General features: G+C 47.9%; 1 protein-coding gene across 1 annotated transcript; it reads right to left on the bottom strand.

Moving 5' to 3' along the window:
• Positions 1–39,185: 39,185 nt before the first annotated feature.
• APCDD1 (APC down-regulated 1) lies at positions 39,186–76,281 on the bottom strand. The gene is made up of 5 exons (XM_008261027.5): positions 75,828–76,281; positions 61,375–61,558; positions 58,680–59,211; positions 43,356–43,677; positions 39,186–41,179 (listed from the first exon to the last, which is right to left on the bottom strand). Exons 1-5 carry the CDS (start codon positions 75,883–75,885, stop codon positions 40,731–40,733), a joined length of 1,545 nt encoding a protein of 514 aa, XP_008259249.5. The 5' UTR covers positions 75,886–76,281; the 3' UTR covers positions 39,186–40,730.
• Positions 76,282–122,522: the final 46,241 nt, after the last annotated feature.

The raw sequence follows: 122,522 nt of genomic DNA, 5'->3' as shown, positions 1-122,522 counted from the left end.
GGTCATATTCTTGCCCTTGCTTTTCACTGTGTCAATTTCAACCAGCCCACTTTCCACCCTCCTGTCATTCCAGCCCCCACGTCCTGCTGCCTATGAGACTTCACCTTCAACACATCCCATCCCATTTTCCCATCCTTCTGCTCGTATGCTTCCCTCTCTACCCAGCACAAAGTCCATGTTTTATCATATTAGCCATTCTCTCCTGCATACACTGCTATGATGTGAATGTTTATCCTCTCAAACAGTCTAGTCCCCAAAGTCTTATGCTAATGGTACAAGTAGAATAGATGCTTCATTTCTATTTGGTGTTTAGAGATGGGGCCTGATGGGAAATGATGAGATGGGGTATGTTCATTAGGGTGGAGGCCTCATGATTGAATCCCAGTAGCTTTGTAAGGAAGCAATGGGGACATGGACACCCAAGCATGCCCCCTCTATCTTCCCATGCGCTGATCTGTGCCACCTTGGGACCCTGCCAACAAGAGACTGACCCATGGAGCCTGACTGATCTTGGCCTGTGAATCTCCAGAACTGTGAGTTAGAATAGATCTCTTTCCTTCATCAAGTTAGCCTACCTCAGGTGTTTCATTATAGTGTGAAAAGCTGGCTGGTACCTATGTTCCATTTCCACCGCTTCCCCATCTTCTTCCTGGAAAGAAGCCTGGAAAAGCCCCAACCCCCCTCCCACATCGGAGCTGCTCTTGAGCAAGTGTGTGAGGCTGGAGAAGAGCAAACGAGCGTGCAGACATTACTCACTGTAAAGATGCACTCCTCCAGCAGACTGCTGAGCTGCACTTTCCCGGTCATAACCGCCTCCCACTCACGTGGCTGGCTCTTCACACCTTCCTTGTCCAAACACCAACACAATCTCGCTGCCTGCCCGCCAACTCCCACTGCTCATTTAGTAAAAGAGTAACAATTAGTAGCACTCTTCCATTTGTCCTCACTACTCCTCCTACCCATCTAGCTGCCTCGGTTGGCAAATCGTCTGCCTTGTCTCTGGCGGCCATGGGTGAAGTGGCTTTGGACCTCTTCTCTGTTTCTCACAGCTCCTTTATGGAGTCTCATGGGCATGAGATCCCACATACACACACACACACACACACACACACACACACGCGACCCCACATCGTGTGATTGTTCGTCCTCAGCTTCCTTAACTGAGGGCTATAGCATTTCTAGCAGGTCAAAGTATGAACAACAGGCTTCCGGAGACCTGGGTTCTAGGACCCGCTGAACATCTGCCCCACTCATTCACTGTGCCATTATTACTTATGGAGCACCTGCTCTGCATGAGACACTGGGCCTGCCTACTCAGGGCACCACTGTTGAGTAAGGGACATGGTGCCTGCCCCCAAGGGACCCCTGAGGGCCACAACATTTACCCTCATTTTATTTCATCATTGACAAAGAAAGAAGGGAATAGCAAAAGGAAGCCATAGTAGCCCTTGGTATCTCAGTAGCCTCGTGGTATCTGCCTGTTCTGTGTTTCTCCTGCCTAAGGAAGTTGTGTCAAGCACTTGCTACCTTGCATGCAGCTAAAGGGGGGCAGATGGGACCGTGAAGGGGTGATACAAACACTCCACTCGCTTTCTTTCCCTCCTCTTCCTACAACAAGGTGGAAGTGGGAACGGGAGCCCGGGCTGCACCATGGTAGGCTGTGATGTGCAATTCTCCCAGCTGGACCTGACAGCGTAACTCAAGCACAGGTGCCCCAGGAAGGGAATTCTCGGTGCCCCAGCAGCTACTGCCAGAGGCTGAGTGGAAGCTGACTCTGTGCCTTCACCCCCTCCCTCACCTCCTCTCCTGGGCCTCTCCAGACCCTCAGGCAGCTGCCACCCAAGGGAACCCAAGTGAGAGATTCTTTCCTCTAATTCCAAACATTCCTCTTTATTTTGTCTCAATAAAAATGCACATCCTGGGGCCGGCGCTGTGGCGTAGTGGGTAAAGCCTCTGCCTGCAGCACCACCATCCCATATGGATGCCAGTTCGAGTCCTGGCACTCCATGTCTGATCCAGCTCTCTGCTATGGCCTGGGAAAGCACTAGAGGATGGCCCAAGACCTTGGGCCCTTGCATCCACTTGGGAAACCCAGAAGAAGCTCCTGGCTCCTGGCTTCGAATCAGCCTAATTCTGGCCATTGTGGCCATTTGGGGAGTGAACCAGTGATATAATTTAAAAAAAAATGTACATCCCAAGTGCTGTCCTTGTTTTAGATGTGACTAAAAGGATTCACAATCAAAGTGTGAGGGAGGCTAAGCAGTGACTTTGCTAATGGTGAGCTTGTCTGGGAGCGTCTTTGAACTGGGTCCCCAGGCTCCTTGGGTACACAAACCTGCTTCCCTCCTGTAGCCTAGTCTGCTGCTGGGAAGCAGATTCCCCGGTCCCCCTCCATCAGCTGAATGCACAGTGCAGTAGAGGCTCCTTGTCTTTGCCCGGGGAGGAGGATTGGGGTGGCCCAATGAGCTCTGACTGTTGCAACCCACGAAAACACAAGAGCTCCTATATCAATAAGTTTTTGCCTTTTTTAAAGATTTATTTGATTGTTCTAGAGCCCACTGAATAACAATTATTATTATTATTTTAATAATTTAAGATTATTTATTTATTTGAAAGTCACAGTCACAGAGAGAAAGGGAGAGACAGAGAGAGACCTTCCATCTACTGGTTTACTCCCCAAATGGCTGCAATGGCTGGGGTTGGGCCAGGCTGAAGCCAGGAGCCAGAAGCTCCTTCCTGGTCTCAGGCAGGGACCCAAGCACTTGGGCCATCCTCCACTGCTTTCCCAGGCACATCAGCAGGAACCTGGATGGGAATTGGAACAGCTGGGACTTGAACCAGCATCCATATGGAATGCCAGCATCACAGGTGGTGGCTTTACCTGCTGTGCCACAGCTCCAGGCTCATGTTTTTGCTTATTTTTTTTAATTGCTGGTATGCCAACAGTGTCATTTTATCCTCCACCCCCACCAATATACTGCTGCCTTACACGTTAGATACATGGCTGAGACCTGGCCAAAGAGTATGGCCAGGAATCATAAAATCATTGTTTAGGGAAAATATTTTCTGAGTTAAAAGTCACAAATTTACCAATCAATTCTGGAATAAGTATTGTTAGCATTTGATGAGCTCCTCTCACTGCAGTTAGAGTTTAGAAAATTGTTCTTGGCTTTTGTTTGAAGAAAACAAATGGAAGCCATTATCATCCATATCTTTTTTTTGTTAAGAATTAATTTGTTGGTTAAAAAAATTGCTTTGGTATCTCTGAGGTTAATATGGAGACGTCTTTCTCCGGATTCATCTAGGTAATAACCTGCTCACCTGCTCCACCTAGAAATCTCAAATCTCAGAGATAACCTGTTTGGGGCGTGGGGGGGGGGGCATTTGTCCTTGTGGTTAAGATGCCATTGGGACATTCACACCCCATCCCAAAGCACCTGCTCTGGCTCTCAGCGTTGGCCCCAGCCCCAGGCTGTTTTGGGCATTTGGGGAGTGCACCTGTGCATGGGCGCTTTCTCGCTCTCTGTCTCTCAAACAAATAAATAATAAACAAAAAAATCCCTCCTGTTGGAATGTGATTCCCAATGTCATGGTGTTGAGAGGCGGTAAGAACCCTTAAGAATTGATTAGGTAGTTAAGTGGAACGAATGTCTTTCTGGTGGGAGTGAGTGTTCTCAACGGATGGGAGCTGTTACGGAGAAAGGGCTGTTCATAGCAAGACTGTCCATCCGGTGTCCCCGTGCGGCACCTACGCACTTGCCCTTCCGCTGTCGGCCACGAGGTGGCGAGCACGAGGCCCTCACCCGAGACTGAGCCTCTGTGGGCACCAAACTTAAGGCTTCATAAATCGCCCAGTCTCACGTCTTGGGTTTGGCAGCAACAGAATGTGGAGGAGAACAGTGGGCCTGCAATGACTGTGCTAAGGTGGAAGACGAGAGGGAAGTCAGGCCTCGCCAAATCACGCCAATTTTCTTCACTTTCCTTGGTCTCTCCCGCGCTAACCTTTCACGGAACCTTCATTTTTAGTTTCTTCTTGTTCTGTTTTTTGAAAAGATTTATTTATTTGAAAGCCAGAGTGAAAGTGAGAGAGAGAGAGAGAGAGAGAGAGAGATTGAGGGGGAGAGAGAGAGAGAGAGAGAGAGAGACTTCCATCCTCTGGTTCACTCCCCAAATTGCTACAACAGCCAGGGCTGGGCCAGGCTGAAGCCAGGAACCAGGAACTCCCTCCAGGGCTCTCACGTGGGCGTCAGGGGCCCAAGCACTTGGGCCAGCTTCTGTTGCGTCTCAGGTGCATTAGCAGGGAGCTGGATCAGAAGTGGAGCAGGTGGCACTGGACCCAGTGCTCCAGTGTAGATGCTGCTATACAGGTGGTGGCTTAACCCACTGTGCCACAACGCTAGCCCTAGTTTCTTCTTCTTTTCGAATGCATTTCAAAAACAGAGCGAGAGTGAGTAGGAAAAGAGAGAAAGTCCAGTGGGGTCACCCCCACCGTGCTGTCCTCTCACCTAGGGACAGCAGAGCCCCACCTAAGTGCCACACCATTGCTGTCTCCTCTCTTAGGAGGAGGAGGTGGGTGCAGGAGGTTCAGGAGTGAACTAACACCCTAAAGCTTTCCTAACTCTGCAGGCAGCTGATGGAGGCCAGCCCCCACTGCGCCCCAGGGCCCCAGGAACCATTTCCCAGAAGTCCACAGAGCACTTTGGAAGCACTATTATTACCCCATTCCACTTATAAGGAGATTTAAAACTTTTTAAAAATGTATTTGAAAGGCCCAGAGACAAAGACACACACAGATCTAGCCAGCCAGCCAGCGGTTTTCCATGCACTGATTCACAACCCAGATAACCACAACAACCCAGGCTGGGTCAGGATCTCCCACGTGGGTGGCAGGGACTCAAGTACTTGAGCCATCACCTGCTGCCTCCCAGGGTGTGCATTAGCAGGGAGCTGGAAATAGGAGTGGAGCCAAGACTTGAACCCAGGGCACTCTGATCTGGGATGTGGGCATCCCAAGCAGTATCTTAATCACTGCACCAAATGTCCACCCCAGTTATAAGAGACTGAGGCTCAGGTTAAGTACCCAGCCTGGGGCCACACAGGCAGTAAATGGGGAGGCGGAGAGTTGAACCCAGAACCACCTGACTCTACATCCGAATGTTGCCCACGGTAGCGGATTCTTAAAAATGATCCCTGTGTTTTTATAGTTGCAAAACAATTCACACCCACACTCTGGCTTCCTTGCATAGATAGATCAATGATTGTGAAATGCTTCTAAAAGACGATGGTGGAGTGATTTACTGAAGATCTAGTTCGAAACTGTAATAAGAGCTGAAAGTTTAGAGCCGAGAGTGTATTGGCGAAGTTGTGAAGTGGCTGGGAAAGAAGCTGGGATCAGGTAAACAGACTGCGCTGCGAAGACGCTCAGAACGCCTCTCTGTCGGTCCTCCCTGCCCGCAGTCTTGCGGTTCTCTTATGCGAACACACGGGGGCGCCACCTGCACATGCGTCTTGACAAGCCGCAGGCATGCAAACAGAAGCGGTCTTCGAGACTTCAGGTGACACAGCTAGAATCTGGCGACGTTTCACGCTCATAACTGAACTGAATGGGATCTCTCTCGCTGTTCTGCACACACGGTTAACCGGTGCCGCCCGGGGACAGTGGAGATGGAAAGAGCTGAGATATTAGAAATGTTTGAGATATTAGAAAGGTCTCATTGACATCTTCCATTTTAAAGTGATGGATATTATTTTTGTTTTATTGTGTATTTGAGATCCAGAGAGACATACAGGTCCCATCTGCTGGTTCACTCCCCCAAACGGTCGCAATGACTGGGGCTGAGGCAAGGTGAAGCCAGGAACGAGAAATTCCATCCTGGTTTCCCACGTGGGTGGCAGAGGTCCAAGTACCCGGGCCATCATCTTCTGCCTCCCCAGGATCATGAGTTGGGAACTGGATCAGAAGCAGGATAGCTAGGACTTGAACTGCCGCTCCACTATGGATGCTGGTATCACAAGGGGCCATTTAACCCACTGGTCCACAATACCGGCCACAGGACCCATTAACTTGAGCCATCACCGCTACCTCCAATGGTCTGCATTGGCAGGAAACTGGAGCCTGGAGCAAAAATGGGACTTGAACCCAGGTACTCGAATATGGGGCATGGCCATCTTAACTGCTAAGCCACCGTGAATATTATTTTTAAAAAGAAATTTTAAACAATAGAAAGTACTTTTCTATTTATCTTGGACCAGAAGGTAAAACCGATGTGCTGAATTGGCTTAGTGGAATCCTAATGTAAATTTTATCGAAAAAATTGCAGATAACCTAGTTAGCATGGCTGCAGCCACTGGCTTTGAGCTCCTCCCACCCTGTCTTTCCCAATTGCTCCACTAGGTGGCGCCCTTGGCCGACAGCTAGAGAGCAGGGAGGCATGGATGAGGAAAGACGTAGCACTGCCCACAAATGAGACAAGACTTTCCAGATCTGGAGAAAGGAGGGGGGACCCCTCTTCTCTCCAGCCCTCAACAAAATCAGAGATGAAAGAAGACGGTTTTAGCCTGGCAAATAAGAAAATAAACAAGTGCTTGAAATGGAGAAGTTTTGCCTTTTAAATTTGTTTTTGCAAAGGGTTTTTCTTCCCTGAAAAACAAAATACTAAAATAGCAAGTTGTGTTTTCATTTATAAATCCTTCTCAAGAGGAAATCTAATAATAACAAGGGGTCCCCATTGGAGTACAGCTCATTTCATAATGTAAACAGATCTCTGTCCTCCGGGGAGAGAGCCAGGTAGTTTGCATTTAAATGTGTGATTTTATTCCCTTGTAGCTTTTCCTCTTCTTTTACCTTGAACAACCTCTCAGACTGAACAGGGGTTTCAGATTCTACAGCTCTCATTGGCTGGGGCTCTTCAGTTGGTGACGTAAAAAGATAGAAGAAGCCAACGTGATTTGCTGTGCTGTGCACTAAATCCTATCAGAAAATAGGTTTGCCCTGAGCAAGTCTTAATAGTGCAAGTGTCCACACTGGCAGAGAGCACGGCTGAACACTGGGAAGAGAAAGGCCTGGAGCCGCCAGACCTTCAAACCCCAGCTGTGTTTCTTGTGACTGATACACGGCTGGCCTCCTACCAGCTTCAGCTTCCTCGTCTTTAATAATGTGGTAGATTAAAGATGGCAGTAAGTCCCCCGACATGCCTCCTATGGAGAGGTGGGGTCTTGAGTCCGGGTAGGTTTCATGCCGGCTCTGAGCGACAGGACATGGAGGAACTGGTGCTGGGCCAATCTCGAACTTGCGCCTCAGTGCACGGGCAGCTGCCAACTTCCCGTATCGAGACAGAAATACCTGTTCTCGGAACCCTGAACAGCCCAGCTGTCCTGGGGTGGCCATGACAGGAGGAAGCCGAAGCTGCCCAGGTAGAGAGTGTGGAGAGAAAGCTGCGTGGGCACCCGGCTTGTCCAGCCCCTGCCATGAGAGCCATCCCAGCCGAGTGGAGCGCCCCCTACCGACTCCTCCCCAGATGGCATCTACACTACCCTGAGATACAGTACCTCCTTCTAAGCCGCTGAGCTCTAGGCCAGTTTGTTAAGCAGAAAGAGAAACACACCGAACGCCTGTCCTGGAGAGCTGTTGTCAGTCTTTACGAACAACAACCCCCTGAGCGGAGGACTGGCACGCAGGGTGCCCTCAGGTAGCAGTAGCCATCATCTGATTACTCCCTTCTTAGCAGACAGCTTCTGAGAACGGAGAATCCTCTCCAAGCTCACAGGACACTGAAATCCCCCGCAGCTGTCTTGCATGGGAGTCCAGGAGCCTAGGGAACCACAAATCCTCCCAAGCCTAGGAGAGTCAGGTGCAGGAGCGCCAGTAAGCCCGGTCAATGCTAGCACGGCCGTCGACCCTGTGGGCTCCCGTGAGCGAGACGTGCCTCCCCGGTGTTCCAGGGGCACCGCAGTGCTTAGCAGCCGGCACCACACGCTCCTGTAAATACCCCTGTCTACCCAACCCCAGGAGGCAACCAGTCACAGCTGGGCCCAAAGAAGGCCTGGTGGCCCTGGGGATCTGTGACTATGACCATAGCTGTTGACACCAGGCTGCACGGAAGAGGTGGGAACTCACCAGCCAGGCTGGGAGGCTCCCAAAGCATGCCCAGCCCCCAAGTCCCCAAGTGACCTTATCTTGGGATACAGAAATTTAGGGGACACCCCTGGGCCCCTCGAGGCACTGGTACTCTTAAGGAGAACTTGTGGGGTTTAAGCACACACCGATTCCTTCACCTCTCCTGAGTGGGTCCCCCCCATAGCAGCAAGGCTATGGGCAGCTTCTCTGGCCTGCTGGTCGACCCACTCTTAACTCATTCGCCATCACCTGCCAACTCTGGCCTCTGACCAACCCAGGTCTATTCTGCAACACCCTTCTTACAGCACAAATGTCCCTATGTGGTCCCGTTCCTCCCTGGTGGAGTCCATAGGGTTTGGGTACAGCCCGTGTGTGCTGCCCCCTTGCGGCTCTAATTGATAGCGCCCTAGCCTGGCTATCCCAATATCGAAGTCACCAGGACCAGGACAAATGGCATTGGAGGAAGTGTTTCTCCTGTTGGTCTTAGGAACTGTGAAACCGCGAGAAGACAGCAGAAGGAAGCCAACTGACGGAGGGGAGGCTCCCTGCAAGGTGAGGCCACACCTGGGGTCCTGGGCTCTCTGTCCCCCAAGGAGGACAGGTTGGCCTTGGGACTCCCGAGGTACCCCTGGGGACCTCCTCAGCCCCCACGCACACTCCAAGCTTCTCCTCGGCCCTGCGCCTGTCATTTTCCGAATCCCCTGGTGTGGATTTCTCCCGCCTCCCTCACTCAGCTCTTCAGGTTTCGAGCCCATAGGAACAGTCCCAGCCCCGGTGCCACGGGCCAGCTCACCTGGGCTCTCCCCGCGGGCCTCGTTACCTGCAGAGTTCACTCTGCCTGGCTTCGCTTGCCCTCCTTGGCTTCCTGCCGCCCGCCGGGTATTGTTCTCAGGACCAAAAGACTGGAGAGTTCCAGGTAGGCGCTGGGCGAACGTGACAATGAGGGCCACACAGGCGCAGGGTGTCCCTGTGAGGCGTCGCTGCCTCGGCTGGGACTAGTTTCCCGCATCTCTGGGACTCAGCGCTGGTCCCACCGCCTGGTTGTGTGGAGAGGCACCAGCAGCGCCCCCTGCAGGCAGAGCTCTGCAAGCTCCCAGTGCAGAGACGGGCTCAGCTGGGGCGTTTGAGGGGCACTTCACTCTGATGGTCTTGAGTTTTAAAGCCCAGGACTGGACCTGTGATTCAGAGGAGCAATAACCAGAAGGCAACTTCAAGTTTAGATTAAAGGGCATGTCTCTGACATTCAAATTAGGCTTTCCAATGAACCCTTTGGCTGCGTTGTGATCTCTTATTTTTAAGATTTATTTATTTGAAAGATAGAGTTAGAGAGGCAGAGGCAGAGAGAGCGAGGGAGAGAGAGGTCTTCCCTCCACTGGTTCACTCCCCAAATGGCTGCAGCAGCTGGAGCTGGGCTGATCCGAAGTCAGGAGCTTCTTCTGGGTCTCCCGCATGGGTTCAGGGGCCCAAGGACTTGGGCCATCTTCTACTGCTTTCCCAGGCCACAGCAGGGAGATGGATCAGAAGTGGAGCAGCCGGGACTCGAATTAGTGCCCATATGGGATACTGGCACTGCAGGAAGTGGCTTTACCGGATACGCCACAGAGCCAGCTCCCGCATTGTAATCTTCTATAGCTCATTTACTAAAGATACAATATGTATGAAAATGACAAAGCTCTGCAACATTCATACCTCCATGATCAACAGATCAAGATGCATGGGTTGTCAGCAGGAGCCTGTGCTGTAGGGGTGGCCTCCCACCTTGCGCTGGCTGCATATTGGGCCAGCCATGTTGGCTGTCTCGGCTTCCAGGGACCAGTTCTAGGCATGGCTAGGCTGGGCAAAGATCCAGGAAGGTGTCTTTCTTGCTGTCTGTGGCTCACGGTACCAGGGGTTTTGCCGCCTTTGTTCTTCAGGCGGTGAAGAGAAAACACGGAGATCTTCACACCTGTTGCTCGGTCTGTCACTGGCCCAGACAGCATTCTTTTATCTGCCTCCTTGGCAAAGGGCTCCCTTCCTGATTCAGGGGCGAGTGCTCTCTGTTTGTACAAAGCAGCCTTTACAGAGGTGGTAGCTTTAGGCAGAGAATTAGAAGAAAGTCTATGAAGGTTGCTCTGAAAGCTCATAGAAAATGGAATGAAGAGATTGAGACTTTTTTGGTACAAAAAATGTTTTGAAAGCCATGCATAAAATGGGTCTTCCACATGTTCATGAAAAATGCATCTTATTAAAAAAACAAAATGGATGTGGCTTACAGAAACCTGAACATTTTGAGACAAATTACAGGGTCATTTTTCTTTCCTTTTTTTTTTTTTAAAAAAATAGATTTATTTATTTGAAAGACAGAGGGACACACACAGAGGAGAGAAAGAGAGAGAGAAAGAGAGAGAGATTTTTAGCTGAGGCTACTCTAGGCCAAAACCATGACTCTGTAACCCTACCCAGGTCTCCCATGTGGGTGTTAGGGGCCCAGGTACTTGCACTGTCAGCTGCTGCTTTCCCAGGCACATTAGCAGGAAGCTGGATTGGAAGTGGAGCAGGGGAGCAGGGAGGACTTGAACTGGGACTCTGATATATGATGCCGGTGTTGCAAGGTCAACCCGTTGCACTACAACACCAGTCCTACAAGGTTGTTTTTGAACCAAAGGTACTGCTAATTTGCTGTCCAAATTGTATAATATTCTGTAACTTTAAATTCTCTCTGGAACATCTTTTTTTTTTTTTTGGAGATAGAGACACAGTGACAGAGAGAGAGAGAGAGAGAGAGAGAGAATCACCCATCTTGTGGTTTACTCCCCAAATGCCTGCAGTGGCCAGAGCTGAGCCAGGTCAAAGCCAAGAGCCAAGAACTCAATCCAAGTCTCCCACATGGGCGCGAGGAACCCAATCACTTTAACTGCCACCTGCCGTCTCCCAGGGTGTGCATTAGCAGGAAGCAGCAGTCAGTAGCTGCATCCGGAAATTGAACTCAGGTGCGCTGGTATGGGGAGCGCAAGGCTAAATCCTGCCCCGGAGCAGCTTGTAATGCAGATGGGCTTTCAGGCTGGGAGGGGACCCAGATTCACATGCACCATCCAGATTGTGTTTGGCCAAAGGTGTTTTGTATGCAAGGGACTGAGCTCCGCAGAGCCCTCCCCCCCCCACCCCACCCCCGCAGGCAGGGATAAGTGGGCCTTGGTCCTGGAGGAGCTCACTTTTTAGCACAGAGACAGATCATGAATGACATTTCCAAAATGAGGAGAGTGGAAAGCATTGGCAAGGAGGTGGAGCCCGCGAGGGGGCGAGGTACGGTGCACTGGGAGAGTACATTCTCAATCAGCACAGCCAGTGTGGGGAAGAAAAGATCCTAACAGAAGACTCAGCCCAGATACGGGGCCCCTGGTGCCCAGACGGACACCTGCACGTGCTGGTGGATGGGAATCTGCGAGCGCCTAGCACAGGGCTGCCCACAGCTGCAGAACAGTGAGGCTTCGGCGCCACGGCACAGGTGGCGTTGCCAGTCCTGGACAGCTGAGGGCTGATCATATGAGTGAGGAGGAAATCTGGGCTCAGCAAACTCTGGGATTTTCCAGAGTTGAAGGCTGTTCTTTGCTGTTTTAGCATTCATTTTCTTTTTTGAGACTTTAGGTGATTTTTTTCCCTACTTGATTGATTTTTCTTTTTCAAATACTCAACTTATGCAAAACAATGTACATATGTGTGCACACTCTGGTGTTGTCATGTGCACATTGCAATCCTATGTAGATGAATTAAGGAAATACTGGGGGAAGGGAGTCAGAGAGGGAGAACATTAGAAATAAAAAGGGGTCTATTTCAGCTTGACTCTGCATTGTAAGCCATTCGGGGAAGGCTCAACTGCTTCTTAAGACACTGTTGAAAAAGACAAAAGAAGCCACCCTGGTCTGGATGTGACCTCATGGCTCCTGCTCACAACTCCCCTTCCGCTCCTGCTGGTGCAGGTGCCGAGGAGGGTGCTCTTGGGAACTCAGGGCTGCAGCTCCTCTGTCCTCTCCCCTCCAGGAGCAGCTGTGACCTGCAGGCAAGCAGCCACTGCCAACCGCCACCCAGGAAGGGAAGCTAGTGTGTAAGACAAGGAAATACACCCACATGCACACACACACACAGACTCACACATCTAGTAGTGGACACACACAAACCCCATATTTGCAGAAATGCACACATACACACAAACTCCACAAACTCATACACACAGACTCACACAAACGCAGCAACACACATACAGCAATGTATACAAACTCACATACATGAAGAAATGCACTCAAACACACAGATGTGCACACACAGACTCACCTGCACACATGCATAGACACACATGTGCAGAGACTCATACGCACACAGGGAGACCTACACACAGCAAACAAATGCATAGTCTCACACGCACAGCCAAATGCAGAGACACTAAGATACATACACACACACACAGAGCCCTGTGAGGAGAGCAGCCATGTATGTGGCTGAGAAGTTGGCCTGGAATGAGGACTTTCAAGACCCCTCTGCGAGGAGATGAGGGGGAAGTGGAGAAAGGAGACGGCGGGGCTGCAGGGCCCCTTGTGGAGGGGTCACCTCCTGGCGGGCAAGGCTGCTGCCCTGGGTGCTTCTGACTCAGGACTCACGGCGCTGAGATCTGCTGCCCCCTCGCACGGCCACGCCAGCCTGCTCCACTGGGCAGGAGGGACGCTGAAAATAAAACGCCTCTCCCCTCCCCACCATCTTGTAAGGGAGCTGGCATGCAGGTAGGAGATCTCACATGGACCTCGGAGGAGAGTGAGATCCTGGAGGCCGGCGGCAGCAGGACGTTCAGGGGAGAGAGGTAGAAGGACAGACGCCCCAGGGGCCGCTCCTTGCCCTCCCCTGTGACAGCCCACAGGAGAACACCCTGGGGCTAGCAGTCTTCCCCCACTCACAGGTCTGCAGCCTCTGCCTCTGTGCACAAAACAATCCGTGGATCAAAAACTTTCAGAGAAAGAAACGGCCTCTGGACTCAACAGACATGGACACCCTCGTTCCCTAAACAACACAACGGGACATTCACCCTCACACATTTGCATCGTACTAGGTATCGTGAGTAACCTAGAGATGGTTGATTGAATGTGGACCACAGGATGTGCATAGGTTCTTTGTCAACGCTACACCATTTTACATAGGGGGTTGAGCTGTGGATTTTGGTGCAGGGACAGCCACACTTGAAGTAAACAGGGATCTGGATTGGACATCTGATTCAGAAACCACATACCAGCTCCACTTCCAGTTCCAGCTTCCTGCCAATGTGCACCCCGGGATGTAGCAGTGACAGCTCAAGGACTCCAGTCCCTGCAGGCCTAGCAGATGTGGGCAGTGGGGGAAGCGAACCAGTAGGTGGAAGGAAGACCTTTGTGTGTCTACTATAAGTCTGGCTCTCTGACTTTCAAATAAAATGAAAGAAAAAAGTTTTTAATCAAAGCAAGGGTCCTTCTGTATGGAGATTAGGTGATCAACATTTCTATAAAATGCAATCAATTGCATTTGTTTAAAGAATTAGAGCAATTTCCAGTTTTAAACTCAGATAGGATTAAAAAAAGAAAACTGCATCCCATCAAATCCTCAGCGGAACACATCTCAGCAGGAAGAGGGGTCCTGGGGGCATTTGTTGACACCTAATAACAGCATACCATAGTCACCGGTGGCTCAGCCAAGTAGGAAGACCTTTGATGGGAGTGAGGCGTCAGGAGACTTGCTCCATCAGTCTGCCTTGCATTAGCACATAATAACATCTCACTTTTATAGGAAGTTCCTTCGGCTGGGTTTCATAATTAGATTAGACCCAAGGATGAAAGTCACAAAGCCCTGAGGAGGAAGACACTTCAGTTTAATTCAGTAATTCAACATAAAAGCCACACACATCAAAGGTACATACAAACGAGAGAATTGCATTTTCTAAAGATCTCTAGGCCCGTGGAGACTCATTTGAGATAAACCCAGGGATGTCAAGGTAACTGAAAACTTCCATGCTTGGATGGAATGTGGGGTAGACCTGGGAAATAAAACCAGGTATCCCTCCTCTATTGCCTAAAATACACACCAAGGCTTCCAGCTCAGTAAGTAGCCTACAGAGATGACTTAGCATCTGGACTTCTGGCGGGAAGTGACATGCCGTGCTTTATTGAAGAAGTGCCCCGCCCCCTCCCCGGCAAGAATTCTTGTCTGCCATCAGAAATAGTTGTTCTTTTGCCTGAGCAACTCATTCATTCAAGTCCCATGAAATGTTGAGTCCTGTTAGCACTTCAGCTTCTGCAGAGCCTGACATTCACTACGTCTCACCTCTAGCTGGAGTCTCGCGTCTGACAGCACAGCCTAAGTATTCCAAGGCCACATCTGGATCGTTCGTACTTTTGCGGGCCAGGATTCTGCTTGTCCAGATGCTCTCGGCTATTTTTATATGTTATTTGCTTTTGCTGAGTAGTAGGTATTTCCGTAAGCTGCCTCGAATCATTTATGAAATAAAGTGGGACACAAATAAGTAAATAAGGAAATGCTGATTGCAAATTTAAAAACTCAAACCATTTAGCCATACAATCTAAAGGAGTGCAGTAAGTTCAAAGCCAAGAATGCAGATCAACCACTCAAAAGCACAAACAATAAAGCACTTAGGAAAAGCAAAATAGAAGTTTATAACCCACGCTTCTGCTCTAAATACAACTATTCATTATCAGACCAAGCTGGTGTTTCCTGCTGGGTCTTCCTTTGAAAAGATGGCCAAGTCTTAAAGCTCCTTGGTCCTTCTGGAAGCAAAACTCAATTGTCCTGGCTGCAATGACTCTCTCTCTCCTTCTTTATTTTAAAGTCTTGTTTTATTTGTTTGAAAGGCAGAGTTACATACAGAGAGAGGGAGAGACAGAGAGACAGCTCTTCCATCTGCCGGTTCACTCCCCAAATGGCCATAATGGCTAGGGTTGGGCCAGACCAAAGCCAAGAGCCAGGAGCTTCCTCCAGGTCTTCCCCTGTATAGCAGGGGCCCAAGTGGTTGGGCCAATTTCCACTGCTTTCCTAGGTGCACTAGCAGGGAGTTGGATCAGAAATGGAGTAGCTGGGACACAAACAAGTGCCCATATGGGATGCTGGCATAGTGGGTGGCAGCTTTACCCATCAAGCTACAATGCTAGCCCCCAGTGACTCTCTTAATAATGACCTGACTTTTAGCCTGCAGACTGATCTCTTCCATTGCAATGAAGCATCTTCCATGAGCTTTGGAAAATACTCAAGTTTGGCAACAGTAAAACATTTTATCAAGAATCTTGACACAGTATCTGCTATTTTGTGGATTACATATGGTGCATACCATGGATGCCAGACACAAGGGAGACAAAGCTGGCATTGTGTTGGGGTAGCTTCTAGAAAAACACAACAGTGTTTACATGGAAAAATTATTTATTGAAGAAAACATTGAATCATCTCTGGTTCTTATACTAATGGTTTGTTAAATCTTTGCATGTCTACATGTGTCACATCAAACTCCAGCTTCTGAATCTTTAAGGACACCAATACCAAAAACAAATGGAAGTCTTAGTTTAAAACTCTAACTTGCTGATTCCAACAGAGTCAGTTCAGAGTAGAGGAAGGAGTAGCCCACATAATCTATGACAATTTAGTCAACTTTTCTGGAAAAATGTTAATTGGTGCATATGGGGCTTTACCAAAGAAGCAAGAACACAGCAGACTCAATGACTTGCATCATTGGAGTCCAAGTGGACCCAGGAAAGGGCGAAGGAATGCTGGGGGCTTAGCTTTCAAAAGAACAGAACCAGGAAGGCCAGTTACTGGGCAGCTTTCCAAGGGAAGGAACAGTCTAACTCACTCAGATGCAACTGGGGCCACGGGTGAAAACAGACTGCTTTCAGCTCCCTATGAGAAAGGACTGCTTAAGAAGTGCAAGTGCTCCTGAAGAGATCCCTGGCAGAGCTGGGCAATGGCCCTAAGTCAAGGTGACACTGGACATCCTCTGTCAGCTCCAGTGTTGAGGCTCACTGCAATGGGAGTGGGCAGGACTAGACAGATTCAAGGTTTCTTTAATATAAGATCCTCTATTGAAATAGCCTGAGCGTGGGCCTGTTGACTCTCTCTGCTTCCTGTTTTGACATATGACCGTTTCTGTGCATGTACGCCACCATATGCCACGGTCCTCTCACCAGAGCCAAAGCCTAGTGTCCGGACTTTTTGAACTTCCAAAAATGTGAACTAAACAAACTTTTCTCTTCGCAAGTTAAAGGCCTTGGATATTTCATCTCAGTAACAATAAACTGACCAATACACATGCCAGTGTGTCTTAGCACAACATCGAGTAAAAAGCAGTTAGGCCAACTAATTGCATGAAGATGTGGGGACCTCACAGACCTTGCAAGAACAAGTTGATGACCTGTTTGCACACTTGTATGGTAGGAGGTGTTTGTATGTGCAGCAGAATTCTTCATGACAAATACTTTTACTTTACCTGGTGCCTGCAATAAGCTTGTAGGGGCAAGTTATGAAGTCCCAGTAGCCCAAAGTCCCAGTAGCCCAAAGGTGCCAAAGATAACCTGGCAGTTACAGCAAGCTGAGGTTCAACTCCCAGCAGTGGTTCTTGAGTCTTTTCTGAGAGATAGAACATGGTAAACAGTGCTAGCCTTGAGGTTTTTGTTCAGAAATATCATTCTTCTAAGAAATAGATCTCAAAATTTATTTATTTATTTTTAGGTTTATTTTATGTATTTCAGAGGCAGAGTTACAGAGAGAGGAAGACAAAGAGAGAAAAGTCTCCTATCCGCTGGTTCACTCCCCAAATGGCCACAATAGCATGAGCTGGGCTTATCCAAAGCCAGGAGTCAGGAGCTTCTTCCGGGTCTACCACATGGGTGCAGGGGCCTAAGTCTACTGCCTTCCCAGGCCATAGCAGAGAGCTGGATGAGAAGTGGAGCAGCCGGGACACAAACCAGCATCCATATGGGATGCTGGCACTGCAGGCAAAGGCTTAACTTATTACGCCACAGCACCAGGCCCCCAAAATTTATTAGAAGAAAGGACAGCTTGAGTTTTTAGGGCATAGTCAAGAGATGAATAGGATTTACTTTGAGTTAATCAAGGATTTAAAAAATACAGAAAAGAGATCCTACTTCAGTTCCCATCAGGAAAATATCGAAAGTAAATTTGATTTGGAGGTTTACGTCGCTCCCCCTCTTCGTGGAGGAATGACACAGGACCCTACGCTGTTCTTTTGTCTGCTCGGCCCTTCCCGGGTTTGCTGCTGGTTCTTCCCGGGTTGGCTGCCGTCCTTCTACCTCCGTGGAAGGGCGGTTCCCCCTGCCACTTTCCCCACTTCCGCAGGGGAGCGGCACACCGCTGGCCGGCTCTCTCAGGGGCTGCTCAGATGTTCCTCAGGTGTTCCTTCAGATGTTCCCGGTTTCATGTTGTCTCTCTCCTCCTTTATAGTCCTCTTCCACCAATCCCAACTCTGCTACCCACACGCTGAGTACGCTGCTCTCCTCCAATCAGGAGCAGGATCAGCTCCTGCAGGTTACTGGTCGAACTGGAGGCAGCTGCGTAGAAGCTGTTTCCTCCTCTCCCAGCGCCATATTGTAGGAGAGCAGATGCATAGAATAAGTCTTAATTCCAGTAACTTAGTCTAGTCCGAGTTGCTCCCCACATTTACCAAGGCTCGGGCTTTCAGGAGAGGATAGATTCAGAATCAGCTATTGTGTCTGGGAACAGCATACATCGTGTTCAAAAGCATGACACAGAAATAACCGTTTTAGACAAGTTTAGGATAATCCATTATTATGTGACTGAAAGTAGAATAGGGAACTGAGAACTACCTCCCTCCACTAAAGCAATGATTAAGCAGTCAAAACCTGTCATAATTAGCATTTTCAGATATCTGGAGTTGAATTTTTTTAAAAAGAAGATTTATGACAGCAACGACAGTGGTTGAAGAGGCAGGTGGAATTCGCTAAGAGCTACTGGCGGCATTCTGACACCCCTGCTCGTGGTTCTGCACTTCTCAGTAGAGCAGTGTCCATGAACACAGGGTTTCCAGTCACAGCGCTGTATGCCAAGGGAGCAGGCTGGGCCCTTTTCTGGAAGAATTGTACCTTGGGAGGTGACCTGTCTATACGTAGCTTCCTGAGGTGTTGGCCCATGGGCCTTAGTTTGGTCCACTTGCAGACCTTCTCAGGACGGAGTATCTTCCTATGCAGCTTTTTACAAATGTATTTATAGGCAGGCTGGCGCCGCGGCTCACTAGGCTAATCCTCCGCCTTGCGGTGCCGGCACACCGGGTTCTAGTCCCGGTCAGGGCGCCCGATTCTGTCCCAGTTGCCCCTCTTCCAGGCCAGCTCTCTGCTGTGGCCAGGGAGTGCAGTGGAGGATGGCCCAAGTGCTTGGGCCCTGTACCCCATGGGAGACCAGGAGAAGCACCTGGCTCTTGCCATCAGATCAGCACGGTGCGCCAGCCACAGTGCTCCAGTCGCGGCGGCCATTGGAGGGTGAACCAATGGCAAAGGAAGACATTTCTCTCTGTCTCTCTCTCTCACTATCCACTCTGCCTGTCAAAAAAAAAAAAAAAAAAAGGAAAAAAAAGGAAGACCTTTTTCTGTCTCTCTCTCTCACTATCCACTCTGCCTATCAAAAAAAAAATGTATTTCAAATGTATTTATAGGCAAACACACTAGCATCAGCCACCAAAGGACCAGCAATCACTCCGAAAGGTCTGAGAAAGAGGAGATCAGAGAAACAGATACACAGGACTATAAATGCTTTGAAAAACTCCCTTACATACCAAGGAATCTGAAAGGTGCTTCCCATGCTCACAGATGGGAATACACTCAGAAAATACCTGAGAAGATGCTACACTTTTGGTAGCTTTGGGATTCGCAAGGAGGGAAGACCTATACTTCCAGGAATGGAGAGTCCCTGCCTGTACTTCCAGGGACGAAAAGTCCTAGTCAAGGTCCCCACGGATGCCTAAAGGTCAACCAATGAGGATCAGACCTGCCTCGACCTTTAACCCCCACGCCCTGTATCTATAAAAGGAGCCCTCCCAATCTCTGATGCGCGACTCCCCCCCACCCCCCCACCCCCCATTGGGACCAGGGAACCTTGCCTGGGAGCGAAATCCCATTAAAAGCTTGTGAATTAATTGATTCGTCTGCCTGGGAAGATTTGTTACGCGCCGGACACCTTGCAACTTTCACCTATAGCTGTTCTTTGGGCTCTGTTCTTGCAATAAGAAAAGGCTAAGGCAGAGGTGCGATCAGCCTGGTTAAATGTGGAACGAGTGCCCCAGCGAGCAAAAGACAGTCTGCCAACCAAGAAGAGCATTTTTTAGAATTTAGCAGTAGGCATTACAGAAAACCTTTGTCACATCACTAGGTAAAAACTAAACTAATGGAGCAAATACTTCAGTGACCACATGCAAAAATAACAAGAAAATTTAGCCTACAAAAGTAGTGTGGGAAAGTCACTAAACAATCGATTCCAACCCACAATATGTAACAATATAAAAAATACTAGAAGGGGTGGAGAGCAAATCTGATCCAGAGTTGTTATAATATTCAAAATATCCAATACATGATAGAAAGTATGAGGTGTGTGAATGAACAAGAAAGTTTCCTGCTAACATGGACTCTGGGATGTCTCAAGTACTTGTATTGCTTTTGGAGAAATGTTTATTCAAACAGTCTCTGCCAATTAAAAAAAAAAGGTTGTTTTGTCTTTTAGTTGTTGAGTTCTAAGTGTTCTTTATATATCCTGGGTTCTAGATCCTTATCAGATACACAATTTGCAAATATTTTCTCTTATTTTGTGAGAGTCTATTCACCTTGATGATTGTGTCTTTTAGTGAAGAAAAGTTTTTAAACTGGATGAAGTCCAATTGATCCATTTTTTCTTTTGTTACTTGTACTTTTGTTATTTTATGTAAAAAGCCATTGCCAAATCCAGGGTCATGAAGATTTACCCCTCTCTTTTCCTCCAGTTTGGTAGTTTTAACTCCTGCGTGTTGGTCTCTGGACAGGCAGAGTGGACAGTGAGAGAGAGAGAGACAGAGAGAAAGGTTTTCCTTTTTTCCATTGGTTCACCCCGCAATGGCCTCTCTGGCAGCGTGCTGCAGCCAGCGTGCCATGCTGATCCGAAGCCAGGAGCTAGGTGCTTCTCCTGGTCTCCCATGTGGGTACAGGGCCCAAGGACCTGGGCCATCCTCCACTGCCCTCCTGGGCCACAGCAGAGAGCTGGACTGGAAGAGGAGCAACGGGACAGAATCCGGCGCCCCGACCAGGACTAGAACCCGGGGTGCTGGCGCCGCAGGCGGAGGATTAGCCTAGTGAGCCGCGGTGCCGGCCACTGAACCCTTTTAAGTTAATTTTTGTATATGGTGTGAGATTAAGTTCTAATGGTCTTATTTTCTGTGTGGCTCTCCAGATATTTCAATTGAAAACAATTCTATTTTCCCATTGAATGATTTTGACACCACTTGTTGAAGCCAAGTGACAATAGATGTATGGGTTTATTTCTAAAGTCTTAATTTTATTCTATCACACACACACATCTTTATCTAAGGTATATCCTTATGCCATTAACACATTGTTCCAATTATTGTAGCTTTGTAGCATGCTCTCCAACTTTACTCTTCTTAAACATTATTTTGGCTACAATTACACATTATCTTCATGATTAGTTTTATCATTTTTGAAAAAAAGAAAAAAGGTTACTGCTATTTGGTAGGGATTACATTGAATCTCTAGGTGACTTTGCAATGGCCAATAAGCACATAAAAATCACTCAATGTCACTAATCATTAGAGAAAAACAAATCACAATCACATGAGACACTACTTTATATCTGCTAGAATGGCTATAATAGAAAAAAAAATCTGAAAATAACAAGTGTTGATGAGAATGTAGAGAAATTGAAACCTGTGGAAAACAGCTTGGAACAGAACTACCCCAGGACTTAGTAACTCTGTTCCCAGGTATACATAAAGGAATGGAAAACAAGTGTTCAGAGAAAAACTTGTATACAAATGTTCACAGCGGCATCAGTTGTGATAGTCAAAAGATGGAAAGAGCCCACTTGTCCATTAATTGACAAATGCATAAACAAAATGTGGTCATCCACACGGTGGAATACTATCCAGCCCTAAAAAGGAATAAAAGGTACTGATATATGTACAGCATGGATGAACCTAGAAAACATTAAGCAAACAGAAAGAGCAACATAATGCATGGTTTTATTCAGATGAAATATCTTAGAATAAGCAAATCCAGAGCGTCAGAGAGTAGACAAGGACTGGGCCAGGCCAAAGCCATGAATAAGCAGCTTCCTCCAGGTCTCCCACATAGGTGGCAGGGGCCCGAGCACTTGGGCCATCTCCCACTGCTTTTCCTAGGTCATTAGCAGGGGTCTTAATAGGAAGTAGAGCAGCCAGGACATGAGCCAGCACCCATATGAGATGCCAGCGTTGTAAGGCATCGGTTTTACCTGCTATGCCACAACGCTGGACCCAACAAATCTCTTTTTAAAAATGTTTAATACTTACTTATTAAATTACTCTTTTTCATGTAAAAAATTTCAGTTTAAATGTTGATATAATTACAACCAAGAGAACAGCAAGCCAAAGAAGCTGGGGAAGGAAATCAACTTACTAAGAACAGGCGTGGTACTTGGTTAGTGACAGCAGAAATGTATGAGTGGGGGGCTGGCACTGTGGCGTAGTGGGTGAGGCCACCGTCTGCAGTGCCAGCAGCCCACCTGGGCACCTGTTTGAGTCCCAGCCGCTCCACTTCCGATCCAGCTCTCTGCTATGGCCTGGGAAAGCAGTAGAAGATGGCCCAGGTCCTTGGGCCCCTGCACCCATGTGGGAGACCCAGACAAGGCTCCTGGCTCCTGACTTTGGATCAGCTCAGCTCTGGCTATTGCGGCCAATTGAGAGTGAACCAGTGGATGGAAGACCTCTCTCTCTCTTTCTCTTTCTCTCTGTCTCTCTCTCTCTGTGCCTCTTTTTCTCTCTGTGTAACTCTGACTTTCAAATAAATAAATAAATCTTAAAAAAAAAGAAATGCATGAGTGCCCTAGGAGTGAAGTCATGTCTCTCCCACTCTATTGAGCACACAGATCCCCTAGAGATCTTAGTGGGATGCGGGTTTTGATGCAGCAGATCTGGAGCTGTGCATTTCTTTCTTTTCTTTTCTTTTTTTTTTTTTTTTTTTTTTTTTTTTTGACAGGCAGAGTGGACAGTGAGAGAGAGAGACAGAGAGAAAGATTTTCCTTTGCCGTTGGTTCACCCTCCAATGGCCGCTGTGGCCAGCGCACTGCACTGATCCGATGGCAGGAGCCAGGTACTTATCCTGGTCTCCCATGGGGTGCAGGGCCCAAGCACTTGGGCCATCCTCCACTGCACTCCCGGGCCACAGCAGAGGGCTGGCCTGGAAGAGGGGCAACCGGGACAGAATCTGGCGCCCCGACCGGGACTAGAACCTGGTGTGCCGGCGCCGCAAGGTGGAGGATTAGCCTAGTGAGCCGTGGTGCCGGCCTGGAGCTGTGCATTTCAACCCAGCTCCCAGCTGCTGCAATGCTGCTGGGCTGGGGTCTGCATGGTGAGGAGCAGGTCATGTGCATGAGCCCCTGCATTCTGGATGCAGTGGGAGAGTCAATTCACCCAGGAAGCTGTCAGTGTGTGTGGACTGGGAATGCTGCCATTTTTTGTCCTTCCTTGTGATTCTCATCCTCTGAGTGAGGAAGCTGAGCACAGAGAAGCTGGAGGACTTACACAGAGGGGCAAATAAACCAAAGCCCATGCTCGTTCCAGGCCACATCTAGAAAAGTCAAGTGCAGGTAGCCTTCGAGATCCAACCCATGCATGGAAGGACCAGAGGCAATGGACAGCAGCCCTGCCCAGTCTGCTCAGAGCAAACAGCAAAGGAGGGGGCAAGATCTAGCCTTCTCATCAGTCCTTAGAGGGACCTCTTAAAAGTAAGAGACTTCACATTCCCCCCCTCCTTTTTTTACAGGCAGAGTTAGACAGTGAGAGAGAGAGACAGAGAGAAAGGTTTTCCTTCTGTTGGTTCACCCCCAAAATGGCCGCCACAGCCGGCGCGCTGCGCTGATCCGAAGCCAGGAGCCAGGTGCTTCCTCCTGGTCTCCCATGGGGTGCAGGGCCAAGCACCTGGGCCATCCTCCACTGCACTCCCGGACCACAGCAGAGAGCTGGACTGGAAGAGGAGCAACTGGGACAGAATCCAGTGTTCCAACTGGGACTAGAACACCAGGTACCAGCGCCGCAGGTGTATTGTCACAAGAACCGTGTTCTTCTGGGGTCCCTATTCGTTTCTAATTATTTTTATCACCACCCTTTTCTCTAACATCCTGGTGTTTTTCAAGTGAATTGAAACTGAAAAAGTTAACTTGCTGACTCTCTGCCATGTGGAAAAATGATCAGGAACAAAGCACAAGTGAAAAATTGGACACAGGGCAGTGATATTGGTATCCATCACATTCCCTAGGAGAAATACTGCTCCAGAAGTAGAGAGCATTGTTATTATTATTTTCTAACTAGGCTGATCATTTGAATTCATATTCACTGTTTTATTATGCTGAAAAAGCACATGCGTTCTTTGAGTCTTGGCTCAATAACCACTTTGATGTTTTATTTATTGATGCAAAAATGTACTTGCCTTTCAAGTTTGTTATCTCTCATTTCAATGGAATTTTTCAAAGTATTAAGAAACCAGCTCCACTGTACTGTCTACACAGTTTTAAATTGGCAGGAGATTCTGAAGTGTGATTCGGTGGCCCTGGGTGTTTCCTGCTATTTAGTTTCAAGCTAATAAGGAAATGCAGGGGTTACCTAGAATTCACTGTGACTACTGTAGACAGACATCTTTGCTGGAACACACTCAAAGAAGGTTCTTTAGAGAATGCATTTTACCGTACCAGGAACCTTGTTTTCCTGGCCTTTGAAACGATCTGTATTTGGAAACCAGAGCGACTTCTCATCTTTGACCAAATCTTTCATAAGTCTGAACTTCCATGTTTATGAAATCCATCTGTGACATCACCAAGTGATTCAATGGTAAAAAAGTATTAGTCAAGAAAGAGATAGTATAAACAGTGATATATTTGGGGGAGAAATATCTATTCAAGTCTTTAGCCATTTAAAAAAAATGGAGTTATTTGGCTTTTGCTACTGAGTTATATAAGTACCTTACATACTTTGGTTATTAACCCCTTTTCAGCTGGATGGTTTGCAGATATTTCCAGCATTCCATGGTTTGTCTTTTCACTCTGCTTTCCTTGCTATGCAGAAACTTGGTAGTGTGCTATAACTACATTTATTTCTTTTTGCTTTTGTTGACTGTGTTCTTGGTGTCATATCCATGAAATAAGTACCAAACTGATAACACAAAAGTTTCTCTCATATTTTCCTCTGTGAGTTTTACAGTTTCAGGTCTTTAATGCTCTTTACTGCATTTTGAGTTCATTTTTGTGTGTAATGTAAGATAAGTGTTCTATTTCATTCTTTTGTATGTGAATATCCAGTTTTTCCGAAACTATTTATTAATGAGGCCATCCTTTCCCTATTGTGTATTCTTGGGACCCTTACAGAAGATTAAATGACTGCATATACATGAGTTTACTTCCTGGTTCTCCACTCTGTTTCCTTAGTCTATATGTCTCACTATGCGAGAACCACTGTTTTGGTTATTGTAACTTTGTGGTATGTTTTAACTTCTGGAAGAATGATGCCTCCAGCTTTGTTCTATTTTTTCAAGATTGTTTTGGATATTCAGGGTCTTTTGTGGTTTCATGTGAATTATAGGTTTGCTTTTTTTACTTTGGGGAAAAATGTCATTGAGATTTCATTGAAATAGAGTTCATTGAAATATAGTTGTATGTTATTTAATTACTTTCATAAATGTTTTGTAGTTTTCAGTTGATGAGTTTTTCCATTAGTTAATTTTATTCATAGAGTGAAACGACAATCTACAGAGTGGAAGAAACCATTTATACACCATACATCGATAAAGGATTAATATCCAAAATATACCATAAATTCCTACAACTCAACAGCAAAACAAAAATAATAATAAACAAGAACAAAAACCCAATTCAAATTTGATAAAGCACTGAAATAGACATTTCTCTAAAGAAGACATGCAAATGCTCAACAAAAATATAAAAAGATACTGAAGTGTGCTAGTCACTAAAGAAATGCAAGTCAAAGCCAAAATTGAAATATTGCTTCATAATTGTTAGGATGATCATTATGAGAAAAGTAAAAGATAACAAGTTCTATAGAGGATGCAGAAAAATTGGAACCCCTGTGCATTGCCAATAGAAATTTAAAATGGCACAGCCACTGTGGAAAATAGCACGGAGGTCCTTCAAAAAATTTAAAATAGAAACATCTGATTATCCAACATCCTACTACTTGTTTTTGTTTGTTTGTTTGTTCCCCACCCAAAATAAACCTTCTATTTAGGAAGTATAAATTTCGTAAGTACAACTTCAGAAACATAATGATTCTTCCCACCATACCCACCTTCCCACCCCCACTCCCATCCTACATTCTCCTCCTCTCCCATTCCCAGTCCCATTCTCCATTAAGATTCATTTTTAATTAACTTTATATGCAGAAGACCAGGTCTACACTAAGTAAAGATTTCAACAATGTACACACACACATGCACACATACACATACACAAAGACTGTTTGAGAACCAGTTTTACAGTAAATTCTCATAATACAACTCACTGAGGATAGAAGTCCTGCATGGGAAGTAAGTGCACAGTGACTCCTGTTGTTCATTAAACAATTAACACTCTTATGTATGATGTCAGTGATCACCCGAGACTTAACATGAGCTGCCAAGGCTATGGAAGCCTTTTGAATCCAGTTTCCTTCAGTATTTAGACAAGGCCATAAGCAAAGTGGAAGTTCTCTCCTTCCTTCAGAGAAAAGCACATCCTTCTTTGATGGCCACTTCTTTCCACTGGGGTCTCACTCACAGAGATCCTTCATGTAGGACATTTTTTGCCACTCCATGCCTGAAATGTTCTCATGAGCTTTTCAGCCAGACCCAGATGCTTTAAGGGCTGATTCTGAGGTTAGAGTGCTATTTAGAAATTGTCATCCTATGAGTCTGCTGTGTGGATTGCTTCCCATGTTGGAATAGTCTCTCCTTTTTAATTCTATTATTATTACCAGACACTTGATCTTATTTATGTGATCCCTTTAACACTTAATCCTATCTATATGATCACTTTAACACTTAAGATGGCATTTTTTACCACCAAGCTGAATGGAATTTGGGGTCCCAGGCAAGTTTTTAAACTGTATCCTTAGAAGTAAGTCCCTAGGAATGTACACAGAACTATACAGCTTTACAATTACAAAATTCTTCCTCTATCTTTTATGCCCACTCTTATTTTTTACTGGGACCCATTTTCAATTGACTTTGTACATATATGATTAACTCTGTTAAGTAAAGAGTTCAGCAAGTAGTATGAATAAGGAAAAAAAAAACCTGCTACTCAATAATCAAGACAAGGGCTATTCAAGTCATTGCTTCCCAAAGTGTTAATGTCACTTCTACAAGTTTCCTTTTAGGTGCTCTATTAGTTATCACAGATCAGAGAGAACATATGGTATTTATCCCTTTGGGAATGGCTTATTTCACTAGGTATGACGTTTTCTAGAATCATCTATTTTGTTGCAAATGACCAGCTTTCACCTTTTTTTAACCACTATCTAGTATTCCATAGAATATATATCCCATAATTTCTTTATTCGTCTTCCATTGATGGCATTTAGGTTGATTCCATGTCTTAGCTATTGTGAATTGATCTGCAATAAACATAGGGGTACAGATAACTCTTTTATTTGCTGATTTAATTTCTCTTGGGTAAACTCCCAGGAGTGGGATGGCTGGGTCATGTGGTAGGTCTACATTCAGATTTCTGAGGTATCTCCATACTATCTTGCATAGTGGCTTTACCAGTTTACATTACCACATACAGTAGATTGGGGTACCTCTTTCCAACATCTTCACTAGCATTTGTTGTTCATTGGTTTCTGTATGAATGCCATTCTAACTGGAGCGTGGTGAAACCTTATTGTGGTTTTGATTTGCATTTCCCTGATGGCTAGTGATCCTGAACATTTTTTCATGTGTCTGTTGGCCATTTGGATTTCCTCTTTTGAAATATGTCTGTTTAAGTCCTTGGCCCATCTCTTAAGTGGGTTCTTTGTTTTGTTGTTGTGGAGTTTCTTGATCTCTTTATATATATTGGTTATTAATCCTTTATCAGTTTGCAAATAATTTCTCCCATCCTGTCAGTTTCCTCTTCATTTTACTGAGTGTTTCTTTTGCAGTACAGAAGCTTCTCAATTTGACGTAATCTCAATTGTTAATTTTGGCTTTGATTGCCTGTTCCTCTGGGGTTTTTTCTAAGAACTCTTTGCCTGTGCCAATGTCTTGCAGGGTTTACCCAATGTTCTCTAATAATTTGATGGTATCAGGTCATAGATTTATGTCTTTAATCCATCTTGAATGGACTTTTGTGTAAGGTGTAAGGTAGGGATCCTGCTTCATACTTCTGCATGTAGAAATCCAGTTTTCTCAACACCATTTGTTGAAGAAACTGTCCTTGCTCTAGGGATTGGTTTTAGCTCCTTAGTCAAATATAAGTTGGTTGTAGATGCTTGGATTTATTTCTGGTGTTTCCATTGTATTCCATTGGTCTATCCATCTGTTTTTGTACCAGTACCAAGCTGTTTTGATTATAACTCCCTTGAAGTATGTCTTGAAATCTGATATTGTGATGCCTCCAGCTTTGTTTTTGTTGTATAAGATTGCTTTAGCTATTCAAGGTCTCCTGTGTTTCCCTATGAATTTCAACATCATTTTTTTCTAGATCTAAGAAGAATGTATTTTGATTGGTATTGTATTGAATCTGTAAATTGGTTTTGGAAGAATGGACATTTTGATGATATTGATTTTTCCAATCCATGAACATAGAAGATTTTTTCCATTTTTTTTTGTATCTTCTATTTCTTTCTTTAATGTCTTCTAATTCTCAATGTATAGATCTTTGACATCTTTGGTTAAATTTAATCCAAGGTATTTGATTTTTTTTTGTAGCTATTGTGAATGGGACTGATCTTAGAAGTTCTTTCTCAGCCGTGGCATTGTCTGTGTATAGAAAGGCTGTTGATTTTTCTGTATTGATTTTATATCCTGTTACATTACCAAACTCTTCTATGAGTTCCAATAGTCTCTTGATGGAGTCATTTGGATCCCCTATATATAATCATGTCATCTGCAAATAGGGATTTGACTTCCTCTTTTTTGACTTCCTCTTTCCCAATTTGTATCCCTTTAATTTCTTTTTCTTGCCTAATGGCTCTAGCTAAAACTTCCAGGACTATATTGAATAGCAAGGGTGAGAGTGGGCATCCTTGTCTGGTTCCAGATCTCAGTAGGAATGCTTCCAACTTTTTCCCATTCAATAGGATGCTGGCTGTAGATTTGTCATAAATTGCCTTGATTGTGTTGAGGAATGTTCTTTCTATTCCCAATTTGCTTAGAGTTTTCATCATGAAAGGGTGTTGTATTTTATCAAATGCTTTCTCTGCATTTATTGAGATAATCATATGGTTTTTGTTCTATAGTTTGTTAATATGATATATCACATTGATTGATTTGTGAATGTTGAACCATCCCTGCATACCAGGGATAAATCCCACTTAGTCTGGGTGAATGATTTTTCTTTGTGTTGTTGGATTCAATTGGCTAGAATTTTGTTGATGATTTTTGCATATACATTCATGAGGGAAATTGGTCTGTAGCTCTCTTTCTCTGTTGCGTCTTTTTTGGGTTTAAGAATTAAGGTTTAGGAATTCTATGAAGCTGCTGGCTTCATAGAAAGAATTTGGGAGGATTCTCTCCCTTTTGGTTGTTTTGAATAACTTGAGAAGAATTGGGGTTAATTCCTTTTTAAATGTCTGATAGAATTCAGCAGTGAAGCCATCTGGTTCTTGGCTTTTCTTTTTTGGAAGGGCCTTTAATACTGATTCAATTTCCATCTTGGTAAAGGGTTTTTTTAGGTTTTCCATGTCTTTTTAGGTTGTCATGGCTCAATTTAAGTAGGTTGTATGTGTCCAGGAATCTATCCATTTCTTCTAGGTTTCCCAGTTTGTTGGGATATAGCTCTTTATAGTAATTTCTGATTATTCTTTTTATTTCTGTGGTGTCTGTTTATACATTTCCTTTTTCATCTCTGATTTTGTTGATTTTGGTCTTCTCTCTCCTTTTGGTTAGTTTGGCCAATGGTGTGTCAATTTTGTTTGTTTTTCCAAAAAACCAGCTCTTTGTTTTGCTGATCTTTTTTTTGTTTCAATTTTGTTGATTTCTTCAGTAATTTTAATTATTTCTCTTCTCCTACTAGTACTTGTTATATATCTCAAAGAATAGAAGTCAGGATTCAGGGGCCGGTGCTATGGTGTAGCAAGTTAAGATGCTGTCTGCAGTGCCAGTATCCCATATGGGCGCTGGTTCGAGACCTGGCTGCTCCACTTCCAATCCATCTCTCTGCTATAGCCTGGGAAAGCAGTAGAGGATGGCCTGGGTCCTTGGGCCCCTGCACCCATGTGGGAGACCCAGAGGAAGCTCCTGGTTCTGGATCAGCACAGCTCCGGCTGTTGCGGCCATCTGGGGAGTGAACCAGTGGATGGATGACTTCTCTCTCTCTCTCTGCCTCTCCTTCTCTCTCTGTGTAACTCTGACTTTCAAATAAAATATTTTTTTAAAAAATGAAGTCAGGATTCAGAGAGATGTCTGTATTCTCATGTCCACTACAGCACTATTCATAATAGCCAAGATATGGAATCAACACTATAGTCATTAGCAGATGAGTGGATAAACAAGAGGTGATATATGCACTCAGTGGAATAATATTCAGCATTTAAAAAGAAGAAAATCCTGTAATATGTGGCAACATGGATGAAACTGGAGGACAAATGAAATAAGCTAGTCACGGAAAAACATACTATATTATTCCTCTTATATGAGGTGTCTAAAATACTCAAACTCATAAAGACAGAGAGTAGATTGGTGGATTCCAGGGATTCTTTGAGTGGGTAAAGAGGAGTTTCTGCCCAACAGGATAAAGTTTCACTTGTGCAAGATGTGTAAGTTCTAGAGATCTCCTGTATAATATGCTTCTATGGTTAATAGTATCACACTGTATGCTTAAATACCTACTACAAGGGTAGATCTCAAGGTAAAAATTCTTACTGCAATAAAAAGATGTTTTTAACAGGTATAAAATGATACAGTAATAAAGACATTTAATATAGATTTTAACACACTGCATGTCTGAGCTTGGAATTTTCATATTGAAAATAAGAGTACACAATACAATTGGAATTGTGGTATAGCAGGTTAAGCAGCCACTTTTGACACTAGCATCCCATATTAGAGATGGGAGACCCTGAAGGAGTTCCAGTTCCCTGGCTTCAGCCTGGCTCTGGGGATTGAACTAATGAATGGAAGACCTCTCTCTCTGACTCTTCCTCTCACTTATTGTCATTCTGCCTTACATAAATAAATAAATAAATATTTTTATTTAGAATAGTTAGATTAATTCAAAATCATAATGACTCATAGAATCATGTAGAGGAAGATTAGCCAGAAATAGAAAATAGCTTGGGGTAAAAATATTAAATCTGATCTGAACAAGTGACCAGTTATACCCCCATCAGAAGGGAGAGTGAAGTTTGTGTCCCATGGAAAGTATTCTTCATCTCCCATGTCCTCATAGGACTGAGTGAGCATTCCTGCCTCCCTCATAGTCTCGCCTCTTCTGTCTTGTCTGTCCCTCTTGTCCTGCGGCTAGCTGTCTACCTGTTAATGGAGTCCATCATGTGTGAGAGCTGACCTGGGGAGGGGCATGCAGCAGGAGATCACAACAGGTAAGGAATGATTTGGCTGCTTACATGAGAAAGGCTGGTTCCAGATTGGATGTCCTGGACACACTAAGGCATCATCTGAAAATGATTCAAGCTCATATCATCATTTTCCCTCTAATAAAACCAGATATGCTACAAAGAGTGACATTCAAACTCAAAAGCACAACATCAAAAAGAGGAATTCAAGGTTATTTACAAGAGAAGGTACCAAAAATTCTGGAAACTCAGCTAAGGCTAGGGCACTACTCCAGGGCCAGGCACAGTGCAGAGTCATATTCCCCTGGGCCTGAGGAAGTGGTTACTGTAGCCCAGACAGGGCGGCTATTTGGACAGCACTGTCTGAGACAAGCCAACCCACAGTGACCCAGCAGGTGGAGAGCCAGGGGAATAAGTCCCACACTCCGCTGCTCCTGCCTGTACCCCGGTGACCCACCTAGAACTCCAGTAGCTGTATCCATCTTGGAAGCAGTGGCAGGGAGCCCCTGGCTGCAGTTGCATGGGGGAGGGTGGAAGGTAGAGAGAGGACCTGGGGGATGGATGGAAACATTCCTTCCTGCACAGGGACTGCGGAGGGCTCCTCCTGCGCTTGCCTCTGAGCCTCTCTTGCTGAGCTTGGCAGCCCTTTTGAGCACTTCCTCCGCACAGTGAGGACCAACCTCTATGTGAGATCTCCAAAAAGTTTATGGAAAATGCATGTTCTGGAAAAACTGTGTATGGATTTTCAAAAAAACTTATTCTGCACTGACATACACTTATCTTTTATTGCCATTCCTCCATGAACTTTCTGAAGTCCCACCATTCAGCTGAAATGGCCCAACCTTGGCCTGGCTGATACCACACCCTCGTGGACAGGAGCAGGTGCATACAGGGAGGGATATTGTACAGCGGCCAAGTGAGTGACTGTCTGGGCAATGGTATGAATCACAGGCAGATGCGGCTTTGCTTGCAGGGTGTGATAAGCCAGCACCAGTGTGAAAGCAATGCACTAGAACAATTCACCAAACTGTACTGGTGGCTAAGAGAAAGAGTACAAATGCCAAACTTCACACACATTCCCCTCCTCCCCCCAGAAGACCCCTCACCTTCCACCATAAGAGTTTCACTGAGTGCATCCAATATGTCCCTGGCTTGACTTGAGATGTTCAAATATTTGTCACTTGAAATGGAAATATCAAGTGTGTCCTCATGCATGGGAACCCATCCTGCAGGACTCTTGTACTCACCAGCCTGGGGACCTCAGGCCTGGAAAGATCTGGAAGCAATCATCCTCGGGCTGGCTGGGGAGCTAAGGGCCACCTGTGATCAAGGGTGTTTGGAAATTGAAGTTAACCACATATTGCCAAGGAGGCTCCCATTTTCTGTGGATGGTTTCCGGAAGGAGGCAGGTCCGCTTCACTTGTCGGATCAGGGGAGTAAGGACTGGTGGGTCCTGCTTCAAAACTGAAAGCAGAGACTGAGCCCTACTCATCTCTTTTAAGAGTTATTTATTCACTTGAAAGGCAGAGTTACAGAGAACCCGGGTGGAGTTGGATGAGGAGAGAGAGAAAGAGATTGACCTTCTATCCACTGGTTCTTTCTCCCCAAATGGCTGCAACGGCTACAGCTAGGTCAGGCAGAAGCCAGGAGCCTGGAACGCCACCCAAGTCTCCGTAGTAGAGGGCCAAGCACTAGGACCATCCTCTGCTACTTTTTAAGGCACATTAGCAGGGAGCTGGGTCAGTAGTGGAGCAGCTGGGACTTGAACCAGTTCCCATACGGGCTGCTCATATCGCAGGCCACACCTTAACCCACTGTGCCCTGGTGCCCTACTAATTTCTACTTTAGTTCTCCGCAAATCAGGAACAAGACCATATACTTGGCAAACTCTGCTGTGTCTCCACTTGTTCTGGAGGGGGTGAGTGACAAAGGCCTTAAAGAAAAGATGTTAGCTTATAGGGAGTTAGGGTGGGCATGTTGCAAAAACACAACCAGTGACTTGATCAGCCCTTGTCCTGACTGTTGCTGAACAACTTAATACTTTATCCCTTTTAGTACTTTTTTTTGTTCTACTTAATACTATTGGTTGAACTCTTTAATTAACACACAAATATTCTTAGGTGTTTAAATTTAACTGAAAAGTGATCCCTGTTAAATATAAGAGTGGGGATAAGAAAGGGAGATGTACAACTGGGGACATGCTCAATCTGACTTGCCCCAAATGGTAGAGTTAGAAACATGCCAGGGGATTCCAATTCAATCCCATCAAGGTGGCATGTGCCAATGCCATCTCACTAGTCTCAGTGATCAGTTTCAGTTCACAATTGATCATAATGATAGGTCTAAGAATCAAAGGGATCACACAAACAAGACTAGTGTCTGCTAATACTAACTGATAGAATAAAAAAGGAGAGAACGATCCAACATGGGAAGCGGGATACACAGCAGACTCATAGAATGGCAGATGTCCTAAACAGCACTCTGGCCTCAGAATCAGCCCTTAAGGCATTCGGATATGGCTGAAGAGCCCATGAGAGTATTTTAGGCATGGAAAGCCAAGACACTCTGGCAAAACAAACAAACAAACAACAAACACACACCTAAATGAAAGATCTCTGTGAGTGAGATCCCAGTGGGAAGAACGAGCCATCAAAGAAGGAGGTACCTTTCTCTGAAGGGAGGAGAGAACTTCCACTTTGACTATGACCTTGTCTAAATAAGATCAGAATTGGTGAACTCAAAATGTTTCCATAGCCTTGGCAACTCATGACAAGAGCCTAGGGAGATTACTGACGCCGTAAACAAGAGTGTCAATTGTTAAGTCAACAACAGGAGTCACTGTACACTTACTCCCCATGTAGGATCTCTGTCCTTAATGTGTTGTACAATGTGAATTAATGCTATAACTAGTACTCAAACAGTACTTTACACTTTGTGTTTCTGTGTGGGTGCAAACTGTTGAAATCTACTTAATATATACTAAGTTGATCTTCTGTATATAAAGATAATTGAAAATGAATCTTGATGTGAATGGAATGGGAGAGGGAGTGGGAGATGGGAGGGTTGCAGGTGGGAGGGAAGTTATGGGGGGGAAAAGCCACTGTAATCCAAAAGCTGTACTTTGGAAATTTATATTTATTAAATAAAAGTCAAAAAAACCACACAACCATATTTTCCCGTAAGAATGAAAACCTGTAAGGCGACATGCTAAGCTGTTGTGAAAGTTCCACAAGATCGTTTACGTTCAGAACCCAGTACTACTTGACACCACCTACTCAGTGTGCACTCAAGAAACAGCTACTGTTGTCGTAGAGAAAGCTGGACTGACCTTCTGAGTCACGGAAGAGGAAGCACTAGATAAAAGCTCCCCTGCTTCTTAGGCTTTAACCCCAGGGAGCTTCATTTTTATCATCTCTAATGCGAGATTGATAACACCTTCTCGGCTGACCCTAGGGAGCTCGAAGTTGCCAAGGAATTCTGAGCTGTACTTGGGAACCTTGATTGAATAAACATTTTAGCAACAGATCCGATTTCTTGGGCAATGTAATCTGGAACACGTGGTGGAGAAGAACGCTGTTTTGTTTGTTGGTGAGCTATCTGCTGAGAAACAGAAAGCTTCACACTGAAAACCAATAAAGGTCTAAACTGGAGGTTAAATGCTGCTTGCTCCTCTCCCTAAATAACCGGCTGAGAACTCTATACAAATAGTATTTCTTCTTAGGAGGCCCTACTACTTATATTGCTGTGCTCCTGCTTGATATTAAGAAAACAAAGCATCCCAAAAGCTGTGCAAAAGCTGCTCAAAGACATTTAAGACAAACAAGTGCTGTGTTTTCCTACAGTGTCTTTTACTTCCAGGTCTGGCAAGGCAGTCATATTTAACAACTATTTGCTTGTAGCAACTCTGTGTGAAACACACCTCACCCGATTTTATCCTAAGAACCTGCGGGCTGCTCATACAAGGAATCCTCAGAAAGTTCGTGGAAGATACATATCACGAAAAATCATGTGTGGATTTTGAAATTCTCTTGCACCAAAATAAATTTATCTTTTCATTCTATGTTTCAGTGAACTTTTGAAGTGCTCTCATACACTGCAATATATTCTTTTCTGTCCTAGAATCCACAGGAGACTGCAGGCTGTTTTCAGGAACTTTTAATTGTGCTCTACTGGTGCAGGTGTTTTGAGGCAGCAACTGGGACATTGCTTGGGATGCCCTCATCCCACATTGGAGAGCCTAGGTCCAAGTCCCCACTCTGCTTTCTGCTGGTGCACACCTTGGGAGGTGACAGTGGTGGCTCAAGTCTATGTCACCCACCTGGTGGGAGACTCAGCTGGAGTTCCAGATTCCTGGCTTCAGCTTAGCCCAGGCCCAGCTGTAGTGCGCATTTGGAGAGTACACCAACAGATGGAAGATGAATTTGTCTCTTTTCACTCTGCCTTTCAAACTAAAAGCACTTAGAACCTATGAGTCAAGGTTATTATGAGACTAATTTGCTGTTTTCCTTCCTATAAATAATGCTGGAAGCTAGATATAATACTGCTTCATTTCCCAAATCAGTTGGTGGATAGAACTTCAACACACAGCACACATCAATTTTCCAGCTGTATAAATGGGTCCCAGGGCAGACACAGTGCTCTGGCCCTAGCCTGTGGGGACCTGAACTGTTGTCATCAGAAAACAGAGAAACAACTCGTATGTGAGCTCTCTTTCTAGATGGTGGCCCTCACTTGATTACTATAACCGTGATGTGCTGAAGATCACAGCCTCCCAGTTGCCTGGGCCTCAGAAGCCCAAAGTCCTATAAAATACCAATCCTAACCTTCCAGAGATTCCTCTTCGATCTTACATTTCACTTGAGAGCAAGCAACTCACCGAGAAATAAAAAGCCTGGAGCAACTCTATCACTGGCAGAAGTGCTGATGTCCCCTGCAGCTCAGGAAGACAGCAGCTGAGCAGGTGTGGCATCAGTGTGGCTTGGCAGGCCCAGAAGGCCAGGTGTGGCTCTTCACTCAAACCCTCCCCGGCCTCTGAGTTCCAGTGTAACAGAGACTGGAGATTCAACCCCGGGAGTGGTTGCTCAGGTAGGTTTCAGAGGGCGCAGGGTTGTGGAGTTGGTGGTCGTAAAATAGATGTCAGAAAGAAGAGGCCAAAGACAAATCCATGGAAACCACGGCCTTTGTCTTGGAACAGCAGACTGCTCGTCAGATGGTGGCAGCTGCTGGGGTAAAGGGGGCACACGTGTGCCCTGGCTCACCCCTGTGGTGACAACCCTGGGTCTCGGATGGCCTTGTTGCTTGGGTGGTGCTGTATGAAGTGTGATGTGTCAGTGAGATCTCATGCAGCCAGAGAAGATGGAAGCCTTCACTCCCGAGTCTGTTGTCAAGTCGGTGTTGCTTCTGCCTGTTGAAGCACCAGGGAGAGGGGAGTGCGATCCGACAGGGGCCAGATTTCATACTCAAAGAGATTGTTTGGCAAGCCAGGCACATTCTTGCACCCTGGTAGGAATCTGCAGAATTCATTTTTTAGAACATGTGATTCTCTTATGCAGTTTCTCATAGAAATCAGTGGGTAACATTTATCCAAACTCTCTGTATTTGTTCTTGATGCAGAGTCAGACTCCAGGCGGCTGAGCAGTCTCAAGGCCAGAGAAGCCTAAGCAGGGGAGGGAGGGAAGGTCCCCACGACGCAGTGGACCCTTTCCCTCTCCACCCCTCTGCCCCTTCCCAAACTCTTCAGTAGTTTCCTTTGAGGGCAGTGTCCTGCAATGCCTACTAGCTGCCATGTTGGTCTCTGTGTCCCATTGCCATGTAGCCAGCATATCTTACAAGCAGGGGGTGGACCAGGGTGAAATAAAACATTGCAGTGAACATCATCTTTGTTTCTGGGACAGTTGGTAGAATACCAAGTGGCTCTTTGGTTATCACCAAAGCTCTCTTCCAACTAAGGACTACAAGTCTGACATTCAAGTTATTCTCCCAGGTGTATGCGAGGCCAAACCGAGAAGGCACTGGACTGCCAGCCTCTGCAGCAGGTGCTCTTCGTGTCACCCCCATTGCTGCTGCCCAGATGGTTATGACGATGTCACCTGGAAGTCACAGGCCCTGGGGCATGATGGGTCACAATCCCCTTTCCCTGGTGTTTTAATACACCCAACAGGTGAGTGGACTTGTCATGTCTGATCAAAATGGCCATGCTGGGTAGAGTTGGGACCCCAGGAAATTGCCTTGCAAAGCTCAGGCTCAATATGGATAGCATACTTTGAAGTCCAGATTACACCCAGATTTCACTGTGGCCCAAAGGACTTTCTGTTGCTGACCATTGGCAGCCCACTGTGCAGTAAGAGATGGAACCTCTGCTGGAGACTGAATTCCACAGTGGCCGCATTGGGAAGTGAGGCCTAGTGGGAAGAGTTTAGGCATGGGGTAAGTCAAGTCTTCCCCACAGGGATGACTTCTTGCTCTCCTGGCACTGTTCTACACTAGAACATGTCATAAAGAAAGGCCACCCCTCACGGTTCTCCCCTTCCTGCCCTTCCACTTCCTGCCCGAGTGGAAGGAGCACATGGCCCTCACCGGATGCAGCCGCCTGATCTTCTAGAGCCATGATCCCAAATCAATCTCTGTTCTTTATAAATGACCCAGCCCCAGATATTTGGGGAGAGGAAAAGAAAACAGACTCAGACATCCACTCAGAGCAGGCCAGGGACCTCTGGGGGAGCCCTCCTTTCTCCAAACCAGTAAGCACAAGTGGAACCACCTGCTAGTTCTCACAGGCCAGCACCACAGTGCATCCTGGGAGTATGTTAAGCTTGCTGTAGTGTCTAGGGTTACCCATACTGTCCTAAGATGGCAGATTGGTTTTGAGTTAGTTTCTGACCCTCACCCTCAAACCTGAATGAGTCTCTGGGACTGCTCAATGCTGCTGCTGCTTTTTTTTTTTTTTTTTTTTTTTTTTTTTTGACAGGCAGAGTGGACAGTGAGAGAGACAGAGAGAAAGGTTTTCCTTTTGACGTTGGTTCACCCTCCAATGGCCGCCGCAGCCGGCGTGCTGCGGCTGGCGCACTGCACCGATCCGATGGCAGGAGCCAGGTACTTATCCTGGTCTCCCATGCGGGTGCAGGGCCCAAACACTTGGGCCATCCTCCACTGCACTCCCTGGTCACAGCAGAGAGCTGGCCTGGAAGAGGGGCAACTGGGACAGAATCCAGCGCCCCGACCGGGACTAGAACCCGGTGTGCCGGCGCCGCAAGGCAGAGGATTAGCCTACTGAGCCGCGGCGCCGGCCTGCTCAATTCTTCTTAAAGGTGACAGAAGTCATATTACAGGAGGCTCATCCGGGGACCGGATGCAATCTACTCTCAGAAATCATTTGTGAAAACATGACATAATCAAGATCAAACATACTATATATGGGTGATGACAGACATGAATCTAAGCATATCAGTGACTTGCAAATAAACTATGTTGGTCCTTCTGCAATTATATGCCTCGTGTCAGCAAATGGTATGATCACAGGAATTTCATGCCATCACGAAGACACATTTCCACACACACGTGTAGTATACACACTGATACCTACGTGTTTCCAGATTTTATGTGTGTAGCATACTAGTACAGGGGAAGGCATCTGAGCTAGTGGTTAAGTGTGCACCACGTCAGAGTACCTGGGTTTGATACCCAGCTCTAGTACATGACATCAGCTCTCTGTGAGTGTTCCCAGGAGGCAGCAGTCATGGCACAAGTAGCTGGGTTCCTGTCATCCATGTGGGAGACCTGGATTGAGTTCCGAGCTCCTGTCCAGTTCCAGCCACAGTGGGCGTTTGAAGAGTGTGTCAGAGGATGGGAGGGGTAGATGAGTATGTGTGTGTGTGTGTGTGTGTGTGTGTGTATGCATGCGTATGTGTGTGTGTGTACCCCTCAAATATTTAAAGACTATTTCTTTGAAGTCCAAATAGCTAAATCTAGGTAAGCACAGTGAACTGAGTGGTTACAAATCTATCTGTTTTCTGCTAACTCACTGAGGAATAGAGTTTTTCATGTGATTTTGCTATGCCTCTCAAAGATACCGTCAGTGTTAATCAGATCCACAGATAAGACGTATTTTGTGGACATATTTTCAAAATCTTTGTTTATTAAACTTGGCAGACATTAAGTTAGTATTTTCATTTTGAATAAACCCCTCGGTTTGCACCATCACTTAAAATATAATCTAGAGATAAAGCACTTTGGTAATCCATGCCATCGTTACAACTTTAACATCACACTGAAGGCTACAGCATTTCGTAAAGTGAATTCTTAAATACAGGGACGCCCGGAGCCTGGGTGCCAGTTTCCACGTTTGCTTTTAGTTACCTCGAGGCTTTCACGTACTCTCCACTTGCTCCTGTTGCTATCAGAAATGACCTTGGGTGTGTAGACAGCACCATTCAAAATCATCCAAAGGAAGGAACATTCAGAACTCCTGCCTCCTCTGAGGCCTCCTGAGATGCCGACGTTGTACACGGCGGTCCTGAAGCCTGCTGCAGGGGCAGAGCCAAGTCAGTGACACGGAGGACAGCGAGGGAGGCTGGCCTGTCCAACGATGCGATGACTCTGCACACGGAGCTGGTATCCGCTGAAGTGAGCACGATGCACCTGCCGCACCCTCTGAGAACAGCCAGCCACTGAAGCACCCAGGCTCTGTCGCCTTGTGTGTCGTTGGAGGAGGCAGAGGTGCTGGAGTGTGAGCCAGGACTCGGGTCCCCCATGAAGAGGAGACTGCAGTGACTGGGGGCTTCCTCTCTCCCTCACGTGGCATCAGACACACGGCAGAGCCCAGGCAGAGCCGCTCCGGTCTGTCTGGCAGTGGCTTCTGCTGCTTCCCCCCTGCTCTCGTCTGTGCTGAGAGGTAAGGGAGCAGCTTGCATTCTGCAACTACCAGAAGCAACATGCGTACAACCAGTGCCTCGTCTCCCAGCGAGCGAAAGCAACTGACATAAACACAGTATAAATTCTTTGAACCGTTAATTAGGGATGCTTCCTCACTCAAATCAAAGTTCTGACTGCCTCCTGTTTTGCATGAGGGCTGTGAGGCTGGTGGAGCTACCCCCTGGTCTTTGTCTATGTACATACCTACATCTACGCCTCTTTATGAACACAAGGGGTCGTGATCACAGCCCCAAACCGACGCTGCTGCATCGCATTCCAGCACATAAAACTCGGAGAGTGAGACAGTTTCCAGGCAGGACAGGAAGCGACCAGGGTACAACGGCAGAAAGGGTCAGAGCTGGAGATTTATTTCTTCTAAGTTCAACTCAGAAATATAATAATAATTAAGAGAAACCAGAAACAAAAGCAGAGGCCCCAGCGCTCGCCCTTCTGCTCCCCTCTACCAAACACACAAGCCCGAAACTCTGCAGTCTTAAAGTGCAATTACTGTGGTGAAGCCGCTCAGGCCAGGGATCAGGCTGGATGGAGTTCAAAGCCGAAACTTCAAACACGCTGCTCATGACTCGGGGGCTGGGAGGGAGGGCCGGGGCGGGGGAGGGGACTGACAGTTCTCCAGCATTCAAGTGCATCAAAACAATCAACGTCCTGTGTCTCGGGAAGAAAGTCTGCAAGTTGTAAGGAATCCGCGTTTGGAAGAAGAGACCTTTCTCCAGACTTCTATCTGAGGATGCTGGGAAGCAGCAGAGCCCAGAGGCAGGCGAGGGCAGCCTGCAGCAGGGGCCGGGCGTTCCTCCCAGGCGCCCCGCCGTACCGGTGGCCTCGGCTGTCCTCTGCTAAATCTTCGGCTCTGGGCAAGGACGAGGCACACTGGACCAAGGGCATCTGGTAAGATGTGGCCCTCTTCTCGGGCCTGTCTGGGCTGGAACCGTCGCTGGGCCTCTGGCCGTTGAAGAGCAGGTAACGGCCCCGGGCGTCCTGCTCCATTTTGAAGATCTCGTATTCCGTGTGAGGTAGTTTGATGCCCAGGGCCACGCAGCCGTTGGTGTGCGTCACGTCCTGCTGGATGCCCACCTGCCAGGAGCCCTCAGCCCCACACTCGTTTCCGTTGAAGACGTTGAGGAGCGAGGCTGTGGCCGCGTCCATGGGGGTGACCTTCATGTGATTCACTGCAGACGAGAGAGGAGAATCCCATGACCCTCTGGATGAAGCCCAGGGCACAGACATCCTGCACCAAATGCTGGAGACGCCCTGCCTGGACCAGGCTCTCTGGTGGAAACACAATCGGACCAATCCCGCACCCCTACCCCAACTGCAGGAATCGTACACGCGTTTGCAGGTGGGAAGAGTTTACTGTGTTGATTTTTATGGCAGTCACACAACATACAGCTGGACCCATATCCATGAGGTCTACATGGGAGGATTCAACAATCACACATGGAAAAAGAAAAAAAATAGGTCTATAAAAATTGCATCTGTACCAAACACAGACTTTTTTCTTGTGATTCACTAAGTAACGCAGTAAACATCGATTTACATAGCATTTCCATGGTAGTGGGTATTATGAATCATCTAGCCATTATTTAGAGTAGCAAGGCAGGGCAGGCATCTAGCCTAGCAGTTTTGGGATGCCTACATCCCACATCTGAGTGTCTAACGGATCTGAGTCCCAGCTCTACACTCTGTTCCAGCTTCCTCCTAACACACATCCTGGGATGCTACATTGATGGCTCAAGTAGTTGGGTCCCTGTCATCCAAGTAGGGGACTCAGACTGAGTTCCTAGCTCCCAGAATCAGCCTGGCCCAGCCCAAGCTTTGTGGTCATTTGGGGAGTCAATTAAGCAGACAGGAGGTCTCTCTGTTTCTCTGCCTCTACCTCTCTTTTTGTTTTCTGAATGAATAAAAAACTTTTTAAAAAATCTACTGGAGGATGCATGTCGGTTCTATGCAAACACTACTCCACTTTATATAAGGGACTTGAGGATTTCTGGAACTGTGTCTACAGTTCTTCCCACTTCTGCCAGTAAAATCACCTAAAAATCACTATGTTAAAACTCTCCACAGAGAGGCCTCTTTGCTCGAGAAGAGTACGATGGAAACATTAGCAAATAGTGAACGTCTGCTTCTTGCTTGTTTGAAACCCTGAAGATGTGTCCAGAAAACACAGGCCACGTGTGGTGAGCAAACGCTGAGTCAGGCTGCAGCTGGCCGTGCCTGTGGCTGGGAAGAGAACTCAGCAGAGGGCTCCCCGGGAGCTGTCTTGGTAACGCTCACTCTGGGGCAAGAAGCAAGATCCAGCCAGAATCAGACTTTTGTTTTTGTTTCTCAAAGTTTCGGTGCTGAATGCCTATAGCAGTGAGCATTCTCACAAGCGAATGCAGGCCCATAAACCAGGCATCCTATGTACGTTTAGGTTGCAAACTAGAAAAACATGAGCAATCAATTTAAGTAGAAGTCCTAGCCCCTGTAGAGAAGGGCTTCGGAAGGTCCTCCCAGGGACCACATTCCGTGTATGCACTGGGCTGGAATCAGATAACGAGTGCTCTCTCTCAGTCAAGTTCATCCAAGGCGGGGTGTTCCTGAGCAAGCTGTCCTCCCTAGAAGGACCGCTGAGATGCTCTAGGGCTCATCTGCATCAACAGAAATGCTTCTCCTCATTGAGCTGAACCACACAAGGCTCCCCAGAGAGCTGCACCCCGGATCGAGGCCTTCTCGCTTTATCTGGGCAAGACAGGACTGACAGCACTTTACAATGGTCAGCAAATCAAAAACAAAGAAAGACATTTCTAGAGACAGTGACCATGAGACCTGCCTGCCTGAGCCCAGGGCAGCTCTTTCCTAGCTTCCTGGCTGAGTGGTCAGCACACAGCATGGGTCTTCCCCAAGGAGATCCCACCTGCAGGCCTGGGACAGCTTCTCACGTGCAGGACAAGCTCAGGGCTGGAAAGGACAGCTCCCAGCTCCCGGGGTGTCAACCCTCCTCCTCGCTGCCTGCTCAGAAAACACTGGGGCCATGGGCAAGCGTGATGGGCATCAGAGGGCAGCTCAGGATCCATCACACAAGGAAATACACAGACTGGAGATTTCATTCCCAGGAACATCCTCCTTGGACCATAGCCCACATGTATGTGACTGGGCCTGCAGGCCAAGGCCAAGGCCAAGGTCAAGCACAGGGCCCTGTTCTGAGCAGGCAGGCAGTACTGTGAAGACTGCCAGGAGGCATCGATTATTCCCTCATTTTCTCCCCAGCAGCTCAAGCACATAAGAAGCCCCATCCGTCCCTTAGGCTCTGCCTCAACACGAATGTCCCAGAACTGCTCGTGGGACCCAAGGCAGGAATCCTACCTTTGAACACAAACTCGGTGCCTCCCATGACCCTGGAGGAGAGCACTCCGCGGCTGTAGCGGCCCCGGGCGTAGATGGTGAAGGTGGGGTGCTTGCAGACGGGGTCCGAGTAGTGGTAGTAGTGGCCCTCCCAGGTGTTGTTGTTGTCATGGAAGATGAAGTGGCGGGTGAGGAAGAGGACCTCGGGGCGCACCTCGCAGCGCTGGCTCACCCACTCCCCGTGCAGGCCGATGGTCAGGTCGGCCTTCGGGGGCAGGATGGGAGGGCGGTGCTCGTCGGAGCGGAAGATGATGCGACAGGCTATGCAGGCGTGGTCGTGGTTCTGCAAACACACACAAGCAAACACTGAGACACCTTCAACTCCCTGGAATATGCACCCTCACACATTTCCTTACATATGGGGTCCACCGGGGCAGGGCCTCGACACCCAAGCCACCTTAGCCTGTAAGCTGGATGGCCAGGAGGCAGCAGGGCTCTGCCCTGGTGCACAGGCAAGAGGGAAAGGGGGTGTGCACCGTGTCTACACACATGTGCACACGCATGTGCCGACAGTACAGATTGGCCTAAGCATTCCAGCTCTGGCACGAGCCCTCTTTAGACTCTTAGTAAGTCTGCAGACACAGTGGCAACACCGGACAGCCCCTGGGAGGGGCACTTCAAAACAGTAACAGCAGCAGCAAAGAAGTGATGGTGAGGAGGTGGAGAAATTAGAACCCTGGACCCTGCTGGTGGGAAGGTAAAACGGGGCAGCTGCTATACAAAACATTACTGTAGTTCCCCCAAATACCAAACACAGCACGACCATCTCGTCCAACAATTCCCGTTCTGGGTATATTCCCAAAAGACCTGAACACAGGGACTCAGACAGGCATTTGCATACCCATGTTTATAACAGCGTTATTCACGGCAGACAAAAGGCGGAAGCAACCCGAGTGTCCATTGACAGATGAAAGGGTAAACAAGACATGGGCTGTATATACAATGGAGTATGATTCAGCCTTAAAAAGGAAGGAAACTCTGACACACGCTCCAACATGGATGAACCGCAAGGACTTTGTGCTGGGTGAAACAGACTGGCCATAAAAGGCCACATATCGGGTGACTTCACTCACACGAGGGACCTGGAGGAGTCACAGGAACAGAAGGTGGAAGAGAGCGAGGCCAGCCGGGGCTGGAGGGGAGGCGAGCGAGGACCGAGGAGCTTCCTGGGTGGCATTTTCCTTTGGGAAGATGACAGAAGTCCTCTGGGGACGGTCGCATAGCAATGTGGCTGTGCTTAATGCTGGTGAGCTGCGCACCCGCTGAGTGTTTTATGGTGCTCAGTTTTACGCTGTTTCAATATGATCAACTGTCACCAATTAAAGGGCAGCATCCCGAAGGCTGTGCATGAAGGGAGCTGTCTAGAGCGGGCAGGGTCCCCTGGGAGGCGTCCACATGGGCAGTTTGTTTGCATCTGCCAGCCTTGGGGTGGGGAAGCTTCCGGACTCCGTCTCCATCCTGCTTGCCTAGCTTTTGGCAAGTTCCTTCATGCGAGAGAGCGCCGTGTGCATCTCTGAGGTCCTCCAGCCTTTTCTAACACTGACGTGGTCTGTGGACAGGGCTGATCAGGTTGGGCGTGCAAAGGCCTCCTATGAGGAGTGTGGGTGCCATGGGCGCCAGCTATTCCTGGCGGCAGGGGTGGGGTGGGGGGTCTGCAGGGCCATCACAGAAAGCCCGAGGGGAGCGCTGGATGCCTGCACACAGCACCATTACCCTGCGGTCTGACGCCAGGGGCTGCCTCGCCTGGAACGTGGGCTTGTCCCTCCACCATTCTCCTCCCACTGGGGTGGGGTTCAAAGGCCAAGGGGCTGGCAGAACCCTGACTCATAGAAGACAGGCTGCTCTGCCCCAGGCTGTGACTCCATGCTCATGTGGACACTCAGCCCTGGGCGCGGCCGCAAGCCTCTGGACAAGGCTGGCATGGGGTCAGGCTGTACCAGCATGCATCTGTTTGCAGGAGCCAGAGAGCTCCAAGCCAAGGCCTTTTGGTTCCCAGCCCTTGGTCACGTGGCCTGGCTGGGGCTGCCCTTGGGTCTTGGGCTTCCCCAGAAGGTGGCAGGGCGGGTGGAGGGCAGGCTTCCCGGCGGCCCTGAGCCAGGATCTCCTCCACGGAAAACGGCGTGCTCTGTAACACGCGCTGCTCTGCTTGCTACATGAGCTCAGCGCTGCCATTTCCGACAGCGGATGTTTCCTCTGCTGACGCGGTTCGTGGCCTGGAGACGATGGGACCAAACATGCCACAGCAGGAGACGAAGGCCAGGTCTTCACCATCCAGGGACGCGGGGGCCTGCAGTTTCTGACTCCTGGGGACACAGGAGAAACAGAACTGCCCCCGTGGTCACTCTGGTGAGAAACAGAGAGGGGGCGGAGCATCTGTGCTCGGCCCAGGAGGGCTCTGCTGAATCACAGCATGGAGACGGTTCCAGCCAGGTCATGTGGGCCAGGGCCAAACCCCACCGCTTCCCACCTGGTGACCTTGGGCACCTTATTCATTTCTGTCACCAACTTCCTCAACTTGTACAATGGCCATCATTATACTGCCTTGCATAACTGCTGCAAGAAATGCCCAGTAGATGGTTTCCATTTCAGCCCCTTCGGGTCTTAAGACTCAACAAACAGCCTCTCTCCCCTCCCCCCACAAAGGGGCCTCTGCCTTTCAAATGCTGCTGGCGTGAATGAAACACCAACTGGGGTACAAGAAAGCACCCCTGGGTTCAGGAACTTTGCCACTAAATCTTTCCTTAGCAAACCACTAGGGTAAAAGTTCCAAGCTTTTCACTCCAGAACAGGGTAGCAGTCCACAAGGTGCAGGATGCAAAGTGAAGAGGTGTGTGACGCCCGGGCCAGCTCCCGCACACAACAGGCGACCCTGCAAGGGCTAGGACCATCATCATCAAAATTCCACCTTCCATCCTGGCTCCCGGTCTTCCCTGCACACAGAGTCCACACCAGCCTAGAGCTTGGGTTCAAATCATTGATTCCATACACAGGACAGTGGGGATTTTGTGCAGGCTGACAAAGACATCTAGGCTGTTTAGGGGCCAGCCCCGGCCAAGCACCAGGGTCAGCACCACCGGCAGGTGGGCTCCAAATTGCGAAGAGAGAGCAGCCCCTGGGTGTACACGTCTGGTCAAGGTAGAGGCATGGAGCCAGAAGGTCTCCAAGATACCTAGGAGGTGCTCCAAGTGTGTGCCATTCCCAGAGTGATGCACACCTGCCACCATGCCTGCTCCCAGGCAGGCCCGGAAAGGGCTACGTGGGCTGCCCTGTTCACTTCTACCAGCCTCGATCTCCACCTCCCCCCTGCACCAGGCCCCACAGCCTGGTCTGCCCCCAGTCATCTGGGAATCTGAAATTATCACCTGTGACTAATTCAAGCCCTTCTGAGATGTGAGCCTTGGGGCACAGCACAGTCTGAGTCCCAGCTGCTCCATTTCCATTCTAGCTCCCTGCTAACACACCTAGGAAAGCAGTGGAGGATGGCCCAAGTGTTTGGGCCCCTGCCACCCACACAGGAGACCCGGATGAGGCTCCTGGCTCCTGTCTGGCCCAGCTCGGGCCATTGCCACCATTTGGTGAATGAACCAGCAGATGGGAGATCTGTCTCTCCCTCTGTCACTCTGCCTTTCAGATACATAAATTTACAATTATTTATAAAATTAAAAGAAGCTATGGGTATCAATCCATGAAAAGAGGTGGCTGCTTTCTCAAATGGCAGTTATCAATTCAGGAAGGGCTTGGAATGCTTCTTAGAAGGGGCTGGGGGCAGGGGGAGAAGGCAATTTGGTTACTGCAGGAGGTGCTGCTGATTGTATCAAGGATCAACTGCTTTTCAGTTCAACAAGAAGAGGCTTGGGGTGAGGGGAGGAGGGCACGGCTTCATCCCAGCGGTCCCTGAATGGCACCACACCCAGAGTGGGAGTGTTTGGTGTTTACGGGGTGCTCTTTTGTATGAACAACAGGGCAGGGGTCCTGAGTCCCAAGATGAGGACCTGGCTGGCCTGTGGTCACTTCAGACAAATGCTGGTCCTGGCTGACGGGTCTGTCGGCAGCAGCAGAGCCAGGCAGGCTGGGCAATCCAGAGGAAGCCTTGTGTGTACCAGGTGCATTTGCATGAGTTTAAGGCAAGATGCGTGGAGTGCGCAGGCCTGGCTGTTGGGTACTGGTCTTGCCAAATTCTTACACTAGTTACTGTCACGTGATTGAGGTCAAAAACACATGAAGAACTGACCAGGTGTACAGGTGTATGGTTCCGTTGCTTCAAGTCATCCGCCAGTGCTGTGCAGCCATTGCCACCATCCATTGCCAGCATGTTTTCATTTTCCCAAACTGAAACTCCAGGTCCTTTAAATACCAACTTCCTCTTCCCTCGACCCACGGCTCCAGGCTTTCTGTCTATGAATCGGACTGCTCTCTATGCCGCTCATCAGAGGACAACTAATTTGTCCTGCTCTGGCCTCTTTCATGAGACAGAATGCCTTCAAAGTTAATCTTTAGCACAGCGTGTGTTGGAATGTCCTTCCTTTGTAAGAGTGAATCCTCTTCCACTGGACGTCTACACCGCATTGTTATCCAGTCAACAGCAGACACGTGGGGTGCTTATGTCTGTCAGCTCTTCTGAATAATGCTATGAATCATGGGTATGCACAGCTGTTCGATTTCCTGGGCACATGCTCAGAAATGAAATAGTTAAGACACATGGTCACCTTTCGGTGAATATTTTGAGGAATCCCCATATTCTTTTCTGCAGGGCTATACAATTTAAATTCCCACCAGCAACACACCAGGGACCCCCGTTTTCCACATCTTCACCAGCACTTGATATTTTCTATATTTTTTTTATCACAGGCATCCAAATGAGTGACTCAGTATTCCACTGTGATTTTCATTACATTTACCTAAGATTGATAGGGATGAATAGTTTCACAAGCATATTGGCCATCTGTGCACCATCTAAAGAAATGTCTGTTCAAGCCCCTTTGCTCTTTCAATTTTTTTTTTAATTGGCTGTTGACAAGTTAACCTGTTTTTAAACTTTTTTCGAAATTTGTTTGCAGGGCAGAGAAAACAGTGCTCCAATTTGCCAGTCTACTCCTTAAGTGCCTGAAATGTTTGGGACTCTGCCGAGCTGGGAACTCAATCCAGGTTTCTCACATGGGTGTCAAGAACCCAGCTAATTGAGCTAAGCTTAGGGTTAGGTTAAGGACTAGGGTTAGAGTTAGGTTTAGAGTTTGGGCTAAGGTTAGCACTAAGGTTAGAGCTACGGTTTGGGTTAGTTACGGCTAGTGCTACAGCCAGGTTTAGGGCTAGGGTTTAGCTTAGGAACAGGGTTATAGCCTAGATTAGGGTTACAGTTAGGGTTAGAGCTAGGGTTAGAGTTAAGGTTAGGTCTAGGGTTATAGCTAGCTTTAGGGTTAAGGTTAGTGCTAGTTTTCAAGCTAGGTTTAGGGTACTTCAGGTCAGAGCTAGTGCCAGGTGTGGGGAGCAACTCGGACTAGACTAAGTTACTGGAATTAAGACTTATTCTATGCATCTGCTCTCCCACAATATGGCGCTGGGAGAGGAGAAAACAGCTTCTACACAGCTGCCTCCAGTTCAACCAATAAACCACAGGACCTGCTCCTGATTGGAGGAGAGCAGCGTACTCGGCGTATGGGCAGCCGAGTTGGGATTGGCGGAAGAGGACTATAAAGGAGGAGAGAGACGGCATGCACCAGGAACATCTAAGAGGAACATCTAAGGGGAACACCTGCGCAGCCCCCGAGAGAGCCGGCCGGCGGTGTGCCGCTCCCCCGCGGAAGTGGGGAATGTGGCAGGGGGAACCGCCCTTCCACGGAGGTGGAAGGGACGGTAGCCAACCCGGGAAGAACCAGCAGCAAACCCGGGGAGGGCCGAGCAGACGAAAGAACAGCGCAGGGTTCTGTGTCGTTCCTCCACGAAGAGGGGGAGCGACAGCCAGGGATATCACTGTTGCCTCCCAGGGTCTGCATTAGTAGGAAGCTGGACTCAGGAGTTGGACCCAGGGACTGAACCCTGGCCCCCTGATTTGGAATGTGGGCATCCTAATGGGCATCTTAACTATGGGCCAAGCCCTCTTCCCAGACCAGCCGAATCAACTCTTTGGCTGCTAGTTAAGAAACCAAAGATGTCCCACAAAAGGTGGCCTTCCTGGCCTCTTTGTGGATCCTGTTGACAAGGGACAGTTTTAGCCAGGGTTATACAGAGACCTTTAATGCTTTGTAGATGGATTTGAAAACCATTTGTGCTCTGATTTCACAATCTTGGCTTGAATGAAAATTAAAGAGATCTGCAGAATAAGTCTAGGGCGGCAGAAACCAAAGCCATGTGCATAGCCCATCAGCACACAGAAAATGAAGCTTATGATCAAACTATGAAGGAACTACAAAATCTTCGACCCAGAATAAGTTTATCTTGGACTCCCATTTTGTCCACAAACTTCCTGAAGGACCCTTCTATATTATATTGGCTCTATGAAGTTTTTTGCTGACATGTTTTTCTAGAAGAATAGCCTTTCAAGTGCAGCAGACGCAAAGAAGGCCGTAGGTGGAGTTTTCAAACATGAGGAGTGAGATACCGTTTGCTCCCTGAAATTAGTTTTTTCTGTTTTTGATGCACGTTCTGATGCGTGATTGATTCTCCCTTGAGAAGTGCCCTTTCCCAAGCTCACCGACTTGGCATCTGCACCTCTCCACTTCCCTGAACCTTAGAAATAGGGCTATTTAAAGTCGGATCTCTGAACACAAGACGATTTGAAGGTCAAAGCCGAGAGATCAGCATGTGCTTCCTTGTTGCTATTCTTTACACCAACTATTAAAAGCTATAAAGCCAAAAGAGGGAGGAGAGAGAAAAAGAGCCTTATACAATTAATCTCAGGGGAAAAAAATAGAAGTCAAGTTTATTCTAAGAGGGAACACTCAACCTCAGGCTTTCTCAGTGAGCAGCGTCGTTGAGTGGGGTGGGCAGGTGGGGCTGCCGCCTCTGCCCTCTGCCTCCTGCCCAGCTCCCTGATCGCAAGTTTAGCAACTGTGGCTTGCGTCTGCAGGATGCTGGCTTCTTCAGAGCCCATCCTCTCCCTAAGTGTTACACCTTCCAAGGAGACCATGGGTAATGTTCCAGAAGGGGCGACCAAGACGCACAGAGAGGAAAGAACTTGGCTCTGACGACTTTACAAACCAGAAGTAGAATCAGACCCTACTTTGATACGGGGACTTGCTGAGTGCTCCCTCCTGGCCCTGAGGGCCTCGCAGGCTGAAGTTTTCCATCAAGGACTCCGGCCCCTGGGGGAGGTCTTCTCTGGCCGAGGACTATGGGATTCTCTTATCTCTGCATAGCTGGTTTGTCACCATTTGGTGACAGTGCCCACTTATTTCTGCCATCTCCCCTGAAAGAAATGACTCGACAGGATCTTGCCGTGCACAGTTCCACTACAGAAGCGGCCCGGCTAAAACACCATTCCTCAAAAGCAGCATTTCTTGGGCTGAAAAGTTTTGTTTGAGGAGGAAGAGAAATGGAACTAAATGACGGATAAAAAACACATTCATGCTTCTCAGAAAGAAACCTTCCATGGTTAATGTTCAATTTGCAGTGTGGCTGGTTAAATTTCTGCTAAAAATAATCCTGCATGTACCAGGGGTCTTCAAAAAGTCTGGCAATGTGCATTATTTAAAAAAAAAAAAAAAAAAAAAAACCTATGCCTGGCTTTCAAACTTCTTTGCACCAAAAGAGACTTATCTTTAACAAAATATGATCTATCTATCCATCTATCCATCCATCCATCTGTTTAAAAGGCAGATAGAGATCTACTGGTTCACTCCCCAAATGCCTACAACAGCATGAAATTGGGAAGCCAGAACTCTAGGTCACCCAAGTAGGTAGCAGGGACCCAACTACTCGAGTCATCATCTGCTGCTTCCCAGAGTGTACATCAGCAGGGTGTGGAGCAGAGCACAGCAGCCAGGACTAGAACCAGGCACTTGATGGGGGATGTGGGAGTCTTAAGTAGTGGTCTAACCGCTTCACAAAATGCTCTCCCCATGGACTTTTTTTTACACATTCCATCTTTCCACATACTGTTTGATGTCCCCCAGTACACCCTTCTCAGAAAGTCCCCATTGCACTGTTTAACGTTCTTCAGGTCAAGGCCAAAGCATTCTTTGTCTCATAATCCCCTGACATCCAGGACACTGCCCTGCATGAAGAGGGCAGCGTGGGGCTCTTGACTGACACACTGAGGGGCAGGCAGCTGTCAGCAGACATTTGAAGAAGTGAACAGATTAGGTAGCATTCACTGTAGATGCTGCAGCCAACATTCTTGTGGGAAGGGCCACTTGGAGTGCTCCTTGGATCTGGGGTCCTAGGTGTTTAAGAACTAAGGCTCATTTTGGTCACCCAAAGGGATCGTAATGAAGGTGTCCTTTCACTGTAGCTTTGGGTGTAGACTGTGTGGCTGGCTGTCTGCCTGCTGCAATGACCTGAATGCTGTGTTTCCTGAATGCACAGGTTGAAATATTAACCCTCAAGGTGAGGGTGTCTGGGGGAGGCCTGGTAAGGGGGGTGATGAGGCTGCAACCCCTGGGAACAGGATTAGTGTCCTTATGAAAGAGACTGCAAAGGGCTCTGTCATCCCCCCAGTTGAGGATCGGTGGAGAAATCAGTATCTGCAACCTGAAAGAGGGCCCTCACCAGAACCCAACCATGCTGGCACCCCTGTGTCAGGCTTCCAGCCTCCAAAAAGGTGATACTAAAGGTCTAGGGTGCTTTGTGCCAGCAGCCCTCTTGACTGACACCTGCAGTCCCACTGCTCCTGGCAGGTGGGACAAGGTCACATGTACACAGCAGGGCACTGGCCAGCAAGCCCAGCCAGCCCTGCAGGAGGTGCACACACACTCCAGGGTGCAGGTTGCTGACAGCGTCTCCCAGGGACACTGCACAGCACCCCAGTCTCTTACAGAACCATGTGTGAAGGATGGGCCAGGAGGAAGGGGTGGGGGGAGAAGGAGTGAAAGGCGGATTGCTCATCCTTTTGGTCTTTGGTTGGCTCCACACTGCAGGGACCAACTGAACACTCTTCTGCATCCCGCAGCTAAGGGACATGTGGCACATCCTCAGGAGCACCATGGTCTACTGCAGTGGGATTTCTAACAAGTCAGAATCTAAGACATGAGCTCATATGGGCTTTCTTGTTTTAGGAAATGTCCATAATCACAAAGAGTGATTTTGCCTCTGCCTTACCTGCACGGTGCACACTGCACATGGACTCAATGGCTGGCTACCAACTACCACCGGAAGCTGGCTCTTTGGTCAAAATGACTCCAGAAATGGTTACAGAAGAAAACTGCTATTTAGTTTTACTTGTTTGGCTGTCTCTTCCACGCCTGTGCATTTTAGTTCATTTAAATAATTAAAGCACACAAACTGTAGTAATTAAAGTAAGTCTATGGTAAATCCCAAGGACCCTATAGCTTGGCCCATCCTCCTCCTGCTCTGTCCCCATGGTGCTTAGCTAACTGCCCCACGTAGTAGGGACTGAAGGCATACTTCTTAAATGGCTAATTTCCTGCTGCCTAGGCTTTCGATCTATCCTTGGAGCTCTTTTGCCTTTTAAGGGATGAAATGTTTACCACTTGCATTGTCCCAGACAACAAATCTTTCCTGGTCTGCTGACTGCTTAAATAAAGCACCCTGATGTGCCTGTTTATCTGCAGAGACCCTCTGGAGTGGACAAACAGAATGAGCTGTGTCTGCGGTACGAGTGGATGCCAACAGCCCTGCAGGACAGCAGCCATGTGACTCCTCCAAGCTTGGCCCAAGCAAGATGCCCACAAAAGCAACCCTTTCAGGAGTCCAGACCCCCTCGGCTGACCCTAGTCACCAGCCCCCTGCTTCCATATCATGCGCAGCACTGGCTGCCTTAGTGCAAACGCCTGGGGTCATGGTTTCCTCGAGGAGTCAGCCTTCACCTGACGGGCTTCTGAAACTGTCAGTTCCTGCCGCCTTCAACCTCCGTTCCTCCCCACTCCTCCACCCACCATCACCTCTGTGATCCCTCTCCCATACACTGGTGCAAACAGAAGGGGCACGGGATTCTTCCACAAGCGCCTGGCCCTTTCCATGTTCCAGTGATCCCAGCCTCCTCCCACTGAAGAGCTGAGCCAGGCACATGCACAGGGAGAGCCCTTCCTGCCACACAGCCCAACACCTGCTGCAGGAGAGAAGAGCCCACGGCCTGCAACCACGTGGTCCAAAGTCCCTCTGCTGTCACACACACCAGGATGTCCTGCAGTCCACCTGTACTTTACACAGTCGGCCCTTTCTATCTGTAGGTTCTGTATCCACGGGTTCTGCACGTGAGGATTCAACCGGCAGTGGTTCAAAAATATTCAAAAACCAATTATGTCTGTACTGAACATGTGCAAACTTTTTTCCTCACCCTTATTCCCTAGAATACAGGGTGTAAGAGCTACTGACACAGCATTTACACTGCGATGGGGATAAGTCATCCGGAGTTGATTTAGAGTCTGCCGGAGGATGTGTGTAGGTTCCATGCAGATTCGGCACCATTCCCTGTATGGGATTTGAGCACCTGCTGATCAGGGTGTCCTCAGTATCTAGGAACCAAATTCCCCAGGGGACCGCAGGGGGTGACTGGCCCTGAGACCCAAGCCCCCTCAAATATACGTATTGGGCCCCAGTGTGGCGGCTGCTACAGAACTCCAGGGTGAAAGCACGTGAGCCTCTTCTCTCTCCCAGGCTCAGGTCCTCGAAAATCCCACTGCTTCCCTTCCCGTGCTGGGCAGCGCGGCGGCCGTCAGCGTGCTGGGGAACGCTGTCTGGTCTGCACGCAGTCCCTCTGATTTACGACCCCGTGCCTGCAGCAGTGCAGAGTCTTGGAGAAAGACCAATTCTATGTGCTTAAGCGTCTGATCCTGAGGCTCAGGCATCTCTATGGCCCCTGGCAATGGTCAGCTTTTAATTATCAATCGATGCCATCCCTGAAAGAAGGAACCTGGCCACTGCTGGCTGCTGCGTTCTGAAGAACCCGGGCAGAGGGCCACGGCTGCCCAGTGCTAGACGCGACCTGGGCAAGGCAGCGGATTGCCCGGTTATTTTGGACTGTCTTGACTTTTGTTCCGGAGGAGTAGCCCATTTCATCCCGAAAGGGCCCTCTCCGCGCACCTGGCCCTGCAAACATGATTTATTTGCTGGAGGACTCAAACCTCACAGCAAAGCTGCATAAAGCTTAGAAAAACACATCGACTTAAAGTTTCTATTTTTACACGGTGTCCTGTTTCCAGAGGGGCTGAGACTCGTGGTTTCAAACTCAATTTAGTATTTAAGCTAATTTTCAGCCAGGTCTCTACGGAGCCGCAATTAGGGAAGGAGGAGAGTTCAAAGGCGGAGCTCCAGCCCCTGCCCCCGGGCAGGCCTGTGTGGGCTTTGAGGACGCTCTCCACGCTCCTTCCGGCCGCAGCTGGAGCAGACAACCTGTTGCCGCGGCCCCCTGTCGGGTCACAGCCATGGCGGCCAGGGCTCTGACACGCCCAGCTTCTGGAAAGACGCGGCCAGCCAAGGCCATTCATCCCTTCGCCTAGCTGTCCTGAGGAAGGATCTGAAAACTTCCCGAGGACTCTGCTGCGCACTGCAGGCCAAGAGGTACAACGGGAAGGACAACACGAGAAGAATGGGCCCTTTCAGTTCCCAGAGCCACGCGGCCCTCAACCAACCCCCAGCCGGCCCGGCGGGGCAGCCGCAGCCAGCCCAGGGCACACAGCAGCCAGGCTCCAGACGCCTGCACTCTCCTCCCGGCTGGCCCTGCGGCTTCTTGTGTGTCCACAGCTTGCCTCTGGGCCTCAGGGTCCTGCTGTAGGTGATGAAGTTCAGGCGCTGGAAGATCATGGCACAAACTGCAAAAGGGAGGCAGTGTCTCTCCCCGAGTCCCAGGCTGTGTCTCTCCCCAAGTCCCAGGCAGGGGTCTCGCTGCCTTAGACACCCTCCCAGGAGTGTTGGGTTCCTTGGCACACTGGCCTCTTCTTTCTTCTTCAGTCTGTTTATTGTAAACGGCATTGCCTTCTGCACGCTCTTCAGTCCTCTCTTGTCTTGTTCCAACTCAGGAGTACGTTGTGGACAACATCTTAGGTCCTGTGGTTCTAGAATCCAGGAATTGGGTCTACTAGAGTCCACTTGGTAAGAAGCCGGATGAATGTTCCCACCACCGCCGCTGCAGCGGCATGGGGAGGAGAAACGGGAGGAAGTGTTTTATAGCCAGGCTCATAAAACACTCTGATGTCCCCTGGTCAGCCACCCTCCTCGTGCCATGAGCCCAGCAGACAGCATTCTGGACATTAACCCCCTCGGCGCACGCGTGTTTGCCTTTTTTGCAGGAATGAAAGACTCAGGCTCTGAGACTTGGGAAAGTACCAGTGCCCAGGCCGATGAGGGCGGCAGAAGTGGATTCCAGCACGGGCTACCATTTCCCAAGGCCATTTTCCTGCCAATGGATCCAGACGGTGTTAGAAAAACAGACAAATAAAAATAAACTCTTCAACTGTTCTGATTCAAAAAATTCCCCAAAGATCAGCTGTACAACAGCCACCCTCAATTCCCATGGTGGGGTTCAATCATTTCTCCTTGCAAGACACACGTGGGTGGTCTCCCAACAGACAGGCTCTGGCTGCTCAGGGGCACTGATCACAGGAAGGGATGAATCCACCGGAGCCACAGGCCTGAGGAATGCTGGCTCACCCCTGCTGACCTCCATGTGAGGCCACACGTTGGAGGGACAACAGTGAGTTTAGGGGGGAAAGACAGAGGTAAGAAACGAAAGCTGATGGGGGCCAGCACTGTGGCATAGCGGGTAAAGCCACCGCCTGCAGTGCTGGCATCCCATTTGGGCACCAGTTCAAGTCTCGGCTGCTCCACTTCCAATCCTGCTCTCTGTTATGGTCTGGGAAAGCAGTAGAAGATGGCCCAAGTCCCTGTGCCCCTTCACCCGCATGAGAGACCCGGAAGAAGCTCCTGGCTTCAGATCGGCACAGATCCGGTTGTGGCCAACTGGAGAGTGAACCAGCAGATGGAAGACCCTCTCTCTCTCTCTGTCTCTCCTTCTCTATAACTCTGACTTTCAAATAAATAAATAAATCTTAAAAGAAAAAAAAAAAAAAAAAAACAAGAAATGAAAGCTGATGATGGTCCTTCTTTTCTTTTTTTTTCCCCCAGTGCTAACATGAGCTTACGAGCTCTAAGAGCCCATGTGGGCATGCGCAGTTGAGGAAATCAACCGTGGACCTGAATTAATGCAAACGACCAGCCCCGGGTTAAGTCTGGAGCAGAAATGCGGGTGCTGCCTGCAGCCCTGGTGGGTGCTGTGGCTGCACCTGCCTCCTCCAGGAGCAAGCCAGCCTCCCTGCTTCCTGGCTGTTCTTATTAGCATCTCTGACGACAGAAGGGGAGCCAGGGATGTGAAGGCCTCTGCCTGCCCAACAGATCTTCATGTAGGTTCAGGGAGAGATGGGGCCATGCACTTGGCTCACGTGAGATCTCTGGGCTATCTGCCGCTTTTATTCATGACGCTCACGCCTCCCATGATCAGAGATCATTTGAAAGTTGGCCTGATCGGACTCAGAGGAAGACAAGTGTAGGAATGCAAATCCCCAGTCTCTGCTATCTGTAAGAATCAGAGACCCTGGGAAAGTGCTCCCTAGTCACAGTGCTCAGTGCTGACCCTGAGTGATGCTACCGTTGCCCAGCCAAGCGAGGTCCCAGAATGTAAGTAAAGAAAGCCCACAGTTCCTGTCTATGTCCCCAGGAGCGCCACCAAGGCCAGGTACCACACTGGGGAGCAGGTTCTCCTAGATGTCATCGTTAGTGAAGCCACCTGCTGGAGGGTGGCATGCTGGGCTCCTTTCCTTGGTCACCCACAGGAAGGGGACAGGCAGCTGTCCCACCCTCACCTGCCCTCTTCAGCACCTTTGAAACACCCAAGGCAGAAGAGCAGACCTGGCTCCTAGTCTGTGTCGTAGGAAAACCCAGTGGCATCATGGGCCCTGTTGGCAAGCTGTCCAGGTGCAGGTGAGTGGCAGGCAGCACCGGGTCTCGGGGCACCTGTCCCTCATCGTGCTGCACCTTGCACCTGGGGACACGCCCCCAGCGAGGTGCAGCAGCAGGAGACACTTGCTCAGCAGGGTTTTCACAGTCGTAACAAAGGCCACTTTCGTGACAAGAGCTCAGGATGATGGAGATCAAAAAAGTGGCACTGAGCCATCTCTGGCAATGCAGCTCTCTCTGATGTCTCCATTGGTTATGAGGATTACTAAGAAAAATGAGTTACAAATAAAAATGAATAAGCCACCAAAGCCAAACAGGGCTCTGCAACGGGAAAGCCCATGTTCCCCGGGAGCCAATCACAGTGACAGAGGTGACAGTGCAGGGATGAGCCGGTGGCCCCTGCAGCAGGCCTGGGGCTGCCCGCGCCTCACTGCTGCTGACCAGCAGCCAGTGCCCCTCTCGGCCTGGGAGTCACCAGGCCCTGCCGTGGGAGCGATCGGGTTAATGCTAACATGAACTCTCAGCTGGTGGGAAGGAAACGCTTTGTGGACTGCAAATATCATTACTGAAGTATCACTGCAGAAGAGAATACGCGACGGTTCTAATTGCTTCCTGTCCTCCTTGGTCCTCCCTTCTGGTCCCAGGGACTTGACCCTTCATTGGGTACAATGGAAAAGACATGGGATCTGGGGGAGAGAAGTCTGGGTTCAAGGTCTCCACTGAAACGCACTCATCAGGTGGCCCTGGAGACACACCCCCACATGGTCAGCACAAGGCAGATCGTGCAAGGATGTTACAGACACAGAGGCAACTCACGTTTCCTGCGGCCCTCCTCACCCACCCTGCCGCTTGCCCAGGGCTGGGGTCAGTGCTTGATCTGGCGTCTTTTGCCACTGTGGTTTATAGCACCTCTGTTTTCCCTTCGTGTTTTCCTCTTAGAACCACAGAAGAGGCTCCTGGGATATTAGAGGGGAAAGGAGCCACCGCCCCACTCTCCCACCTGCTCCAAATAGGAAAATCCCATCCTCAGATCACAGAGCACGCCGGCGGCAGACCTGGGTCTCGGACTGTGTCCGTGTCCTCCCCTACACCCAGCCTTCCACATCTCCCCTCCCAGGTCTCCCTGGACCCCAGAGAACATGCCTTTACACAAAGGGCCACCCGCTTTATGGAATAGACAGGGCACGGCGGGGCTCCGCGGGCAGCCGCCGGAACAGGTACCTTCGCATTCTGCAGCGGAGGCTGGTAACTGGATGGCCGGTAGAACATCCGCTGGGCGGCATCAGTGTGGATGTCGCCGAGGAAGAGCTCCTCCACCAGGTGGTCCAGGTTGTGGTGCAGGTACTGCTTCTCCACCCGGACCAGCTGCAGCTCGTGCATGGCGAAGTTCACGGCTTTGGTGCACTCGCAGCCATTCTCCTCCCGCCACAGGTCGTAGGCCACATCCTGCACCCAGGGGGTCCCCGAGGCCAGGAAGCCCGGGCATGTGCGGTTCACGCGCTGGCTGAGCTGCTCGGCGACCGCCTCCGAGTGGCAGATGACCTGCACGCTGTGCAGCTGGTAGTCGGCTTCCGTGCCGCCGCGGATGATCCAGGAGGCCTGGCGGAGGCGGATCTTGCCTCGGATGATGAGGGTATAGGTGGGGTTTGTGCACCGGTTGCTGCCATAATAAAACTGGTAGGCCTGGAAGGTGTTGTTGTGGTAGAATCTGTAAGACCGGGTGATGAACTCTGGCCCCGACCTGACTTCGCAGCTGGAGGAGACAAGGAAGGCAAGACCTTGTGAGCCCAACTGCACGTGGAAGAGGCTCAGTATCGCGCTGACAGATTTCGGTGATGACGAAACGTGAGCCACAGCCCTCACTCCCTCCTGAGCCCTTTGTGCGCCCCACCACCTCACTGAGCCTTTACAACAACCAGGCAGTTAGTACAGTTGTCACTGGCATCTCACAAATGGGGAACCCAAGGCACCAAGTTAGGGCACATGCCCAAGGTCATGTGACCAGCAACTATCAGGGCCTGAAACCAAATCCAGGCAGTGTAGCTCCAGCAGTTGCTCCCAATTATTCTAGCCCATAGAGCCTTCTACTCACAATATGAATACGAACAGGCCACAGGGCCACACTCTGCTGGGCCACACTTACACAGGAATGGCTTTGTTTCTGGAAAGAAATGGGTCTGGAGTCATGGCTCTCACAGAAGCTCCCTGCGGCTGACTCCCTGAACGCTTTGATTTTGTGGGCCCTGTCTGGAAGAGGCAGGTGCAAGGGAACTGTCACCCTGAAATGTACTCTGACCAGCTAGCGGCAAATGCAAAGTCATCCTTCCATCCATCCAGAACTAACCTAAAGTGAGGGGGCACCCAGGCGGAGGCCACGTGAACAGGGAGACAGAAAGAAGATTCCTTCTGTTGGCGCTGGGCAGCCAGAACATGCCCTCTGCTGGGGCATGACAGAAATGCTGGGTTCCTGGGTCAGAAACAGGCATGAAGGAATATAAAACGCCTCGGTGGGCGTCGGCTCAGGGACCTTCTCCCACTGCCTGCTCCATCATCGTCAGTTCACACAGGCGCAGCCTAGCCTGCGCCCGAGACGGGGCTGGTGATGGTTCTGAGAGCACCATGCAAAGAATTTGTCCTTAAGCCCTCTTTCGTTGCAGTTATGTCACAGCTCTCAGCTCATGGCATCTGGCCTCGTAACTCCACTCAGGTCTGTAACTTTGAACAGAGAATCTGCATTGTGCTGAGTTATGCAATTGGGCTGAAATCCCAAACTCAGTGGGTCTCAAACATCACCAATATTTAAATGTTGTCGTTAGCAGTCTGGTGAGAGGTCAACCCTACATTAGAGGCAGGAGCCTTTTGCCACATAAAAGTTTGCCAGCTGATGTCCAGCAATGCCCCACATGTGTGAGCGTGCAGCACGCGAGGACTTCAGCGAGTTTGTGGAAAATGAGTACTATGAAAAGATTATGCTCATCAAAAATCTTTGCAAACAAAATAACCTTATCTTTAAATTCCATCAGTCCACAAACTTTTGGAAGTACCCTCATCTACACAAAATCTAGGGCAGTGTCCAGCACAGGGTAGGCATGCCATCACTTTCTGTTGAATACAATGACAAATAATTTTAAAGTACATCACATGAAGAAGACTGAGGCAAATGATTTATCGTGTGGTTATTCTGAGAGAATCCATGTTTAGAAAAAAAATTCGGAATCTTCCTCATCTTATAAAATTCCTTTTTTCTCCTCTCCATAATTCAATCTCTCTCCCAGCAGGGTCCCTGAGGCTGCTACACATATCCCAATGTGGGGAGACGTGATCAGATCCCAGTCAGTCTGGTTAATTCTCAGCAATTTAATGGGTAGGAGAGAGAAAAAAAAAATCAGAGATCTGTCTCTCAGCTATTTTTAAAAGCTCTAATGGAAGATAAGCCTGAGCTCAAACTGGGATAAATCTCAGCTTCCCAGCATGGAAAAGAATCCAAGAACTATGCCCTGGCTGGTGGAGGTAGCTTTTAACTTACTCTTGGAACCCTGCGACTGTAGATTAAGTTACCAGAATATGGCTAGAATATTTAGACACTAAGCGGCTTGCAAGTCATGTTTCAGCGCTGGTGAAACACAGGCTCTTCATTTCACTTGCTAATGGTTTCTTTTTAGACACAAGTGGGCCCACAGAGTTCAGGAAACAAGGATCCATTCACTGGTACCACGTGGCTAGCAGTGGTACAAGGTCATCTCGAATGAGGTTTCTCCAGCACTTGTTCCTGCTTGCTCACTAACTGTGACTTCAAAGAGTTAACATGGACCTTCCTGAGAACCTAGACAAGGCGTCCATCACTGCAGGTGACACAAAGTCTCCAATGCATGAGAGAGACCCGAGCTGTGTGCCCCTGGCCCCTCCGTGGCCTTACCCCGTGGAGACCCAGTGGCCCTCGATGGTGGGTGGCATCTGCACAGTGATGCGCGCGCCATTGTGCAGGTGCTTCAGCATGTGATGGCACTGCGATTCCTTGAAAGCCCTCCAGGCGCTCTTCTCCAAGGATCTAGGATGGGACCTGCTGTCTGGATGAAGGAGGGCAGAACCCTCTCCCAGCCCTGAAACAGACAAGCACAAGTCAGCTCAAAGGACAACGTGCAGCAGACGTGGCTCAGGCCGGATGACGGCCTCCGCAGCCGCGAGCAGCTGCAGGTGGGAAAGGCAGGCTTCCCCTATGGCACTTGGCCATGTCCACACCTGTCCCCCTACAGAATTCACGTTTCCAAGTGCCAAGTCTTCTCGGAGATCATTTCCTGGGTGGGAAAAATGAGGTCCATGGACGGAATGCACATGGCTCGCTTGCAGTCACTTGGTTAACTCCCAGCAAACCAGAGCTCAAGTCCATGCACCTGTGAAACAGCAGATAATGTTGTGTATCTCCAGGACTCGCTTGTCCAGGCTAGAAGTGAATGCAGTGGGGATTGCAGAAGAGAGAAATGGACCTAGTCCAGAATCCCAGCGAAAACACAGCCTGGACAGAGACGGAAGGAGAAAGGCACCAAGTGGTAGCCTGGAAACTTGCAGCTGGGACGTGGTCCTGGGCCTGGCTCCTGTCTGCTCCCTCTGCTCTCTCACCGAATGGGTACCCTGGCTTCAGTCTGAGTGTGTCTCTCATGGGGTCACATGAGGATGTTTGGTGCCCTGCACGGCCACAGTGAGAGCTGGAGGAACCTTTAAGAGGTGGGGCCTGGGCCGGCACTGTGGCTCACTAGGCTAATCCTCCGCCTTGCGGCACCAGCACACCGGGTTCTAGTCCCGGTCGGGGCGCCGGATTCTGTCCCAGTTGCCCCTCTTCCAGGCCAGCTCTCTGCTGTGGCCAGGGAGTGCAGTGGAGGATGGCCCAAGTGCTTGGGCCCTGCACCCCATGGGAGACCAGGATAAGTACCTGGCTCCTGCCATTGGATCAGCGTGGTACGCTGGCCATGACGGCCATTGGAGGGTGAAACAACGGCAAAGGAAGACCTTTCTCTCTCTCTCACTGTCCACTGTGCCTGTCTTAAAAAAAAAAAAAAAAAAGAGGTGGGGCCTGGTGGGAGGTCATTAGGCCATACGTTAAGGCAGTTTTCATGGAACCCCAGTTAGTTCTTACAAGAAGGTGTTGTCAAAGCACAGCTTGGCCACGCTGTGGCCTCTCTGGCTCCCCATATCTCCCCATGAGTTCTCCCACCTCTGTGAGGCGGAGCAGCCGGGGGGCCCTCACCAGAGCCGGTGCCTCCAAAACGCAGAGCTAAACAATCCTCTTTTCTTTACAAAGTGCCCAGCCTCGAATATTTCACGATGGCAGTGGGAAATGGACTAATGGAGCTGCTGTCGACTGAGCTGCTGGCCACCGCAGGGGCGAGGTGTGAGGCAGCCCTGCCGTGGGACACCGTGCGGCCTTTCCCTCCCATTATCTTTCAGGAGACAAATCAAACACCCAATATAGAGTTTTTAATTAAGAATACTCATAAGGAAAGTTCACATTTCTATTTCTCAGGGGTAAAGGCATACTAGGACTAAGTTTATCCTCAGTACAAATAGTTTAGATTGGCCGAAATTCACTCATGCAGAACTACCCCTGGCCTAATAAAGCAATGAAAACAAATGGAGTTAGAATGTGAAATCTCGCTGTTAACCTTTGAGGTTCACTCCTGAAGTGACAAACAAGTCAGCAAGTCTTTAGGCTGCACTGACTATACGCCTGGGGCTGTGTTAACAGAAAGACACTCGCCAGACGAACCTATACAATAAAAACATATGCAAGATGAACGACATGCACCTGTCAGAATGCTACTTCTAACAGGGGGCAATTCCATCTATTTTAGTCAACATCTGAACATCTTTGTGGCTCAACAACAGTTCAGGAGAGGTCGTGTGACATGAAAAGTGAGATGCAGGAACTTAGAGCGAGATGAAGAAAATCTACCTGGGTACCCTCAGACCTGCGAGCTGACAGCATTCAGATATCCATAGAAATACCCAGGGACTGGCCAACACGTGGCCCAAACGAGCCGAGAACTCAAAGAACTCTTGGTGCTGAGAAGACGTGGTCTCCATCCTTGAACTCTCTCGGGCTCTTCCGCTGATGACACGCGAGCATTGGGATGGAATCACAGCTTCTGGATGCTCCTGCAGCTCTTTGGAGCAGTGAAGGGCAGTGAGACAAAGGTACCATGGGTAGGGTATAATCAACTCGAGGAAAATCGGCAGAAGATGCTTGACATCTACAGAAGACTGTGCTGTGGTCAAATGAAAGGCAGTCTCACCCCCAGCACTGCTAGCCACGCCCAGAACCGTGGCCTGAGCCGCAAGGAGGGAAACTCCAGAAGTGAGCAATCGTCTAGTGGCGTCATTACCCACGCTCAGAGTTACTACGGTCGGTTCTGAAGCCAGGGTTTCCTTTCCTGTGGCCTGGGTTTCCGTGCCGGGAAGGCATTTCCAGAAGGGCTCCCGGGGATCCCCGCCGCAGCCCTCACGCAACCCTCCCCGCATGGAGTGGCTCTGTCACGGAGCAGGAGGAAGCAAATGTGCTTGCTTTTTCTCTGTTCTCAAAACCAGACTGCTTACAAAACGCAGGCGTTTTGATGAGTAAGGGTGCCGTTCAGCAGTGGCACTGAGCCGAGCAGAGCCCTGAACACTGGTGTTGAACTGTCAGAAATCCCATCACAGCCACCTCCTACACAGTGTCTACCAATGGACTCCTCATCACGGTTCTAGTGTTGTAATCCCCTCTGTTAGCTGTAAACTACAGCAGAGGAGAGAGGGGTACTACTCATCGTCACTTCTAACAATCTCAATAGTTGGGATGACCGTGAGTGCAGTAAACACTCCTAAATGTCTCTATCAGGCAATCAAGGAATAACACCCAACAGGACGGAAAACAGAACGGAGCTTTCTCAAAAACTTAAAAATAGAACTACCCCGTGATCCAGAATCCCTCTACTAGGGTATACTACCCAGAGGAAATGAAATCAGTATGTCCAGGAGACATGTGCACTCCCATGTTCACTGCAAGACTCTTCCCAGTACCAAGGAATGGAAACAACCCACGTGTCCATCAACTGATGCATGGATCAAGAGACTGTGGTACATGTACACAGTGGAATACTACTCTGTCATGAACAGGACGAAATTATGCCATTTGTGGCCACATGGGTGGAACTGGAGGCTATTATGTTAAGTGAAACAAGCCAGGCACAAAATGACAAAACCCTGTACAGTCTCACTCCTATGTGAAATTTTAAAAAGTTGACCTCATGGGAGTGAGGAGTGGAACACCGGTTACCAGAGGCTGGGGAGAACAAGGTGGGGAAATGCTGGCCGCTGTGCACTAAGCTGCATGAGCCAAGAGAAAGAAGTGCTGGCGCTCACTGCAGGGCAGCAGGGTGACTGCTGATAACAGTAATGTGTTCCATGTTTCCAAAAAGCTGCAAGAAAGCAGTGTTCATGTTTTAGCCACAAAGAAATGATAAAATTTTAAGGCGACAGATATGTTTACGTGAATTTGAAGACTGCATAATGTTTACATAGATACAATTTTTATGTGCCAATTAAAAATTTAAAAAACCGTGTAGTATAACCTGCTATCTGGTGGGTCAGTGGTACGATCAGTTATCTTGTGGCTAACTTAAAATAGATTTTAATTAAAGGCACATGGTATTGGGAGCTGGAGAAGATTCTGCCTGAAATATGAGCCTACGCATTCAGTAGACAGCATCATTTCACTACCCACCAAGCTGTGTTCTACAATTTAATTTGTAAGTCCCTTAGTATGCTACAAATGTTTTCCCATAAAGATAATAAAAGCCAGGAGCAATGTGGATGTGGGTGAAATATTCGAAACTGGATCTGCCACTTACAGGGTTTCACGGAATCCAAGACTCTATCATTATTTTATTACCAGGGATAAGAAAACACTCGGCATTTCAATGATGACACAATGCCTTCACAACAGTCTCGAGGTACCCACGCACGGATCATTCACAGCAGCCTTGAACGGCTCTGACATCTCTTTTACCGATTCAAAGCAATGTGGCAATTTCTCTTGCCTTCCACGGCACCGCTTCACCTGTGGCAGATCACCTGTTTGCTCTGCATGTATCTCAGCGACAAAACACAAACACAGCCTCATCTTTTCCTGGGTATCCCGCCCTCCAAGAGATCTGTGGATGTTATGGGAGAAAACACGGAATTGTGATTATTCTGCCTGCAGCAAACATTTGCTTCATTAATGTCAACTTCACACTCCCCTGCTCTGTTACAATACCTGCGTTTTTCACAGGGATTTTTCTTTTTCAGAGCTGAGTGTGCCACTTTTTTCAGTGAGTTTTGGAGGGAAATCCAAGTCGGCTTACTCAAGTGTTTCCTCTCCATCTTCAAATCAGCCTATTTGCAACCAAACTCAAGACACAAGTACCCAGGGTGCACATGCAGGAAGAAATGTGATGACAATGGAAGCATCCAAGTACAGGTCCACCCAAGGGCAAGGTCGCCCTTCCTGATGACCGTAGCCCCCTCTGTGAGATGTACACCCAAGGTCTCATGCAAGCTAAAGTGGTTATTAGCAGCGTGACCTTACACAACTTACTACTGTCCTGTGGCCTCCACGCTTTAGTCTATTCATCCACAACGAGATGACAGCATCACTACCATCAGCTAATCGAGTGCCTTTCATTCACTGTTAGCGAGGATTATTTCATATAATGATCACGCTCTTAGACTGTGCTTAAGAAGTCCCTTCGAACTCACAGAGTAGTTCCAATAATGGCAAATGTCATCCATAGCCAGGCCCAGCTGAGCTGAGGGGGACCAACCAGGTGTTCAGAGTAAAAGACCCTGGAGTTCCCAGGCAACATTGGAGGCTGACTCTGACATAGGAGCGCGCAGGACCCAAGGCACCAGGCTCTGGGGACGCTAAGAAGTTCTACTCAATTCATACAACACCGCATAACCATCTGTACACGTTAGGGGCCAGACACATAGTGCAAACTTTTTTTTTTTTTGACCTAGAGGCTGTGAAGGCCTGGGTGTCAAAGAACAAGGGTAGAAAGGATGAAGGAGGGCTCTGGGGAGGAAGTTGAAGTTCAAAGGCACAGGAAGAGGGCGTGGTAGTTAGCATTTGTATGGGTCATTCATGAGACTGGAGTCACACAGGGAAGGGAGCCTGCAGTTCTGCTTTTCAACCAGCGGTGGAAAAACTAAAATGCAGCAGGGACCAATGGGCAGTTTTCACTGCAAGGCAGGAAAAAAAATCTACCAGGGTTTAAAAAAAAATCCATTTTGCAATGCTCCTGTTTGACAATGAGCAAAGGGCAGGAACCGGGCCCGGCTATCAGCCCAGCAAGAGGGCATGGGCAGACAGAGGCACAGCTCACCGTGAACAGAGCGGTGGACAGTGCACACTCCAGGGTAGTACTGTTTTTTAAGGTGGCAGCATGAGGTTGGTATTTACTCCCTTTTCATCTTTTCCCTTCAAAATACCCACCACCTAAATTACTCTTCAGAAACAAAATTAAATGGGTCAAGTGGAAGGAGAGAAACTGTCTCTTAGGTCTTCAGTCAACCATGGCCAGTGGTCTCCAGTATTTACTTGGCTGGTCAGATGTGGAAAATGTGGATGGCCTTCTTGTGAGTGCTACTTCTCTTAAATGGCTGGGAATTAAAACGTCATAGGAAGCACTAATTTCAGCTGTAGAAGAGGCCCGGTGCAGCAGCCATACCCTTACACCCCACAGCTTCCTTCTCACGGTGCAGCCCTGGTGTGGCCCCAAGATCAGCCTCAGCCTCCTGGTCAACCCAGGGGCCCTGCGTTCACTGCATCAACAGCTCCAAATGTGGGACTGGAACTACTAAGGCATTCATTCAATCTGTAGGACTCTGAAAGGCCACGTACTGTTCTAAGCCTGACAGCTACAAACATTCCTGCTCTCAGCTGGGCAGAATGCAGGACCTGAGTGGACTTGGAGATGGACTCATGTGTGCAGAGGGGGTGGGCTCTACACTCTGCTGGGGCTTCACGGAGGGGAATCCATGCTCTGGAGACTGAATAGAAGTGGAGTAGGCAGAGCAAACAGTACACTGAAACAGGACAGTGGAAGTGACAGATTCTTATAGGAAGAACTGGGGAGGAGCTTGGGGGAGAGGCCCAGGACAAGGTGCAGAAGGGAGTCAGGACCAAGATCAAGATGCTTTCTGTACACATGCGTCCTAAGTGAGGATTTCCCCAGGAGGGTGGAGAGGTACCAAACAATGTGACTGCAGGAGAGTGAATGCCCTCTTAGGAAGCTCGCCTTCCCATGTTGGGGAGGGACTGGGGGCAGGCAGCTGCAAGCAGGAAGCTCAATGATGAAGCTACTGGAACACTTCCATCTTGTGTCACTCTTTGCCTGATTAAATGAGAAAAGTAGACAGGAACTGCCTTCAACAAATAGCACTAAACCCTTTTTTTGTAGTCTTGGAAAGGCGTTGCCATCATTTGCACCTTGTTGGGGAGCATGTAACTGAGAAGTTATATTTTAAAAAGAAATGGAGGCCGGCGCCGTGGCTCAATAGGCTAATCCTCCACCTTGCGGCGCCGGCACACCGGGTTCTAGTCCCGGTTGGGGCGCCGGATTCTGTCCCGGTTGCCCCTCTTCCAGGCCAGCTCTCTGCTATGGCCAGGGAGTGCAGTGGAGGATGGCCCAGGTGCTTGGGCCCTGCACCCCATGGGAGACCAGGAAAAGCACCTGGCTCCTGGCTCCTGCCAGGATCAGCGCGGTGCGCCGGCTGCAGCGGCGGCCATTGGAGGGTGAACCAGCGGCAAAGGAAGACCTTTCTCTCTCTGTCTCTCTCTCTCACTGTCCACTCTGCCTGTCAAAAAAAAAAAAAAAAAAAAAAAAAAAAAAAAAAAAAAAAAAAAAAAAAAAAAAAAAAGAAATGGGAGCAGGTGTTATGGGGCAACTGTGTAAGCCTCTACTTGGGATGCCCACAACCCATTCTGGGGTGCCTGGGTTCTAGTCCCAGCTGCTCCGTTAAGATTAAGTTAGCTTCTTGCTAATGTATACTGGGAGTCACCAGAAGATGGCCCAAGTACCTGGACCCCTGACACCCACGTGGGAGACCAGGGAAGAGTTCTGGAGTCTGGGCTTCAGCTGGTCCTGGCTGGGCCATTGGGGTCATTTGGGGAGTGAACAAGAAGGTAGAAGAACTCCTTCTCTCTTTCCTCCTTCCTCTTTCTCTCCCCTCTCTTTCACTCTGCCTTTCAAGTAAACGGAAAAATAAATAAATATTGGAGAAATGAAGTGAAGAAAGGAAAAAAAAGAGGAGGAAGGGAGGGAAGGAAGTAGAAAGGAAGCAGGCAAGCTATACAGAGTTCGAACTGTACCTGAAAAGGAACTTTAGTAGACTATTTCTATGTCCTACTTTAATATAGCTTAAATTGCACTAATCAATCATCTTGGTGCTTAGCAATGCAGAATTCAAGGATGGCAGCTAATAACAATAATAGTTCCTGTCTGAGTACACCTATTATTTATAATACAGCTGCTTATTATGTATAATAATAATTTCAAACCCCTCCACTTAATTTGTGTAATTGGAAGTGTTGGTTAACCACAATATGAGGCTGCTGAAACTTCTGTCACCGAATGCTGAATGCAGTTGACATTATGGTCCTTCTCTGATGATGCAGGTTCTTCAAGTGGCTCAGGGTCAGTGCGCCGTGGACAGAGAGGTATTGGAGTGAAGGCGTAACTACTCTGAGTAGGCCATGCAAGGGTTTTTTTCCTCCCTTATTTTACTTGCAAAACAAGAGGAGAAAGCCTAGGTGTGAGTGTACATACAAATAGCATCAGCATTTTAATTAGTGAAGGATTCTGGATGTTTTGGTTAATTGAGGGGTCTAGGAAATGGTGTTCCCATGCACTGAGATCTTCCTGTAAGTGAATCTAGGGAAAGGAGGGTCTCCTAGGATTCAACAGACTGGCTGTGAGTTTTCAGTCTTCATGGTGGTTTTGGGGAAGTCACCTAGTATGTGTCTCTCTTTTCCCTGGATAAACTACAAATTATAATGATAATGGCTAATGTTTGAGTAATGCTGGACAATTTACTTTACGCACACATTATCTCATTTGCTCAAATACTAGCTACCATACAGGCAGATCCTCTTTAATGTGAATGCATCAACAGTCAGTCCATGGCACCAACTAAAACCACAAACCTGCCACAGCTCTGTCCCCACTGGGGGAATGCTGAATGAAGTTATCAAATGGTATCACTAAAAATTGGTCTCCACCATCAGGAGCCCCATGACCTGGGCCCAGATAAAATGATTATGGTAATGGAGTCATTTTTTTCGAGGGGATGTAGGAGAAAAAAAAAAAAAGTAGATTCTGTAAGGAAATTGCTCACCTGCTGCAAACAAATTAAGTCCCATGGGCTTTGAGGTATAATTTTATAGATTACTACTTCCAGAGCATTAAATGAGATCCCGGAGCTCTAGAAGGCCTATTCACGTGTGTATGTGTGTGTGCAATAATACCAAGTTATTCCCAAGGAATAAATTATGCCACAACAATAATCCCAAGTGACTACACAAAGATCTTAACTATAATCCTAACCACAATGGCCCACTGTTCAGAGAGTGAAAATCCCCAATGATATCAAATAAAAAACAGATTTCCCCAAATGAAAGGAAGCATCGGTTGACCATTTACACAGAGGTTTATGCACTAAATAAAAAGCTTATGTGTCCAGGTTAAACCGTTGATATCATCTGGATTGATTAGATTATGCACCCAGAAGGCAGTTTTTAGTGTATTTTTCAAACGCAACAAGTATAGTATTAGTCGTCCACAGCAGGTCTCTCCTACACCTACAGTGCACTCAGCCTGCAAGCCAGTCCCTTTGAAGAGTCAGAGAGAGAGGAGGGGATGTGCCTGCTTACCCACTGAAAGTCAGCATTCATTAATTCATTCATTCATTCAGCTTATCATGACTGGGTTCTCTCTTGGACATGGACAACTGTGCCAAAATGAAAAGCGAAAAGAAGGACAACATGCTCCATGTCCAGGTCCCCGGTTTTTCAACAGCATTTTATAAATCTAAATTGCAGGGCTGGCATTGTGGCGCTGCGGGTTAAGCCACCTGCTGCGGCACCGCATCTCATATGGGTGCCAGTTCAAGTCCCAGCTGCTCCACTTCTGATCCAGCTCCCCGCTAATGCACCTGGGAAAGTACCAAAAGATGGTCCAACTGCCTGGACCCCTGGACCCATGTGGGAGACCCGGAAGAAGCTCCTCGGCCCTGGCTGAGGCCTGGCCCAGCCCTGGCTGTTGTGGCCATTTGGAGAGAGAACCAGCAGATGGAAGATCTCTCTCTCTCTCTCTTTCTCTCACTGTCTTGCTGTCTCTCTCTCTCTCTCTGTAACTATCAAAATAAATAATCTTTTTTAAAAAAGTAATAAAAGAATCTAAATTACCCAGGTTGATATATTTCACAGTTTTTCACATGCCTATTGAGATTAACTGAGAAATCAAAGTTACAAATCATTTTATACGGAACAACGTAAAACCCACTGGGAAGACAATGATAATGCTCAAGTACACTTGGGATAACTAATCTTTGGTAAAGCTAGTCTTTATATCTGCACCTTAATACTTAAAAAACCCCTAATTTAAATCAAGGTTAAATAAGTATGATATCAAAATACTAATAATGGTTGCTTCTGGGCAGAGGGTTCTGAATGCCTCCTTTCTTCAGCATTTTGCATGTCTAGCACTTCATATAGAATGTGCCATGTGCACTCCAACAATCAGGGAGAAAAGTGTTCTCAAGTTGGAACTAGCGTGATACATAAAATGAGACTGATTAGATTAAATGCAGGTAATTACTTAGCCATGAAATTGCCCTGCCCAATTAAATAAGCACTCATTACTGTAAATGTGTGCTTTGAAGTGGATACTGGTAGATAAACTCCAGCACAAGGTTTCCACTTTTGGAATAAAAGCATGCAGGTATCACAGCACTGGAGTCTACTACCTTCTGATACCTGCACCTACCAAGTTCTTGTTTTTTATTTCCATTTTTTGTTGAGTGCATGATCAACAAAAACTAACAGCTGCTTTCACCAATCTGTAAACCTTCATATCTAAAAGTATTTTCCCTTCGTGAGAAATGTAATGAAATCAAGATTTCAAATTCCTGGCTCCATTTAACTTTAATTGGAAACAAGTTACTCTTCCATGCCATCTCCTTCCAATGCCATGGTCCCCAGCACGACACTAGGGTTGAACCAGAGACTGCAAAGTCTGCAAGTTGGGTCTGCAGCTGGCTGCTGCCACCTTACCGCTCCCTTTAGCACAGTCCAGCGTTTGTGTGTGTCTGTGTGCACACATGCTTGTGTATGTTTCTTAGCAGGAAAACAGTGCAATCACCCACAGTGGGCCATGCGCCCAGCCTTGGGCTCTACAACCCAAGCTTCTTCTCACCCCTAGATAGGGTCCAGGGGCAAGGGGAAAACTCCTCTCCAGGTACTGCCCCAGCAAGCTGTGGTCCTCTGGCCAGCACATGACAGGCCCTTATGAATGATCTAGGTGAACAGCCCACTAAGAAAATGAAACTGGGAGACGCTTACAGAACAGAACACTCTCCATAAGCCTAGGGCAACACTATGCGCTTTCTTGACCCTAGACACCTGCCACACAGCTTTCCAGAATAATTGTATCCCCTACATTTGAGAAAATGAAGCAATGACCCGTAGGCCTAAGATCTTGCCAGGGAAGGAAATGGTCGAAGATGGTTTTCCCGCAGCTTTCTCTGGAACCACTCCAGCTCTAGATGCCTAGCCTCTGGAAGACCCGCCCTGCTAGGAATGCTTTCAGCCAACGCTGCACACAATCACTCACATAGCATTTTCTATTTCTAGGCGGGCGTTTTATGCTTCGCTTTGATTGATTATATCAAGTTGTCATCAGTCTGTCCTTAAACAGCATGGAATTACTCAGCCATATCGCCCACCTATATTTAGTTCTTTCTTCATCGACGCAGCAAAGAACGCACGTGGCTGGCTCAGAGCTCTTCAGCTGCACGTTCAGAGCAAGTCAATGTATTTAACATGAGGATATTTAACATCTGTCTCAGACCCCTCCTCCCCTACCGCGTACAAACGACTCATGTTTCTTTTCCAGATCTCACTTGCTTTTATGACCAAGAAGGAAAACGGTGCAGGAAACATGGTTTTCTTCGTTACCAAGACCGTCTTCAGTAAAATGGCATTTCCAAGACTTCTATTTTACCTGATGCTGCCTCACTTTGTGGGTTATCGGCGTAGTTTTTAAGAAGTCCTAGCAAAGGAAACTTGAATGAAAGGGCAAAGCTGAATGACTCTCCACCTCTCACAGAAGTCAATGAATTCTGCACAATAAGTAGCACTGGCAAACAGAACATCTCTCCCAGTATCAGCTCCAAACGTTCCGGTATCAAAGGGAGTTAGCCTTTTGCTATGCATTCAAGCACCACTTACGCTGGGTACCCCATGCTAATCCGTGTTTCAGGAGCTGAGTGATTTTTACTCTGACATCTGAAACTTTTGTGGCTTTTCATCTGAGCAGAGAAAACAGCGATAGTGGACATCTTCCAGCTGCATACCGCATGCAATAGGATTTATTTGGATTAAGAAATGCAATTGTTCCAGAATCTGAAGGAGAGGAAAATAAAACTGACACGTATACTTTCATGCCATCACACTGTGAACTTAGGTCTTGTGCTACATTTACAGTTTAAAAAAAAATAGCAAAAATAAACAATAGGCTCAAGTCTTGCCAGAGCCTAATTTATTCACCAATAGGATTTAGGGTGATTTACGACTTGCAATGAATTGAAACCGAAGTAGCCAAGAAAGCGAACAAAGACTAGATGCTACACAGCACGGTATGAATAGCATGCACACACAGCATCTTCATGAAGACTCTGTGCGTGGTTAAATCCCATTAGCCTGACTTATTGGTGTGACCAATCATCAATCAATGATGTCTAAAACTAAATTTAGTAAGGTTTGTCGTAAGTACGTTCATAATCCTATCTCCGAAGTTAACAGACACTTAGGAAGAGAGAAGAGGTCTCATGGCTGACAAAATCAAATTCCTACCTGATCAGGTAAAAATCGTTTAGCCATTCTAAGAAGATTTCAGGTAATTTCCTTCAGACTTATGACTTCTATTTAGACCAACAAGTTCCATCTGTTACTGCAGAATTTTTGCATGCCTCCAACCTCTGGCTGTTGAACAACACCCACTAAGCAAATCACCCGTTTGGTGAGGTTGACTGACACCCACTCTGTTAAAAACAGTTAAGAATCAGGGAAGGCAGGAAGGCAGCCTCCCGATGCCTGTCTGGTGCTTTCCATTATCATTATCCTAACTAATCATGACAAACCTTCCCAAATCCCGAGGCTTTCCAGCTTGAACACCTACTCCCTCCACTTTCTCTCTGCACTAATGTCTTGGTAGATCTCGGGGCAACTGTAGTTCCAGTAACTTTGCCATTGCAGATTCATTTTGAAATTGCCTAACTTTGCACAGGGCTCGCCATGTCAGCCACTTAAACCTTGCAAACCTCGCCTTTATCCTGGCATGCTACTAATTACACACACGTGCACATGGTTTCACTTCGCTGGGCTCCCACTGATAGCTCAGACTGTCCCGTCCAGCCACTCCCAACTCCACGCTGCTGCCCCCCACCCCTTCCAGCAGTGCTGGCTCTGGGAAGACCCCCGTTCCCCCTGTCCCCATCCCCAAGGACTCGCAGATTTCAGACTCAACTTTGGGAGTTTCCGGCTCCATGAGACCCTCGCTGAGGACAGCTCTTGTTACCTGCCTGCTGTTCCTATCCCAGAGTGGACAGGCAGGTAGGAACTGTAATGACAACCCCTACCACTCAAAAGAGGGAGAAAGGTCCAATGGCAGGTCAGGTTGCATCTCCTGAGGATGGCTTTTACAGTCCAAAGGCAGTGACTTAGGCAAAACAAACAAAACACTGCTCATGCCAAATCTCCACGCAAGTTTCTATTTTACAATCATCAGACTACACTATCTTTTTCTTCACTTTTTTTTTTTTAAGGAGGACATTTTTCCGTTTCATCTCTCTCTCTCCTTGTGTGTGTGGCAGCTGCTGTTTGATCTGCTCATTGGCTCTGATCTGTTTCATGTTTCAGCCAAAGATTAAAACTGCTCTGTAATTCTAAGCAGATGGGCCCAGGAGTGCAACCCTATCATTATACCTTCTCTCTTCTGCCCTGGGACAGCAAGCCTTCCATCCAGACTTTTCAAACTCTGGGGTGGTGGGGGCTCAGGGTATGGATACCTCGGCAACGGGGCAGGTCTGGCCCCGAAGACACTTCCCAAAGCCTGTGAAGAGTTGGGAGCCACCCACCCCGGTGTGGGGGTGGGGGGGAGGACTACAAAGACAGCAGCCTGCGGGTTAATACCTCCCCTCTCTCTCCCTCGACCTCTCAGGGTGGGGTGGGGGTGTTTCTGGAGTAGCCTGATGTTCTGTCCTAGCTCCAAAGACTTCTGCGGGTCTTGCAGCAGGACGGCCGGGAAGCCATTCTGCTGGGATGTCAGGTGTGCGGCTCTGAGGGGCAGCGTGCTCAGGACACCTGCGCGGGCGTGGCCTGTACTGCCTTGCCGCGTGATGGTTCCCAACTGCAGCCTGCCACAAAATCTGCCTCGGCCACCGGGGTGCAATGTCTGGAACGTTTTTAGTGCACCGATGTTCTCCAGCAGGCATCAGGAGGGGGCAAACGGGGCGCTGGGTTCGGGTGAGCTTCAAGAGACTGGTTTTACGGCTCACATCTTGGCGACTAGGGGTCCCCTGGACAGGGCACCCCTTCACCAGGGAGCGGCAGGGCGCGCAGACCACAACCCCGGCTCCCCCCGAGGGCAGGCGCACAGCCGGGTGCCTGCTCCCCTAAGCCGTCCGAGTGTCTCTTTGCAGTCTCGTAAAAGCGCGGACCACATCAAGCGCCCGCAGCACTCTGCCTCTGAAACAGGATCGCGCAGCCTGAGAAGCCCGCCTAGCGGAGGAGGAAAAGTTTTCCCTCCGACTTGAGGCCGGGGACTCTGGAGATCAAAGGCGTCTGTGTGCGCGAGCTTTGCGCCCTTCCAGAAAGGCGCTCTGGCAGCCAAACAGCTCTGGGCGCCCGAGGGCAAAGGGGCCCCCGCGCCAGCTCCCTCTCCCGAGGCGGGACAGCAGGGCGCAGGGCTCCCTCGGACCCGCCGAGGGGCAGTGTAGGCTGCGCTGCTGTCCCCCGGCTCCCCCGGCGGGGACCCCATCTCCAGCCCCGGCGCAGCGAGCTGCCCAGCGCGAACTCACCGTGCAGCAGGAGGGCCGGGAACAGGTATCTGAACAGGAGGCGACACGGCCAGGACATCTCCAGTGCTCCTCGGGACGCGCCCGCTCGCCGCGCTCCGAACCGGTGCCCGCGCAGCCCCGCGACTTGGCGCGCACCGCCCTCCGCCTCCGGCCGGGTCCGGCAAGTTCTCGGGCGCCGGGCGCGTGCGGACGCCGCTCCTCGGCCGCAGCCCGCGGGCGGCCGGGCCAGGCCCCGGCCTCAGGCGGCCGCGGAGCACCCCATACCCGGCGGGCGCGGCGCGGGGCTGCGAGGCGCGCGCTCGCTCGGCGCCGTCGGGCCGGGGTCAGCGACCGGCCCGCGTCCGCGTCCGCGTCGCGGCCTCTCGGCGAGCCGCCCCGGCCTCTCCTCGCCCGGCCCCGCGTCCCGCCCCGGCCGCCGCCGCCGCCGCGCGCGCCGCTCCGAGCTGCAGTGGCCGCCACCGGCGCCGCAGCTGCAGCGTCTCTTCATATTTCCCGAGCGCCGCCGGCGGGCGGCCGGGCCGCGGCTCGGAGGAGGGGCCGGGGGAGGGGTCGGGCGGCGACGCCGCGCCACCGCCCTCGGGCCGCCGCCGGGTGGGGGCGCAGACTTGAAAGGCCCGGACCGGCGGGGCCACGCCTCCCCTCCCCCTCTCCCTCCGCCCCTCTCTCCAGTGCCCCCTCTCTCTCTCCTCCCTCTGGCTCGGCCCCCCCACCCCGCCCCCAACTGTCCTCCTCCTCTTCCTCCTTGCTGCCCGCTCCGTGCCAGCTTCCGCCAGAGAGGGGCGCACAGCCTTTGGACCCCCTCCTCTCCTCTACCGTCCGCAACGCAAAACCGGTGCCCTTCGCCCTTTGCGCTTTCTCCCCTGACGGCGCGGCTCCCACGGTGGGGAGGGGTGGCCGACGGGGTGCGGGTCCCCAGGGTGCCGCCGAGTCGGGGGTGGGGGGCGGCCGCTGTGCACGCGTCGGTAAGCGCGAGAAAGCGCGGGGACGAGACGAGACAGTGGAGTTCTGGAAGTTGGCCCAGCGAGTGGGGATGCTCCTGCGCTGGTCCCCCCTCGCGGGGCGCGGTGCCTCTCCCTGCGGCGAATCCCCTCCCGCGGATGAGCCCCCAGCCTGCGGAGGGCAAGGCCAGGGCAGCAGGGGGCCCGTTTCTCCCTTCCCTCCGCCGCTGCGGAGGCACGGGACTTGTTGGAGCACGGGGGACATCGCCGGGAAACTTTTCCCTGTCAGTCCCAAAGGAAGTACGCTTAGCCCCTTTCCTGAATCCTCTCCGCTCCAGGGGCAAATCTGCCCACCAGGACCGCGCTGATTTTATCTAGCGGTGGTGCTGGTGGTGGTGGGGATGGGGGGTGTTCCACGTTTCATGTTGGGACCAGCTGTGGCCTCTTGGGTTGCCCCAGGGTGCTGGGCTGCTGTACTTGGCGCGGGGGGGGGGCGGGGTCCCTCGTCCCCCTGAGCCCCTCTCTTCTCACCGGGGGAGGTTCATGACACCCAGTGGGGAGAGGGTTCATGACTCCGCTCTGCCAGTGCCGTAAATAAAACACTTTCAGTAAAATGCCTGCCTTCCCAAGAGAGTTCTCTGCCCTTTTGAAGAAGGCAGTGAGTGATTCAACTCCTTGTGACTTTCAAAACTAGTCGGGTCTTAGCGTGGATGCCATAGTAAACGCGACGAAAATACATGGGACAGTTTCCATGGTCCAGTCACCCCCCCCCCCCCCGGAGAAAGCCAGCCAGGGGCATTTTGAGAGTGTGGTGGTGGTGCTGCTGCTTGATGTTTTCGTCTGTCACCGTCATTATCTTTTCCATCGCTAATAGCGGGGAGCAAAGCCTGCAGCAGCTGCCCTGCTCACACGCATGTTGGGAATTTGGAAGATGAACGTGTTCCTGCACGGGCAAAGACAAAGATGACCAGAGTGCTACTGTGAGCGCCGCGTCGGTGTTTGGGGTCAGTTTTGCTCTAGGCAGGACCGTGTTGCTGGTGGTTGCTCATCCTGGTTGCACGACCTGGGCAGCAGATCATGATTTTCAGGATTTTAAACCAAGAACTTGATGTCTTCATGTATGCCGGGCCCTTGGAAATGGTCGGAGCAGCATTCTTGGCTGCTTAAGCCATTGGCTTGTCACTGACTACACATGCGAGGGAGTGTTTAATTTTTCTGTCTTTTCATCATTTGATGCCTTTGAGTCTCTTAGGTATTATTTGAAGCAAGCAAATAACCTCAGAAGGCACGGGGGAATGGTGTCTTTTTATATAAGGCTGATAGTAATTGAAAAATGTCAGTCATTCATCACAATAATAGCAGAACAATTAGGTAATGTATTGACTTAAGTAAGTATTTAATTTTGTTATTTAAATAAAAAAGAATGAAACAAACAGACCAGCTGTAATTTGGTGTCATCTTTGCAAGTCGTTTCATTTTTTTTTTTCTTTTCCAACTGGTTTTACTGGTGCGGTACAAACATAGCCAGAATGATGTCAGCACTGTGAAATTTGTTTTGCCAATTTATTTTCCACACACAGTGTCTTGGACTTCAAGGCTGGACCCTCAGCTTCTCCCAGAAATGTCCTCATGGACCTCTGCTGGCTGAGAAGCTGTTTTTCCTCCCTACGGGGCTCACTTTCTGTGTTCCTTTTTATGTATACCGCTAGGGTACCTGCCTCTAAGGAAGAAGAATGGAAAAAAAAAAAAACCCACAATATAGTATAAATTTGTTTCAGATTGGCAGGGTTGGGTATACGGCTGGAGTCAGGGAATTAGGTAGAGGGTGTGGTTAAGGAGCTAATAAAGCAGTAAGTGGATCGCAGGATCTGCATCCATGAAACAAGCCCAGGGAATTCCCCAAACCCCTTGGAGGGATCCCGGCCTCGAGCCCAAGCACGTGTAACCCAAGATTCCCTGTGTTGGAATATTCAGAACTATTCACGAACACTTTGTGTTGATGGGGAAGAAGAGACTTGGGAGCCACCTTCCCAGCCACGAGAATCACTAGACACATTGGCAACTCCCATGGCCAGTCACCAACACGGGTTCCCAGTGGTCTTCTCCCATGGACACCAAGGGTCTGCATGGCGAGCTTTGCCATCAGCTCCGTCTCTCAGCACCAGTCTTTTGCTCCACCCTGGGAAATCTGAGACAGGAGCAAAGGTCCTGGGACACATGTGCTGGGCACCAAGCTGGAGTGAGTGAGCACCTTGGCTAGATTTTCTTGTGGGGCTGTCTCATCTTTTAGGGACCACAAAGTGCTCCGTGTCACGTTCTCCTGGCAGGATAACAAGGTCTCTTAACACTACTATGCCACAATGTGGTTTTCCAATGCAGTCTTAGTAAAGACTGACCTGAAGGTTTGCTCTCATGCGAGCCATTTAGAATTTCAGAGATTCAGGGACTTTTGCTTATTGCAGGCAGTGACATTTTTTTAAGGGTCATAGCAATGAAAGCAGATTCCAAACTCTACTGAACAGTGAATTTTCCAACCCCTGTGACCCCAGAGGCCACAACACGTCCCCAGGAACAGACTTTTCTCAAAACATGCTGGGTGTCAGTGCCAGCCCCATAATGTCAGGGTGAATTTCTATAGACTGGAAGCATCTGGTCTTCTCTCTCTCCCTTCCAGCAACTGGGCTGGTGTTTCCAGTTTTTCACCCACAGGCAGACTTCAATAAATGGTAAAGACATAAACATTTTAAAATGCTCCCTAGCTTCCTTGGAGGCAGAGATCGCCACATTATCCTGAAGCCCTTAACAGGGGCATTAACTGAAGAACCATTAATGTTGATTAGAACAAGCTCTGTTTTGAAAATAAGGTGGGGGATGGTGCTGTGGCACAGTGGGTTAAAGCCCTGGCCTGCAGTGCCAGCATCCCATGTGGACACCATTTCTAGTCCTGACTGCTCCTCTTCCAATCCAGCTCTCTGCTACGACCTGGGAAAGCAGTAGAAGATGGCCCAAGTGCTTGGGCCCCTGCACCTCTGTGGGAGACCTGGAAGAAGCTCCTGGCTCCTGGCTTCGGATTGGTGCAGCTCTGGCCATTGCAACTAATTGGGGAGTGAACCAGCGGATGGAAGACCTCTCTCTCTGTCTCTACCTCTCTCTGTAACTCTTTCAAGTAAATAAAAAAATTAAAAAATGAAAATAAAATATAGATTAGATGTTCTTCTTAGCCTCACACTCTTCTGAGCTTAAGAAACTAAATGTACCATTCCAATTTCTACTCCCAGTGCCTACCAGAGAAACCCAATGAAAGTTTCAGAAGCTGACCATTCCTTCTTCCCTTCACTGATTGACCCAATGTGCCTTGATCCTCTGCTAAACACCAGCCCCATCTGTACAACTAGGTTCAGGCAGGTGCTCATGGGTGTAACCATCGATTCACTCTGTGTCATGAATCTGAGGATTGATGGGGAGACTGAGAACCCTGATCGTGGAAAGAATGTGTGAGACCACTTAGGGGTGGGAACAATGAAAGACTTCAGTGGCATTTTTTGTCTCTACCTCCCTGTGATTCCTAGAATATTCTTTGTTGTTAGCTGGTTGCCTTGTCTACTCAACATCTTTATCTGCTCAAATAGATGCTTTGGCTCTTTGAAAAGAGCAAGAAGACTAGGTGTTGTGTTTGTGTCTCCTCCTCCACACCTTCTCCAGGCCTTCCTTACTGGGTGTTTGCTGGATTGGGGCATGAGACAGGATAAGATCAGACTACCAAGAAAGAGTCCTTTTGAGGCCACACCCCCTAAAATCCCTGCAGCCCACAGCACCAGCAACAGGAAGACACAAGAACTGGACATTCTGTGCCAGCCTGCCAGAGGGAGTTAGGGCACATGGAGCAGTGCTCACCTGTGGGACAGATGAGAGGCGGGCCATTTCCAGCACAGTCTTGTGAAAGTCAGGTCATTGGGCTCATGCTTCTCAGCTGGGTAACCTCAGGCAAGTTACTTGTCCTGGCTGTGCCCATTTCCTCATCTACAAAAACAAGGGTACTAGTAGCACATGCCTGTGCATAGTTAAGTACTACGTTAAGTCTACCCTAAAAAATAACTCCTTGACCATGAATTTGGACTAGACCATGATGCACTCTCAACAATGACAAAATTGCCCCCAAGGGGTGAAAATTGGTTATTTAGCAGTGAATACATGGGGAGGTGGGGGAAAACTAGGAGAAAATATTGTAAAAGGATCCTTGGTGAGGGCAATAAGGAAACAGGAGTTGAGAAACACCATACAAGATGAATATGAGATTAGTCCTCTTATAATTAATCACATATCAAACGTTTATAACTTTGCTTCTTTAGTTCACTAAAAAATGTTTTGATAACATAAAACCAAATATATTTTACTTTAAACCATCTGAAGTGGCCATCTGCCCTCACATTATATCATAGTAACATCACATTCAACATTTGTCCTTTTTTAAAAAGACTTATTTTATTTATTTGAAAGAGTTACAGAGAGAGGTAGAGACAAGGAGAGGGAGAGAGAGGTCTTTCCCATCCACTGGTTCACCCCCAAATGGCCTCAACAGCCGGAGCTAAACCGATCTGAAGCCGGGAGCCAGGAGCATCTTCTGGATCTCCCACATGGATGCAGGGGCCCAAGGACTTGGGCCATCCTCCGCTTCTTTCCCAGGCACATCAGCAGGGAGCTGGATTGGAAGTGGAGCATCCGGGACTCAAACTGGTACCCATATGGGATGTCAGTGCTGCAGGCTTGGGCTTTAACCCACTGCACCACTGTGCCAGCCCCCCACTATTTTTCTTTGATTCAGCTATTCCTAGAGCTTGGGTCTCTCAAGCAGAATTGAGCATAAACAAAGCAGTTCTCCAGGCCACCATGTTCGACTTCATCCCCAAGTCCACGGTGATACCTCATCCCCATACTTGCGTAACACTTGGTGGTTCTCCAGAGACTTTCACATTCTGGGCCTCTTGATCTGCAAGCTTTTGGGAAGGCCAGTAGGTAGCACAGGCTGTTCTGATATAGGGACACAAATGCAGCTCAGATTGGCGCTGGCTTCCCAGGCACCAAGAATGAGGACTTCGATCTGGGAGAGCCCTAACCTAGACTCTGTTGTAGCTCCTCACGCAGAACACAGAGACTGTGCTGCTTCTGTGCTTACACAGAAAGCAAAGGGGTAACCTCGGCAGACACAAGCACCAGAAATGCAGCACTGTTCTGGACCTGTTAGGTTGAAAGTAAATTCACTGTATACATTTGGGAAGATCTTACATGCTTGGATAGCTTGTTTTCTCACAATTCAGATTTAAGTTTTCATAAGCTTTAACCCAGGGCCCAAGCTAGCAGCTCTCCGCAGATTCTCAATTAATTAGATGAAACCATGCGTTGGACACATGCAGTCAAAGGAAAAGCAGCCAACAGGCTAGAAGTAGACAGGTGGGTTAGAAACTGGGTCAAGTCCACCAGTGGGAGTTCTAGAACAAGAGATTAGCTGAAGCACGATAAACTCGCCCAGGATAGGCTGAAGTGCCAGCACGTTTGGGAAAGACTCTCCAGGCCTAACAGCTGTCTGATCTCGTGTCGGTGGGGGCAGCCATACAGCTGTGGGGACAAAATAAACTCACCAGTGACGACAGTGCAGAAGACTGAGCACAGATCCTATCACATGTGCTGTCTGCAGATGCTCCAGGGACACAGCAGGTGGGCACACTCTAGGGTTGTGCTCAAGTCATTTCCTTCATTTTGGAATTCGAGAAGGATTGGACAACTCCAAAAGTCAGTAGAAGTGAACGCAATAAATGCTGTGGCAGTACTCTTCAATGCGGGGAGGTAGAGGTTGCCCTGTGATGATGGCCAAGAACCTGGGGCCCAGCAAGAGGGTTTGCGGCAATCAGGACACCAAGCCCCTTACACTGAATTCCCAGGTCACACTCTGGGATCTGGGTCTGAACTCCAGGTTTCTCCCTCTCATCTCAGGGTTCTGCCTACTTCCACCTGTGCTTCCACATTTTCTTTCTTAAAATGATTACAAATTGGGGGAAACGGAATCTCATGATGCATTACAATTTGTATGTATTTATTTGAAAGGCAGAGAGACAGAGACAGAGATAGACCCTGCATTCACTGATTTACTCTCCAAATGCTCTCAACATCAGGAGCTATGTCAGACCAAAATCAGGAGCTTGGAAACTCAATCTGGATCTCCCTAGTAGGTGTCAAGAACCCAAATACTTGTTCCATCATCTACTTCTTCCCAGGGTGTGCATTAGCAAAAAAGCTGGAATTGAAAGTGGAGCCAGGACTTGAACCTAAGCACTCCTATATGGGATGTGGGCATCCCAACTGAGGTCGGAACCACTGTAACAGATGCCTTCCCCTGTTTGATAAATTAATTGTATCCTGGACTTCCTCTGACATATGTACAATCAACCACCCACATTCCTGGGCTTTATATCCATGGGCATAACCAACCATGGACTGAAAATATGTATTCGACTTTTTCTTGTCATTATTCCCTAAGCAATACAGCGTAACAACTATTTCCATATTACATTGTGTTAGGTATTTAAGCACTCCAGAGATGATTTAAAATATACAGGAAGATGCACAGTTCATATGCAAATATTATACCATTTTATATAAGGGACTTGAGCATTCATGGGTCTCAGTATCTCCCAAGGATACTAAGATACTGTATTCTGCATCTCTGATTCTTTCTTTCATTGCATCAATCTGGCTTTGCAGCTTCTGAAAATGTGCTTGGCTCTTCTGTCCAAGTATTACTTCCAAGTATTATCTATATTTTCTACTTTGCCCTAAGCTCCTGGTGATTATGATTATATGATTTTTAACATTTTTTAACTAAACAACTCACTCTGGTTCATTCCCCAAATACCTGCAACAGCTGGGACTGATGAGCCAGGCTGAACCTGGGAGATGAGAACTCAGTCCAGGTTTCCCACGTGGATAGCAAGGACCAACTAGTTGAGCCATCAACTTCTGCCTCCCAGGGTGCACGATAGTAGGAAGCTGGGACTTGAACCCACGTACTTGGATGTGGGATATGAGCCTCCCAAGTAGCAACCTAGCTGCTGTGACAAATACCTGCCCCAGATTTAAAACCTTGAGCCAACCACTTCCACAAAAGTTTGCACGGAAGATGCTGCCTGACCCTCTCCCACACATGTATCCATCTCCCTTCCATAGAGAAATGCTCTAGCCGCAGAGCCCCAGCATTCGTGTGGGTCTCAGCCCTGCGGTTTAGAAGTTGCCAGGGTGGGTTGCCATAAGGCACTCTCCAGACAGAAGTAGTTACTATAACCACAGGCAACAGGTCCATGTGTGTGTTTGCCCAGCTCCAAGACTTCACATCTTCAAATCCTTCCCTTCAATAAGAAGCGACGCAGATGCTGTTGGGTTAACACAAAGAGGTAAGCTATTAGTGAGTGTGTCCGCACACAGAGACTTCTGCACAAATCATAATTGAAGTCATGTTGTCACAAAATACTTTGAAACCAAGTATTAGCTCTCTCCAATAAGCCAAAGAAGAGGAATAAAGTCCGGGCAGTAAGGAAAAGGAATATTATAGAACAAACTTTAAAGCTGTCATATGCAGACAGCCAACCAGTAAAGAAAGGAAGACATTTCAAATCTTTTTCCTTTGTTCAAGAAGGATTTATTGAGAATGAAATCTTATTTATCCTCTTATACGCACATGTTCTTAGAAATTAAAATCTCTACAGTGACAAGTGTAGTTAGATGTGTGCGGGAAATACTGCAAGCAGATGCACGCCTCATTTGAAAACCATTGGTTTTCCAAAACTTCGCATGAGAATCTACTAACTCCTATCCAGGACCTTTCCAAACACATGGGATAGAGTATAGTCAATCATAATGAAATACACAGGAGAGTGTATTTTCTCTTCTCCGACAAGGAGGCAGCATTGCCTGTGGTTAGCAGTGTAGACCTGGGAGTCCGTGTGAAGTGGATTAAAATTTTGACTTTACTGTTGATCAGCTGGGAACCCTGGTGCAACCTCAGAGTCCTGACAGTGATGACAGTCACTGCTGAGAGCTGGCGGTGGGTGTTAGTGAGCGGATCATGGGAAACACTTAGCACAATGCCTTGTCCAGGCATGGACCTCACCTATAGTGAGGTGTTAGGGAGGGGTGGCCCGAAGGGCTCTGGCTCAGATTTCTTCCTTTGAAGTCCTCCTCCTAGGTCCTGTGCCACCTGTTAAGACCATTGCTGGGACACAAGGGCGCCTTCCATGTCCGCTTTAAGTCATCCAGTAAATATTTACTTAGCATCTACTGTTTCAGACACTGTCTACACAACTGTACCACCAGTTTCCCCAGAAAACAACAAGCGAGTATCAGGATCAGAGGAAGTATGTTCAATGAGCTGTCATTCCTGTCTTCCTCCTGCATGGCTCCCTGGGCCTTTGTTATGCTATGCTCAGAGTTCATCTCTCTGAGCCCCCTTTTTTGGCCCAGCTTCTCCAAATATGCTACTGTGTCCTCCTATTCTCTTCCTTTCTTCTTTAATGAAGCAAGAACTGATCTCACAAACTCACTCATACTGAAATCTGAGTAACTGGATTCTGCAAGTCCTAAAGTGTTAGCCTCCATCAGAGTTTTTACACTTAGCTGCAGATGAAGCCTTGATCTAGAACAGACCTAGAAAGGTGGACTTCCACCCCACTGGTAACATGGAACCATCTGGAGTAACCTCACAACCCCATGCGTCTCACCTTTATCTAGTGTAGGCACTGGGTGAGAGTCTGTGCTCCCGCAGGAGGCTGCTGACCAGCTCTCCCAGGTGTGAGTGGAGAGCGAGCAGTGCAGACCTGGCTTGGCTTTGTTTATGTTGAGCTCTGGGGAAGCCAGCTTTCTCTTTCATTTACCTTAGAGCTCTGGTCCTTTTATTTATTATTTTTAGCTGGGGGTGGAGAATTTGGTAACCGAGTGTTGTCTTTTGGTTCTGTTCTAACTTGTAGCTGTTCTCGAGTTCTATTCTGTTTTCCACCTTACGTAACATAGATCGAGTATCTCAATTATCTGAGCTATTAATCAAGTTGCAAAACCCTTCCCTTTCCCATGTGAAAGCGAAGAGGAAGAGTAGGGCTCACTACAGGCGATCGTCAAACATGCATGGATGCTCCTAAAAACTCATGAAAATGCAGCTAACTGGTAAGTTTGTTTTGATGTAAACTCTGAAATACATACATAGCTTTGTCATAACACCAAGTTTCATATACTTTTTTGAAAACTCTTCATATGCATGGATTTTAAAAATTTTTGCATCAAAATAAGCTTCTATTTTAATTCCATTGTCCATAAACGTTTTATCGTCATATTCAGGTGGATTTTGAGGATTTTTTTCTGCTTTTTATATATAATTGTCCCTCTCTCTCTCTCACTTCCCTTTCTTCTCTCACTCTTCCTTCTCCCTCTTTTCTCATTATTTCTTGACCAATAACTGTATCTTCTATAAGGAATTACTGGAAATTAAATTTTATGTAGGGCAGTAATCAAAGACTCTTCCTATTTTTCATTCTGTACTTAGCCTCAGTTTACTTATCTCCCATTCAACGATCATGATTTCTCCAACATCGACAAGCTGGATCTAAAATTCTTAGTCCCTGTCCCCTTCTGGCCAATGACCTCCCTCCTGAGGTCTTCCAGAACAGCTGGCAACTGGTGCACTCGTGAGCTGGCCATGATCCCACAGCACCCCTGTTGTGCTCCAAGAACACAGTCAAGTGGCAAGATGCTGGGATATCTGGGTGCACTGCTTCGTGTCACGGTGAACTTCGGAGGATCTAGAGGGTCTCAAGATGGGTCAAACATGGCTGAAAAAGTGGTGATGTGGCTCTCTGTGAGATAAGGCATGGCTGGCCCAAGACCCAAACAAATTACTCCAGTATTTCAGGATTACGCAAGGAAAAGATAGCTAGTCTATCATTACGTGTGGGGCATTGGTCTCATAAATGTCAGCTGTAACAAGTGTATTTATAACTCATTATGAAAATTAGTGTAGCTAGTTAAAATGAAGAAGTAAACAGGACACACTCTGCCAGACAGCTTTTGATAGGTTCTTTAACTATGGAAATCAGCTTGTCTCTCCTGCAGGTAGAAGCAGAGATATTTTCTTAGCAGACTTCCATAGCAATTTTTCTTACTTTTCATTCCATTTGTATGCAAAATTCTTCGATGTTAAAACAAACAGAAATAAAAAGAAAACAAACAGCAAACATATCTTGGACTGCAGTAGGCCTCATGACTCTTGTAAGAGACAGGAAATACAAAAGTAAGTTTCTCTTGGTCCTGTCCTACTGAGAGGTTCGGTGTCCATGTTTATTTAAAATGTCCCCTTCGTTTGTTTTCTTTCAAAGTAGAACAGCTACTTCTGGGATCATTGAAGATGTGGCATCTTCAACAGATTAGGCTTGTTTCATTTCAAGTAGAGAGAGAAATAGTTGCAAAGCAGATAGGGGGCGGTTTAGTTTTAATCAGCTTGCTTTTTGGGGGTGCAGTTTAGCTCACAGTCCACAGAATACATAGAGTGACTAAAAGACAGCCTGAAGTTATACACAGGCAAAAAAATCATAATAGTAGCATTAAATGACATTGTATCGTATTACCCAGATAAAACCACAGTCAAGTGTTTGTGAAACAGTCAAGCTGAGTGTGTGTGTATGTGTGTGTGTGTGTGTGTGTGTAGTGCCTACTTCCTAGACTGACAAAATACACACATTAATATGAATAAACTGGAGAAAGACTAAGCAGAACCAGACAAAGTTAATACTGGCAGCCAGTTTACCATTGTTCGAACAATTTAACAAACATTCCTATAAAGAAGGAAAATATGAAAACCGTAGGGTCCAGAACCAACTCTTTGTGTGTATTAAGTGTGGATGGTGTCTCTAGATTAGACAACCTGGCATTGTGACACTAAAACAAACCATCTGTCTAAGAAGGCCAGTGCGAGGGTGGTGTGACTGGGGCTTGTGTCCACATTGAATGAGCATTCAGTGCGCTGATTTTCTATTGTTCCAGCTCCGTGATGGCTTGGCCCAGCATCAACACACATGGCAAATGAGATATTGAATTATGCAGCCCTATTGTGGTGGGAACAAACAGGGCCAAGGCAGGGAGGCAGTTGGTCAAAGGCTTGGGGAGGATTCTGATAGTGTTTCTTTGGTTAGTGTTTGGTAACATGAGATCACTAGAGTGCTTTATTTGTGACAGGGTACTGGCCTCCAAGGCAGCATGTTGCAATGGACTCCCTGGAGAGGGTATTACGGATTGCTGAATAGGGGAAGAACAATTTGTGTTCTGTTCTTTTAAGCTGTGGATTCCACAATTTTTTCTGCGTATTTTTTTTTTCAGTGACACTGAAGATGGCAGTCACATTTGACAAGTCTTGGATTGGTCCTTGTGACAGACATTTCTCACTCTGGGCTGTGTGTAGCAGAGTTGAGTGTTTAGTTTGAAAATTGCTCCCTATTTAAACACTCATTGCTGCTCGATCCAGTGGTGAGACCTAGTCTGGAGCAAAAACAGGCTTCTCCTCTGCGTGGTAATTAACACGTACATGTCAGGGGGAAATGGACGGCAGAACTGGACTATCGCCACAGGTGCCAGCAAGGATTTTGGTGCCCAACCAGGCTCCGTCTCAAATGACCACAACTCTCATCTCCACTATGAATCCACCTACAGGAGGCACAAGGTGGGAAGGTTCTTGCTGGGAAAGCTAGAGTGACCCACATTAGCTGATTTGAGTACAAAGCACAGAACTGGCCTGGTGAAGATGTGACCATTGCAGTCCTTGGACCACACAGTGCAGATGGCCCCACGAACACATCAACACTGGATCTTCAGACCGGTCACAGAACTGCTGTTCCCATGCCCTCCTCCCATGTCGTCACCATCAGCCCCAAGATGAAATGGGCTCCTGGAGACACCTTCTCCTTGTCACCACAGTTTCCGATCCAAACAGAGGTAGATGACTATTTTTTTGGAAGGGGGGGGGCAGCACCAGGCCACATGGCTAACCCCTTGCCTGTCAGGGAGGCTGGCATTTGCAGCTTCTTGTGGAAGGGAGCTCAACACTAACCACATGAACCTGAGAGCCCTCGCCTTGTAGCCTCTGCTTGTACTTCTGAACACCCCCGAGGCATCCGGAGCCCATAGCCGGCATGAGTTTGGGCTTCTTGTCTCAAACAAGAGTCCAGGTGTTCACTGATCATGAGAACACCTGGATTCGGAGCCAGGGAAGAGGCCAAGGGCAGAAGGAAAAGACAGAGAAGGGTTTAAGGTCCACGCTCTGCAGCTTGAACATCCAGGGTGGGTGGTTGTCTTGGAGGTGGGTGGAGCCTCTACAGCCACCTCACACAGTGCTCAAATAAGAGCTGCCTTCCTATTGTTGATCCACATTGTGTGAGAACTCCCATTATGGCCCTGTGTCTTGGGGCCCTTGGACTTGCTCAGGCTGCCTGCACTGTGGTCCTGCAGAAGCTGTCTGATGCTACCCTTGGAGCCCAGGAGTTGATTCCAGTCCCTTTGAGCTGTGAACCCAGAAGCAGCAGCTCTCAAGGACAGGCAAATCCCCGGACTATGGATACCTTGCGTGTTTGACTTAGGCCACCTGCCTGAACCTGCCTGGGTCTTCTTGGAGCTGCAGAAGGAGGTACTGGTGAGCCTCCTAGAAGACACCTGGGAGCTCAAAGGAGGAAAACAAATTGGGAACAGAAAACCACATGCGCAGTCCCTGGATGGTAGCCAAGAGGTCAGCCAAGAGAACTGACTCAACTCACCAGCACCTTGAATTTGACCTTTTGGGAAGCCAGGGTACGCCTGGGTCACTGCCAGGTCAGGTCAGTGTGTCCTATCCATTGTCATGAGCTCCAGCCTGGACTCTGAGTGTCAACCCTGTGTGCTCCTCATGCACTTCTCTGGCGCTCAGAGAGCTTCCTCCTAGCTAGGCTGCACCAGCAGAGTTCACAGAAAAGCATCGAAGCTTCCCCTACCCCCAGGTCTCTTTCTCGGAGAAGACAGGGTGAGCAGCAGCCTTCTGGAGTGTCCCTGGCAGAGGCTGATTCTGTATCATCTGTTGCAGTTATAGCCCTGTTGTCTCTCCCCTGACCACAGGTTGGAGACAGAAGGATATGAACAGCTGGGGAGAGCAGGGAGGGTGGCAGGTACAAGACAGTACTTGAGTGAGGGGCAGTAAGAAAATACTACAGCTTCTATGTATTGTAATTTTTATGTTAAAAATCGAAAACAGTGAGGTTTCTCTCAACTTTTAATCCATGGACTAGCTCTTCATCCTCACTTGATTGGCAAATCACAAATCAATCAGGTGTTGGGAATGACAGGCCTGCAGGCCATATAAGGCCTGCGAAATTATTTGGTCTGGCAGGACTTGTAATTCAATAAAGTTATAGCAGGCTCATTTTTAAGTTGGTAGTTGTGTACGGCCCACAGATTATGTCATGAATATCCAAATGGCGCTTGGCAGAAAAAAAAGATTCCCCACCCCGGCATCCAGTGTTCTTTCCCTGTGGGAACTTCTGAGGTAGTTCCTCACCACTCCCCTCCCCTCCCCTGTCTCTTTTAACCCATAGCAGGTGGCCCCTCATGTGCCTCGGCTTCATCCACTGGCCTTTTTCACAATTAAGAGCTTGAAATGGGAAATACTGACAACACTTGGCAATGTGACTGTGGGTCACCATGGAAATCTTTTGTACCATGCTGAGGGTTACTACAGTTTTATGTTAAGGTTCTTAGGAGAGTTGCCTACTATACAAATAAGTAGTGTATTTTTTCTTATTAATAAAAGGTGACATGTTTCAGAAATCCTGACATTTTCTGAAACAAGTGTGTGTCAATGAAAAGCTACCTAGCAGTAATTGTCTGAGGAGGGGACACTCTCTTTAAAAGAAGCAAGCCTCATAAATAAGTTATCGCAATTATTTATTATAATACTCTCAAGGCAAAGATGACATAAACAACAGGCAAAGAAGAAACTGTTTTCAAAAGAAATTTGCTGTGGAAAAAAATTGAAAATAGGTATTTGCAATTATTTCGATCATCATATGATTTTCTTCACTAAAATGACATAAAATCCCTCATATTCTGACTCTAAAAAGCACTTGGAAAGAAAATTTTCCAAAATGTCCAATTTAATGTCAAAGCACTAAAGGGCAAAACCTGATTAGTTAGCAAAGAAATAGAACAGTATAAAAATCTTGGATATTTCTTTCTTTCTTTTTTTTTTTTTTTATTAGACAGGCAGAGTTATAGACAGTGAGAGAGAGAGTCAGAGAGAAAGGTCTTCCTCCTGTTGGTTCATTCCCCTAATGGCCGCTATGGCCGGCGCTGCACTGATCCGAAGCCAGGAGCCGGGAGCTTCCTCCTGGTCTCCCATGTGGGTGCAGGGACCCAAGCACTTGGGCCATCCTCCACTGCCTTCCCGGGCCACAGCAGAGAGCTGGACTGGAAGAGGAGCAACCGGGACGGAACCGGCGCCCCAACCGGGACTAGAACCTGGGGTGCCGGCGCCGCAGGTGGAGGATTAGTCACAGCACTGGCCAGGAAATGGATTTTTCAAGGCAAGTGTCTATGGAAACTTCGATAAAACTAGTGAATGGGATTGAAAATGAGTGCTGTGATGTAGGACATGCGGCCAATATATTTCTTACATTTGGAGCCATGTAGTTTGACTCTCTCTTTTTCTTTTTTAAGAGTTGTTTATTTTATGGAAAGGCCCTCTTTAGTCACCATAGCCAAGAATCAAGATAAATGGAACTTGGAGCCAGACATTTATGTCTCTATCACAAAGTACAAGGTCTTCCAGGCTTTTCAGAAGAGCAGAGTCAATCTCAAGGGAAAAAAAGCTTTTTGTACCATTGACAGTGTTGAAGATACTATCAATCTTTATCTCATTCTTTTCGAAGTCATAGCATCTATGTATGTTTTCTTAAGGACAGAGTAGGGATTTTTTTTCCCTAGCCAATATGACAATATGATAAAAAAAATGTTAAGCAGCCTCAACCCTAGAAATTGGCTCCCTCCCTGCAGGTGAAGCAAATGGAAGCTGATTTTTCCATGTGGCAATAAGGGGTTTTCACTGGGCCATGTAAGGGGATTACGGAAATTTGCTAATTTTGTATCTGAAATAAAAAGTTAAGCAAAGAGTGTTAATTGGAGAAAGAGTGTGCAATTATACATGCTTAATTATTTATCAATAAGCTGACTGCTCGATTTTTAAACATTTTAAATAAGAGTTTTAAACATTACTCCAATAGGCAAGAGGCAAAAGTAGGGTCAAAAATGGTAAAGGTAGATGAAACATTTTTATACAGATATTGTTGTTCAATCAAAAGCAGTAAAAGGAACTGTGGCCTGTTTAATTTCTATTAGTCTTAACTGGCTTGATTTTAGCCTCTAAATTTGATACATTTTAAATGAAACTTGGGGAATGTTTATGCAGCATTCACATTATCACAAGGATTTATATCTGGCCAATGAAATTTAGTTATCTTAATATAGCTCTTTATGATTAATATTTTCTCCAATTTTGATCACAGAATCCTGTGGGGATAGCATTTGGGTGTTCTGTCTTGATATGTTTACTTTTGACGGACCAATAAAGTGTCACTTTGCACTAGTTTCTCATTCATCACCATTGCAACACATATGTACTCCTCAGTTTGTCTCTGAATATAACCAGACTGGATAATCCTGAAATATTTGGTATGTTCAACTCCAAAGCACAAAGTTTAGTACAAAAAGATGATTTTATCTACAGAATAATTACTAAAACATCCAATCTATCAAGTGATTATAATGACCAACCACTGTTGCAGTAATGCACAAATAAGTGAAAATCCTCAATAATTGAACCATCAAAAGCACTACATTGTCTTTAATCCCACGACTGGATTTGGAGTTATTTTTTTGTCTATACTGCAAAATGGGACAATTAAGCCATTTCAGCAAATATGATCAACAACGAGGGTCAAACAGAACAGGTTCCAAACAAAAACCCAAGCGTTGTGAGTCATGGCTTTAAGGTCATTTTAATGAAGTTTTCGAGGTATTGCCTTGAAAACTGCCTGCTTAAGTTTGACCCTCTAATCTCTAAGTCCTCAGAAACCCCAGGCTGTGGCACAGGACTTCCGTCTTCCTGAACAGTGGGGAAGTCTACCCCTAATGGCTCCCAGGTGACTGCCTGCCTCCAGCTCCTGCAGAGCACGCGCGCTTGTCTGGGGGAGGGCCTGATCCTCTTGAATCAGAATCTGTTTCTCAAATGTTCAGGGCATGAAACTGGCCTATTAAAACTTGGACATCTGATGTGGTCAGAATCCCATCTCTTCTTCTTATGGACTTGATGAATGTTAATTAGTTGTTTTAGGTTTTTCTCCTAATAATTTACTTTAAAAAAATCCGCCCAATTATATGTTTTCTCAAGACAATACATGCATCTGAAACGTCACATGTGGTTTGCTAAAAACAATTATGTCTCTTCCTTGCAAGGGCTTTTTTTTTCTTTTTTTTTTTTTTTTCATTAGTTTCACTGACTTTTAAGATGCCAAGTAAAATTGCTAGAAAAAAAAAAACAGTTAAATTATATTCACATGAACAATAACAAGTTGCCTCAGAAGCAGAGAGCTATTTGTTCTACCACAACACATAAATATCAATATGTATGTACATACATACATATGTGTGCATATTTAGATCTATATCTTCAGACACCAAATGGCAATCATAAACTTTGAAGATTAAGTCTATTTTAAAAAACAAAAAGAAAAAAAAACTATAAAGGACAAGAAAGCTTTGAAACCGTCTGTAAACCATGTGAAATGCATTTAGGTTTTTCAAAGTGAACCGACGGCTTTCAATTTCAACAGAAGTAAATTGCTGTCATTATTAATAGCAGACATGTGGCAGTGTTTTTAATTGAGACCAAAAGTGTGGGTTCTTCCTAGTACAAAGACAGCCCAAAGTCGGAGGCTGTGACATGTCCACGAGCAATGTTGAAGCACTCAGAATTTTAATTTTTCTCTTGCTAAGCCAGAAAATTCAGTGTGCCATCTTAGAGTTCAAGGGATGAGAGAGTTTGAAAACTGGTGGCGATCCTTAGAGCAGGAAAGAGTGTCTGTCTTTCTGATATTCAATGAAGGTGGACAAAATGTGTGGTCTTTTAAGAATTAGGGAAGAATTCACCCAAGGCTGCCTGTGAGCACCTGCTCCTTCTCACCTTCTGACATTCTTTGTTGTAGCAGTACACTTTTCTTTCCATTGGGTCTTGACTTACGAAGCCAAACATGACTTCACCAGTCTTTCCCTTTCATAAATGAGCAAAGGAAACTGCTGTAGATCTACAACCATAGACTGATGTTACCTGGAAAGCAACAGGAAGGGGCAACCCTGCCTTCACAGCGTGCGTCATCAGATGATGGAGAGCACCGTCAGTGAGGAACTGCAGCTGAGGACAACGGTCAGAACAAGAACCAGTGCATGGAAGGGAGCCAGTGAGGTGGCTTGTGGCTCAGGGAGGGTCCCTATAGCAGTGGCTCTCACCCTTGGCCTGAATCCAAAGCCTCTGGAGGCCTATTGAAATGCAAGTTCTGGGCCCACCTCCAGAGTCTCTGATGTGCTGGATTTGAGATGAGACCCAAGGATATGCGTTTCTAGCAAGTTCCCAGGGGTGCTGAGTGGAAGACTATTTTTTGAGAATCACCGTCCTGGAGATACTTGGCTGGGTTTTGTAGTAGGAAACAAACAAATAAAAAGAAAGGACAGGGGGTTGGCATTTTGGCGCAGTGGATTAAGCTGCCACATGCCAATGCCAACATCTCATACTGGAGTACCGGTTCAAGTCCCAGTTCCTCTGTTTCCGAGCCGACACCCTGCCAGTGCCTCTGGGAAGGCAGTAGAAGATGGCTTGAGTACTGGGGCCCCTGCCACTCAAGTGGGAGACCTGACCCTGGCTTTGACATGGCCCATTGCCAGCTGTTGTAGCCAACTGGGGAGTGAACCAGTGGATGGAAAATCTCTCTCTCTCTCTGATGCTCTGCCTTTCAAATCAAAAATCTTTAAAAGAACGAGATCATTCTTGGCATATAAAATGTTAAGAAGGAAGGATGGGAAAGGGAGATTTGGAGAGCTACAACACTCTTGAGAGCAACAGAGAAGGACTCAGGGAGAGAGATCAGTTCTCCTAGTCCATCAGGGACTGAGCCATTCAGAACACAAGACTCAAAACAAGACAGTACATACTGGGACACCTGGAGGATGTGGCTACACTGGTGGGTGCAGTTCACATTGTGATTGTCCCGGTGTCAAGCCAAAGGCTTATTTTTTTTTAATTTATTTGAGAGGTAGAGTTATAGACAGCGAGAGAGAGAGATAAAGAGAAAGTCTTCCTTCCATTGGTTCACTTCCCAAATGGCCGCTATGGCCGGCGCTGCGTCGATCCAAAGCCAGGAGCCAGGTACTTCCTCTTGGTCTCCCATGCGAATGCAGGGGCCCAAGCACTTGGGCCATCCTCTACTGCCTTCCCCGGGCCACAGCAGAGAGCTGGACTGGAAGAGGAGCAACCGGGACTGGAACTGGTGCCCATATGGGATGCCAGCGCCACAGGTGGAGGATTAACCAAGTGAGCCATGGTACCGGCCCCAAGCCAAAGGCTTTAGAGTCTTGCTGGAAAGGCACAGGAGTCACACAGGGACTATAGGCAGAGGAGAGCCCCGGGGAAGGTATATGTTTCAGGAAGATGGCTCTGGAAGTTCTATGTGTGCTCCATCAGACAGGGAGGAATCCTGAGGTGGGCTCGGTGAAAGACGGTACAACCTGGGATTGGTGTTTGGGGTGGTGCATGGGCCAGGAAGGAAAGAGGCAAACTACGGTGAGGTGTGGAGTCCCTTGGGCTGGGAGACCTTCAAGGCTCATGGTCTGGAGCTGAGTGGATGGCGCTGGCCAACAGTGCACACTTTCCCAGGTGAGGAAACCAAGCCCTTGGGGGTTTGTGATTGGCCAAGGCTACAGGTCAGCTAGTGGAGGAGCTGGACTAGACATTGCCCAACAGCACACATGGCTGACCACTCAACTTTACCTGTCTCATTCATTCATTAATAATATTTCTTTTTTTTTAAAAAAGATTTATTTATTTTATTTGAAGGTCAGCGTTACACACAGAGAGAGAAGGGGAGGCAGAGAAAGAGAGAGAGGTCTTCCATCCGCTGGTTCACTCCCCATTTGGCCGCAACGGCCAGAACTGTGCTGATTTGAAGCCAGGAGCAGGAGCAGCTTCTTCCAGGTCTCCCACGCTGGTGCAGGGGCCCAAGAACTTGGGCCATCTTCTACGGCTTTCCCAGACCATAGCAGAGAGCTGAATCAGAAGTGCAGCAGCTGAGACTCGAACCAGCACCCATGTGGGATGCAGGCACTGCAGGCGGCGGCTTTACTCACTATGCCACAGCGCCAGCTCCCATTAATACTATTTCTATGGTGTTTTCTACACAGTGTTGACCACTGGGTAGGGACAGTGTTTGCTGGTGGTCTTTATGATGGTGACAGGGAGCCTCTTTGCAGAGGGAGAACACCTTCATTACATTTCGTTCAGGGTTCTTTATTCCTACTCCAACTTCGTGCATGCCTACTTTTTTCTAGCTTTTGTTCCAAGTTTCACGTTAGTGAGACAGAATGCATGCTTGGCCTTTGTCAGTCTTTGGGTATACGCAAAAGTGAGTAACATATGTTTTTAAATTAATTTCTATCATTCAAAATTAATCCCTTCTCCACTCTTGGCCCACTGTGTCATGGTGCTGCCAGTGCAATCCTCGTGAACCCTGTTGACATAGTGGGAGTGTTTCAAGGCTGCACGGGGAGCAACAACTACCAAACAATGTTACTAATTGGAAATAAATCCCCAGTTTCAGCATGAGTCAGCTTGCCTAATAGGAGCTCCGAGCAACTTAGACTATTGGCCTTGCAAACAGGGCCCAAGCAGACTTTTGCCTTTGGCTAGGGTTAACCAGTTTAAAACTCAGAAACAGGAGCAGATCTTGGAACTGGCTGAGTTCTTGGAGTGACCTATGTCGACAGAACCCCTCATCCTACATCTACTTGCTGTCTGGATGCGCCTTTATTGTAGGCTCATAAGCATTTTTGCTTTGGCTTAATTTGAGGGTGTGTCCTACAGTTTCAATAGAGGCAAGACTGGCTAGATACAGGGGAAAGTGAGATGTGAAGTTGACCACTCCTCTCTAGACACTCCACGAAGGCTATGCTTTGTCCCCTTCCAATGGCCCCAAGCTGCTTTTGGGACCCCATCCAAGTTAGCCTATCTTAGATCAGTTTGAGTAGTTCAGCCTTATCACTTCACTTCTCAGGTACTAAAGCTGACTGGCTGAAGCTGTCATGGAAACTAAGAGCCTCCCAAATGAGAATAAAGTAAACATCCCTTACCCAGAAGACACCTGTCTCCAATGACCCCATCTGAACCTCACTCCCCCATTACTTCTCCCCTTGGCTCTTGATTGACTTTGGCTCTCAGACGCACCTCCTCTGTGCTGGCTTCACTCTTTGAGCTCTTTGGCTTGCTTTTCTTTGACCTGGTTTTGCTTTTGTCTGCCATCTTTCTCCATCTCTTCCACTTTCTCCTGGGTTCCAGAACTCCAGGCTTGTACCGGCCCTGCATGTGGCTTTCCCAAGCTCAGTCAAGGCTGTCAGCTCCTCTTGGTCTTCTGCTGTTAGCCAATAGCAGATGGGAAGGGGATCCAATCAATGAGTACACATCGACATCACCGTAGTTGGCCATTTGGAGGAGCGATGGTTTTGGGTAGGATGATAGCTTCTTGTGTCCTTCATATCACAGAATAGGGAAGTGGCCTCTTGCTTGTCTTTCAGACTAATTCTAGTCTGGGGGGATCCTTTCAGGGTGGTGACTGGTGTCCATAGCCTTCTCCCTCCCCATCCACCAAATTTATATCCCTCCAAGACTGAGCTACTTTCCTTTAAGAGTACTGTATTCTTTTGGCAAAAATGAGTCACAATCATAAAAAATGAAGTAATGCAGAAATATGCATAGAAAGAGGGGGAGAAATCACGCCAAGCCTCATCGCAAGGAATAAAGTATCATCAGCATTATGTAAGTACATTTTCAGCCATTCCCCCCCCCCCCAAGATGTATTTATTTGTTTTAGACAGTTACACACAAAGAGACAGAAAGACAGAGAGAGAGAGCGAGCTTCCATCCACTGGTTCTCTCTCAGAAGACTGCAATGGCCAGTATTGGGCCAGGCCAAACCAGGAGCCAAGAGCTTCATCTGGGTTTCCCACGAGAGTAGTAGGGGCCCCAAAGCCCAGGCCATTGTCTGCTTCTTTTCCCAGGCCATAGCAGGGATCTGGATAGGAAATGGAGCAGCCAGGGCAGGAACTGGCATCCATATGTGAGCTGGTGTCAGAGGTGGCAGCTTTTCCCACTATACTACAATACTGGCCCCTTTCAGCCATTTTTCCATGAACATAGAAAAACATAAGCATTGATATGCTTAACATCATCTTATAAACCTGAAATAATTCTGTATATTCAATTTTAGGTCAAAATAGTAAAGCATGCTTTTTCTTGTATTAGGGAGAAACATAAGGGATTTCAGGACTTCAAATCAGTGTTTTTCCTATCACAAAAGATCCTTTTTTAGAGTATTTATTCTTTTTAATTCTAGATGGGATAGATTCACCTCCTGTCTTGAAGAAATAGGACATTTGAGTACTTTTACACTTTCTCTAGCCTCCTCTCATATTGGATTGTTATGTTTTTAGTAAGCTTTGTAACACTTGTATGTCACTTTGCAACCATAGGTTGTTCAACCTTGGTTATTTGTAAATGATTCCTTACTCACTGCGAGTTCTTTTTCTGTGACTATTCCATTGCCTGGTTCTTTATTTTGATTTATCACTTCGTTGGCTGGGTTTCCTTCTTAAATGCCTGAAAGGAAAACTTGGCTCAGCAGCAAATTCCTGGATCCTTTTCCCTTAGAATCTTGTAAACATTGCTTGGCTATCATCCGGCATGAAAGATTAGCCCTCAGTTTCTCCACGCAAACCTGGTCAGCTTGATTCCAACACACTTTTCAAGGAGGACTCAAGGGTGCTGTATTTGCCGAGTTCTTTCATGTTTGGGCCTTTTGACCTATTGTCTTTGTACTTGAATGACATCTTGGTTGGGTGTAACATTCTTGGATCAGATTTTCTTTCCCTTATAACATTGCTCCAGTGTGCTCTGGTTATGAATATTACCATGGACATTCTGAGGTCAGCCAACTAAGCTCCAGGAGCTTCTCTGTTTGGATGACTGCAGAATTCTTGATGTTTTTGTCTTGAAGGTTAATAACAGCCAAGCTAAGTCTCCAAAGTCATCATTATGGTATTGATTTTCTGGCAAATGTGCCTCTGTGATCTGGGAGGTTCCTTCTTCCTGCCACTCAGGACGATGTGTCTCCTGACGTATCTTTGAATACTTTTCAGGGTTTTGCTTTCTGGCTTTTTCTCTTTAGGGATTCTAACTCTATATCTGTTACTCTCCTCATTGTGAGGGATTTGTCTTTGTCTTTTATAATAACTCTGATGGTCTTAACTCATCCTTTCTTATTAGTGATTGATTTCTGACCTTAACTATTTTCTTTCCTACTCTTTCCAGTCTATTTATTGGCTTCACAATGGTATTATTTTGATACACAATTTATTTTCTTGGCTCTACAATTCACTTCAATCTGCTTTTTCCCCCCAAATCCTATTTTGTCTGTGGTTTATGGAGCACTTTTTAATGTTAGACTAGTGATTTTATATGCAAAAAATTACTTATGAATTAGTTGACTTAAAATGAGTAATTGACCAATCTTAAAGTCAAATTTCAGAGTTCAGGTTTAGCCACAAATCTCATTGTTCTATCTATAAATGTAAATTAGACAAAAATAATCAATCTTAAGGTTTGAATTACTTTATCTCCATGTTAATTTTAAATACCCCAGCCATATACATTTTCATATCCAGTCATAAGGAGTCGTTTTATTTACTAAAGTGGATTGAGATTTTTCTAGAACGATAACTGTAGGCAACAGGACAGTTGCTTATCCAACAGGGATCTGAGCCCAGCATGCAGAACCTGGGTACTGAACACTTGTAGGACGATTCCATCTGACTGAAGAGGTCAGATATGGTTGTGTAGGCTGTACGCTGCACAAAGGTATCTGCAAGAGATCATGATGGGAGGAGAAATCCAGCCAGCACTCTGCCAGGACATGGCACTAGCAAGGCTGTGTGCCATACTGAAAGGGCACAGGTACCAGTTTCTCTGTCCAGAATGGTTACATTTTTTTCCATGTGGTATGGCCAGAAAGATATCTCTGAATTCACAGGCTCACTCTCTGAGAGCTGGCACCTGTTTCTATTGTGTACAAAGGCACCCTACCATGGTTAAGCGCTAGTGGTGACTCCAGGCCATACATGACCGTTCTCAACCTTTCTGATCACCAGTGCTGGCTGTCGGGGCAGCAGGGAAGCCTCAACTCTCACTTTTGGGGAGGTTTAGTTTCTCAAGTCAGTCTGTCACATGCTCAGTGATGGTGTTGGCGGTTCTGTTCTTCTCCAGGTGCTAATTCCTGGTGGCCTTCTGCACTCAGCTCACACTGCTGCCAGCTACTTTTGTGATATGACCGATTCACTTGCCCTCTCCACTTCACTCTTGGATTCTGTATTATTTTACATGCTTCTTGGCCAGAGCTCAGCCACATTATAGTCATTTATTAGCAACTATTGCCAGAATTCTAGAGTGGACAGCCCTTGCAGAGTTTCATCTTTTTCTTAAGTTATACTCAAGTTTCCTCAGCTATGTATTTTTATTAATTGAATTCTTTGTCATGCAATTCTTCTTTTCCCCTTCCTTCCTGCTATTATTTTGTTCTTGGAGATTTGCATACCGGCTAAGAGGAGGGTCCACACCCCTTGAATTAATAGACTAACTAGACACACAGGGCAGAAAGGACTGAGCACCGTGTCCTGAAGGCATCCCAGACAGGGGAAGGACAGGGCCAGAGAGCAAAGCTCTTTCCTCCAGAGGTCTCTAGATGTGGTTCCTGAAAAGGAGAGCTGCAGTGCCCTTCCAGCCCCCGCGGCTTCTCACCCAACCCACCTTCCACTCTCCTTTGGGAGTTCTTAGGACGTCATACAAGGGTAAATGTTCATAGATCCATTCCCCCAAGGGGCATAGTGTTTAATCCATTGCATTCAATTGTTTATGTCTTCATTAATCCAACAAAAGCACACCTCAGTCACAGTGAAGGGAACCACTTAGATGCTAGACTGTTCATCACAGCCAGAATGGTGAGTGAAGACTCCCAGAATGGTGCCTACCACGGAGTCCCACACGGTGAATATTTGTGGCCTGTATGCATAATGTATGGTGCAAGCATAGCAGTGGCTGTGGGTGTCAGGGCTGGCCACCGCTGGGAGGACTGCTGTCCCCATTTCCCTGGCTGCAAAATGCAATTGTCTAGAAAGTGTATCTAATAACAGATGCTCAGTCTTTTACTTTTGAGCATCTAAGTGTTTCAGTGTTTGAGACACAGGAGAGGTGGGGTCACTGGCAATGCAGTATAGCTCCAAGGAGGCCTGTGGGCCTGGCTCTAGTCCTGTTTTGCTGCCCGACATGTTCATAAATTTGATGTTTCGAAAGAGCAACCATGTCAGGTTCTTAAGCTGGTACTTGTTAGGTCTCTGCTTATAAAGGGTACTTTGCTCTCACATCTTATTTTTAGCCCAAATTTCGAAAACAAAAGAGATCAGAGCAATTGTAGATGTAATACTTTGGTTGAGTGCCTGGCTTGACATAGCTGCATGTTTGCAAAACCTCGTAGCTGGATGTCAGGAGTTCTGGTAGAGGTCACAACTGAGGAAGGAAGAAATCAAAACAGCAGTGTGCAGCAAGTTGATACGGAAATGCTGCCAAAATAGGTCCTTCCAAACGACGTAAAACCGAAACACATCAGTCCATTCACTGCGCAACGAACTGCACACTGCTTCTAAAGCTGTCTTTCCTGGAACATTTATGAATTCTGAACTTGTGTGCTCATTTGTGGGTTTGCCATTCAAGAGCACGTCCCTCCTTGGCCTGTGTGGTTACGCCTGTGGTTCCTTGCCTGTTTCTGAGTCTGTAGCAGAATGAGCTGTCCCGTGGGGATCCAAGCCAAGGCTTCAGTGCCCCACTGCCCACCATCTGCCCCCTGAACCCCATGCCCACTGCATCATCTCTGAGCATCTTTAGCCTGAGAAACCTACACATTTATCTAAAACTAAGCTTTAATTTGAAGTCGGCCTGAAATCTGATCTTCACATTCCCCTCTTTCTAGAAGCAAAAGAAATAAATTCACCACTTCCATTTCATTGCTCAGGCTAACCCCTGTGTCACGGGGTGCTTTGAAGAAGATCAAAACTAAAACATTAGTAGCATGACTAATGTCTCTCTCTTCCAGAAAATCTTTGTTAAGGACTGACTGTGTGCAGGGCAGTTTGCTAGTACTTGGAGTGAGATCACCAAGGAGGATTTTAAAAAAGCTTAAAATTAAGATCCAATGACCATCCTCTGTATCAGGACTGATTTTTGGTATTTGCAGAGACCTGGACAAATGTTTTTTGACACTTGCTTCTGTCTATACAAATTTGCTTTAAAATATATTTACAAATCCATGGGTCCACATGAGGTATAGTAATTTGTCAATAAAGACTTAGAATAATGGAGAGGGAAGAGCTGCATCTGTATTTGCCTATCATCCAATCAGTGCATGCAGAGTGGGGCTCATGTCCTTTATTGTCAAGTGCCAAATTCCTGACTAAGGTCACATCTCCATGGGGAGAAGAGAGCAAGGTTGTCCTCACCGGCCATGCTAAGGCTCATGGGTACCTGTTTGTAATGAAACAATGGAAGCCTTCTCACCTCTGTGCCTCTTGAGTCTGCATCCTATACTTGCTTCCATGAATGCTGGCTTCTACCAACTCCCTACAAGTTTTGCTGACGTGGACCACTATTTTCAGGATTATTCAGAGTATGCAGGAAAGCACAAATGAAGATTCATTTTCTGATCATGGTCAAGTGCTGTTTGGAATTTCACAGCATGAGTGTAGGACAATATGTCTTCTACTGTGTCTTCCCTTGATATCTTCATACTGTCATCATTGTGCCCTGCAATGACTTTGAGTTTTTTTCTTGAATGTTTATTTGCCTATTTTTAATCTATTGAAAGGCATAGCAAAAGATAGAGAGAGAGAGAGAGAGAGAGAGCTATCTTTCATCTGCTGGCTCACTCCTAAATGCCCTCAACAGCCTGGAATAAGCCAATCAAAAGCTAGGAGCCAAGAACTAGTTCCAGGTTTCCCATGTGGGTGACAGGGGTGCAAGTACTTTAGCCATCATCTGCTGCTTTCCCAGGCACATTAGCAGCAAGCTGGATCAGAAGTGGGCAGACAGGACTTGAACCAGGCTCTTTTATATGGGATGTGGTCATCCCAAGCAGCAACTTAACCCACTGTACTGCCACACCTGCCCCTGGGTCTCTTTTAATGTTGATGGCACCTTGTCTTGCACATAGTCCCACCAGGCAGGAGGCTGAGAAAAGGCTGCTGCAGAGCCAGTAGAGTGAGTCCATTTATGCAGGATGTCCTGGCCCTTCCTTCCTGTAGTCTTCAGATTAGTCCAGGAGAGCATGCTGTAGCCATAATAACCAGAAGTTCCACCTAGTTGATAGGTTCCACCACCTCCAAATGCAGACCCTGTAGGGAGTGCCTGACCAGTGGTAGCCATGGCAGGATGATGCACCATCAAGGACACAAGCTGGTACCTCTACCACCTTCAGGGTCTATGAGCTATAATCACCAAGGTTGGAGCACAAATAGGAAGGGCCCAAACATGGACCTGCACATTGGCTGAGACCCAGTGATTAAGGTCACGTTAAAGCAGTGCATCCACACCATTCTGGTGGCCAGATCCCAAACAATCTACTATGCCATTCGGGAATAGTAGGAGCCATGGCAGGTGGCCCTGGAACCTACCATGCCAGATCCCAAACAATCTACTATGCCATTCGGGAATAGTAGGAGCCATGGCAGGTGGCCCTGGAACCTACCATGCCAGATGACTCCACAGGCATGTGCATGAAGAGACATGGGTGGGGGTGGGCAAGGGGCAAAGTATGGGGAGAAGTAGAGCCCCAGACAGGACCCTATTGCTGGACTGAAGAGCAATACTATCCTTGCTACTGCCTCCTCCCCATATACCCGAGGGAAAGACTGGGTGAGCCCCAGGGATCATCACAATGTGCTGAGATGGGCTAGCTGGGGCTGTGAGAGGGAAGCCCGGTGACTGCATGCTGAGGTGAGCACAAGTTATCCATAGCATCTGTGCCAGGAGCTTCCAACAACATGAGAAGCCACACTGCAAAGCCCTGGGTGTGGCCCCCGCACTTCTGCTTAGGGGGCCACCACTGCAAAATTGCTTCCCAGACTCCCAAAGAACTGACAACAGATAGGCAGGGCTGCTGACTCCCAGGAGTCACTGTGTGAGGAGAAGGAGAAAAAGATGCAGTTATCTTGATGCTTATGGTTCTGAGAAAGGCACAACATGTATCCTTAGAAGAGGATTCATTCAAGAAATATTGTTTAAGGGCAGAGGAACTTTTGGGTAATAAGAAAATGCAATTGTTTTTAAAAGATTAGTTTCCAGAACCATGAGGAAAATAAGTCAGTGGCAAGAGCTTGTCAACCTTATTGAATTACAAAATAGTGCAGCTGTGGATAAGGGGGAAACAAAGGAGCTTAGGGACCAGACTGCCTGGGTCCCGAATCCTCCTCTTACTTCCTAGGTGACCTGGAAACAAGTCACCTCCATTGATTGCTTTCAGCGTCCTCCCCGTAAACTAAGAATAACATTAACACAGCCCACAAGGGCTGTTTCCACAATCCAATAAGATAATGCACAAAAAGTGCAGTGTAGAATGCCAAACACCTGATGGCTGTCAGTTAATCCTTGTTTCATCACAAATCTTTCCTCCTTGGCTCTCGGATGCCTTGGCACAGCTGCAGACCCCTTGGGAATTCTGCCTCTGCCTTATTTCTGGCCACATGCCCCTAACTGTTCATCATGGGGTCCCCAATGATGTCCATGCCCAAATCTCTGGGACCAGCAACCGGGGTAGGCCACATGGCAAAGGGAAATTAAGGTTGCAGATGGAACTGAAGCTGCTGGTGAGCTGAGTGTCAGATAGGTCTCTCTGGATTGTTGGGTGAGCCCAGGCAATCAGAAGAACCCTTGAAATGGAAGACGGAGCAGGTGAGGCAGAGTAGGAGGCACAGATGTGCAGCAGAAGGAAGGGTGGAGTGATGTGGTGAGAACACAAGTCAACTCACCATCGCTGGTGTGGAAGACGGAGGAGAGGACCACAAGTCAGGGGATGTAGGTGGCCTGCTGACACTGGAGGAGGGCAGGGACCTGATCCCTGTCCTAGGGCTTCTGGGAAGGAGCAGAGCCCTGCCACCACCTCGCCTGTAGCCCAGTGTGATGCATGTTCTGGACTTCAGAGCCAGAAGATCGTAAATGTGTGTTGTTGTATGTCAGTCAGTTTGTGGTCATTTGTAAGACAAATCATTCACTATTCAATGCAAACTAGCAACAGCAATGACAAACAGTTGGCCCTCCAGGTCCATGGGATCCACACCTGCAAATTCACCTGACAGTGAATTGAAAATACTCAAAAGAAAAATTGCTCTGGTCTGAGCTGAACATGGGCAGACTTTTTCTTGTCATTATTCACTAAACAACACAGTATAGCTTTCATGTTGTATTGGGTATTTTAAGTAGCCTAGATTGATGATTTAATGTATAGGACAGCACTGCATAGGCATATGCAATGTACATACCATTTTATGTAAGGGATTTGAGCAGCCTTGGGTTTGGTATCTGCGGGGTGTACTGGAATCAAAACCCCTCAAGGATACTGTGGGACAGCTGCAACAAATCCCTCATTCCCCAAGCTCCCTACAACCTTTCCCAACCCTACCTATTTGAATCTGCTGCTCTCTCAGCCTTGGTCTTCTAGCACTTTTCAGGCTATTGGAATCTTGGTTTTTCATTTCTAGCTGGATGTCTCCTCCTCTGTGAAGCCTTCCCTTGCTTCCCTTTGAAGTGACTTCTTCCCACAGGTTCCCATAGTGCTTTGCTCGTCTCAGTGCACTTGGGCTCCAGACAGTGGTTTCATATTTGCAAATGTGTCTTCTCAATAGACTATAGGCTGCATAGGGAAGGAATGATCGTTTCGTGATTTCTGGACCCCTCACAGTACCTCACCTGGAGCTTTGCCCCTTGCCATTTCTGTTTGTGGAACTAAAAAAAATGCAAAGGGTATTGTTTCACAATAAGTTTCTGTGTTTCCCAAAGAAATGGAGCCAACAGCATATGTCTATCTCTTTATAAAATGCTCTCATGCAAAGATGAAGGCAGAGAAATCCCAAAGGAAAGCTGATGGTGTCATTCGGTTGGCGTGCAGGCACTGGAGAACCAAGGAAGGCAATAACGCAAATGCCAGCCAGAGGGCAGGAGGACCTGAGATGAGATGGCCCTGCTCAGGTAGTGAGGCCAGAGGAAGGGGGTGATCCTTCTTCCTCCCGCTTTTGTTCTGTTCAGGAGCCCAGTGAATTGAAGTAATGCATCCTGTGACACACGCACCCTGGGGAGGGTCATTGCTCTACTATGCCCACCAATTCAAATGCTTACCTCTTCCATGCACACTGCCCTAGACACACCCAGAAACACTCCCTGCTCCACTCATGCTGACACACACAAGTCCTCCAGCACAGCTGCTCAAATGCCCTGCAGAGAGAGAGGGGAGTGAACCACTCAGGGGGCTTCTCACCAGGGCTCTCATTTCTGCCTTCTTTACCTTGCAAGACACTGCTGGGAGCACCTCGGGTCTCTTTCTGCCACTCCAATTACTGTGCATCACCCTCTCCTTCCAATCGTCCTTACCAGCCTCACTGTCTTGGAGTGAACTCACAGTCCATGTTCTCTCCCTCATTGCACAGTCATCGTGTAGTCTTGTGTGGCTTCATGACGGGGATCTGAGGAGTGAGTCGCTGGGTGATTTCATTGTTGGGTACAGGCACACACCTAGACGGCAGAGTCCATCAGTCACCAGGCTCCTTGGTGCCATCAAGAGAGGCAGTAAATGCATAAGGCATAACACATTGCTCTACAGTAAACTTGAAAAAAATCATTGTCATTTTCTTTGAAAGACAGACACACACACACACACAGAGAGAGAGAGAGAGAGAGAGAGAGAGAGAGAGAGAAACGGACAAAGATAGATGTCCCATCTGCTGATTCACTCCCCAAATGCCTACCCTTATCTGGGGTCAGGCCAAGCAGAAACCAGGAGGCTAAAACTCAATCTGAGGCTCCCACGAGTATGTCAGAGACTCAACCACTTGAGCAGTCACCTGCCACTGCCCAGAGTGCACATGAGCAGGAAGCTAGATAGGAAGCAGGGTATCCAGGACTTGACCCAAGCACGCCAAGGTAGGATGCTGAGCTCCACAGTGTCAACTGTTGCTCCAAACAGTAAACTTTCAATAAGCAGCAGGGGTACTATAAATAACCATAAAAATTATATCATGGTAAATACACAAACCAGTACCCGGGGTTGTTACCATTATCAAGTGTTAAGTACGGTACATAACTCCATGCTATACTTTTACACAGCTGGTAGTGCACTTGCTGCTTGCATCAGCATTGCCACATGTTACACGACCAATGTTATTCCAGCCTCTGTTAGAATCTTGCAGGAGACTATGGCTGTGGCTTAGTGGGTAAAGCCACAGCCTGCAGTGCCAGCATCCTATATGGAAGCTGGTTCCAGTCCCAGCTGCTCCACTTCCAATGCAGCTCTCGGCTATAGCCTGAGAAAGCAGAAGATGGCCCAAGTCCTTGGGCCCCTGCACCCATGTGGGAGACCCGGAAGAAGCTCCTGGCTTCGAATCGGCGCAGCTCCGGCCATTGCGGCCAACTGGGGAGTAAGCCAGTGGATGGAAGACTTTCTCTCTGCCTCTGCCTCTTTATAACTCTACTTTTCAAATAAAATAAATAAATCATTTAAAAAAAATCTTTCAGGACTACTGTCATGGATGTGGCCGATAATTGACTGACACATGGTTATGTGGCATCTGACTGTATTTCCAGGTTCAACCTCACTTCTACTTTTGAATGAGAAGCTCTTTATGTGTTGCAGGCAATTAGGACTTCCACCACTCTTTAGAAAAGAGCTCTGGACTTGGAGTTACAAAAACCTATGGAAGGTGGACGCTGCATAGAACACTTGGAGGATTCCTTCCATCCTGACGTTCCGCAAATAAGAAACCTGTGGGGAAAGAGTTAAAAAGAGTGGATGAGGGCCAGTTTGTCAGAGACGAGTAAGGCACGGTTTTTCTGTGAAATCTTGCCTGTGTAAAGGGAAGCCATCCTCATAGGCTGCCACTGCCCCATGGTCAGTGCTGGGCACTGAAGCAGCCTCTCTCAAGCAGCATCCAGGACGTGACACTAGGGTGTGGGCTGTGGGTCCTGTCTGCGCTAGGGGCCAGGCCCAACCTGGACAAGTGCCCTGTGGCAGTGTGAGAGGTGAGACAGATGGCTGACCACCAAGCAAACGGCCTGACCTCTGGGCTATGTGGTGGGTAGCAGCACTTGGTGAGACTTGGGCCACTTCTGGGCATATGTAGTTAGTTGGAGACCATTTAGGGCAATTGCACACCCAGCCACTTTCCAAACACATGGCTGCAGATGAGCCAAAGCCCTTTTTCCTTGATCACACCCACAATAGGAGCTGCAGTCACCTCACCACCTGGTGCTCACACACTGGAGGGGACTTTGAAAACTTCATGGGAGAATGAAGTTCAAAGGTAAGTGTCTTTCAGTATAGAAATTTTTGAAATCCATGCATAAATTTTGCATAATATGAATTTTCTGTAAATTTTTTGAAGTGCTCTTGAATATACAACTGACACAAATTTCCAGGAGCCACTGCTGTGGTATAGTGGGCTAAGCTTCCACCTGTGGCGGTGCCAACATCTTGTATGGGCACCGGTTCATCTCCTGGATGCTCCTCTTCCTATCCAGCTCCCTACTAATGTGCATGGGAAAGCAGTGAAAGATGGCCCAAGTGCTTGGGCCCCAGCACTCATGTGGGAAACCCAGAAGAAACTCCTGACTCCTGGCTTCACATCTGCCCAGTTCCTGCTGTTGCAGACATTTGGGGAGTGAACCAACGGAAGGAAGACCTTTCTCTGTCTCTCCCCCTCTCTGTCTGAAACTCTGCCTCTCAAATAAATACATACAATCTTAAAAAATACTTCCCAGAACAATCTTTATCCTTACCATCACATAAAATATTCCCTATCTGTGTTATCCTAGCCTATTCTATGCTATCTTATCATCTCATCCTCCCTCACCCCATTCCAGCCTATTCCATCCCATCCTATCCTATGTAGCCCAGCCTAGCCTAGCCTGGCCTCATCTTCAAGAGGCTGACCTTATATATATTCTTTTTTAAAAAAGATTTATTCATTTATTTATTTTAAAGGTGGAGTTAGAGAGAAAGAGAGAGACAGAGAGATCTTCCATCTGCTGTGTTATTCCCCAAATGGCCACAACAGCTGTAGCTGGGCTGATCCAAAGCCAGGAGCCAGGAACTTCTTCCAGATCTCCCATGTGGGTGCAAGAGCTCAAGGACTTGGGTCACGTTCTGCTGCCTTCCCAGGTGCATTAGCAGGGAGCTGGATTGGAAGCGGAGCGGCCAGGACTCAACCTGGCCCCCGTGATGCCAACACTGCAGATGGCGGCTTAACCTACTATGCACAGTGCCAGTCCCAGATATATTCTTATGACTCAAGGACTTCCTCTAAGTTGTACTGCTCGGCACTCTTCTGCCTTGTGCCTAGCTTCTTCCATTCTATCTCTCATTTGGAAGCATGCCCTAGCATTTGATTTTTTCTCCATAAGATGTGTTCTCGTGCCCAGCTCCCTTCTCTCCGAGCATCACAGCCCAAGGGCAAGTCCTCCCTATCCTCCCGCACCCAGCTGTGGCATGCAGACTCTACCCACCGCTGCGCAGGTGCAGCGCCCCAGGTGCTTGCTGTGTGGGAGGAAGGATCAGACAGTGACAGAGCTCAGGGCTGAAGCACTGGGAATGCAGCCCATGCTGCCTGAGTCGGGCACAAGCAGAATCTATAAAATGCAATGGCTCTTTTTTCTAGGGTCTCAGTAGCCAAGGACAGAGGTGACGGCACCTCTGGATGGCCGGGTGAGCTGAGCACCAATGTTATCTGAGCCAAATTCATCCCTTTCACTGGGTTGGGATGTCCGCATTGCCTGTCTGCCCTGGCTCACTTTTCCCTTGCGAGTGCTCCCATCCCCAACTGCTTGTGATGTTTTATTTACTGTTCATATCTTCGTTTGCAGAGTTAGTACTCTATTAGATGTGGCTCTTCTCTAGCTCAGCGCATACTTAGTGAACGAATCAAGGGACAGCATCTACTCCCCCGGAGGCCTGGGGGCTCTTTCCCAAACCGCCCACTATGAGTGCATACACACGCAAATCCAGGCTTTTCTTGTCCTTTCCCTTAAACTCATGTTCATGAGAGGAAAAGCTATCAGGAGCTGTTGGTCCGGGCTCCTTCTCTGAAAGTATATAACCTCCCCATTGGAGTTCTAGTGCTTCCCTTGGCCATCACGTGTGGATGGGCTGGGTTTGGAGAAATGTAAACACCACAGAGTACGAATGCACGAGCCCAGATGGTGTGGGCAATCACTCAGCATAGCCTCTTGTGCAGTCAGGAGGTGTGGTGAACATGGGGTACATGAGGCTTCCGCCAGTGTCACACAGCAGACTGTTGTACAGTGACCATGTGTAGGGTACACTCTAACATAACCAGGGAAAGTATAGTAGAGTAAATACGGAAACCAGTACCATAGTTGTTTATTATCAAGTATTATGTGCTGTCCATACTTGTATGTGCTGTACTTCTATATGCATGGCAATATCATAGGTTTGTCTATACCAACATCACCACAGACATATGAGTTATGCATTTCCTTCCCGTGTGATGATGGCTAGGTCATCACTAGGCAATAGCGAATTTTCAATTCCATTATAATCTGAAGGGGCCACTGTCATATACCGTTTTGGATCCACTGTGACTGAACTGTAACAAGAACTAATGAGACTATTAAGTCTGATGTGAATCTAGCTACTTCATTTTGACCTTGGATTTCTCTTTGGCGTTATGTTCTCATGAAATACCTTTCCTCTGTGTTGAAGATCTGGAGTGTTCAGGTGGTGAGTAGGTTGTTGTCTTTGAGATGAATGTGAACAAACACACCATTTTGCAAAATAATCAGGTCTCTGGGGCACAATGCTTTTTCTATCCACGTTCTCGGGCCGGCGCCATGGCTCACTAGGCTAATCCTCCACCTTGCGGCGCTGGCACACCGGGTTCTAGTCCCAGTCGGGGCGCCGGATTCTGTCCCGGTTGCCCCTCTTCCAGGCCAGCTCTCTGCTGTGGCCCGGGAGTGCAGTGGAGGATGACCCAGGTGCTTGGGCCCTGCACCCCATGGGAGACCAGGAGAAGCACCTGGCTCCTGCCATTGGTGCAGCAGCGGCAGCCATTGGAGGGTGAACCAACGGCAAAAGGAAGACCTTTCTCTCTGTCTCTCTCTCTCACTGTCCACTCTGCCTGTCAAAAAAAAAAAAAAAAGAATTCTATCCATGTTCTCATACATAACACACTGCCTGGTTGGAGGTCTGCCTTTCAGGAGAGCCCCTCTCTTGGGTGGCTGGATCAGCACAGAGCAATCTGACTGGAGGGAAGGGCATCCTGTAGACTATGTCAGCGAACAGACCCCATCAATGAACTGCTAACCGCTGAGCGCTGTTTACCTTTTAAACACTGCAAAAGACAACTCTTGAACTAATGGAATTTCCACTCTTGGTCGTGCCAAGAAGCTGAAGCCATTGATCAGATAGGAACTGTGGATCGGAAGCCTGGCTCTGTCCGATTCTGGGTTGGCTGTCGGGTGCTGGCCAATTGACATCTTCTGGGCTGTGTTTCTGCCACTAAAAGTTAAAAGGGAAGCATTACAATTGGCATTTTCAGAGTACAGGTTGTAAACCATTAGCGGATTGTAAAATCAGTATAGTGAGGAAGGCCAGCCTCTTGAAGAATGAAGTAGAATAGAATGGAACAGAACAGAAAATATAGGACACGTTATACCCTGTATGGGGATGTTATATGGAATAAGGCTATATAACGTGAGGCTCTCATTTCAGTTAGGTATATGTGCAAGCACTGGGTTATGGTATACTTGTGAATTCTCTTCTGGGTCTTGAAGGAGAAAGGGTTTAATAAACTTCTGAATTGAGAATTTCCTTGTGGTTGTGATGCTATATATTTAATGACAATATAAGATAGAAAAATGACTTTTTTCTTTTCTTTCTTTCTTTTCTTTCTTTTTTTTTTTTTTGACAGGCAGAGTTAGTGAGAGAGAGAGACAAAGAGAAAGGTCTTCCTTCCGTTGGTTCACCCCCAAAATGGTCGCTATGGCTGGCACACTGCGGCCAGCGTGCTGCGCCAATCCGAAGCCAGGAGGCAGGTGCTTCTTCCCGGTCTCCCATGTGGGTGCAGGGTCCAAGCACTTGGGCCATCCTCCACTGCCTTCCAGGGCCACAGCAGAGAGCTGGCCTGGAAGAGGAGGAACCGGGACATAATCCGGAGCCCCAACCGGGATTAGAACCTGGAGTGCCGGTGCCGCAGGTGGAGGATTAGCTAAGTGAGCTGTGGTACTGGCCTGAAAAATGACTTTTTCCCTTAGTTATTAATGTACATGACTGAAGTGCCTCTTGGGTTCTCCCATTTGCACAGTGACACAGGGAATGGGACACACTGTTACAGAAACATGTTTTTATTTTTATTTTTCTTAAAGATTTATTTTATTTTATTTGAAAGTCAGAGTTACACAGAGAAGAGGCAGAGAGAGAGAGAGAGAGAGAGAGTGTAGGACCCCAAAAGCGGTGTCCTCTTGTGACGACCCCAGAAACACAGACTCCAGACCAGACGATGCAATAGAGCAGGAGGTAATTTTATTTCATTTGTACAAATGGGCCCCCTACTGCTGCAAGCAGCAAGCAAGTGAGAGGAGCCCCGAGCAGCTATCTCACACAGCTTTTAAAGGGCAAAACCACAAAATTAACATATTATAGGCTGGCGTAAGTTCATTGGATAATTTTCAGTAGCGGGCCTTGTATGGCAGTCTAAAAGTGGTAATGTCGGTGGAAAAGTACTAGGTCAAAGGGATACATTAGGGGAGGGGGTCTCTAGGAGAGAGGAATAGGTTGCTACGTGCCTTGCAGCTTTTTTTTGTTAACCTTGAGCAAGCGTAGGGAAGGGGCTTATCTACAAGGCAGGTGTTCTGTGTATCTCTGGTTAGTAGCTGACTGCTTTCTCTGTGAACCGGTTTACTCCCCATTTCCCAAGGCCGTCTCTGGAACGGTTTGTCTCAGGAGCCCCATTTTTTTATGGTGGCTCTTGGCTCCTTTCAAGAGGTCTTCCACCTGCTGATTCACTCCTCAATTGGCCACAACAGCCAGAGCTGCACCAATCTGAAGCCAGGAGCCAAGAGCTTCTTCTGGGTCTCCCACATGGGCACAGGGGCCCAAGGACTTGAGCCATCTTCTACTGCTTTCCCAGGCCACAGCAGAGAGCTGGATGGGAAGTGGAGGAGCCTTGACTCAAACCAGCGCCCATATGGGATGCCGACACGGCAAGCTGGGACTTTAACCCGCTGTGCCACAGTGCTGGCCCCACATGCTTTGATTTTTAAACAGCAACAGAATCGAATATCCAGAAGGAGGCCCTAAGCTTTAAAAATGGTTTGTGTTAAGACAAAAGATAATTCATGTTAAGGCAAAAACACTATCTATATGTGTCCTTGGAACATATTTTCCTTTTTTTTTTTTTTTTTTGGTATGAGGAAAGGGTTTGTTTCAAGAACCTGGCACATCCTTTCCATTTCTGAGTTGAAAATGGCCACTTATCTGATGCAGTTGAACTTGAAAGGTAAGTTCCCATTGGGTCAGGACAGTATCAATGTGCAGATTTCATATTCCAACAAGTTGGCAGATAAATGATCATGCCCGCTTTGAGTGTGACATGTACAGAAATGTTTGGGGAAATGTCTAGAATATTCTAGATTTTTATCCATTCTTCAAAAACGAGTGATTAAATACATGCCTTGGTACTGTCCTAAACACCATGGATGTTTTCGTGGGAAATAGATGACAACAAATAAAGATAGTGGCATGCAATAGTCAGGGCAATGCAAGGAAGGAAAATCAGGGGGCTGGTTTAGTGTGAGCGGTCAAGACAGGCCTCTCTAATGGGCCAACAACTTGGGCTGAGATTTGAGAAGGCAGCAGAGCAACTCCTGGAAGATTAGGGAAGACGGTTTTCTAAGAGAAGGCTAAATCAATTTAAAGTAAATAAAATCAGAGACAAGAGCATTTGCAGGCCTAAGGAACAGCTAGTGAAGGCCCCCAGATGAGAGATGCTTGGGGAGTTGAAGGGGAAGAAAGGCCGTCTGCGTGCTGGGGTGTATGGAGAAGACGGGGAGGAGCCATGCCATGGGCTGTACGACGTGGGCAGGCCACATCATGTAGGACTCTGTAGCTCCAGGTGAATTTGAATCATCCTCCAAGAAAGATGTGAGGCCTTTGCAAGAGAGGGCATGAGAAAATAAATGTTGACAAAATGACTCTGGCTGCTGGCTGACTGGAGAGAGGATTACAGAGAAGCCAGGTGGGAGCAAGCAGAGTGGTTGGACTCTCTGTTGAAGGTCAAGTACAGCAGAAGGAGCGTTTGCAGCAGCAGAGAGCACTCTGCTCTGGACTCCTGGCTGTCAGAGGCCATCACTGCCTTCCTGGCTGGGTGGAGGAAGCGTGCTTATCTTTTGCAGCCAGTGTTCTGCAGCTCCCAGGGTGCTCCATTTTGGGAGGGAAAGTGGCCATTGGCCCACCGTCTCGGGATAATCCTAACCATCTAGTAATGCAGGAGTACCTTCGAGACAACTTGAGACTGTTGAGCGCATGAGTTACTAAACAAGGAGAAAGTCACCCCATCCACCACCAGGGACACTCAGGGTGGGGCACTGCCCTGCATCTGCCAAGTTGAAGCGAATTGTTCGTCTGGGCACAGCTGCCAGATGCAGCAGAGTGGCTGGTGGAGCCTTTACAGGTACTTCCCAAGATCAAAACAGCCATTTGTGCTGCAAATAATTGCTTCAGTGCCATTTCCAAGGTCCTCTGATTGCTTCTGAACGCCGTGAACTTCAAAGAACCTGCCTCCTCTACTTGAAAAATGAGTATCTTACTGTCTGCCAGGTCATCATTCCACGAGGCATGAGAGTGTACAGAATGTTCTGGAGATTTCCGCATAAAAGGTCTCTCAGGGCCAGTACTAATAAAGTCATGTAGGCCACCATGAAAAGAGACAAGGCTCAGAGACAAACACTAGCATCCAAGGAGAAGGCCTTTGTCACGCTGTGTCCCATGCCATTCGGCTTTGTGCAGGCCAGACTCGTGGCTGGTGGCAGCTGACCGAGGTGGACACAGCAGTGCTGAATTTGGTGATGGAGACCAGAGCTCTGGGAACATCTGCCTGTGCTGCTCCCCAGAACACTGATGGGAAGAGGACCAACAAGAGCACCCAGTAGCACGTGTTTTCCTGAGCTGCAGGCAGGCACCCTTGCCCTTGAGGTTCTGCAGAAGAGTTAAGTGGGGATCCAGTCAGGAACAACACCTAACGAGGCCATGCTGAAGTCAAAGCTAAGGAAGGCATTCCCAGCCTGTCTTGTCATCAGGGTGGCAAGCACAGTGCAGGATTTCCTGGGGTTGGGACTTGACTGAGACACTGTTTACCCAGTTTCAACAGCCACCCTTCTACCTTAGCCCAGGGGCACAGGGGCACCCACACGATTGAGAGATGCTAGATTTGGCCAAGATCAATGGGCAGGGGTGCCACTTCCCACACAGCAGTGCCTGGCAGGCAAAGGGACGGAAAATTATGCGAGGAATGTGATATCCCAAGTCTGAACACAGAGGAGCTGGGACCTTGGCACAGGCCTGCTGGGGCTTGATTCCAGCCCAGGAGCTGGGGGAGGGTTGGCAGACTTCCTGCCTGCTGATGGGATCGCCAGTGTTGTTTCCTCTCCCTGGCCAGGTAACCTGTCTCTGTGGAGGATGTGAATACACAGCTTGAGATTTGGGATCTGCCATGCAAGAGAGTTGGGCTGGTTCCTTTTTTGGACCATAGACAGAGCAGCAGTAATAGTACAAGGGATTGGGAGCGAACCCTTTGAGCAAGACAACTGATCCCCCACTTGGCCTGCTCCTCTCCTACCTCTGTGCACCTGCGAGATGAGATTAGGACACACTTAAGTGTGTCCAGGGAGAGATGAAAAGGCTGCTTTATAAAGGGACCTGGCTTGGATCAGAGAAAACATGGTTTGCAAACATTTGAATACTGGTAAGGTGTGTGAGGGTGAAATTCATTTCCAATTCCTCTAACCAGTAACTGGATTGAGAAGTGGAAAAGCCAGAGAAAATTTCTAACTCAATAATAATTGTTTTCTTAGGACAAGAACAGTGAAAGTGTGGTAAATAGCTCTGTGACTTCAGGAAGGCAGACAACATCTTTGAGCGTCTTTTTTTCATATGTAACATACATATTCATGCAGCCATTTCTTCCTGCTCCCCAGACACTGCCATGTTCTAGATGTGTCATGCTCCACATCTAGAACATGTGGAAAATGTTCCTGCAGGTTACATTCTGGTGGATGAGAAAGAATCAAGAACTAAGTACAATATAGCCAATGAGTATAATGAGAAAGATACCACAGGTGAAGGACAGGTGTAGATGGGGTGTGGTTTGTGTGTGTATGTTGTTAGTAAAAAATCTCTATTCTTTAGATTTTAAGATTGAATAAAAAATTGTATCTTAAAATCTCAATGCACAGTAACCAGTAAATAAGGGTCTGAAGTCCCTTTCCCCAATCCACGAAGCTGTGGAAAGGCTGCAGAGAGAGACAACAATCCCCTGGTCCTTTCACATCCCACTCCTTTGTCACTTGCTGAGTGGCCACAGAGAGATTACTCCCCTGGTGTCTAAAGTGTTAAATCCAGGAGTAAATGAGCCCCTGGACTCCCTGTGCTTAGAGCACGTAAAGCAGGTGCAATGGGAGTGACAGCTGTGCCTGTGCCTGCATTTGCTCTGCCTGGGAGGGCTCCTGCGAGCAATCCCCATGGTGAACCTTGCAAAGGATCCTCTTTCAGGCAGGGTGAGCGTGCAGAATGATCCAGGGGGAGAAGCTGCCTAATGTGTTGCACTGACACGCAGGGAGTTCCTGCACCCCACGCTGGCCAGGAGCTGGTTTTCTCCACCATCTAAGAGGCTCTCTGAGAGCAGAGATGATGACAGGAGGGCAGTCTTGCTGGGAATGCTGGCAGGATAATCTCCTAAAGCTGGTCACGGGCTGGGGATTCATTGCGCAGATGGATGATGACTAAGACAAACCAGAGAAGGTATTTGTGAACTGGGAGGGGCACCCCGATTAGGAGTGCTGGTTTCTGTCTTGCATGGACCAAAACAGTCTCCCAGATCCTTCTTAATCTCTATCAGTTTCTTGTTTAGTTTCATGTAAGTTTCAGTTACAGAGAACTGTGGACAAGTGGATGGGGGACAGGCACACCTGTTCTCTGCTCTAGGCTCTGCCATCTGTACCAATGAGGACTACACATGACCTTGAACCCTTTCTCGGCTCAGACACCACACAGTTCTTGTACCTGCACAGGGATCGAGAGAAGGGGAGTGGCTCTAGGATGACAGCAGGTTGAACTGGTCCACGAGGGGACAGTTTCTGCTCTACTCCACTGAAGCTCCTTACAGCTGCAAATTTACATAGCACAGGGATGCCCTAGGGGACAGGTGCATGAGTGCTACTGCATTCCCGCTGCTGCTGCTGACTGGTGGTGATACCTGCCTCACCCTCAGTGTTCCAGGCCCTCTACATGTATGTCCTTGCCTTAACCAGGGTTCTCTAGAGAAATAGAGTCAATAGTGTACATAAATAAGGAGCTTTATTACTGGACGTTGGCCCACATTAGTATGGAAACTGAGAAGTCCCGAGACCTGCCACCTATATGCAGAAGACTCAGGAAGCTGGTGGGGATGGATGGTGCCGACTCCAGGCTGAGTGTCAAGGCATGGAGGCAAGAGAAGATTGACATCACCTCTGAAGCACTTGCAAGCAAACCTAGCCTTTCTTTGCGTGTTTGCTCTGTTCAGGCCCACAGTGGATTGCAGGAGGCCCCTCACACTGGGAGAGACAGCTGTCACTCAGTCCACCAACTCTGCTGCTTCTGGAAACACTGTCACGGGCACAGCCAGAAACCATGCTTACCCAGCTTATCTGGGCATCCCTTAGCCCATTCGAGTGACTCATAGAATTCACTGTTGCAGGCTTTGTTCAACACTCATAATGGGCCTCAAGTCCAGTACCGTGAACGCCACCATGGACACTGGGATGTGAAGAGGATGAATAATTTGCTTATTTCCAAGTAGACATTAAATAGGATGGTGAAATTGGACTGAGATCCATCTCAGGCCAAAGCTTGCTTTTACTAAAATCTTTTGCTATTTACTTTTTCATTGTTATTTTTTTATTTGAGAGAGAGAGAGAGAAGGAGAAAGAGAGAGAGAGAGAGAAAGAGAGAGAGAGAGAGAGAGAGAGAGAGAGAATGTCAGACAGATACACAGAGAAATCTTCCATTGTCTGGTAACTCCCCAAATGCATGCAATACCCAGTGTTGGACCATGGAGCTGAGAATGAGGAACTCAATCCAAGTCTCCCATGTGGATGGCAGGACTCCAAGTACTTGAGCTATCTCTGCTGCCTCTCAAGGTGAGCATTATCAGGAACCTGGAATTGGGAGCAGAACAAGTGCTCGAACCCGGGCCCACTGATATGAGATGCAGGCATCCCAAGTGGCATCTTAACCACTTTGCAAAACACCTGCCCTATTTGCTTTTAAAAATATAGAAGTGTCATTGCTGTCTGCCCCTTGGATGCTAAATTCTTATTTTAAAAATTTATTTATTTGAAAGGCAGAACTACACACACACACACACACACACACAGAGACAGAGAGGGAGACGGAGACAGAGAGAACTTCTATCTGCTGGTTCATTCCCCAATGGCCATAACAGCCAGAGTTGTGCCAGGCCGAAACCAAGAGCTGGGACCTTCTTCCAGGTCTCCCACATGGGTACAGGGGCACAGGGACTTGGGCCATTTTCCACTGCTTTCCCAGGTGCATCATCAGGGAGATGGATCAGAAGTGGAGCAGCCCAGACTCAAACTTGTGCCCATATGGGATGCCAATACTGCAGGCTGAGACTTAACCCACTGTGCCACAGCGCTGGCCCCAGATGTTGAATTCTTATTCCCACAGTTGAGTGCAAGGTAAGTGGTGAGGTGTCAGAGTCTGCAGGTCCCTGCCCACCATGGGTGCATTGCATGTGTAAGAGTCACTGGGTCTCGTGGGTGTGCCTGGCCATGGTCACAGAGGGGACAGGTTGAGAATCACAGCCCTGGCTCTTCCCAGCACCCAGGACCTACATGTTCTCCAGTTCCCTTCATAAGCCTTCTGGAGATGGGTAGGAGCTCCAGGATAGTGGAACTGAATTGATGCTCAAACGAAAGGCGATCTCTACGCTGCCCCAAAGCATGGCGCCCACTCTGGTTTCCAGAGGAGCTGCAGCCCTGGTACTTGGCCAGGTTTCACCGCTGGCATGGTTTCTGCACCTCCCACAGAAGGCCAGGATCTGCAGCACAGCTGTTAGGAGCACAGGCCAGAGACTCTCCTCATCTTGTGAGAATATTTTTCTCCCTAGGGTACGGATTTCTGGAAAGTACACTTACTGATTTCTTCCGCTGTCACTCCATCGGGTGGCAGCCCCAACCAGAGTCCGACTCCTCCGGGTCTTCAGAGGCCTCTCTAGTCCCTCGGAACTGGAGGTTGGAGAGATATAAAAGGTATCTTTTACGCTTTTAATTGATGCATGATATTGCACATATTGACAGAGAACAGGACTGTAATTCAGAAAATGTGTACCATGTGTAGGGATCAAATCAGGCTAATTTGCATTTCCATCTCTTTGAACACTGATTATTGCTGTGTTGGGAAACTTTCGGTACTTCTAGTTATTCTGCAATAGATCATAAATTCCCGTACACTATAGTTACCCTGCGGTGCTACAGAACATCAGAATTAATTACTCCTACATGACTGCATGACTGATTTATACTCATTATCTAACCTCCCTCTTTCCCTCTCTCCTCAGCGTCTAGTGGCCATGGTTCTACTCCTTCTTCCGTGAGATCTACATTTTTTAGTTTCTACAACCAAGTGACAACAAGGCAGTATTTGTCTTTCCATGCCTGGTTTATTTCACTTAGCAGAATGCCTGGCACTTCCAATCATGTTGCCCTAAATGTCAAGATCCCATTCTTTTTTATGGTTGAATAATATTCCATTGTACATATGCCACGTTTCTTCATCCATTCATCTGTCATTGGACACTTTGAGTCCGTATCTTGGCAATAAACAGTGCTGACGTCCCTTTGACATATTGATTTTGATACCTGGAAGTGGGATTGCTGGGTCATATAGTAGCTCTATTTTTAGTTTTTCAAGGATTCTCTGTACTGTTTTTCATAGTGGCTGTACTAATTCACATTCCCAACAATAATGTATGAGAGTTCCCCAAAGCTTTCTTTTTTTCTTTTATTTATTTATTTATTTATTTATTTTTTTTATTTTTGACAGGCAGAGTGGACAGTGAGAGAGAGAGACAGAGAGAGAAAGGTCTTCCTTTGCCGTTGGTTCACCCTCCAATGGCCGCCACTGCAGCCGGCGCACCGCACTGATCCGATGGCAGGATCCAGGTGCTTTTCCTGGTCTCCCATGGGGTGCAGGGCCCAAGCACCTGGGCCATCCTCCACTGCACTCCCTGGCCATAGCAGAGAGCTGGCCTGGAAGAGGGGCAACCGGGACAGAATCCGGCGCCCCAACCGGGACTAGAACCCGGTGTGCTGGCGCCGCAAGGTGGAGGTAATGCCTATTGAGCCATGGCGCCGGCAGCTTTCTTTTTTTCTGCTTAAGATTCCATCTCTGAGTCCAAAAGAAAGCACGAGAAGTTTAAGGGCCATGTGATACCCAACTCTGCCGCCCACACTCTTTCATTTCCTGGGAAGAGGAGAAAGGGACAATCGTACTTCTTTCCAGTCCCCAGTCACATGTGGCCACCTATGGGCCATGTGCTGAGGAATTGTGGGCAGCCTCTTGGAACTGAAAGCATCTCCAGCCAAAAGCCTGCAGCAAACAGAGACCTCAGCCCCTTTGTGACCACAAAGAACTGAATTCTGCCACCAGTCTGAGTGGGCTGGGAAGATGACTACAAGTTGCGAACAAGAGCCATGCTGTGTACCTCCCAGCCTGACTGCAGCCCTGGGAAACCCTGGGGTGAGGATTCGGTGAAACCACATCCAGCCTGCTGCCCAGCAGAAGCGTGACGCCAAAAACAGGTTGGGGCTGGTGCAGTGGCTCAGTGAGTTAATGCCCTGGCCTGAAGCGCTGGCATCCCATATGGGCGCCGGTTCGAGACCCAGCTGTTCCACTTCTGATCCAGCTCTCTGCTATGGCCTGGGAAAGCAGTAGATGGCCCAAATCCTTGGGCCCCTGCACCTGCATGGGAGACCCGGAAGAAGCTCCTGGCTGCTGGCTTTGGATTGGCGCAGCTCCGGCCGTTGCTGCCATCTGGGGGTGAACCATCGGATGGAAGACCTCTCTCTCTCTCTCTCTTTCTCTCTCTCTCTGCCTCTCCTCTCTCTGTGTAACTCTGACTTTCAAATAAATAAATAATCTTTAAAAAAAAAAAAACAGGCTCGTGTGTAAGCCACCCATGTTCGTGGTGATTCACATCTCAGAGAGACCAACACAAAAGGGCAAAGGAGCCTCAGTCCCACAAACAGGTCCAACCTTCAAGTTCCCTTAGGGGCTTTGTTCTTTTTCTTCCTTAAAATGAGAATGCAAGCAGCTTTAGTGACTAAGCATGCTCCATGGCGAACTGCACACTCACCCATTTCCTTCCCTGGAAAGAGAATTTCCCTGCATGAAGGTGTGGATACTTTGGGCGATTTGAGTTCCCCAACAGTAGAGGAATTTTGCAAATGACCCATCAATTCCCATTTCCTCTCCCATGAAAAACGAGAAATGAAAAAGAGCAAATAAGGAAACCTAGAGGCCTAATCATTCACAACAGAAACATCTTCTAACCTATGTCCTCAAGGCAGAAGCTTCTACACATATATAGAAAATAAACAAACTTAAATGTGAATAGGGACCAACAGCCAATAGTCTCTGAACTCTGTTTTCATCAGTTCTGTTTCACGTCTTACTTCTATTGATGCTCAGACATAACATTTTTACATGCTACCTACTGTGTGTTCATTTTGTTTCTTTGA

Source organism: Oryctolagus cuniculus, chromosome 10 (assembly GCF_051225735.1).
Source record: "Oryctolagus cuniculus isolate XC-2025 breed Fujian yellow rabbit chromosome 10, ASM5122573v1, whole genome shotgun sequence".
Classification (NCBI taxonomy): Eukaryota; Metazoa; Chordata; class Mammalia; order Lagomorpha; family Leporidae; genus Oryctolagus; species Oryctolagus cuniculus.
Note: the sequence above shows the minus strand (reverse complement) of the source record. Positions and strands in the feature narration are given on the sequence as shown.

What these genes read in the sequence shown, in the direction of transcription:
- APCDD1 (XM_008261027.5), bottom strand. Translation starts at nt 75,885, where the DNA reads ATGTCCTGGCCGTGTCGCCTCCTGTTCAGATACCTGTTCCCGGCCCTC. An exon ending in GGCCACTGGGTCTCCACGGG is followed by an intron (nt 59,212 to 61,374) that starts GTAAGGCCACGG and finishes TGTCTCCTCCAG; the next exon opens with CTGCGAAGTCAGGTCGGGGC. An exon ending in CTCCGCTGCAGAATGCGAAG is followed by an intron (nt 43,678 to 58,679) that starts GTACCTGTTCCG and finishes GTGTGTTTGCAG; the next exon opens with AACCACGACCACGCCTGCAT.